This window comes from Tympanuchus pallidicinctus, unplaced genomic scaffold, assembly GCF_026119805.1.
Source record: "Tympanuchus pallidicinctus isolate F22 unplaced genomic scaffold, pur_lepc_1.0 scaffold2, whole genome shotgun sequence".
NCBI lineage: Eukaryota > Metazoa > Chordata > Aves > Galliformes > Phasianidae > Tympanuchus > Tympanuchus pallidicinctus.
The window spans coordinates 30,519,767-30,663,945 of NW_026294721.1; the positions used below are offsets into that span (position 1 = coordinate 30,519,767).

Below are 144,179 nucleotides of genomic sequence, written 5' to 3' on the forward strand. Positions count from 1 at the left end.
GAGCTACTTTTCTTATAAAAAAAAACCCTCTAAATTTATTTTTCCAGGCCTTGTATTTTTTGCTGCAGATGCTAGTTCCATCCCCTGCCCCTCAACTCCCTATAACTTTTCTCGTTTTTGCAGTTGTTTGATGGATGAACACTGAATGTTCAGGATTGCCTGCCTGTATTGCACATTTAAATCCCACATTTCTGTCTACAGATTGGATTAGATGTCCTAGAAATGCCCCAGCTATTGGCAGCTTAGGTGTCCAATTTGGAAGGCTTGTGGGAAGCCTTGGAGGTCAATCTGTTATGGTCAGAGCCTGCCAAAATCAATCAAGCTTTCTTCCAGAAAACCGTACAGAAACTTCAGGTGAGCACAACTACAGCACAACTGCCAGTTACATGGGCTCATTTTCCAAAGCAATAAGATATGGTAGGCAGTACAACCTTTTGGCAATCTCTAGCTTGCCTGATGGGCTAGTGGATAAGGTGAATTCAGAAGTCACTGTAACTTTCCTTAATCTGCAGTAGTTGCTCAGAAATTTGTTGTCACGTTTGTGGCCCCTTGTGAAGCATGAGACTGCTGTTTGCTGCGCACTTGCTATGTAATGGGAATGTTGCTGCTTAGATGTCTGCTTGTACTTTAGTGATGGCCCTGATTTTAAAGCCATTTCTGAATTCTCCACTGAGCCCTAGCAAAGGGTTCCACAATTCTTGCTCCTCTGCTCCCTAAATTCTCTCCATATTCACAAGCTTTTTTTAAAGCCTTTTTTTTTTTTTTTTTGATACCTAATGAACAAATGTTTGGTTTGTCTGTGTTTGTTTTGGCAGAGAGTAGATATCTTTGTTTCAAAATCCGTAATTTTGATTGTACCCCTTAGAGTTTGAAGCAGTGGAGACGTTGCTCAAGTGAGCTCTGTTCTGAAAGCAGTCTCTCTCTTTATGAGAGAGGCTAATTGTGGTTCTGGTGTGTAAATAGTGTTTGAAATGTAAATAGTAGCATGCAGATTAAATGGTTCTTGCACATGATTGCTTTTCACTCTCAAAGTGTTTATACTGACAAGCAAGATATCCACCGTGCAACTTTGCTGGCTGAACCTGAGCACAGCAAGTGGCCATTTTCGCTTTACTTCGCCTTGCCGGTGAGGCAGAAGCTCTTTAGTCGCCTGCCACCTAGTGTCTTCGGGCCCAATTGCAGCAAGCGCTCGGAGAAGGGAAAGCTCTGTTAGTATCAGGACCTGCCTTGCATTTTTCCTTTGCTACTTGGTATTAGGAGAATAATATTAGGTTGTAAACTGGAGTATCAGAGTCAGTGGCCACTACCTGTTTTGGGAGGTAAGTATCACTTGCGGCAGGACTAAGCGTGGTGCTATTTGAATTGCTGTGGTCTTGGATGTTAATCTGCATTTTTACTTCATTAGAGATGCCCTTGACAAAACTGGTCACAATTGAACAATCTTGGTCACAAGAGAAACTCTCATGTGTATTCTTAATTCCATTTCCTTTCTTGTTGTATGTGTGCCATTTGGGTGCATTGTAGTGGTTGTTCTGCAAATGATTACAGGGGAGTTTAGATCTCAACAGATATCAAGAACTGGTGAAGGTTCCAGTTTCTCTCTTCCAGTTTTGTTTTCTCTCTGAAGCTTTTTGAGGTGTCTGTATTTGATAGCAAACTGTATAATGCAAACAAAACAATCTACTTTGTTAGATCTACTATGTACCAAACTTTGCCACTTGAAGAAAAGAAAGATCTTCTTCCCCTAATGTGCAGCAACATTGTGACTGCTAGCGTGCACCGTGAGGGAGTTCAGCCATGCCGGGCTACTAGCTGTCTATTGTGTTTCAGCAATACGAAGTTGTTGATGAGAAGCTCCATCTGTATGTGTGTGTTCATGTTCATGCTGTGTACTCAGTAGAGATGGACTTGATGCTGCCTTGGTCTTTGGTGAGGATGGGATTTGAGTTTTGTGGCTCAGATCCATCTGTGATAAGTGTGTTCCAGATCAATTTGAACTGAATCTCTGCGCTTGGTTCATCCGATGGCACAAGGAAAGTGTTGATATTTACCCTTTATGTATCACTCCTTTTTATACGAATGTATTCTCTTGTGTTCCTTTTTTTATCAGATGTAAAATTGATTGTAAAAGCCAACTACATTTACTGATTGAAAGTATTGGTATAACAGAACTGCATGCCCAGTAGAGTTTGACTTGAGCTTTAGTTATCTGATTTCAGACTGGTTATCCTTGGTCTGGGAGAAAAGCATAGATCAGGTGCATATGTATTAGTTGTCATCTTTAGCATTAGACTGTGGTATTGTATCACATGCTGGTCTCAATGGATGTAACTGGAGTATACTTAGGAAGTTAATGCAACTTCCTGGTAATTCATTTTAAGCTAATGAAAGTGGTCTTGGTCATGCTACTTGTGTTCTTGAGTTTTTGTTTTTTAATAGACTCATTTTTTAGTTTTTAATACACTTATGATGGACAACACAATAGTTTTAATAGTTGTGCAGTACTCTGTATTTACTTGAAGTAAATCATTTTATATGCAATTTGTTAGATAATTACAATTTTATAAATAAAATTGCGTGAAATATGGTGTTGTGACTGTGTACTCTTGGTGTAGCACACAATGCTGAAGATACAAATTTCAGGCAAAAACTCCTCTGGGAAAAGCCATCCTGTTCTCTCCCCCAGACTAGCAGGGGAAATAAATTCCTGGGTCTCACTTGCAAATAGAATTTACATTTTGAGGTAGTTGTGAAACATGCTGTGTGTTGCCAGTATCTGCCCTTAAATAAGTAATAAGCTAATACTTCAACAACACATCCTCAAGAGATGAAAACTCACATCTAGTGTCAGCTGTTACTGAAATCCATCTAACAAATGTGCTCTGTTTGTTTCTGACAGGTCACTGGTGTTCCTCACGCTGCTGTGGCTGCTGGTCAGTACAGCTGTTGGAGCTCCTACCATAGTCATTTTAGTGACCGTGAAGTGTTCAGAAGTTGTATCTCTGCAGGGAGCAGCACGAAGGGGTATAGCATTTTGTCATGCATTAAGCTTTTGTAAAGGAAAGTGGGAAATTAATTGTTCTAAGTGTAATATCTCAAATAGAAATAGTGAGAGCTGGCTTATTGAATTGTGCAGGTAAAAATGTGTGATGATGTCTTGTACTTGTTTACACAGAGAAAAAAGCTTAGTATTTCAAAAGCTATAGGGAAAGCAAATCCACTTCAATGTATCTGAAATACAGTGTTTCATCTACCTGCATTGTTTTGCAGTAAATAACAAGCATAGTAGATTTGAGGCACTTTGGAAAACAGATTGAGAAAACCTCTTGGAAAGACTTTCCAAATGTTCTTGGGAGGTCAGTACCCTGATTCATTTCCCCTACAGTAGTTATCACCACTGTTCTGACAGTGGAAAATCTTGCCTTCATCTTAGCCTTTACCTGGCTTGATCAGGATTCTGCATTGAGTACAAAGATGTAGCTCTATTCTGGCTGAAGGGGCTCTATGAGAGACATTTCTCATAAATTTCACCAAGAAATAAAGTTTCTGAACATCTATGGGCCAGTGAGCTGTTTGTCATCTGTCACTGATCTAGTGCAATCAGTGAGTTGGAATGAATTGGGCCAAGTGATGATCATTTCTCTTGAGACAGCTTCTGGCTGTGACAGGTTACACGCTGCCCAAGTGCACATGCTTCTTTCTAGTCCTATTGCAGGCAAAGAGATGAGAATAGCATAGTGCAGCATAAATCTGGTCTTATTTTGTACTGTGTTTGTTCCTAGATCTTGTTTCTCTAATGAAGAGAGACTGAGAGGATAAATGATTTGCCAACTGCATAGAAATATCCTGCAGGCTGACACATGCCTCAGATCAGTGCAGCATTTTTGTGAACAGATAATCTCTTCAGTTGCCTTCTTCTGCCATGATATAAAACCATCTTCACTTCCACTTGTGCAGGCTTAGCATGGATTTTATCTAGAAGTGTAAGTCACTTCATATTCTGTCCTAGGAAACCATCTGAAAATTAAAGGGTATCACTGTTGGCCTTTATGCTTGCTGTGCCAATAGCATCTCTAATTAAAATTCAGTAATAGGAAATGTTTGATATTTTAACTTGAAGTCTGATTAGACACGTAGGTGAATGGGAGTTGTCACCCCTTTGTTATGCCCTGCTTATGTGAAAACTTGTTGTTTATACCATTGTATAAAGGAATAAAGAATCTAGAACTGGGTACGTCATTGCTAAATGACCTTTCTAATGTATTTTGGAATCTATTGGAATTAATGGAAATTCTTTCCATGCCTGAGAAAACTTGGGCTCATATGGGCCTGCTGTGAGCTGTGATGTAAACATGCAGACTGCATTTACCAGTGTACAGGTTCTGCATTATTCACAGCCTCTTATCATGGGATTATAATCTATGTTCACAACAATATGTTCTGGAGGTAGCTTTATTGCTACTAATACTAATATTGCTACTATACTAAAATGTCTTTTGAATTTATTTACTTATTTTTTAAATAAGAGGCTTTTGTACAGTTGGTATTTGAAACTTTTTCTTTGCATTTTACTGATTGTTGCCAGTTAATTTCTGGCACTGGATTAAATGGATGGGAAATTTTGTGTGAATACTCCTGTAGCATCTGTTGGGTTTTGGCACAATCTCAAATCTGAAAAAAACTGAAGAAAGTGTCCATTCTCTTTTCATATGCAGCTTCTGTGCATAACTCATTTTCTGGCATGAGTGGCATCTTCCCATCACAGTGTGGGATGCCCAGTGATTTCAGAGAGCCTGGCAGTGAATTTGGGATGGTCAAAAGCTGTCTTTTGCAACCATATGGTGTGGAGTCACATGGGTGCTTGGGCTCCAGGTTTGACTTGTGTTGATAAGCAAGGAGCTTGAGACTTTGGATAGCACTGGGAGCACTGAATTCTCCTTTACCTGGCTGAGAGTTGCATGCGTTTCTCACTTGATGGGTTCTCTAGATAAGCTGCTGCGAGATATGCCTTTTAAAATCCATCTTAAAAAAAAAAAAAAACAACCACCAAACCACAGTAACAAAAACCCACCCAACCCAAGTAAGCCCAACAGCACTTGTACCTACATGGCCTTATGGAATAAGTACTGCATAGCTTCTGCCATAGAAACCCACAATTGTTAAACCACCGCAGTGCCTCTGTGTGAGCATACAGTGAAAGAGGCTGGAATTGTTTCCTTTGTATTCTTGCAGCTGAAAGGCAGTCAGTGATTGTGTTGGGGCCAGAGCCAGGAACAAGGGCTCTTCACCAGTACGTGCTGGTACTGTCACAGGTTCTGTGTGTGAGTATGAAAAAGGACAAACCACAGGATAAGTGAAAGCACTGAATTTTTTATTTGTTTACCTCTAGGTACCATGAGTTTGACATTAATAGGCAAGACCAGTGAATGAGCAGCAGTACATTGCATTCAAACCTGCCTTTTCAGAGCACCAAAAATGGAGCTAGATTTACTTCTTAATCCTACAGTCAGTGCACTAGCCTGGACTTGCTGCATCTTGTACTGTCCCTAATTTAGTAGTACATTGTTATGCAGTTAGGGGGGGGTGTGTGAGGAAAGAGTCATTGTGTAGTACCACTTTTACATCATCATAGGACTACAACATGCACATTCTACTATGTGGCCCAAGCAACAAGAATACACGTAGAACAGTTACGGGTAGAGACAGGTTCATGTTAACACCACCTATGAATTTTTAGAAATCTTTTTGGATGGGTACCTACAGCAGTTCATCAATTTGTGTGGGGACATTACACGCATGCACAAGTGATACAGTGGAAAACATAGCAGGAGAGACAGCAGGACAAAGGATGAAGGTGGAATCTGTGATGGATGCAGTGAAAACAAGACCTTCCTCAGCTTTCTACAGCGAGTCTCTGCTCTGTTAGCGAGGCCTGCTGGGCAACAGTTTTGTTCTCATGGCTGCGGAGTTTTGATACGACTTCTAGGAACGCCATGTTCTGCACTTCCTTTTGGAGAGATTCTGGAAAAGAAATAGTAGAAGAAACAGTGCTTTGTATGAGATGGGCAAGAGAACAGTAAAGCATGGTATGAGACACTTAGGAAAGTGTCAGCACTACCCTGTACCCATTGTATACACATAAGCCTATAAATAGCATCTTTTTATTTACTGTTATGAATTGCTTTTAAGAATAGAAGTCGTCTCTGGGGCCTTGGGCTTGCCCAGACACCACAGATTTCAGCTAGAGATGAAGGATGAATTTTCTGCATAGCAGTTACAAAAATCCACCTGGAATGCCTTTCAAAAAAGATGCTTAAGAAGTTTTTTAATTGAATGTTTTTGTTTGTTTCTTTAAACTATTTTGATGGAATGAACAAGTTTGCCTGAAGGGTTCACTGCGTAGCTCATTTGTTTCAAATCATCTCTGGTTGGTCGTGTGAGAGTGTGAAGAGGATATGTCACCACCTGGTCGCTGGTAGCTGCCCATTTACAGTTCAGTTCTGATCTTGTCACAAGTCATCAGCTAATGTTGTGTGTTATGTATACAGCATTTATGTTTGACTTAAAACTCTGAGACTGTTTCGTGGTTCTCATCCTGGATAGCATTCTTCTTGATGTTAAAAAGGAAAGGTTGGGAACAGTACTCAAAACTGATGCAATTCATTTACTTATTTTATTTTTTAAAGTAGGGAGCTTACTCAAAGCCCTCTGCTCTAGACTTCTCACAGTTAAGAGCCAAAGCAGCTGGTTTTGTTTCATATCCTGTTGAGTGCATTCTAGTGAACTCGCTCAGCAACAAGCACCTACGTGTATTTTTTTTGCTTCCCAGGTACTGCTAGGGGCTTAATCTCTGAGCTTCCCAGAAAGAAACCCAACCAGCTGTTTCAGATCAGCTATGCTATATATGCTATGCATATCTACGGCTTTTCCTTACAGCACACTTGGGCATTTCTTTCCCTTCCTACTTTCTTGTTCACATGTTTTTTTTTTTTCTTGTAGTTATCCCTGTCTTTGTGTGTTGAGAATTCTCATGCTGCTGTGTGCCTGGGACCCAGTATATATTGAGCAGTGTCAGTGAAGCTGTTGGGTGCTTAGGCTGTGTAGGCACTTTCATTCCCCTAAGATATCATCAAGCTTAAGCAGTGTTACTGAACTGCCTTTTAGGAGCTTGCTGTGATTTACAGTTAGCTGATCAGTTGTGCTCTGCACATTTCTGTGACCACTGCACACAAGTCACTGTGCTATCTAGGAATACTCTGCTTTTGCTTATTCCTTAGGTTACACACTTCCATTGTCCATTGCCCTGATTCTTCTCTCTTCTCACCCATTCACTCAGTTGCAACAGCAACTTCAGGTGGCAAAAATCATGTATTTAAGCATGTGTATTTTCTGCTAACGCAGCTGTTGGCAGTATCAAATACTATTCTATAACTAAGGACAGTAACAAGAGTGGACACTGGAGAATTAAGCTTACTAATAATTGAAACAGTACAACCATTTGCTAGCTTTTACTAACTATGGCTACAGAGGTCTGTTTACATGGGAATTTGTAAATGAAAAATATGGAGACTGGGGAAAACGTTAGCAGCAACAGAGATGTGTTATATATTTTCACATGCAAGAGTGGACTTTGCTCTTTGTGATTTCACTTCTCTGATTAAAATCAATTGGTAAACAAAACTTAATACCAGAGTTGCTCAGTTGTTGCTATTATATACTGGCTATTTTTACACGGGTCTATTCATGAGGAAGCAGGGCTGAACATTGGGGCAGTTCTGACGACTTCACAGCTGTGCATTGCAATAATGTGCTCTCTGCTCCCTGGGAGAATGCCAAGATGCCTAACGTCTAGGCTGTGCTTACGTGTGGTGGCGACTGATCTCTGCCACTTGGATAACCCTGGAAAAATAAGGGAAGACTGCTCCCTTATTCTGGTGGAATAGGGAGACAGTTATTTGACTTTAAATAATGCTGTCAGTCAATCTTGCAGGTGACAGGACTTGGAGAAGTGAAAGTGCAAGCGTCAGGCAGAATTTCTGAGGGTGATTATTTTTGTTGTCAGTGCACACAACAATGTCACAGTGAGTAAAAGAAATGTAGCCACTTGAATCCTTATTTGAAGATCAAATTTCCTTGTTATATCCTGCTCCATTCCCTGTATCGTCATGTCCGGCAGTTGCATGTGTTGGAGCACCTCCTGCTCATCATCCAAAACGACCACAAGCAGTTGTGCCTGGAGCATGCTCAGGTTGCCAAGGGAAGAACCCTTCCTAGCAAGGTGAGTGAGGATCCCTCCTCACAGGGAGGGATGTAGTCGCAGGACTACATCTACGTGTTGTACTAAGTTCTTGTTTGTATGTGTCCCTGCAAGTATTTCTTGTCTTTTTTAACTTCCTGCAATTCTTGTAGGAATTTAAGGTCAAGAGGTACCTTGCAAATTTCTCTTCCACCTAATTTTAACTTGAGTAAGTTAAAGAAAAACAACAAAGCAACCATTATATGTCAGTTACATGGAACTTACAGTTAAAGGTGAAAATTAACTTATCTGCATGCTTGTACAGAGAGACCAATACTGTACAGTTTAAAACATCTTTCGTTTTTTTCCTGTCAAACTTCCAGATAGCTCAAATTTCTGGGATCAACCTGCATCCTGCAAAAGCTAGAATCTGATTTCTGTAGTTAATATCCAAAACAGTTAACAGCTTCTTTTTCTTGACCCTATAAATAAAGTGTCACAGTAAATTGAGCCACTCTGTGCACATTCATAGTGAACAGGGAACTAGTGTATTTGCACATGCCCTATGTTTATTCTACAGAAAGGTTAATTATATAAATGTTTTAGGAAAGCAGTCCCTCTCAAATACTCACCAGATCCTATAAGGGCACAGACCAGCACCATGGAGTTGTATTTTATTTCTGGAGCGCTCCTGTCATCTGATAGCAGTCTGTATAGAATCTGAACAAGCTGAGCATTTTCAAGATCCTTTTCAGCAGTGACTGAAATACAAGTGAAAGCTGTGAAACTGGAATTGGTGCTTCGTTTGGTACTTTTGTGTTTTATCCTTCTATGGAAGCATGGATCTTTCATTGTAGTGAAACTGGTGCTGTGGTAGAACATGTTAGATGGCATGGTGATAGGAGTCACAACTCTTGCTATAAAAATGCAAAATAACCTAACTGCTTGAAAAGACAATCACTATGTTCAGTGATAAAATCCAGTCTTAAATATGCAGTGAGCTAATGGAAAATGTGCCTGGCTTTCTAGCTACTTAAGTCAACACTTGCAACGTTTAAACATGGAAGACTTCTACTGCCTGAATTTCCCTTTAGAAAGATTGTCTGAGTTCAGTACAGACAGTGAAATTCTTGACTCCTTGGTAGGAAAACTCAAGGCCTGTTAAGACTGTGAAAGGCTTTGCGAGATCAGAGCATGATTTTTTTTTCCTTTGTAGTTTTCTGGGAAACATACTGAATTCAGGCTTGAAACCTTTAGATGTCTGCAGGATTAGAAGACTCATGTGAATTTATCATTTCCTTTCAGTCAAAAACTCTGATGCATTATTGGCAGTTATTTGGAGGTTGAATGTAGCATTCTGTGGGTACACAATGACAAGAGATGAAATCAAGAACAAAAGTATGCAATACTTGTTTAGTTCATGATATTAATTAATAAGCAAACAAACAGGACAAAGCCCCCACGGGGCATTTGCCCTTCTTTGTTTGGTAATCTGAGTTAGGGGAGATTTAAGTTACTTGTTAGGAGGCAATTCTTTACTCAGAGGGCAGTGAGGCACTGGGACAGGTTGCCCAGAGAAGTTATGGATTCCAACATCCCTGGAGATGTTCAAAGCCAAGGTGGATGGGATCCTGGGCAGTGTGATCTAGTGGTTGGCAGCCCTGCCCATGGCGGGAGGGTGTGGAAGTGGTTATCTTTAAGGTACCTTCCAACCTATGCCATTCTGTGAAGTTGAGGCATGTAATCATCTCTGCTTTCATATGGCAACTTTAGCATCTATTTCTGTGGAATTTAATAGTAGCAATAGACAGATGTTGGGGCCTCATCTACCTCTATATGTATTCTTTAGCTCCCACTGATTAGGTAAGTGAAAGCTTTACTTTGATAAGCCCTTTCAAGAGGGGATTGATCATTTCAGTGTACACAGGCCTCAGTCACATAGTTTCCACTCTAAATTACAATTTTATTAACTATTAGACTTTATCTGAAATCTCATGGAGGTTGTTCTAGAATCTGTGATCACCTATCAGAATAGAGAAGTAGATATAGTATAACCAGTAAACTTCAATTTTCTGCATAAACTTATTTCTTGCCTATTTCTTTGCATGAATTGCCATGTATTTCCATGCAACGAAAAAGGAGATGGAAGCAGCAGCCTGTTCTACGTTGTAAAATAAACTCACAGGACTCTCCCTGTAGGGTTTCTTTTGAGCATAGGCACAGAAGAACACAGGCAGTTAGCTAATGGGATACTCACCTAACTCTAAAGCTGCTATTAGTGCCAGTGCAACGAGAGCTTCGTTTTGCATTATTACATGTTCGCTGGTTGCCATGGTTACTAAATGCTTGATGCCACCGCTCTGTACAATCGTCCTAATTACATCCTAAAATAAATGGCATAGTAATGAAAAAATTCTGCATTACATACAAACAAAGTTTAAACATTTTAAACATTACATATTGCATTTAAACAAAGTTATCGTGGTAAGGATACTGATTGCTTATATGCACATTTAATCGCGTTACATGTAAATATGTGTGTGCATGTGAGCCTACAAATAATCTGCTGTTAACACTGCAATTATAATATAGAGCTTATTAAACCAAGCCAGTCAACCAATTTAAGAGACATATTGCTCTTTTCCAAGTTACCACCCATAACTTCAGTTCTTATGGCAGATGGCCAGTTGCCTAACAGTGAATACCCTTTGCGGTGTTTGAACTTAGCTGGTGTTCAAAGATTATTAATTTTTCCTTTTATGTTGTCATGTTCAGGGCAGCTTATCAAGCCCACCCAAAAAATTTTGTAATTGAAATAAGGAAATATAAGAATAAAGTTTAATAATGTTGGCATCCAGATGTCTTCATCTCTCCATGGACTTTTAATTTCTTCGAGAAGTTCAGAGAGGTGAGATCACAAATATATCTGCTACTTAATAGAAATTATGTACTACAATTTAGAATTAGGTAGGAATATGAATAACATTCTCTTGAAATATTGTAAATTTATGCTTCAAATATGAAGCAGGTTAGGAAAGGACAGTTACGAGGTACTGATAATTTTTTTTCTGAAGCCAGCAATTAAAATGGACTGTTGACTAAGATCTAGGAAATAAAAATGCTGGGTGGGTTAAGTGACTTTAGACAGTTCAAATATATGCAAACAGGATTCTCTTTTCAAGTTAAAAATTTGATCTGCATTACATATGTAACGAAGAGTGAATAAAAATCTCTGGTGTATGCATTTTGATTACCTGTATGCTATCATTAAAAAGCTAGTTTGCACATAAAGCAAATTTTCATCATTATGTGCACAAAAAATACTTGAAAATGGTTTGCTTGGAAGTTGGATAACTTTGCATGCCAAGGGGCAACTGTCCAAGGAAATGTGGTTTGCCTTTTTAATTTATTTTTTATTTGTTTTGTGGATGCAAAGATTTGAAGCAGTAGTTGTTTCTTGAAATAAGAATCCAATTTAAATTTATAAGCTTGTTGAATTTCCATTTAAAGCACATGTCTCTTTGCAATTCCAACCACAAGCCCAGCTCATTAACTGATACGTGTGTTTAGAATAATTTGTTTCAGTGCTTGCATAGACTGTGATGTGACATTCTTTGTGCAAGGAAAAAGACACAATATGATCACAACCTTGAAAACTGAAATACTTATAGATGATCACATTGAAGATACTTGAAGATCCTTGTGGCATAAGTCACAGCCGAATGGCTCAAGAATTTGTCAGTCAGAAAAAAACATTTTTAAATTGTGTCATGTCTGCAAGTATGTAAATATTTCTGTATTTTTACTTACTTGCAAGGATAGTTTTTCTCACTTGTGATTTTTCTGGTGGAAACTCTTTAGTGGCTTTGAGACTTGTTGGAGTACTCTGGGAGCTGCTAATTTCTGTTTGACTTTGTGGGGAATTTTGGCTATCTGCCTTGACATCCAAATTTTAATAACTGTAGTTGAGCATTGCCTTCAAAATGGCAGTGCCAAGCAGGTAAGAGCTGCTAAGTCAGATAAGTCAGGTTTGGGTACTCCTGCAACTTAACAAAGGGAGTATGTACCTGTGAGTTAGAATAGAAGGTCCTAAACCACTGCTGCTTTTCTCAATATTAGCCCAAGTACTATTAAATAAAAAATGATTTCAAATCTAATGTGTGCTATGGAACCAGTTATGTCCACAGTCCAAGCCTAGAGGGCAGTAAATGCACTAAAAAAAACCCCAACCACCTTCTCAGCTGTTTTATTCTACCAAAGAAGTTTCTCCTGTAAATACCTAAACAACGGAATTATCACAGTTGAATTTCTTCGTGAAGTGCCATCTTAATATCTATTTCAAGCCATTAATAGTGTCTCTGCATTTAGGATTAAATTCTGTTTTCTTGTAGGGAGTATTAATAACTTGCATCTGTGCCTTCTTACACCATCTACGCATGGCATTTGTAAGTGATACGAGGGGAAGGTATAGAACTTGGGATGGGAAAACTGGACATAAAATGGAGAGTGAGCTTTAAAAAGACACAGTAGTCTAGAAATCAGTGAAAGTGTTTGTCTCCGTAACCCCTATTGATTTGTTTTTGTAGAGACACTGCAGATTGTTTTTCACTTTGCAAACACCATGGACAAATGAAGAAGTCACTATTGGTCTGAGTTCTCCACATCACGCTGCTTACTTTTAAGCTCAGTTACGATGCAACCTGGGTTTGTATCACCAAACTCAGCCAATGAAGTCAGAGCGTGGAGTAGATTGGTTCTAGGGGAGGTGCATGTGCTCCTTCTAGGGCTCTGTTTCATCTAATGTTCCCCCTGAGCAAGGACTGAAGACTTGGATGTGCTTGGATCTGATAACTTAAGACCTTTTATGTATAAATTGATACACAGGTAATGGGTGAGACAAAACTCATTGGTCGCAGTTTCTCTTAATGTCATACCTTGTACCACGTACAGGCAAGCTTCTGATAGAATTCAGAGAAGAGGATCATTTCTAATGGTCTATTAAAATCTTAAAACTCTGAAATACCATGTGAAAAGAGCAGAGGGACAGCCTATTTCTGGATCTCAGTAATTTGATACATATCTATATAGCAACATCATCATAACTGAATGCAATGACTCTTCATAAGTTATCATTAAGTAGAAAATATGGCACGCTGAATTTCTGCTGGATATAGAGCAAATTCTAACAGGTTGAGACTTAGCTGTATGCACTCTAACAGTGTTCCTTGACTGGCTTCTGTATTTTTTAACCCACATACTTCCAGTGAGTGTTTAAACCTGGTGCTTCAGTCGAACTGGCAGGTCCTGGAGGCTGAGAGGATATGAAATAGGAAATCAACCAACCTAACTCTCAACAAGACTTAGATACCAGAGGCTTTGGCTGCCAACAGCATGAAGTGCAGAGGTAACTCTTCGTTCTTACAAGCTGAGCTTTTTCACCACTAACTTACTTTAGATTTGCTGTGTCGTATAAGTGCAGAAAGTAGTCTGTTTGATTCTCCCATCACACCTGCGTGATCCTTTGCTTCACACCACTCCACCAATCGTTCCACCAGTTTTGCATTTTTTCCCAGTTGTTCAGCTGCTTCTGCTACATATTTCCGGAGCCAACAACACAACAGAGAAGCTGTCATTTTTTAAGCAAGTGCTAGAAAAATAAGCTGAAAGTTACTTACTAGAAGGAGTTTGAGTAGAAATTTGCCAGCTTGTACTGTGTGAAAAATCTAGGTTGCATGGAAGCAATTAAAGCCAGTCAAAATGGAGACAAATATCAGTAATACTCAGACCCAGTTCCCAACTTTTTGTTTGAACTTTATGCATTGACTAACAGCAAAGAAAATACAGGTAATGTCCCAATCCCAGTTGAACTAGTTAAAAAATTTAAAAGACCACTGTCATCAATTAAATTTTGTAGATGATAGGTTGCATAAGTTTCTTCAATGAATTTCTACTCATAGAAATAGAATAGCTAATAGCTGTGGTAAACTACAATATTCTGAGCTTCCTTTTTATTTCCTTTTTTTTCCCCAGGAATCTGCTGTACAAGGTTGAAAACATTTTGGTGATTTATTTCATTAATAACTTAACAGATATTAATTTCAAAAATACACATTCTAGGTACAGAATAAGCTGCAGAACTGAAAGGTGTTTGGTCATTTTGAAATTGCAATTTATCATTGAGCAAGTGCATTAGTATGTTCCAAGAAGCTCAGTACAGCTAGAAAATGCAGCAAGTGAACAGCAAAACTGGAGTGGTAGCTTACAACTCCCACACCTCAGTGCATTCTCACATTGTGACAGTGTAGGAGCGGTTTGAAATAAGAAAGTAAATAAGCATTTGACATCTATTCTGAGGGTCCCTGGTAGTCAGTTTGGGAGTTCTGGGTGGAAAAAAATCAACCCACATTTTTCTCTGCCTTTGTAGATGTATTTATTCCAAAATTTGAGGAATAAAATTAAACAAACAAAAACCCAATGCTTTTCTTGTGTAAGTTCTAGCAGTGTATCACAGACTGAACCTAAGTGAATCACTTAACATAGAGAACAGTTTATTTTTACCTTGTGCATCTATTAACATTCGTAATGTTCCCAGCAGCTTGAACTGAACAGGGGGCATCTCCGATCTGAGAAATTTCAATACTGCTTCTGCAACACCAGCTGATAGCATCTTAGCCTTATTTACAACTGCATGAATAAAGAACAGGAATGATCTCGAGAACATTTTTGGAAGATGCAGTTTATTTCCAAGACAATCTTGGTGCAGTTTTTCAGACAGTTTGAAAAATAGCTTGTGAACACAGACTTCAGGAACACGAGTGTGTGCTGACAATGCTGTGTAGTACAAAAATGTTGTGGTTGCTGAGACACACGTGCAAAATGAAGTGCCTAATCCCAGCATGCACTTATAACCTCCAGTGTTCACTGTAAACATGGAAACCAGACTTCCCCACCACAGCTTAGGAAAGGAGTCCTCCACAAAATGAACCAAGCAGAAGCCCAGGCCAGTACTTACCTGCACCCCAAAATATGGGGAAACTTCTCTGAGTCCCAACAACACTTTTCTCTTTCATGTAGGGAAGGGAACTAAAGCATCCAATTAGCAGAGTGACCTCTTCCCACTTGTAATATTCGATGCAAGCAACACTGTGGCCTGCCCGAGCTCTCCTTCATCCTTTCCACTAGTCTAAGTTCTCTGCTTCCATGGAGCTCCCTGAAATCTATGTAAGGTGTAAACTTGATCCAATATCATAGTTAAAAAATGTTTATTTCTTTTCAGAGTAGCATTTAACAAGCAGTTCATCACTGGGGCCGTTTACTCCTTACTCATTTTTCTATATTGATGTTCATTAAGTCCTGTGTAGGCCTCTGGCTGACATTCCTGAGCACAGGCTGCAGGGAAGCTTTCGAACTGATGCAAGCTAACAGAATTACCTAAGCAAGGTAAGCAAATGGTGTAGCACAAAAGCTGCATGGGTTTAATATGTATGCACAATCATTTTTAGAAAGTTACTGTTTGTCAAAACTGAAAATAGTAAAATAAGGTTAAATGGATGAAAGAATTATTTTGTGGCTTTGTATTAGAAAGCATACACAAGTACTGTAGGTTTGTTTGGGTTTTATGTGCACATACTCTGCCTCTTATGTTTGCATAATCAAAAGTCACAAATGAAGTTATTAGAAATGAAAAAATTAGCATTCAGTCCATTGCCTCCAAACAGTAACTAATAGAACAGACCGGCTATTCTAACAGCTCACCTCCAGCTCTACCTTCTGAATAGGCAAAGCTTTAGGAAGTTAGAGGGGGATGCAGTGTTTCAATATATTCCTCACTGTTGTCTGGTGGGGACCTTGGGCTGTGAAAGAGAACTCAAATGAAATAAAAACAAACAAAAAGCAGCGCTCTGCCTTCCTGAAGCCTTGGCTCCCTGCCCTTTCCTTGGTGGGGGATGAGACTGTGGATTCAAAGTGTCAAAGGATGGCTGATAGATCTGTGATATACTTAAAAATGCAAGTTGCTATCACTGTGCAAAAGCTACAAAGGCGAGAGAGGAGAATTTCTCCTTGGATAGGTAGCAGTGCAAAGGAAGGCTTACCAGGAATAGCCAGGTTTCTGAGCGCGCTCAGAGCTGCATGTTGCACAGTTACGTTTCCATCTTCCACATGTCTGTCTAGCAGATCCATCAGCTTTTGAACTATGCCATTATCCACCATATGGATACAGTTTCCGTCTGTGCAAGATGAGACAAGTCACTTGTGAATGAAAGATTTTGAATGCTTTTTAAGAACAGAAGTTTCAGTTCCCTGCTCCTTTCCCGATGTTGGAGTGCTTGACCACCACTGTCAATGGGATTTGTGATGCTCATGATAAATCTAGAACAGTGATAGAAGAACTGCAGAAAGCAGAAATTCCCTACACGTCTATTACAAATGTGAATTTTTTTAATAATTTTTTTTTAAATAGATGTAATGCTTTTCAGGCTAGTGAAATATGAAATTACTGATGTTGCTATACAGTTTGCTACCAGCTTTAGCAGAGTGTACACCTTTTCTTTGTATCTGTACAGATGTAGCATGATAGAAGGGCACAGTTAAACACAAATAAGATACTATGGACTATTCTTACCATTTCTGGCAAAATTTGCAATAGCCAATGCTCCTGCAAGTTGTAGCTGATGGCTGTTGGAAGGAATCCATGAAAGTACTCTCTGGAACACACTGCCTTTTCCTCCTTCAAATAACTTTTGCATGGATTCATCTAGGATAAAAAGCAGACAGTCAGCAAGCCAAAGAAATGTTAGGGAAAATTATTTTCTTTATATTTGTCAAGCTCTACCACCTTTGCTGCAATCAGCCCAGTTCTGAATTCGATGACAAATGAAATCTAACGTAACCTACTAAATGTTAAATGCCAGGTCCTTTAGGTTATTTGAAAATTATCTAATAAGTAGTAACATTCAGCAGCCAAATGACAGACGTGTCTGCTGTTGCTTTGCAGAAGTGACACACTGTACTTACCTCCAAGCAGTAACAAAACCATAAGATCAGAAGCTGTTTTAAGCTCTGCAACATCATCCTCTTTGTCACTGTCGACAGTCTTCTGGACAATCTCAAGTAAGCACTCTACCAAGCCTGCTTCAACCAGCTGCAGTTTAATGACATCTGTGAAGTAGCACGTATAGGAGGAGTCAACATTATAATTTAAAATACACTCATTGTACCTACGTGCTGGACAGCCAAAACTAGAAGCAACGTCAAGTATTTCACTGACAACTTGTGTAGCTAAAATCACACTTTTTTTAAAAATGTGCATTCTTAGGGTCAACTTCCATCATAATTCAACTAGCAGGTGTGCACCCCAGCTCTGGACTGTCCTTAGGCCACATTATCCACTGTGAAGCAGTGTGGAGTTGCTCTTCTCAAAAATGAGCATATTTCTTTGCAGAAATGATCTGGCATCTTGGTCCTCACACAGCACATTCACACGAGTCATGCTGTGCTTGGGCTCTCCAAAGAATTTGGACTGAGTTGCAGAACAAAGCTAGGAGTGCATCTTCTGTTTTGTGTACAGAAGAGCCACTGACTTCAATGAGCTGTGCAAGTGAAAAATACAGATTTTCTAAAAATGACACTTCAGAGCAAGTAATGACACATTTTTTTCAATTGAGCCAAGACTTCGGTCGCTTTTCCAAGGACTTCAGGAGTACAGAAACGCCAAATCCAGCAGGCTGGGTTGGGAGAGAAATTTGTTGTGACCAAAAAAAAGCTGGAAACTGCTAAAGCAAGCTCATTCCTTAGTTACTAGAAACGAGGCTCAACAAAAAAGGTGATGAATGGGTTGTTTAGGTAGCAATATAGGATTTGGAAGCAATAATTTTTCTGTCTCTAGAACGCAATATTTAATGCTTTTTTTTCCTGTGAGTTTAGAGCTGGATATCTCCTTCTTTATATACATGAATTCCCTTCCTGTTAAGTTAGAATGGCAAATCACCTGATGCTGTGCCACCTCTTTTTATTATGTGAAAGTGATACCATTAGTTTTGCATCCCAACTTCAGAGAGCACAGTCTCGAAGGTCTGCAGAAGTGTAAATAATAGCCATTTGTATGGACGTTTTCTGCATGAGATGGCGTAAGGAGCTTAGCTCAAGTTAAAATATTTTTAAAGACCAAAGCTGCAAAAGTAATTTTTTCATACAATTTACAAGCAACAGTTGGGTGAGGAAAAATGTCCCATCTCTCTGTTGAAGGATGTGCCTGATTCTGTCCATTTACTGCTGTTGCTCAACTTTGTGCCTGAGTGAAATTGTTTCTCCCAGAGCAGCTGACCTTCTCGTGGACTCTTTTACAGAATGCAAAATATTCAACTGGGATATTTTTAAATAAGCACTTCTGTACTGAGGTACTTAAACAAACAAACAAACAAAAAAACACCAACAATCCAGTTATAAGATAACTGGGTGCTGTGACTTGAAGTAGAAGTTGCTACATCTGTGTCCTTAAAAAAGCAGAACAAAAATGCCTGAACAGTAACACCCCTCCACCACCCAAACAAACAAACAAGACAACCCTCCTCAATTTACTCTGTCAATAGTTCAACTAGATATTTTTGCATAATGGCTGGTTGTCAGTGATCTATAATCAAAAGCACCTAACAACACTAGCACAGTGGTCTCATGATCATTTAGGTATGCCTTGGCTTCACAGTGGAAGAGTTCAGTTGAGTGCCTCACAGTGCAAGCAGCTGAGTTAGATTCAGCAACAGTAGACCTATCAAAGTTTACTGTGACTGTAAAACAGATAAAAATTAAGCATTTGAAATGAAATATGTTGGTGTCACAGAATGTTAGAGTAATTCTGTGTCAGTCTCCAAGGTTGGAACTTCTTAGAGCTGCTTCTAGTAATTATATAATAAATGAATGTATTTTGGCAAAATGTACCTTTTCAGAACTGAAAAAAGAAATCCTGTTTTACATATAACTTGCAATAAAAGACAAAGGACCTGCCAAAAATAGACATTATCATATCGTTAAATTGAAGTCAAAATGTGTCTTGATTTATACTGAGAAGAGTAGGATGGAACTTAAATCTTCTGAGTCTACAATTATCTTCTAAGAATATTTCAGCAAGTTCTAATGCTGAGGTGATGAAGATGTATAGAGCCATCAAATACTGTCCTATCTTTCATACCCTGAGCTGCTTTCCAAATCAGCTCCACAGGTTAAATGATGTTTTGCTTTCCCTAAAGGGCAGATATAAGGTTATACAAACCACTGTGAGTCTTTTCAGAGGAACGTGCTGGAGGGGTGGTCCTGCATGTGTCACTGTCATTCACTGCTCAAGCCAGACTATAAACTTCAGTCCCCTGAGGCTGATGATAATATATTTCATCAAACACCAAACTCAGTGTAAATGATTTCCCAATGAAAAGTAAGCAGAGAATGTCCTCTTATATCTGCAATTAACATGTCCCTTGCAAAAAATATTTCCATAGGAAATTAAGCTGTTGGGGGGAGGGGAGTTCTGACATACCAGTAAATGATGTAGTGACTGATTTATTATGTATATATAATAATATCTATTATTTATTTTTATATAATATATAATATAATATACAATTCAAATATATAATATTTATATATGTCAGTCACTACATCATTATATATATATTGTATTATAATATATAATATTATATATTGGTGCTGCAACGGACTATGAATGCTTCAGCCAACGGTTGTGCCTATTTTGTTGCTCCTTAGGACTTACAGAGTCGTGACAGCCTCTCATGAGCTTTCAGGGGGAAATGGAGCTCTCTGTATTTCACAGAGAAACCTGCTGGCTACTTCAGAGAAGTAATAATCAATAGTAAGCTCCACTGATTTTAAAATGCAACTTGTAAAGCAAATAGATCGTGCTCATAGGATAAGAATACAATGCTGAAGGGAGAGTAACAGTCGTAGAACAACTCTGATGAGCATCTCTGATATTCACAGTGTTCTGTAGATAAATGCTCTAAATTCTTCTATAAGAAAGAAAGAAAATCTGCTTTTGATGTTTCCACTACAGGTAGGAGGAAATAAAATATAACATACAGAATGAATCAGAGGTGGAATCAGTATCAGCAATTTGTAGGCCCCTGTCATGTGCTCAGACAGTTAAAATATTCACTTCAGCTGAAACTGTCATCACACAGATCAACCCTGAGGACTGCTAAACAGGGTTAGTCCCTGAGAGAGACAAACATATCCATTCCATTCCTTTTTTTTTTTTGAATTACAAATACTGTAAGATACAAAAGATCAAATGCTCACCGTTTTCTGCTAGGGGAGCCAAAACTTCAAAGATCATCTCTTTTTTATCATGCTCTACTTGCTTCTTGAACAGTTTCACAAGCTCTTCAGCAATGTTTGTGTAGGCAAACTGCTCTTTGCTTGACTCTGCAAAGCAAAAGTTCCATATCAAGTAAACAAACCAAATCAAAAGCTAGGATGATTTTTTTTTTTCTCTTTTTACCAGGTTTACTCAGTGAGATGACTAATAGTGCACTTCAGAGGCAAGAACAATAGACTTGTGTTTGTCACAAAAAGGAAAGAAATAGTCTAATGCTTTAAAGCAGATGTATTGCCTTCAATTATGAATAAGGCTGTTCAAAAAGATCTATGTACATGATCAAGGCTGTTGGGGCTGTTTCTGCCCAAGAGAATGTAAAGGTAGCTATAGAAACAGTAACGTTACAAAAATAAAGATGGTATTTTATTATCCCCACCTTAAGAGGAAGACTAACAGATCATATACTGTATTTTCCCTAGGAGAGATAAGAGTCATACTAAAAGTTTTAGTGTTTACATGGTCTTGTGACAGTGACCTTTCCTTTAAAATCTGTGCATGGCTGTTGCAAGGCTGTTTCATACTGCACAGATAGCATAACATAGCTTTACAACTAGGCAAGGTGGCCACAAGGAGATTATTCATCGGATTGTGGTTTTTTATGTTGTGGATTCAATAGAAGCATCTGATTCTATTGCCTATATCTGATTCCTTCTAATTGGCAGTTTTACAAGGGATGCAGATGGTGGGAATGGTGTTCTGTCTTCTCCAGTTGCCACCTCCTGAGGGCCATCTGTAATTAAATCTTCCAGCACCTTTGCTAATGCTCTAGTGGATGGTTAGAGATTATTTTAATGTAGAATTGATCGAGGACTGGGAAAAACCATAAACCTAACCTCTTTTGTGCACATCCCATTGCTGCTTTTTCAATATATATGATTACACTGCATATTCTAAGTGGATTTTTGACCTTTCTGGTATTTGAAAAGCACCACCACTCTCTCAATGTGGGTTGTTTTTTTTTTTTTTTTTTTTTTTTTTTACTTTGACATAGTTTCATATAATGCTTCCCATGGGATCTCTAGAATGCAGTTGTCACTTTTAAGTGATGAAAGATGACAACCTGACAATAAAATTCCCTGAAGTTACATGGCAAAAATAAAATATTACAGATGCAGTGTGATTGGCTAAGCTATTGCTTAAGGGAGATTTAGGTATTAAAAGCTAAATTAATTTCGTGTCAATCTTAAAGAACAAGCAGCTTTTCACTGTGCGGGAACAGGAAGGGAAGCAGCTGCTTTAAGCTTCTTTCCCATGTTAGTTGTCCAGCTGGCCAGTGCTGACTGTTCCCAAAGAGGAAAAGAAAATGTAGTTTTCAGTATCATATTTAATATCTTTATGTTTTTTGTTGTGTTTTAGTAACAGTAGAATTTCAAGCAAAGATTGTATTACTTTTTTTACTGTACAGACAGGATATGTTAGTGCTTGAACAGATCGCAATTCTTCAAGACATTACTTAAGTGCTAATGATGAATCTTTCTGTTGTTTTATTCTATTCTATTCAAACTTGCCTTCTATGTATAAAGGCATTATGTGTGTGACCAGACTAGATGAATACATAATATTCTCTCTGGCCTTCAAAACTATGAATGGAGGGCAGTTTGAATAATTTCAGGCCTTCAAATAATTCTAACTCGCAGATATCTTTTTCATATTCTGAACCACAGGATGTCCTTAGAAATGCAGGATGATAATCCCAGCTGCTATATTATACTCTAGAGTAAATGCTCTATAGAGTATAAATATATAATATAGAGTAATATAGAGTAAATATATAGAGAGTAAATATTACTCTAGAGTAAATAAAGAAATGAATAAATAGGACTAAAATTTGACCAAATTGGTTGGTAGAAGATCAACAGCAATGTAAAACAAAAGTGATAAAACATAGGCCCTAACAACCTGTTGATTTACACCTTGTTGAATCCCAGTAAAAACCTATTGGATCTAAATATCATCACCACCTTCAAATTAAATGAAGTTGTACACAAACTTGTTAAAAACCACAATCTCTGTCATGGCGTGTACACGCAAGTATGTAGTCCAGCACATGTTAAAACTCAGCGCCTAAAAGAATATTGCACAAACAGACTTATGAACTGTGCTTGTTTCAGTTTCACTCAGTGAATTCCATGGGCAAATTTAATCCTGATAGAACTTTGTGGAGCTGCACCAGGATATATTATTTATATTATTAATAAATAATTCACTATAAATAGCAGTGTTCAGGAAATACTGTTTAGATGATTTAGAATGTGCCTAGTTGCACTGAAGAGCGTTAGCATGAAACAGAAAGTATACTAAGTACCCAAATAAATCTGAGTTATTGAAGGAAAAAGAGACAACTATGGATTTCAGAGATAAGAAGCAGAAATTGCTTGCTTTAAATTTTGAATGTACCAGTAGGAATGCACTGAGACAAGACTTCTGTTAATCTTAAGAATGAACTTGAAGAAAACTAGAACTAAGTTTGAGATGAATGTTGCGGACTTACCAAGTTCTGCTAAATTGCCAAAAGCAACAAGGCACATCTCTGTCAGAGCTGCATTTTGGCAATGAATACCCAACAATTTCACTAATGTAGGAATAACACCCATATTGATAAGCTGTGATTGCAGGGTATCTATGTAAAAAGAAAGCACAACGAAGAGTTAGTATTTGTGTCTGTAGTACTGTTATTTACATCAGAACAACATTTTTCACGCAAAGTAACTCCTAGGCTAAGCAGTATTAAAACGGCTGTCTCCTCTACTATTCTACACTAGGATTTGGTCCAGGCATGGGATATGGACTCAGACTTCCCTTTTCCCCTGGTGATGGGATATATTCCTGTAATTGTTCCCTCCTGCTCTGGTGGTAAGGTAAGTTAATTATGCAGCTACTGGTGGCTCCTAATATAGTTGGGTTTGAGTCTTAGTTGACTGAGACTAGCTGAGTAAAATAAAACAAAACTACGTCAGTGAGAAACTTATTTATCTGAGAGCATGGTTCTATAAACTGTTTTGCCTTAAAGATAAAAACTGGAAAATTAAAAGTAGAATGAATATAAACTGGCACTGAAATAAACATGAGAAGTTTTATAAACATAGGAAGTCACAATGTAGATTATGAGGAGCTTGAGAAAAAAGAAAGTTTAATAAAGACACAAAATGGAAGGTTTAAGAAAAGTCCTTAGAAGCCATTCTGATAATTTCTTGCATAGGATGGTAGTTTATAGTATTTACAAGTAGGAAAGTTATTGCTCCTAGATGTCTGCAAATAGAAAGATGCTTTGATGGTTAGGCAGAAATGTGATTGTTTTAAAGGATTATTTATAACCATATTTTATCTTGAACATTACCTATAACACAGCAAAGAAGAAAAACATTGTTTCACAGTTGATTAGAATGAAGCAGACATGAACAAACCAGATATTTAGTAGATTTCTTAAGTATCTTTTTTCCTCTATTTCTAGGCACTTCAACTACATTTTAATGTTATACACTCAAAAGACAACGATCCAAAGCCTAGTGAATTCAGCAGAATTCTTTTTCTTCATTTAACTTTGGATCAAGCCCTACAGGGGAGTTTTTTTTGTTTTTGTTTTGTTTTGTTTTGTTTTCCTGAGCAGCTGAAATCAATTAGAAGTTTTATTTCTGTGGAATCAGAGCCACAGAAACTTCAGATTTTTATAGGAAGATAAAAACATCTTATAGCTGAAGTCTAGCAGATTTAGTATCATCTCATGTGCTTGGAAACCTCTTTATCTTCCAGATTCTGCCATGCATGTTTTGAAATTTTCATTAATAAAAATTACGAAAAGATTCTGGAATGTTTATTTATATTTGGTATAAGACACTCTTTGAATAACAATAAATTTGATATACTAAATAAGTTTATGTTGCAGTTATTACAGGTTATTGGGGATGAACAGGAATTCTTATGTCTTGATGTCTTTAATAAAACTCTATTTTTGACCAGTAACTGAATTTCCCTTTTTTTTTTTTTTAGGGGGTAGATGTTACCTCTTCCAGAGATTCATAATCTTTAGATAAATAGATGAGAACACCATCTGAGACATCAAAGAGCTGTTGAAGTTGTCAAATTTCAGGTAAGTACAGATTGCACTAGCGCATGCATTGAATGCCATTTTACCTCCAGCAGATGTGTGAGTCACTACAACGCCTCCTGTTTCATTCCAAACTGACTGTAAAAAATCTAACTCTGAATCAAAAAACTGAGAGGGGGAACTGGAATGGTTCTGTGGAGAAAATGTTTGTGTAGGAGAACTGAAGTTACTAGGTAAATAATCTGTTTTTCTCCTTGATTTTTGACTGTCCCTTGCAGGTGCTTAACAATTGTGAAGGAAAAATGGTAGTCATGGACAGCAGGAAAACAAAGACACAAAGGACAAATGCATAGAAAATTATGTGAAAAGAAGTTTCTTCATTACTAGACTATGCTTCTATCTCTTTGAGTAATCTCTATGGGCTTCATTTAGCAAAGCGTTCTGACATCAGAAACATAAACTCTGTACTGTGAGTAGTGTTTTGTTTTGTTTTTTTTAACACAATAGATAGAAAAAATCGAAGGGGCAAAAAACAAATGAGGAAGAGGGAAATCATATCCATCCTTAAAAGGAAAAAGGAATCGTAAGAGCCAAATAGAAGGATATAGTTTAAGAGAGCATGGAGCGCATTAGTTTAAAGGACTCCATAATTCCTAAAGAGGAATAAAGGAAAAAGAAAATACACCATCAAGGAATAATTGTACTAGGTCAAAACTCACATATTGTATCTGATTCCATGCCAGCTTTTTTCCCTGGTGGAAGAATAGCATCTGAGGACTAGCCTACAGTGTAGAAAAGCGTGAACAGGAATTGCCAAAAAGGGAAAATCTAGGCTTGATATTGACATCTTACCACAGTAAGCAGAAGGATATACTTTTTCCTCACAAAGACACGACAACCTCATGAGTCACAAAGCCACATGGGAGGCAAAACCTGGAATAACTGCATAACCTCAGCCCTTCACTGCATGAAGTGCTAGGGCCCTATTAGAGCAGGAGGCAACCTCAGGGAAAACATGCATCTGTCTTACAAGCAGCTCTCTGATGTAGGGCTGAACCAAAGCTCAAGGCCAGGCAACATCACGTCTCAGCATTTCTATCAGCTTCCTAAGCAGAGCTGGATGCATGCTAAACAGGAAGCATGAAAACCTGAATGCCTCTTCAGAATTTGACTTAAAGTCAGAAAAAAAACTCTCTCATTATGCTGCTATCAAATATTGCACTGGAAAAATGCCTGTGTTCTCTCGGGGCTGAAAAGCACTGATAGTGATGCTGCACAGATGCATATACAGGTAGATAAAAGGCAATCAATACATGCGCCAGCACAAATAGTTACCTACCTAAAACTTGAATTTCAATGGCTCCGTGTCCTTCGGTGACACACATGGAAACTCCAAAGAGTAAGATCTGAGGAGAATATCCCAAATTGAGAACTTTACTGGGGGCATTTGAATTCAAAATGCTGATTTAGGCTACTGCTTGATGTTGGACAAAATTTCAGAAAACATCCAGTCATCATGTTTCGTTACTAAGTGTTTATATCACTAAAGGAAAATCTGTTTTCTACAAATAGGTGGCATAAGTTAATAACCTATAAAAGTAATTATATAGTAAATTATATCACTATCTTAAAAAAAGTTAATCTGCTTTTACATGCTTTAGGTTTCTTTGCATTTAAAGTATATTTAGATTTTGAAAGCACACTATACAGCAGTGATGAAATGAAACAAAAACTATGGCAAGCATGAAAATTAGCAAAGTTAAGTCTTAGAAGGAAGCATTGCTGAAATATTGCTATTAGACCATAATCGTGGAACAGTAAGTCTTCCTTTCATTCTTTTCATTCTTTGTATATTGACATAGATTCTGCAGACAGTAAACAATGCAAGACAGTCCCCAGTCTTTATTTCAGTCACTGAGAGTTTTGTGATCATAGGAAAAGGTTGGCAGATTTATGGCTTAACATCATCACTTTACATTTTAAAAAGTCGCTGCATGAAATAGACAACCTTGACAGACTGAATTTTAATATGAAATGAAATGAGAAAGTAGTCTATAAACAGAATTATTTTTTCTCTGTTGTTTCACACATGCATACTGTATTCAGTTGATTTCTGATCTATAATTTGATGACCTAAGAATCCAATTGACCTAATTCTCAATCACTTCTACATTTCTTTGGAAGTATTTTCATGGTCTGTTTTGCAAATCTCGTGAGACAGTCAGCTACTTTACAGACTAATCCCATTAACTTGTAACTAGTCTTAGCCTACAGGATTATGATAACTGCAGAATAACCATTTGTCACTAACTCTTTTATGTGGCTGTTTGCATATGATTGTTAGTTGTTAGTTTTTCACTCTTTATCCAAGCCTGCTTTGCCTCTTGCTGTTAAGCAGATCCATAGCTATACAGAGACTATATGTAACAATATGTCTTCAGAATGGGAGAAGCACAACGCTATGCTGAACGCACAAAGGTGCCAAAACAGCTGTTGCATGTCTTGACAAAGAAAGAACTGTTACAGGCTTTTGCCAAGACTTACTTAACAGAAGTACAGCATGAGGAAAACCATTCACAAATGTGTGGCACACTTGTCCCATTCCTGGCCATGCCTACAACTCTGCCTTTTGAGAACTGATAATGGAAAGCAGGGATGAGAAATTTGCATCTGACTGAATTCCAGTAGTAAAACAGAATTATAGCTGAGAGGGGTTGAGATAATCTATACGGAAGACAAAGGGATGTATCCCATCAAAAAATCCCTGTTTTCTAGCAATACAATTAAAAATCAACACTTTTTTTTTTTTTTTAAAAAAAAAAAAAAAAAGCTTAGAAGTGCAAGAGATGCCAAAGCCAAGTTTGTTCTGTTAACATTGTAGCACCTAATGAAATGGTAAGCTACTATGGAAGCAAAGGAAAGAAGTGAGAGACATCAGGCAAAAATAATTTTAGAACATGAGCAGATAGCACAAGAACCTTATGAAGAGAATCTGAGTTTTAAAGCTTAGACAACAACATTATGAATGAAGCTACAATTGCAGAACCAGCACAACGTATAAGAATGCTAGATTAACTTGCTCTGTTTAGGAAAATAAAATATTACTCATAGCTGCTCTTTAGTTGCCATTTTTGTAAAATTCATGTGTGGTAAACGCCCTATGCTAATTAAAAAATGTGAAGCACTTAAGAACGAATCTTTAACGTCAAAAAAATAAGGTAGTTAATTGCTATTAAAAATAGTGCAGTTGCTATTGTAAAAAGAAGGCAATTAGTATACTGTGAACAGTGAGATGTTTAGAATCAAATAAACAATTTATATGCTCCTTGCTCATAAATTGCGAAGGATTGGAAAATATTAGGGTGTTCACAGATAATTATATGCAACTAAACCAAATGCACTGTAATCATCCTTATCTGGATAGCTAGTGCAACTTCAGAGAGCGTGAGTCATTAGCGGAGGTAAGGAAATCTTCAAAGTCCCCACCTGTAACTTGGTAACATAGCATGCTGAGCAGGAAAAGATTACAGAAACAGTAAAAACAGAAAGTGCTGTTTCAAAGACTGAAACACTTTTCTTCTCACGCTTCCAATTTTTTTTTTTTTGGTCCAATTTGTTTCCATAACTACGAGTACAGCAATCTAAGACCCTAGGACACAATCCCATATTCTCATTCTACAGTACAATTAGTACAGTGTTTGTCTTCTTTGGAAGTAACACAGGATTGAGCTTTTGCAAGTAAATTGTGAAAACAGCACCAGCTAATCTGTGAGTAAATTCCCTGTCAGAGCAACCTGAGTTTTTCATCTTTAACAAATCAGTGAAAAATTGCACTTACTCAGCATATTATCCAACTGATGCTGCAATACATGGAAGTAAGTGGTTTTCTTGGGCTCCTATTTGACATTTGTCTTGAAAATTTAACATGGTTGGCAGATAGTATTTTTATAGCAGTTCACAACAGTTGTGCAGCTGTATTTGTGGCTCCTAAAACAAATCTGGAAAGCAGGCCAACCACCTGTCTCTCCATACACATACTGCACATACAGTCACCGAGTTTTCTTCCTAAAATTGTATCTTATAATTATTTTTTTTTTCCTTGGCAGATTATTCAGGGTTCATTTTAGTTTTTGCCACAGCTCGGGGGCAGATTCACCGATTACAGTGGAGCTACAGAACATGAGTCTTACATGACATAGCAATGGGTCCCTATGGAAAGCCCTTACAGAGACACCAGGTATGTGGGGTGAAGGTGAGGGTTGGTAAGCCTCCAGCATTCCTCCTTGATGTGGTGTTAGCACAGAGTGGAGATCTGCACCCAGATCTAGGAGCTGGGAGTATTTCATGTTTCTGACCCGCTTCAGTGGCTGCTCTGACCGTTGCATCAGTTTGTTAGTTGATGTGAAATGAAAGATGTCTTTTAGCAGAGCAGAGAACAGCTAGTGAATCCTCCTAGTTGTCACTGAACTACACAACTGCTTTATAGATTCCATGAGAATAAGCCAGCTTACTAGATGGGATGAGTCGTTCACTCCATCTTTAAAACAGTCAAACTGTTGTTGCGGAGATTTGTCTCCTAATTAGTTTACCTATGGAAGACTTGCTAAGAACTTGGGTCTCTGAAGCAAAACTGTTGCAGTATCTCTGCACGGCACTTTGGAACTGGTCTGTCTTGAACTACAAAGTATACTGGAAGCTTGCTAGTCTTAATGCAGAGAATCATGGAAGCTTATAGATTTACATGGAAGCTTTTTCTTATGAAAATATATTTGCTCTACATGTTTAAACAAATAAAGAAAATAATGGAGTTAACACTATAAAATTTGGAAACATATGACACACAGACATCAAGAAAAACAGTTCCTGAAGACTATGAAATAAAGGAGCTGGACAGTTGTTATTTGCTGAATAAGGCAGAAGTACTATAAAGAAGTATTCTTCAATATTACTAGGAAAAGAGGATAGAAAAATAATACAAGAACAAGAGAAAGACATGAGACACATACAACGATGGCATTTGGAGGTGGAAAGATCTGAGATAAGACAAGAGAGATCTGGAGAGATGGTGAAGAAAATGTGTGAGAAAAAAACTATACCAGAAGAGATGATAAAGTAGATTAAAAATTTATACAATAAAGGTCAAAAAATTAAGCCTAAGGACCTTCCTGAAAAGCAGAAGAGTTGGGGACACAGGTTTGGGAAATGAGTCACAGGAAGTGCTAAGTTACTATGGTAAAGAAACAGGGAATTGCTAATAAAGAAGCTATTTTTTCATCAGACAAAGCACTACAAATCAGGAGATGAGCATGATTGAAGGAACAGTACGATTAGCTATCTACATTTGCAATCCGTGCCATTACAAGTCAGGAGAACAGCCTCTATTTAGCTTTCCTCACTTCTCCCCATTTTCTTAAAAATTCCCATTTAGAAAAACTCGGAAGTGAGTGATTGCTACAAAATTTGCCTTGGCATTATTACCACACTTGCATGCAGAAGCAAACTAGGCACTAAAATACCAGGACGTTTGTACAGCTAACGTTGAACGCTGCCTTCTATGCCTCAGTGGTCTAGGATTTTTAACTTTAGCTACTATCTTGTTTTGTTGTCCCAGCCCTAAACACTTCCGCTTAGTGTGAAGGCACATACTGGCAGGCACAGATTAGTGCTGGATATACACATAAATTATTCCCCATATGTAACACAGGTAACATGTGGTTTTGCATACATTTCTCAAGGAGAAAATGGTTAAGAAAAACCTGTATATTTAATCCAGATTATCAACAAAACAATACTGTGTGCCTGAGAAAAACCAATATTATAGTGCCATTTGATATTAAATGAAAAAGAGGATGCAATGTAGCCTAGTTTACTTCTGCAAATCTGTTTCTTCCTCAGGTGTATGATGCATCTATATGTATTGCTTTTAGATACAAGTGAATTCCAGATGGTGATTTAAAAACTTTATACTATTAGGAATTGCCTCAGGAAGACATCAAGTATTTCTTGGAATGTAATTGTACTGAAACAGAAAATTGCATATGTAAATCGAGGTGGTTATCTTTTAAAATAATTTAGAGTTGGTTTCTACAACATAAACCTACAGTTGGCTTTAATGTTTATCTTTTTTCGGTTTTGGATGGGGTTGTTCTCCTGGTAGACATAAAGCAAGTTTTTCGTGTTGTTTACCATTCTCATTGCTATAGTTCATCAGCATGCCACAAAAGACAGTCAAGAGCTTCTCACTGGCTGGATCTGTTTTACTGCACAGCGACCTTATAAGGTCTACTACAATATGTGCACCACCTGCATGGTCAACTGCGTTCCTGCCCTCATCTGTAAAACAAAGAGTTACATTAAAAATAAATGAAACCAAAACCCACCACAGAACCCCGAACATCACAGTAATCATACAAAGCCAACTTTTTAAACAGTGAAGTCATTTCTTCAGTGTTGTCAAATTCCTCTATAAAGACTCTTGAAGGCCAGCTTTTAGTGCAACAGAGCTGGGAAAGTGAGAACACCTACAACAAAATGGATTAACCACTTGGCACTAATACCTTTGTACAGATGTTTAGTTTGATGCAGAGGCCCTGAAGCTGAAAAATAATCTTCAGATGATGCATTGGATTTTGCCAGAGGAAGGTTCTGAGCATTTACAAAATAAAGTGCACGTATCCTGAAGGCTTTGTGGACAAGCCAAATGACTCCTACTGCTATGTGGATTGAGAAATTGAAATAAAGAACAACCTGCTCCCTTGAGCAAGGGCATATGGGAAAAAAATGGAAAAGCAAATCAGAGGTACCAACTCACTGGCACACAGCGTGTTCTTCATATTTCCATACCTGGAATTTAGTACCACTATCAGATTGTTTTTGGCTGAAAGAAAACTCATTCTCATCTGCAATATACTATAGTGTTCTGAAGTTTCATAAATAACACACTATAGTCTTTGTATGGAACTCTCTGTATAACAAATCCACTTTGATGTATCAGTGTATGAATAAAAGAAAAATTGTCCTTTATTACAGTAACCAACTATACTGCTTCCTTTCCCAGCAGGCAGTAGACAACAATCAATAACCTTAATTGCATGGCTACTAAAAGCAGAGATTTCCTAGTGAGTTACAATTGGAATCAACTGGAAAATCTGGATGAAAACTTACACTGCTCCTCAGTCCTCTAATTCTTAATGGTCCAACAGCAGATCTCATCTTTCCTTTGCTATTCTGCACTCTTAACAACACTCTTCTATCCCCATAATGGAGATGCTTGGAGATTTAGCTATTAAGTTTTCCCAATTCTGCAACACGTGCAGCACGAATACCAAGGTTGTTCTCATTTATAATATGATCTTCCACTAAAAATTGGTCTAGAGCTCTTCAAAAAGTTTCTGAATCTTCCAGTTGTTGTTAATAGCATTTAAAAGGGGCATATTGCATTAGAATGTAAGGGGTATAAGAGGAACAGTGTATTAATTTTACAGAAAAATATATAATTAATATATATATCTAAATAAAGGGTTATAACTATAGTTTTATATATATGAATACTCTCTGTATATACAGTATAGCATGTATATATAGCTATATATATATGCACTCTTCTATAGTTATAACCATTTGTATGTATAAAGGAAGGTATATATATATATGTATAGATAGATATAGGGACTTCAGATAATGTACTGAGTGGAGCTGGAATGGGAAGAGAAATTCTTGGTGGATCTAAACTGTTTAGTTTATTACCACACTAGTGAGTGTTTTGCAGAGTATCCATGAAATTGGACACGTAGCAGAGGAAAAAAGTCGTTGACTGTTTCCATTCCTGACCTGATCAGGACGCTAGGGAACTGTGATTCGCTCCAGGTATGTATAGTTCATTTTGAAAAATTAGAAACTAGAATCTGTTTAAAGTCAAATCTGTTTAAATTCAAGATAATAAGGTCTGTCAAGGATGGTGTATGAAAAATGGAGAAATACAAAAGCAGTAAACCTCTCACTTCCCTGATGCATTGACAGACATGGGCGTAATGCTGAAATTAAATACAATTCTACATCATAATATAATATGGCAGCGTAGTTATTCAAATTAGGTGCTTATGTTTATCAAATTAACAGAGAAAAAAAAACTTAAAAAATATTCCAGCATACTGTTTTATGTATCTTCTGGAATTTTTTTGATTGCAGATATAATATATGATTTCGTATATGACTCACCTTTTTTGTGAGTCAAAACTGGTGTGCAAAACAGAATTGAATTGCTGATTCTGCATCAAATAGACTGACTGTGGTATTCAAGTTACTGTAATACAATTAAAACCATCAAAGTAAAACCATGATAAAATTGAGCTTGTGATAAAAATCAGTTGTCAAACTAGTTACGTGTCTTGGTATGGAACTGCACATAAAATACTTTGGCAAAGGTGTAGTCTGGTGAGTTTAGATGCAAAAATTAAGAAAAAAAGGGGAAAAAAGAAAAAGACCATAAACCAACAAAAAAGCAGTTATAAGCCAAGTTCCTTACCTGGATAGAATTTGACATAACTCCACTGAAAGTTATCGTGTGATAATACCTTAGAACAAATGAAGATCTGAACATCCTTCTAGTTCTGTTTTCTCTCTGGTTTGTCAGAGAAGCGATATATCAAAACCAGCTATATCTATATCTTTCAGTACATGGTAGTCTCTCACTTCAATGTATGATACATTTTTTTTTATCCTCACCATGTTTTTATTATGTAGATAGATAATCAGCTTTCACGGTACCAACAGCAAAACTAAGGCAGAAAGATATAGCAACAGATCTCACTCTGAGAAATAAGATACATATAGCATACTCCAAATGTATGGTAAAATGAACTGCAGGATCACCTCCCCAGGTAGGTGGCTGGATCTAAGTGCCAGCTTTGGTAGTCTGAAGTAGAAAATGTGCCTTAATTGAGTTTATTGCTGTATCTCTTTTGTTGCTGCATCTCTTTCCCATGCTAGGCTCATCTTGTATAGCTGCTTTTCTGCCCAAAGCAGCTTGGTGAAGAGCAGACCTGCGCTGGTGCTATAATTACAAACTCCTGGTGCTGCCTCCTTATGCCTCAGAGGTTTAACGCAGCTCATTAGTGGAGGGCCACAAAGAACTCCATACCAGGTGTAGGAGGAAAACTCAGAAGGTCCTGACTACTCACTCCAAGCTCAGGCTATGACAGTCAGTTGCATCCCCAAGCAAAAAGCGTATTTCTGACTCAGAGTACTCCATGTGCTTATGTGGCCTCACTTCTTCCTGCTTTGTCTCTAAGAAACAGATTTTGCACACAAGAATACCAAACTCCAAATCATTTACAGTCAAAACAAGACCACAGCATGCTGCTGTGTCTTGTTCTCAGTCCAACTATTACCTTGTAGTTCAGCAGCTCTATGAACTCCCACTCTCAAAACGCTTCCAGCCTCCCAGAAGCGGTGTTCAAGTTTATTCCTGTGACCTTTTTAAATAAACATTTGCTGTTCCTATGAGACCAACGTTTGAACAGTTTAATGAGCATTCACAGTTTTACTTTAAAATGTTTCAGTAGAGCTCACAAAGGGCAATGATGTTGCATTATTACTTTTTTTTAGTAAACATGATACTGTTCAAAGATGCCAAAATGACAACAACCCAAGAGAGGAGAGAGATGGTTTTCTTCCTACAATGAAATGTATAGTGAGATTTATTATAGAACAAGTCGCTATTTCCCCAGTGTCCTTTAGTCCAACACAACTATCTCTAAGAATGACTAGAGTCTCTTTTTCTATCCTTAATTACTCTCAGGGGTTTTATGCAGAACTGGGTTTTAATATAGACTATCAAATTACTGTGATGGCTCTCATGCCTCCTATGCAGACATCTGTCAAATTTCATTGTGGCCCTCTCTTATAGGATCTCAGGGATGCACCAGCCAAAGAGCAAAATTTTTGTAGTTCCTGACTAGAAGATCTTTAAAACTCAGGGTAAGGTGCCTTCTATACTTGTTCTCCTTGAATGCTGCCTTGGAAGATGCAGCAAGCCTATGCAAAACCTCTCTATGGCAGCTCTTTATTTCTCAAAGGGCTCTCAACTTCTCTTCATTGAGGATTGGTTTCTTCAGGACCCATGCTTGGCTCTCCTCCAGGCTGGGATTATTTGTCAGAGGGGTTGTCATATACATTAGAACCTATAGCTGTTCAGCCTTCATTTACTGAAAAAACTGGTGCAAACTTTTCTACCATCTGATCAAATCTTTGCTTTCATACTGCAGAGTATCTTCTATGTCTGCCCTCCGTTCATGTGATTTGTCTGCTCTTCATTCAGTGATATGTAACGCAGAAAGTTTCTCCTCCAACCATGGAAGACCTTCAGGAAAAATATAAAGGTACTGCCATACAGCTGGAGTGTGACCAATATCCACAAGTAGAATAACATCTTATGATAGATAATACAGAAATTATTTTCTATGCACTTAATATGTTCTCAGGTGTCTGACAGAGCTGCAGAAATTCAGATGCAGTCTGTCAGTTTTGCATTCTTTGTGGCCAAAATATTGCTTAGGCTGAACCAAGGTTTTATGGAGAATATTATTTTAATATAAGATGAATTTGCAGTAGTCCTAGGGAGGAGGGGGAAGAGTTCTTTCTTCATGTTCTGTTTTCATTTTCTTCTTTTTTTTATGGGACCCATTTGTGTAGTTGTTTCTTTTTCACCATACATCTGCTTCTAGTGCTTATTCTTTCACCTGAAATCATAATTTTCTGTGACATCAAACTGGTTGTTGCAGAGAAAATGATGATGTGACATTCATAAAATTATGAGTACATGTGGTAAAAAAACAAGCCAAACAACAGGAGCAGAACTCTGAAGGAAGAAAGGGCCCACTTCCATGCTTTAAGTAAGAAAATGAAAGAAAATTTAAAAATTTTGGGGCAAACCCTTTCCTAGCATAAAGCACGCTATATGTGCAGATATTAGGAAAACCTTAATTACTTGAATTAACTGGGAGTTTACTATTACATTTTTCTATTTCATCATTTTGATGGTGAAACTTGTAATGCAATGCTGCTATTCAATTTTAATACTTAATACTTAACTAGGCCTTTCATCTTGTTTGTGTATGCTTTTAAATCAGAGGATTCTGCGCTCTTAGTTCTTTGCAGTCTACAACCCCACTGCAGAACACAGAGCAGCATTCCATTAATTTTATTTTTTCAAGGAAAGTAATTTCATGAAATTATATTGCACTGACGGTATTGTTTGCTGCTTTTTTTCTGCATCTTCTTTGCACTTGTCTACAAGCAACAGGGCATGGCAACACTGTACTTTGGTATTAATGTTTTATGACTTGAATGGTCAAATTGATTTGGGATTGCTCAATTTGTACTGAAGTTCCTTTCCATTTATTTAATTACTTCAGGGATAATATAAATGTGATTACCAGAAGTACTTTTTTAAAAATTTGCTTGTTGATTAAAATCAATGACTATAGTCTTAATTTTTTTCTTTAATGAAGAAAAAACTCATCCTCAATTAGCCATGCCTGCTGCCAAGAGCAATACAAATCTTGTAGTTAGTTATCTCAAATTGCCAGCACTTATCATTGGTTCTAACTCCAGTTCTAACTCCACCTTCATTGAGGGTGCCGCATTAAAAAATGACTGCTAAAATAGTAAAGAGGTGAACAATAAGCTTGAAATGCAAACAGAAAACTGTATTTTAATACAATGTCTTCAAAGACTGAAAAGGTGTAGCATCAGTCTTCCTGGATAAAATCGCTGCCAGCATATGTGCTGGGTAGTGACAACTGAAGCAGTGGTGTATGGGCCCAGGGGCTGCTACCAGACACAGAAGCCTTGTTCAGCTCAGGTACTGGACTGGCAGATGAAGGACAAAACAGCTACTAAAATAAACTGTCAGGTGCTCACTAGCACTCACACAACTGCTTTATTTCAACAAATCACTTTAAAAAATGTTCCAACTGAAAACCTAGTGATATTTTTGGAAGATTTATTATATGTTAAATTTTGAGTGCCCTGTAGGGCATCAGTGCTAACAAGCCTTCCTCTCCCTTGACAAGTATCATGGAATTTCAGTCAGGAGTTCGGCTGAACATTTGAAGGGACAGGCGAATGTGACAGTATCACAGTGTCCCTCGTGTAATGCTGTGGCAATAGCCAGAGGCAAGCCACACTGAAATTCTCAATTGATTTCCAAAAGCTATCTTGTTTTTTCCAATTCTTCTTCTCTCAGGTACAAGATAAATCACCTGTTTCTAATTTCAGTCAAAAGAACAAACATAGTTCCACTCATGAATTCTGTTAAAAAGCAAGGAAACCAAACAGTATGAAAAAGCTAAAGTAGCTAAGCCTAAGACAGGCAAGGGGCCTCCTGGCTTAAGTGCAGCAGTTCTCTCTGCCTTCCTTCCCACTTGAAATGCTCACAGCAGATTCTTCTGCTGATTTGCTAAGTCCACGCAACTCCTGAGTAATTGCACTGCAGCCAAAACAAATTACTCTAGGTTTATGAGAGTGTAAGTCACAACTAAATCCAGCCTATGCTTTTTACTTATGTATTATAAAATAAATAATGGAATCCAATTATACCATAACTCATCAAGCAGTTTTCCTACAATGGTAGGTGGGCATTTATAGCATCCCATGCTATTAACAGAATAAACCTGCATGCATTTAGATTTAGATTTCTCAGCTTCATCTGGCCACGAGCAAGGATCTGAGTAGACCAAAACCAAATGCCAAGCAGAGATTTTCTGCTGGGTGCTGCTGAAAGGAGCTCAGCATGAAGCTGAGCCTGGCATTGTGCAGGAGCAGTGCTGACAGCTAAAAGGAGCTGTGGTCCTCCAGTAAAGCAGTCAGAGAGGCAAATTCAAAGTGTGTGACCTACAGGGGTTTGAAATAAGGCCAAGAGGCAAAAAGCAAAACTGACTAACGAACATCACAAAAAAACATCACAAAGCACGTTTGCAGATCTTACTAGGCCCTGAGTAGTGAGGAATCAAGTGCCCTCGGAAAAGCTGTGGAGAGTCTTGGGTTTGGTTGGGTTTGGGGTAGTGCTGCCTTTGCCCAACAGTATGCAGCTGTAGGGAGCGAGATCTGGCCTTCAAAGGGAGCAGCGTTCAGCCTGGTGACTGTAGGAGATGCTTCAATTTCAAGGGTTGCAGCTTGAGAAAGACCAGTAAAGTCTTTTGTTTTAGGAAATCTTTTACCTCCTTAGCAGAAGGCCGTTCACTGATTTGACTTTAGGGCATCAAGGAACATAAGGTGACTGTAGAACAGACCACACTCAGGAGGCGAGGTGCTAAGATGTCATTGGTAAATGAACTGGACACCATCTCAGGTAAGTAACCCCTCTGCAAGGAAGTAGGTACAGCTCTAGATAGCCTTCTCACACCCACCCTGACTCCTCAGGCTATTCTGCTGGCTGGACAACTGACAAAATGAGCAGCAGCCTCAGGATTAAGGGCGATGTTGGAATGTGAATAAAGCACAAACTTTAAAGACTGTGAATGAAATGCAGGAGGGGGATAAAGTAAAGAACTGGAAAAAGTCTGCTTTGTTTCTCACTTTTATAGTCTTGGTTCCTGTACTGACAGAATACTGATCTACATATTCCAATAATCTTCCTGGAAAAAATAAGGAAAAGGAAAAAAAACAGCATTGCAGAAAATATAGAGGACTCTTCATACCTGAACTCTTTGAAACGCAAGAAAATCAGTCTCAACTATTCATTTTAAAGACATGAAGAAGAAAGTGCAAATACATGGTAAATTGCATTTATTAATTTACTTTTCTTATGTGGGCTGCTTTTAAGTTTTGGCTTAAGTCATAAGAATTTAGTCACTTGTCTCAATACGGTCAATATGTAGAACATAAGTTTGAAAAGAGTAATAGCCTTAGAAGGAGAATTCATGTTTTTGTCACCCTTCAAATGGCTCTTTCCAGTGCTCTAGGAAGATTTATTCTGATTCCATTTTAGACAACCATAAATTAAAATTATATTGTTTAATAGCTTCCTAAGAACATTCGTGACTAATTGCTGATAAGTACTAAATATTACTGTGAAAATATCTGTTGGCATGCATATGGTATGCTTGGTTTCTAGCTGATGCAATGCTTGTTCTGCTGAGGGTTCGAAAAAATACTGCATTATCAGGGACTCCTAGGTTAAAAAATACAGCATAGTTTTCTAAGACTCAGGCACTGCTTAGAGAGGTAACACAGTATTGCTGCACTATGAAAATTAGAATTTGACACCTCTCTCTGTAAACAATCAATTTTCAAGCAATTAGTTACAACCTTTGGTCTCAATTTCATGATACTGCTTGATTCGTAGGTGGTATTTGCATTTGTTAAGGTCTGATACAAAGAAAAGTGAAAGATTGTGGTAAGATGCTGCCTCGCTGCATGAATCAGGGTGACTTTCATAAAAATAATTAGCCACTAGTATGCCATTATCAACACCAGTTGCATTTTAGGATTCTGCTGTTTTTCCATATGGTACTATGAAAGGCTATGCCATTTTTTTGAAGAAGAATGAATTTGATGCGTTTTCAGTATGCTTAATTCTTAAGTGTCTGGTTTTCAGCTTTAGATCCTGAAATTAAACTTGTCTTCTGAAAGATGTATGAAATTGTACAGTTGAGTAGTTTTGTGTTTTTTGTAAATAGCCTTCCTTCTGCAAGAGGTCTGTACATCCTTCTAGGATGGGCAGCCAAGTGTACGGAATACATAGCATCCCAGTTCTTTTGAACATAAGAGGTGGCATATTGTTTGTGGTCTAATGTTAAGGGTGGGATCAAGACAGATTTGGGTCTGTGTGAGAAGCCACAGAGGTCTTGCCATTAGTGCAGTATGACTAGGTTGATAGAAATGTATGACTTGGGAAACAAGAGAAGGATCCAGTGCATATCCTGCAGAAAAGCAGCTGTCAGAAGGCAGCCCTTACAGAATAAGTTGGCATTTTTAATTTCTCTCAAGTTCTACAGTTATTTATATCATGAACTGTGGTTGGTGAAAACATGCATGCATGCTGGTGGTTTTGTGAAAAAACAAGGGACCAAATGGAGTAAATAGCAGTTGATCTGAGGATCCCTGAAGAGGTCTCTAACCTCTACCATTAATATGCATTTTATAGAAGTGCAGAATGGGATTTTTTTCATTTCTCTTATAAGATACATAGAGGGTTTATTTCACTGTGAAAGCTTTCAGAGTATTTAGATGTTCTGAACAGCAAGAACGAATTATTTCATAATGGGTAAAATCCTGTCTCAACTGAAGTCAACATGAATTACTCATTTTCATTTTTTGTGGTTTACAAATCAAGCTCTGAATATCCTAGCTTTTCACCACCTCTTATAATTATCACTTTAATATTACAATTACAGTACTTCCTACAGTGTGCTCAGTGTTGTATACAAATGTGGGAAAGTAGTCTGTCAACCAATCAGTTCAAAACTGGAGTGTTTTTCACACATGCTCATGCGGATCTTGGTTTTTGTAGCAAGAACTGTATTATGTTAAATAACCTTTCTCAATCAGTGGAGATGGTTTCATATGCAATATTTAGATCTCAAGATGTAAGGGGAACCTTTTGGACTTCTGGAAGTATGCTCTAAAATACCTGTAAGACCTATACATCTATAACAGCTCTAAAAAAAGAAACATCTGGGAAGAATGACATGGGGTTTTTGGAAAGGAGAACAGTAGGAAGGTAGCTTTGATTTATTTCATGGGGAAAGAGTGGCAAAGCAACTACAAGATAGGTCCTATGTTCTGACTAGACAATGCCTAAGAATTTAGCTTTGCTTGTAAGCAGAAAGTAGCTGGTGGTAAAAAGGAATGAGTGGGCTAGGATTTTTCTATCTAGTAATAAAATTAAGACAAAATTCTGCTCCTGAGTGAGGCTGTGGAATCCATTGTCTGGGCATACAGAGGTTGAAGTGACTGTATTTGGTATAGGCTGTAGTTGTAGTGGGAGAGAAAGCAGGTGGGAGAATGAAGAGGATCACACCTCCATTTCTTTGCAGTTTTTGCTTTGACCAAGATTTGGGGAGCAAAGTGAATGTGGCATAACTACATAAATCATTTAGAACAGTTACAGGCTGTACAGGAACATGCAGTAATGTATCTGTTCTTAAACTGTAGGACAGCATGGAACAGTTTGCATAGTGTGGTTGTTCCTGAGGTAAAATCTTTTTGGCTGCCTCAATTGTTTCCTTCCTATGCCTATCAGAGGAAGGCTGGGAGACTAGAAGCCTCATCAGAACTAACAAAACTTTCTTCTACTCTGCTTTGCAGTTATATTTGCCTGTATTGGTGATGTTTAGAGACTACATAAAGGAGGTATTTTCACAACATAAAAGCTTTAAGAAGGATGCTCTCATGGCTGCTTGGGATAAATTTGACCTATTTTTTTCTCTTTAATTGTTTATGAAATGCATTTTATTGTTGGTTTTTTTTTTTCTTCCCTTCTCAAAGAGTTTATTCAGCATTATTTTTAGGGGCCTAAAATTGGGGATCACATAGATGATAACACTGTGCATGTTACCCCAAACATAATGGAGAAGAGAATCCATCACTAAGTAACAGCTTCTATTTCACGTTTTCAGTAAGGAAATCTTTCAGTATAATGTCTGGCCAGGAGGTTTGTAATTCCCATTTCTTTGTGGAAGGGTATTAAACCTGAGCATTTGGATTTAGCAATGGATACCTCTCCCACAGCAGCAGTGTTTCAGAAGTATCCAGTGGAAATGGCCTTGCCTTCATGCAGGAGATCTGAGAAACAGTGTCATTTTAATTTTATCAAGAGAAAATTATTAGGGAATTGTCCTTCTCTGCATGGTCATTTTGTTGGGGCTTTCCCCACAGAAAACAAACAAACAAACAAACAATAAAACACAACCAAAACACTTTACTCATAGCTTTCATCCTGCATTGTACAGATTTCCCTCCAAAACAAAGACTTTATTAGCTCCCTTTGTCACTGACAAAACATTATGTTCTTGTTGATGTGAAATAGAGGATATTTGGGGCTTCCAATAAATAGAAATGTTGCTATGAGCTATTCAATATGGGCTTGATTTCAGACTTTTAGCCTAACACTGATTTAGGACTTTTAGAATGTTTTCCATTGTTGCATGCTATAATTGTATGGCTGTGGAAGTGAAAAAATAGTCATGCACATGGTAAAATAGAGTTCCTGAGGTATTTTGGGTTTCTGCGGCAGTCCCAGTTATCAGAAAAGTGACATCTGCTTTTGTGTCAGCTGAAAAGAAAAAGATGATCTATACAAAATGTCTGATTAGAACATGATTAGAAATATTGTCCTCCACATCTTGTCTTTGCTATATATTAAATATCTTTGTTAGGGAAAAGTAATTTATATAAAAATAAATAAGTCATAAATGAGAATATACTAAATTTTATGGTAATAAGCATATTTAAAGTACTTGTCTTCAGTAAGATTCTAGGATAAGTTATAGAATCATTACACTTTAAGATAACAATCAAAACAAAGCAGGATAGGGTGGATGCGATAAATAGGTTCCATGAATAGCCTCTTCCACTTAAATCAGAGATGCTGATTTGATTTTTGTGGTATTTTATTACAGCCTGTTCGTGATTCTTATTTAAATGCACAGGGAGGGCTGTGACTGTCCTACAGGACTGCAGCAATACAAGGCATACAGAACATATCACTGTGCTGTAGGTTTTTGTTCCACAAAAAGGCAGCATGAGGCATATAGTGCAACATTTTCTGTGCTGTGTAAGTCCTGCACTGTAAAAGCAAGAAGCAATCCTCATCACCCGATATTTGAAAACCATTTTCGTGTTTGCTTATTATATTTCATGTAAAATTGTGGGTTGAACAAACAATGACATGAGTAGTTACACAGATTTTACCAACGTGAAATAAATCACTGCAACCTGGGACTGAGCTTTATATCACATATGACCCTGAAATAAAATTTAGTAAGTAAAATGTTATGGAAAGCTCAATAGTTTCATCTTGAAGTTTCCACAGGGAAGCAGGTGTTCAGTTGATTGGTCACCTTAAACAAAACCCTAAATGAAAGAATTAAGTATTATCATCCTGAAGTGGTAGCTGTCTGTAAATGAAAACACCAGCATGGAAAATCTGATGAGCTTCCCCGAGGTCAGAGACAAGATAAGTAATTTCAAACAAGATTAAATGCAAATTTCCAAACTAGCTTGAAAAAAATTGTAAGACGCTACCAATAATTCCAGTTTTGAAAGACAGCAATTCAGAACAGCAAAAACTTTTAGCAGATGCAAAATGTATCACAAAGAAAAACTCTTGCAATGTGACATAAAACACTAAATCTGAAGATAATGAAGTGCTTATGCAATTGCATTTCACTTCCCATATGCAGACATCCATAGGCTTCTAGCTACTTCATGTGAATACAGAGATTGCATTTTCAAAACACTGCAACTGCTGGTTTGTTTTTGCAAATCATGTGTCCATGCATGCAATCCACACACGGAGTCACAAGTGCATTGCAGTTTGCTAATGTGTGGCAATTCAAAATTTATTTTGACCACAAAAGAACTAAAAGTCGTCACCAATCCCCAAGTCCTGATTATCAAAATTAACCACATGTAATCTTGTTGCAATTGATTGGCCACTTAAGAATTCTGAGAATCAGCAACACAGCTGAAGCTTCCCTTTCAGCCACATGTGTAGCTCTGCGCAGCTCTGAGACTGGCAAGATATGAATATTCCCTTCTCGCTCTGACTTTTCCCCTGTGAGCCTATTTGAGAGTAATTAGCCATTCAGATCGCTGTGTACGTAGCACTTGCACTCTCTGGAAAGCTAGTTTGTTACGTTTAAAACAAAAAGAGCCCTGAAGCCCATAAATCTTTTCTGATCTTATATCCAGTTGCATCATGATATCATAGCAGTTTTTTTATTCTTAGTGTCACAAAGGCGTAATGCGAGTGCACTGTACAATGATCCTATGAAATCAGAACAGTTGTACAGTAAATAAAAATCTAGAAAAGAGGAACGTGAATGCCAGTAGACAACATAAATTCCTTTGGCATTTTTCTCCTTCTACCAGCATCATTACAAAATTCAGCATATTTCAACACTTACGGCTATCGTAGCATATATTGCCCAGGGCACGTCCTGTTTGCAGCAATACTTCCTGGTCTTTGCAGTTTAACATCTGCACCAAAGGAGGGATCAACCCAGCATCCACACATGGGTTCCGCATAAATTCTGCAAATGATGGAATACCTGTTAAAGAAAGCCTGCTATTTTCAGGTTCTTCCATTCTAGTTACCCTGGCATTGTGATGGGGCCTTTTGTAAGAGTACAGTCAAACAGTGCAAGTTCACGTGCAGGTTTCTAAAGAACAAACCCAACATCAGGATTTGGGCTTATGCTGTTTCTGTTATTTGTTAATTTAGAAGGAATTAAGAATATTTAATTGACTTCCATGGAAACTAATTTAACAGAGCTCAGGCTGAGCGTGTTTTAGAATCATAAAGAAATGCTGAAAAGAACAGAGAATCCACATCATTTTTCTCCATTCAAACTAAACGTAAATTAAACTACTGATTTACACAAGAGATGACTCAAATTATCCAATAGAAGCAGCATTTTTTACCCTTTATTCCCATAGAGTTCTCCCAAAGTTTTTGATTTAGAAAAAAAAAAAAAAAAAGAAAGAAAGAAATAAAGCTAAGTAAAAGGTTCTTGATTTGAAGATAAGGAATAAGAAAAAAGGTTCTTTATTTGAAGGTAAAGAATAAGAAATACAAGAGGGATTTATGTGAGACTTTCCTCTTAGGAGGAAAAGTAAAGGACCCATTTGCTGGGTAGCTTTTTGTATTTCTGTCCCTCTTTCCTACTATGTCCCTCTTTGCCAGGGAACCAAAGAATTCTCTTCAATCTGTGCAAGTCACAGGTAGACAGTTATCCTGAAATAAGCTGGATACTGCTCTCCAGGAAGATCTATAGTTAGGCAGGCTGTTCTTTTTACAAGGGAAATTTACAGAAGCAGCCACCCAGACACTTGTGGAAGCTGAGTAGTTTACTTTGAGGCACCATCAGAGATATAGCACTGTAGTAGGCAAAAGGTCAGTACATTTTTTATTTGTTGTGAATTGCAAATTACGTCTCTTCTTGATCTTGCACTGTCTTGGATCTTTCACAACCAGTTTACTTTTGTGTTGCTTAGTCATATATAATGAATGAACTAGGATGTACAATCCTTACACAAAGAGATGAGAAAGCTTTTCTGACTTTGGATCAACAGAATCCCAAAAGCCAACACCTCAAAGAATTCATAAAAGTACCAAACACTTTAGGTATTTTCTTTGATGTGCCTTTTAAAACATACTTTGATGTTTCTTTACTATAGGAATTTCTACCTTTTGTAGTTCATCATGTAGTATTGTTTTAGCTAAATAAGTAATTGTCATGGAGACAACCAAACCTCCTGTGCTGATAAACATTGACATATCACCAAGCAGATGAAGAAACATCTTTGTATTTGCACGCATCTAACAGAAGATGATAGTCAGTAAAATTGACCCCTAAAACACTGAACTTTTAGAAACTGTAGACAGATACTGTACTGTGATAAATGAGATGGCCTAAATGGTGATACTATCACTTATCGTTACCAGATTGGATGTCCTTGTAACTTTTTATCTATTTTTTTGTCACTTTCTTATCTATCTCAATGTTTATTTGCTTAACATATTACTTTCACCCCTCTGTCTTCTCTGCCCCCTCAACTTCTTCTTCTCCTAATTGCCAATGAAAGCTCTTTTCCATTCCTCAGCTTCTCTCTGCATCATTTTATTTTATATTCATTGCTTTATCATAGTTTCTACATCATCAATCATATACTTTTTTAACTTCTGATCTATGAGAGGAAATAGAAACTTGTTCTATTCTTAAAACATCTAGATCAGTCTGTGCAGCTGTTTAGGGTCTTGCTCAAGCAGTGAGAAGTGTTCACTCCCTCAATCTGGAGTGAACAGAAGCTTTCAGTCTCCCATTCAGAAAAAAAAATAGGCAATGTGCTGTGGAAGCTTATGTTTATCAAGGTCATGTAAAGGTATGAAGTAAAAGGAGTGGTGCCATATATGGCAAAACTGTTGCTGTCTCACAGGTATGTAGTAAAACTGCAAACATATTTGCACAGAAGTAATAGATGAAAAAGAAGGTAACCAAGTGCAAAGTCATTTAGGTTTCCACTATCCTGCAGGGGAAATGAAGCAGATCCTTTAAAGGAAACACTGAAGAATCACTTAAAAAGTTAGGAGGGGAGTGACTGAACAACAGAGTAACATAAACCAATCGAGGACAAGACTTCCAAAGAGGGATTTAATTGTTTTGTAGTACTACGGATTATAAAGATGGTTTTCTTATTCTCAAGTCTGGCAAAGAAGAGAAGACCTCAAAAAAGAATTTAAAAGCTGGGAAGAGAAACTCCAGGTACCAAAAGCATCTGAGCTTTCAGCGTGCTCAAACTGGAAAAAACATGTAGGTGGTCCCTTATATATTCTATGGCTGTAACTGTGCGTGCTACGTGTAACAGTGTGCTCAAACGATGCACATCTTTTCTTCTTTATACATTTCAAAAAGCCAGTGATGTGCTATTTCTGTCCAATAACATTGCTGATTATCTTAAAAACTAAATAGCATAGAAGTAAGAACTAAAAATATTCCAGCAGCCAAATGCTGTTTTGATTGTACTGAGAAACAAAATTTGACACAATAAAAACAAAAAGTGAGAGGGAGAGATATGAAAAATGTCTAATCTACAAAATGAAAACATAAATGAAGTAAAACATACTGACAAGTGAGGTGAAAAACTGAAGATGTTCCAGCAGAAAAGTTCTTGTAGAAAACCTCACCATTTCTGGCTACTTCTGCTATGATGTTAGCTACTTTTGCTGTGCAGGAAGACTGGGGCATCAACAGACTCGCAAACACCTGAAGAACTCCACTTTTCTGGATTTTTTCACTTGTCTCCGTATCTGAAAAACAAATCACACAAAAATGACTTAAGCATCAGCTTTGCTTGGAGAAGGAAAAGGAAGAAAAAGAATGTAAATTTTCTCAAATGTAATTCTCAAAGTTATTGCTTTCCAATATACAAGCAGACATATTTCAGTGATCATGTTTGCTTTGCATGATGCATTCATGGAACTTTATACTTTGCCATTCAGAATCAGTCTTTATGGGTGACTGCTTATAAGTAAATATACAAACATACTCATGCATGCACTGAGCCACAACTGGAGAGAGGGAGAAAGATTAAAGGCCATGGAGTGATATGATCTGCAGCAGCCTGAAATACTGTGTAAAAATCAAGGAATGGTGCTCTGAAATGTATAATGATGGAAAACATTCAAAGAATGATGGGGATATCCCAACATCTGAGGGCTCAGAGTAATGCAGAAATCAGAAACTGGAGAAGGAGAGCTAAGCAGATCCTAGTCTAGACCTCATTTAACTCAAATGTGTATCTTCTGTATTACTTTGCTAGGCTATGGTAGCTCCAACACAGTCCCAGTAGAAGGGAAAAGGAAAAATAACACTCAGATTGCAGATTTCAGAACAAATCATTTCCTCTTTCTGCCTGTTTTACAGAAGGAATTGTGCAGTTGCTCCACAGTAAAGGCTCCACATAGCATTACTAGCCTGCAGCTCTGTACAAACTGTAAATGAACTTTGATTCCCTGCAGTTAAAGATCGGGTACTGGATACTAACACCTATCTTGCAAATGCTTTCAAATAGTTTGCGGTTTTGAGTTAAATATTAGTGTGATAGACTATTAGATGGCAGCTACAGCTTCAGAACGCAGCATAGAAGCCCAGGAAGTCATCTGGAGTAGCAGTGTGCAATCATTTCTTAGCTGTGCTTCACCTGCAAATAGTTAACAGCACGTCATTGGGCTCACCATCTCTTCTGTCCTCCTCTTCCCTCCTATTCCTATTCTCAGTGTTGCCATTGCCTTTTGGCCTCCAAGACAACCCACTTTAAGCGCAGGAGAGCTGCATTGGGCTCACCCTGCAGAGAATATGAATTAGAGGGGGAGAATTCAAGTCTGGCTTGCAATTCTGCCTGAGCTCTGTATTTGTTGTATTTGTTCTCTTGCGATGTTGGTCTCTGACTAGGACCACCCACTACAATATGGTGACATCTGATCACCAACAGATTAGGTAAAAACCAAAGATTGATTAATTTCAACATACACATAATGTACTAGTTGTTACTGATCTATTTGCAATCTAGTTAACTGATTTTTTAACATGTATTGAGAATTCCTCTCAGAAGATTCCCTGTAAAACAACTTCCAACTGATATGGAAACTTTTTCAAGTTCTGACATTAGCATACGCATTGTTAGCTATGTTCTCCCATGGATATGTATGAATGAAATGAAAGTCTGAATTCAGAGAAATCGTGTCAAGATTACAGACTGTTCCAGACACAGTCTATTAAAGGAGAGATGACTCTCCCTTGAGTTCAAAATTGAAAGGACAAAAATGTAGGTATCTGTGAGCCCAATGTGATTTTAACCACAGTTAGTAGGCAGGAGACATTAATGCATTTTTCTCTACTGTGCTGCTGAGACATACAGTCTTATTTTATGAGCTGTAGTTTGATGGACTTATTACTGCCAAAAAATAAATTACACAACTGGAACAAAATATTTCCTGCAAGAAATGGGAAAATAAAACAAAGTGCTTCTCCAGGCCAGGTGTGTGTAGCAGATAGGCTCTGATTTATTTTATTCTCATAAGTAAGTGTGTATCAGTAAAAACACGGTGCATAATAGACCTGTTGTAAATTGAGATATTAGCTACCTGGTATCACATAGATGAAAACAGGACATTCACTTCCATTTTCTAAGATCTTGAGCAGTACAGGAGCCACACCTGTATACACTTCCTCCTTCAGAAAACCAACATCCCATTGGTTCTGGCTGAGCACCAGTGTCAAAACTTCGCTTGTTACAATGTGCTGAAATACACTGATTCATTTCTTCATACAATTCATACAATACAGTTCATACAATACATACAATTCATACAATACATTCATACAATTAAAAGACAATTTAGGTATAGAAACTCAGCTTTCTTTTGGAGGGCTTTTGAAACTCTTACAGAAGGAAGGGTATTTTAATTGCAACAACTTGGCTTATATATAAACTTTAAGTTGCTTTGTTATATCTAGCTTTTTTGCTCAATATTCTTTGTATTTTTCTTAAAGAAGGAGGACTTAACGACAAGCAAACGATACATGGACATGCCCTGTGGAAAGCAGGACATCCAAATGAAGATCTTCAGCAATTATTTCACTTGAACTGAAGAGTCTCCTGAACATTCGCTTTCCAGGTACTAACAGTTCAAACATGTCTGTAGAAAAAAAATAACAAATTGGAGGTTTTAAAACAGGGATTTGGCAAGAATTGGAAATTGGTACTCCTGAATTCTTCCCTTTACTCTCTTCATGGACTGGAACAGGTCTGCTTTCTTGTTTCTCTGTGTATGCAAGAAAGAAGTAATATTTGCGAAAGATGCGTATCTGCTGCATGCTAGCTTCATTCTGGGCTTCCTAGTAAATAATTTGAGGCTATATTATTTTGGAATCTTATTTCAGGTATCATCTTTTGAATTGTTTCCATGTATTGTCAATTGTAGCTGAGACATGTAAAAACAAACGTTTCTGCAGGAGCAAGTGAGATCTAGACAAAACCTCTGTGATGTAATCTCCTTTTATGCTTTCTGTAATGGTGAAAAAGGGAAGTATAGCCAACATTAATGATGTATTAACAAGCTGCCATTTTAACTCCTTCAGCAGAACTATACTTCCTCACAAATTTGTTCAATTTCTGTGCTAAGAAAACCTGACAACCTAGGCTGCCTGATATTAGGGTGCTGTACCTCAAAAAATGCTTTTGCTATAAATACACATCCAGATTACATCTGCTTTCCTTTAAAGCCTGATTTTCAACTTGCAAGCACAACCCACCCACAGAGTACCTACTGATCTTATCTTGAAGGAAAGGAACTGTAGGGCTGTGATAATGCTACTTTAGAAACAGTCCTTTTGCACACAATACAGTATAATGCTGTGCCATGGCAAGCATAATTGGGGGAAAAAACCCTAAGGTCAAAACTGCAGCTTTGGATGTCTCTTCCTATCGCTAGATATCAAGATGAAGAATATGTTAGATCACACAGTGCCAAAATCTTATTAATGTCATAATAGTGTGATTAAATTGTCAATATCTTTGCTTTTCATGGTTTTTGCAGTGCCTGCAGTCAGAATAATAAAGGGTGTGAGCAGGAAATTCTTTAATGTCGTAGATCAGAACGGGAGAGCTGAGCACCAGGGCTATCAGAGTGCTTAATTAAGTAGCAGAAATCATTACAGGAAAAAATCCAATTAGATTGTACGCTCTCCTCTCTTGGCTCTATTTCCTGTTAAGTTTTACTCCTCTCTGTATCACTCTTTTCTCATCTCTGCATCATTTTCCACATCTTCAAGTGAAAGAAAAGGCAGGGAGCAGGAAGGAAAAGGTTTATCTGTCACAAATACTGCTACTTTGTGCTCACAGGCAGCAGAAAAATATTGGTGCACAGTTCGTTTGAACAATGAATTTAAATTGTACTACTACATGGTTTTTTTCGGTGCATACAACTTCTCATTCCAGCAGAAAAAGAGTATAAAATAATATAAGTGAGGGCTATCACTGCAGCAATGCCTGTGTTGTAGAGCTTTACATGAGAGAAGAACCGTAAATGAGCAGCTCCATTAGTGTCCTCTTTATTAAGCCAACCGTGCTTACAGAGTACTTTTTTGAAAAATGTACGTATTTTTAGCTGAAGAGATGTTTTATAAACCTCCAGAAACCACTGTAGGAAATTACCATGGCTTTATAATGTCCCTCTCACATGTGCTCTCATCAGAAAGAGGAGGATGAGCATATGAATAAATAATAATGAGCCACATATATAACAGGAGAGGAACCTTTCATCGGCTCACTCACATAGCAAAATGGAAGGCGCAAGAGATGTATTCCTAACTGGTACATCCTCTATCCACCACAGTAGAAAGAAAAAAGAAAAAAGGTTCATGTGACCAAGAGCTCACATGGTATTCTGCCTCCCTGTCTATCTGTAGCCCTCCTGCTGTTTTTTTCCATACCACAAAATGGAGATTTTGGTCTGACTAAATGAACGCAAAAAGAGCCTCTGGAAAACAAATGATGTGATCTTCTGCAACAAGGTCTACATCACAGAGGAAGGAGCCAAAAAGACCACTCCAGTAATTTTTTTTTTTTTTTAAAGAAAGAATATATACAATTAATACTATATAAAAAGAAAGAAAGAATATGTACAATTAAATGCATAAATATATCTTCTGTTGGCAGCTCCTCCCCATAAATATAATCTGCTTGCTCACACATCCTTCAAATTAAAGCCCTAAGAGGGAGGGAGGATTCTCCGTCAGCTTTGTGAACGCTTTAATCATGGAGTTTGCTCTGTTCTGTCTACGGCAGCAGCAATAGGGCAACTTCAGCTCTTATTTTTAATGAAGAGAAGGAGATAGTGCACAGATGTTGGTAATTAAAATCTCAGCTCTAACAAGGAAGGAAGGACAGATGGAGAGACCAATTCACCAACCAGCTAGCTGCATGATTCCTGCTGATTAAATTCTCCAGGAGCAGTATCCAAAGAATAAAAAACAAATTGTAGGATGAGACCCATGCCTTGAACAGCCTGTCGCAGGTACCAATGAAGTGAGTTAATAAACATACACACCAGCTTTCCCTCCCATGAAGAAATATGCACATTAAAACTTCCATGGGTGCTTTGCAGCACAAGGCAGCATATTAAAATTAAGCAGCTAGGATTCTCTTATCCTGAACTGTATCTAGTTTAGCACCCAGATATGTGGTTTGGTGGATTTATTTGAGCTCTTAATTCTCCCTGTCCACCTTTCTGCAGGAAGTAACCACTTTAGTAGCCCAGTTGTTTAAATAGTTTGATAATTAGTGCCTTAGTTACCTTCTTCATTGCCCGGCATCTTAGCACAAATGTCATCCATGAGCGATTCTATGTTTCGTACTCAGTCTGTGTGGACATTTTAATCTGCCTCCTCCACTACTTGTACTGGGTTCAATACAAGACCTTGGGTAAAACCTTAAGCACCCCCTCATGCGTTAGTTCTTCAGTCTGTACAACAAAAATACAAGGCCCATAGCGTAAAATCCTTTTTCCACATTTAGTTAAGTTCAGAAATGAAATCAGATTTAAAAGCTGTCTATTATACATGCAGGAAATGTTTCATATTCCTTTAAAGCAATCTCTTAAGAGTGCTCTCAATCAAGATCAAATGTCTACTGAAAAATTATCCCCAGTGCTTACTGGGCAACTGCCTACAAACAAAGGTTTTTTTCTTAGCCACTGATGTTTCAAAAAAGTTTTGTTGCCAAAGCAGCATAAGGAAAAGCTTAATCTAAAAAGAAATCATATTTGTAAGTCTTAAGGGACAGAGCTGCCAAAGCTAAGAATGAAAAAAAAAACAAAAACAGAAGAGGCCTTTTCCATTGCTTCTGCTCTGCACTTCAAAAATCTAACCTAAAAAAAAATATTTTTATATTCTATTACCTGAAACTACTGTTCACTGAAGTCTTCTGAGAAGAAAAAATATTTAACACTTAATCTTTATTTGGCACATTGTATATACAATGAATAGCCCTTGGAATTTAACACTTGGATAAACATCATTTAACTATGTGGCACTAACAATACACATCACTATTAAGGGGAATTTATGTAAAATATAACCCTACTAAGCAGCAGTGATTACCATTCAGTATCATTAAGCTAAGCCAGTTTACTGGGAGACAGTCCAATAAAAAGCAGTTGCTTTGATTTAGTATGTTGAAATTAAATATGTATACTGTGATAATGTATAATACACAGCATTTGTGTTGAAACATTTCTGCATTGTGTTATACGGTGCCTTGAAAACACAGTTTCATGAGCTAAGATGCAACAAGCATCTGCAGCAAAAAGGAGGAACAATTTATAATGCAGTATTTGAGACAAAGCTCCCTTACAAAACATCCATCAGGATTCCCAGTTTTCAGAAAAACATATGACTGTAAGTCTTATTAGCTAAACTTATTGAACTTCAATGAGCTTAACTGGCTGAGCTGGCCCAATAAGATTTGAACTTCTGGCTCTGCTACAAGAGATCATCTTGTATCCAAGGCTGACTAGAAATTCTAGCTTGTCTGAACATGTAAGTCTAAGATGTGGTCATTTCAGTTTGGCAGTTTCCCTACCAACAAACCCCTACTGCTAAAGCAGCTATTCTGCCAAAAGCTAGAAAAACAAGTAAGGTGTTTTTGCTGGGTAATGTTACTTTCAGAGGGATGTGATGTAAGGTAGTGTAGCAAAGGAATATTTTAGCCAGTAGAAACAGCATCTGTTCTAAGACAGTCTTCATCTTTTCCAAGCCTTCTCTAGCAGAATATAAAGCCTTCCTCAGAGTTTTATGTACCATCTTCATTTTCTCATCAAAACTCACTCTATGAAAATGCTCCTGTCAAATTTCTTCCCCTGTAATTCACTACCACCTAGACTTAACATCTCTGTAAACATGCAACTGATTTTATGCTTACCAATCAAAATATCTTTTGTCATGAGAAATACTCCTAATTATGCTAAATGATATCTTATTTCCTGCTAATTGGATGTTAAATGTAATTCAACTATAAATGCTGAATGCTTATGTTATGCTTTTTGCTTTACTTTTTATTGCATTATATTCCCCATCACGGAGACCAGGTTTATATGATGCTCAGCAAAGACAGTGTGCTAAGAAATAAACTTTGAAGAAAGAATACTTTTCTTGACACCTGCTGTCATATAAGAATCGAGACTGATGGTGCTGCAAAACAAAGCAATTGAATCCAAATTTTTATATCCAAATGTTTGAAGTACTCTGTCATCCACAAGGGCTGCTCTGAAAGTAATGCCTCCTATATTATTGTCCCATAGCAGATGAATGGTGGTATGGCAGCAGAGGCTGAACCTTCCCAACCAATTCCATTACATTCTGTTGCCTTTTAACAAGTGGAGCAGAGGGGCACTCTGACTCAATGGCATCTGACATGGGAGTGCGTATGAATGCAAATGTGTGTCACTGAATTCCTCCATATGGAAAAAATGGCACCCAGTGACATTTACTGACACTTGCTGAACAGTTATAGAGACCAAAGAGTGGATGTGAGCGCAGTGAGGCAGTGGGTGGTGTGTTTCAGTAGCAGTGAAAGTACCATGAAAGACAAGCTATGTTCCGGACAGCCATGCACAACAATCATACCGTGAAATGAAGAGTGCCTCAATCAGCTCATCCTCATGAATTGGCTAACAGTGGTGACTATGGTGAAAAAGAAAAAAAAAGCAAAAAAACCCAAACAAACAACAAAAAAAAAAGCAAAAAAAAAAAAAAGCATGTTGTAGCTGAGAATTTGCTCTATAAAATAGTGTTATTGTGCTCTTTGTAGCTGTTGCAGTTTTCATGGAAATAAAATGGAGGCATTACTTTTGGAGCAACTTATGCACATAACTTTTTGCAAGTTATAACTCAGGCTCAATGGGACTAACAGTACATAGGAATTTGTCCTTAAAGATAAGAATATTGGCAAATGCTGGCAGTGTCACAACCTTTCTTTCTATTTCTTGTACTAATTTTACTCTGTTCTCAACTTTCATGCAGCAGTAACTGAGTGAAATCAGTAGAAATTCTGAGTGTGAGCAGCTGCTGCAGAAGGCAGTGGGAATTATGGAGATTCAGCATCCATCGCCACTCAGGTACCTGCATTTAATTTGATGGCTTTCTTTCAAAAATTTTAACTTTACATCTGTCCTGCCCTTCCTTTATTTCTTTCCTTCCTTTAAAAACATGCACTGCTTTTATTCCTTGCTACTCCTCTACTTAGTCTCATATTTTTCCATTTCTACTCCCCCTCCCACTCTTGGTTTGAGTAGACAGATTGAATTAATTATCTCTGCATCACCGAATCCAAAGACGCTGGGTCAAGACTTAGCAGCTGCCAAACAAATGCCACTTCATGTCTCCAATATGCACAGAAAATGTGCTGTTCAAGGTGCTACAGGTAGCTCAGTGCTACAGGGCAAATACTTGTAATGTTGGCCTTGATTCTGCTACTTATTAATAAGCCAACAATTAACTGGTATCATTGTTCGCTTACTCATTTTGTGTTCTCCTGCCATTGTTGCCTGCTGGTTTGTGTTCTTGCAGCTTACTTGTTAGTAATGAGGATTAAATTGGTGAGTGCTCTTACGTGAAATAACAGTATCCAAAAGTTAATCCTACACGTGAGTGTCAAAATAGTGCCTATAGGTGGTTACTGTTTTATTTCAGGCTCTAATGCTGTGCAGAGGTTCACACTGTTACTTGATAACAATCCACATCAATCTCATCTTACTCTCACTCTGCTCAAATCTGACTGCAAAACTGGAGAAGTTTATGGCCAAGTTTGCTTGAGCAAGCCTTGAAATGCTCAGGTTTTCCTCTATACTTCAGGAAGGGAAATGAGTTAGCTTAAAATGCCTCCACAATTGGAATGAATGAAATTTATATGTAATTCTTATTTCTTAGAATAACTCTGCTAGGATAGAACATTCTACAAATTATTCTTTTCTGTGTTTGGGGTGGGAGAGTAGCCAAGCTTTTACTTTCCTGGGAACAAAACGTGAAATGACCCCTGCTTAAACACTAAACAGGAACAGAACTTTTCTAAAACCACATGGCAGTTTGATGTGCTAAAAGTTCAGTTTGTAGGTGCTTGTCTGACTTGGTGAAGAATGAAATAAGAGCACGTATGTTGAACTGCCCAAAATGTACAAAAAGGAAATAGAAAATATTGGTAAATTTTAAAAAAAGTAACTTTTCCCTTGAATCAAAGGCATTAGTGGTGACATTTGAAATATTTCAGAGAAGTGTATCTTTTTAGTATAAGTATGAATTTAGCAATTACAAAAAATTATCTCTGAATTCTTTGTGATTTTGCTGCTTGAGTACAGGAATTGTTTTGTCTTCTATGACCAGTGAAGATCAGAAAAAGTAATGTCAATTATAGGAAGAGTGTAAGTGCTAACTAACTCAACAACATATGAAAGCCAGTTAAAAAGAACAGAACATAGTGAAGAATTTCCAACTCAGATATAACCTCTGTGTTAACATATGGTTGTGAGAACTGGAAATCCACCAAGACATAAAAAATGGGAAAGTAGATGCCTTTGGAAGCAAATGCCTACCGGAGATTTGGGACATAGGACAGCAAGTCTCATCTCCGAGGAAGGAATGTGAGAAATCAGCAATCTCTGCTGAAATCCAACATTTTCTTCAGCAGATGCTAACACATCCTCCTCTGTGATGCCATCAAATAGGAACCACGAGGTTTTAGAAAACCTACTGCTGACTTGCATGAGAAAACCTGAACAGAAGGTTTAGGTAGGAGGGCTGAGCTCATGATCTTGACACCAGAAAGCTGAAACAGCAGGAAGTGATGGAAGAGATCTACTAGCAGTTGCTTGGAAAGTTTATAATGTATTTTCTCTGATGCAACATAGAGAATGTATCCAAATCAAAACAGGGCAGTATGTAGCCAAAATATGTTTTTGAGGAAAAAAAAAAAAAAGTACAAAGTAATTATACTCATTATGGGAGGAAAAGTGTCACAGCAAAGGAGCTGTGCAAGAAATGTTGAAATTAAAAATTTCATGAGTAATTTGACAGCTTCTTGAGTTATCAGGGATTAGCACAGTTCCTCAAATAGAAAACTGCATATCTTAGCCAATCACATCTCAAGGGGAGGTGTGTTGCTTTAAACCTTTCTCATTGCACCGTAACTTCTTCCAAAAGCGAGGGCCTTCCCTTCTCATTTAAGCATATCTCTATTGGTGTAATTCTGCTTTAGCATTTTTACATAGAAATGTGTGAACTCATAGGTTTAGATTCCAAAAAATGAAGTGTAAAAAATATTTGGAAATGTGTGTGCTTGCCTTTCTGCTTCAGTCACATGCCAGACACTTTTCGGAGCTAGGTGTTGAAGGCTGGGATTAGTGGGCATTTTCAGCCTCTTACACTGAGTGTATCAGAGCCAAAAATAACGTTCTCAGCAGATTTGGAGATTCCTCATCTGTCAAATCTGGGTTATGTATGTCTGCTCTAACCCCTTGTATCTGAAATGCAGCATGTCTGGACTAGCAACAACATTTTCTTTTTTCTTCTTTTCTTTTTTTTTTTTTTCTTTTCTTTTTGTTATTACTGCAGTAATTGTCCCAGAAGCTTTCAAAGAAAACCTATATTTCTTTCTCATTTTCTTTTTCTCATGCAGTCCTTTTTTTGTAGACCTCTATTTGAGGATCTCAGGATAACTATTTTTTTGATAGATGCAGTATTTATGAGATAGTGCTTAGTGAGTATAAATCACTACACAGTGATATGCAGTGAAGGATATTGCCTTCTTTTGTATTTTCTTTACAATTAACCTATTGTTTCCTAAATCCAACAGTATATAGTCATGTTTTTATAGATGTGAAGTCAAAAATAAAGCATTTTCTACTTCTCACAAGTGAGAATTATATAAGATTATAAGTATAACCTTTCAAAATACTTTTATCCAGTGCAGAAGTGCTTTAGCCTTCTTCACCCCCCCGCCGCCACCTCCCCATTTTTATACAGCAACACCCCTAAATTCCTAGCTGCAATGCATATGTTCAGAGATTATATTTTTCTGTCAACTTCGGCAGTCATTGGTTGGAAAGCATTTGAGCCAATAAAATCATAAATGGATGAAATTATATCCATTGTCTCACAGCATTTTTCCTACATAAAACAATTTAAGTTCAAGTTACTGTGTCCTTTGAGTTATTACAATAATGCAACACATAACATTGTGCTTTTAAAATAAAACTCCTGAAACCAAATAATTGTCTCCTTTTTCCTAACAAAGATTTTTTGGCTCCAAAATAGAATATAATTTGAACATGTAATAATCAGGTACAATTTATTATTCAAAAAGCAGTAACATTCAGTAATGAAAGCCTAATGATGCCACTAGAGACAGTATTTAATACTGCCATTTTTCTACAGTAGTTGAATTGGCAATTTCAGTTGGACAGGAAAGCAAACAGACTCCCCTGCATCATCAGCGATACTTTCACTTCCATTTGTACGTAGGGGAAAAACATCCTTCTGTAATTGTAATTAGAACAGAAACACAAAATACCCTTTGATTTCTAAGTTGCTGGTATGATGAAAATTTAGCAAAAACATCAGACCAAATATACAGCTTTGCTAACTACATCCAGGATATGCAGGCAGACAGCCCTAGGCTGCAGACACGCTATGCTGTTTGAGTGTGGTCAGAGGGCAGGCTGATGTCCCAGGGGAGGAGTGTGCTTCTCATTCCACTGTGAACACAGGCAGATGAGGAAAGGCACTGGAATGGGCTGCCCAGGGAGGTGGTGGAGTCACCTGTTCCTGGAGGAGTTGAGAAATGTGAAGGTGTGGTACTTAGAGACGTGGTTTAGTGTGCATGGTGGTGCTGGTTAGTGGTTGGACTAGAGGATCTTAGTGCTCTTTCTGACTGTGATGATTCTATGAGTCTATAACACGACCATGTTTCTCTAAGAAAAATGCATTCAGAATCACACACCAGTGTTCTTTTTCCCGATTTCCTCCTGTAATTTTTTTCTGCAGATTTTAATTCTTTTCCCTTTTTCTTTACGGACATTAAAAAGCAGCTACAACCATAAGCTTTCCATTACTCTAGGCTACTTTGTGGAAAAGAGGGAAAACAATCCCTGTTTATAGAGGTCTCAACTTATAATGGAGGGAATTCTATCATTCTAAGCACAAAATGAAATCATATTTTCAATGCACAGTTAATGTTTTTTTTTTTAAGCTGAATTGAATAAGAGGTGCAGAACCTCAGAATCAAATTCACTCACAAAGTAATTTCACCTTTTTCTTTGTCTTTTCCCATTGCTATGATAATTCTGCACTTCATATGACAGTAAACAGCCTGCTTCTGGATCAGCTAAATTCCTTCTTGACAATAACACACCAAACCATGCCCATAAATCTAAAATGTACAGAGCAGACAGTGGAGTCATTTGTTTAATATATAGTTTTTAAAAGTCAAGACACAGTAAGTGAATTTCATCTTCCAATTTGGTAGAAGGCAATATTTCATTCAGTGCACCATCATGCACCACAGCCTGCCACAGCCTGCACTTCAGAGATCTGAAGCACAGGACGTTTATCTGTTTAGAGATGATGAACGCTGGTGGATGGAAAGAGATCAAACAATTGTGTTTTCCTTTCAGAAATATGGTGGACAGAATGGCTGCAAAGTCCCTAGCTATACCAGTTGTCTTCACTGAGAATGATGAAAGAAGTTCCCAAAATAAGGTATGTTTTCATTATTGTAAAGCATTTGCAATGTGCACTTAGCTCTTACTCCTCTGCCATCGTTCCTTCTTACAGCTTATGGCCTTTAGTTTTGTCTAGTGGCTCTAGCTTGTTAAAATATGACTGGTCTCACCAGAAGCACTGAAGAAATAAATGTCCTCATAAACAGGGATAATAATCTCTCCAAACAATGTCTCCTGAAGAAACCATCTGTGCAAGATTTTTAGACCCAGGTGTCAGATGTGAAGGGCTATACAGCCATCTCTCTAGACAAAATAGTAGCTAAAAACAATTCAGTTTGACCTGCAAATTGTTTATTGGCAGCTATCACAGATCGTTATTTGACTTACCCTTGTGTTCTGTTGTACGTGTATATGCACATGCCTTAATTTGTTTGGTGTGACAAATGGCAGAATAGCTCATCAGGCTAGAGAAAAGGGGTGTCATGTTCTCTGGCACTACAGCCTGTCTGCTATTATCAAAAGATGGGTTGGCAAGAGTTATGAAAAAAAAAAACAACAAAAGGAAAGAGAAGGTTACATAAAAAGAAATTAAAAGCTATAACATTCATCACAGCTTTGCCATCTCTTTCTATGTGACAGATAATATGGGATTGGAAGAAAGTGATTTGTAACCTTTTAACAATAAAAAGTTCAAAGATTGCATGCAAAGCAAATAGAACCAAAACTGTTGATGTACTGCTGACAAATGAGATTTCCTTGTGTTCCTGCAGCAACCAGAAGACTATGCTGCATGCATGCAGGCAGCAACTAAAAGCAGTGAAATAGTCTGAGGAACATTCTTACATACATGAGGCAGGTCTGCATTGAACTTGTGGGAATTAAACATTTTTATTTGCTTTGCACAATCTTACACTGGATTTTTGGCTGGTGTTAGATGGGAATGGGTTCCATCAGAGTAATAACATTACATTATATTTTAAACAAGACATATTATTTATGTTCCTAAGTCTGAATGAAGTGAATTGAACTTAAGTTACATGATTTAAGATACTATGGTGAACTCTCAATGAAAACACAGTCCTAAAAAATTTCCTTTAAATACACTCTATTTCTCACATAGTTTATTTTTCTATTCTTATTCCAATATGATGATTTACTGAACTATAATCAGAATGTAAATTTAATTAATATAATCATACACATGGGAATATCCTAAAGGAAAGTAGAATCATTATTTCAGAAATCTTACTATTTTTTTCCTGTTACAGTATAAACAGTCTGACTTCTAATTATTATTACTCACCTTCTACATTTCTTTGAAGGCTTCCTGGTGGAAACATTTCTATTTTAATGTTATCTGAAAACACACGTAATGGAACTTTCCCATATAAAACATATTCCATGTTATCTCCCTAGACATTATTTAATTCTGCCCTCAAAAGAACAGACTAGTTAGGAATCAATCATTGTGGCATTATTCCATGAACTCTGGGGACTCTGTATGTCAGTATGCAGTCTTTGGAGAAGTCCTCGCAAACTTCACTTATCATAATATATAGGTATATAACCATATATGTGCATGTATATAAACACACATATGCAAACATATATATCTGTGTACATACAGTCAGGAAAGGTCAGAGAATCAGACTTATTAGTCCTCTAAGTTCTGTATTAATAGCTTATTCTCAAGATATCCAAACGTGACATGTCTGGAAGAAACTTAATAATGGTACACTTTTGCCCTGTAGATCACTTGTTCTTCTGTTCCAGCTCATTTCAGGCAAATCAAGTTATTTAAAAAATAAAATTGATTTAAAGCATCAAAAACTTTGCTTCAAGAAAAAAAAGAACACCATTTTAAAATGACAGGATGGTTATTTGACTTCAGTCTGTTTAAACTGTGTTCTCTGAAAGGGATGGAAGTCATCTCTTAAGCCATTTTGTCATGTTGGCTTGCTTTGTCTTAGCTTTATGTGTTACTCCTAATATCTACGTTAGTAAACTTGTCAATGATAAAACATTTGTGATTGTTTAGCCCGAAATCTTCTTTGTGTAAGACATACAGATACATAGAGACGTACTGATACACAGACACAGCTTCTGTCATATCCTCATGATATTACCATATATGCCATCTATATATATCTGATATATAGTGTGCCAAATAAGTGAATCTATGTTAGGAAGTTAGCTGAATGGATGAGAACTATTAGAAAGGACATTCGTTGGCTGCTTGGTCAAAGAAGATGGATTTTCACAATATATTGTTGGCAATATATTACTGTTGATAATAACTAGGATGTTTAGAAGAACAATTACATAATATAAGAACTTTTTGAACCCATGGATTGGATTGGTTTAAACTCCAGAGGGATTATAGTTGTATATGTAAAACTACCCAAAAGAAATGGGTCAAAATCTTAATCTGTTTATCTGATTTAGCAGCCACAAGACCAGAAGAGAAAAGATTCTGGAAGGAAGAGCAAAGCCCTAGACCATGATAGAAGAGTCATCTGGCTGCAAGGAAGTGCTGGTATGTTTGCTGTACATTAGAGAAAATTATTTTGTGTCTGCTAACCTTGTGCTGTTACAAAATTATGCAACTTTCATCAGCAAAATGATAATCTGTGTTAATTATGCTAAATACATCATCATTTTTTCATACAATTTCCTTTTAATTAAGCTTCAGATTAAGTATTAGATTTAGTAGTATTGGAAATACCAAAACCAACAGAAAATTGGATTAAAGTATTGGTTATGCCTAATAAATAAGCCCATAACAAAAGTGATTCATCATTTTCAAAAAAGTGGGCTGATCTCTGACTGAATCTCCCTGAAGAATAATTAAAATGAAAAAAGCACTACTATTAAATGCAAAGACTGTTGTTATTCATGTGACATCTTTGATGTGATACGAATGGGACTTATGTTCTACTGTGAAAAACCTAATGAATTATTTTACACCAAGAAAGCTGAAAGGCTGTGATTTGTAGAATAACATGGAGAAGAAACAAAGATTATCAGTAGTACCTGGAGTAAGGACACACGTTTCACAGCTTTTGGGGGATAAAAACTAACCAAACTAAAAAAAAAACAACCAAGCCATGCAACAAAAAAAAAACCATTTTGTTTCATTCTTAATTTATCATTTATCTATCATTTAGATAGCCAGCCCATTTCTGCTATCTGAAACAACTGGCAATAAGAAATGTTGATGTATGAGAAATGATGAAGTATGAGGAGAAGTAACCAACTACCAAGAGGAAGCAACACTCTCTTCACCAGAATTAGCAAGCAGCTCCTATATCCACTCTACTTGTCCTGTTAGGCCCATTTGTCCATCCTTGTCCTATCCTCAGTTGGGAAATTTCTTGTACTACTTCAAAATACTGGAAAAATGACTAAACAACAACTGTTTCAAATAGCAGGTATTTACTTATCACTGCCTTCATTGCCACCCAAGTGTTGCAGATAGGTGTTTAAAAACAAACAAACAACAACAACAAAAACTCTGAACAACCAATCTAGCAGCCAACTGCTTGCATGAGGTTTTAGCCACAATTTATTAACTCTCTTTTTATTCACTGATACCATGGTATGATTAAAAATTGAATGGTCCACAGAACTTACTGTTTTGTGCCAGAGCTTGAAGCAGACAGTCCAAGCATCCCTCCAAGCTATCTGCTGTGCTGTCAGTGGCTGTTATCTTCAGCTTTTTCAGGGCATCACTTAGATTATCTGCTTGGTAAACACAAAGAAAAGAGAAATCAGTGTCCTTAGCCATTTGGTAACAGCACTGAATGTAAACAGTGACTGTAAAGTAAACAAAGTTCTGTATCAGTGAAGAAGGAATTAATGTTCTGTATTCTGGGGATACAAAAAGCCAGGAGTCAAAGGGTACGCATGAAATTAAACTTTTCAAATTTACGCATGCATTTATCCTCCTGCATCTGAGAGCAGGACGCCAGCAGGCACTTCATGAAATGCTGCTGAGCAGCAATTTAGCCATCAATATTCTCTCAGCTGAGTTGGTTTACAGAACCAGCAGCAGTTATCTCTGCTTGTACACTTCTGCATAGAAAAAAATATGATGGAATTAAGTACAGTTTGAATTTTTGCCATCAGCAATGGGAAAATAATTGACAGTGCCATTTCCTGTGTGCTGTGTATGTTTCCATCTTGGCTACGCATTCACAAAGCCTCAGTGCTGAGCTTACAGCCTTTTAAGGATTATGCCATTTTCCACCGCATTGTTCTAAGTGCAAGTGCTGTTTATATGAACTGTGCTAACTCTTTAAATTTAATCCAACCATAAAAATATAAGGCATCTTCTAGAAATAAGAAACTTCTTGTGTAAATTTCAGATAATTAAATAACCCTTCCTTCTCCAGGAGAAAAGAACAACCACAAATGAACTCAAACCATGTAATGCAACTCTCAACAGCCGCCCATTTATTCTCGTAGAAGTTAGGGCAGTATCGCTGCTGCCATTTTGACCATTCTCTGTATTTGGGAGTGAGGCAGCAGAGTTGGCAGCTGCCGGCCGAGTCTCCTTGCTTTGCTCTCCGATGACTACCCTGGTGCTGAATGGGCTACCCTTTAAAACACAAGTGCTGAAGCAGTTTCCATGCCAACTCTCTCAGTAGGCAGGAATTGTTACTCCAAACAAATAATGCTAAATAGTGTCTAGCCGCCTACCATTCCTGAGTGACTAATCAGAAAGCCTTCACCCCAGCCCTACAGAACCACAGGGAAAGCCACACTTTCCCTGCTCCTCGCTTGCCCACATACAAGATGGTGCCAAGGAAAGGAGGCACAGCTGGAGCTTCCCTGTTGCTGCCGTTATTTGCCTGTTAGGCACTGGCAGCCCGCTGCAGAATCAGGATGTGCAGCATGGAGGGAGAGAAATTGCGCTCCTCCTAGAGCTGCTCTGCTTCTCAGCCTGAGCTGAGGCTTTCATCCCACTTCCATTTTGCAGCCCAATATCCCACTGAGATAAAAGTATGACGCTTCATTTTTAAAGTTCCCAGTGTTTAGGCATGAAATTGTTTATTGGGCAGTTCATTTGTTTGCTCACTAATGTGCACGTTCTTAGCTACTCTACAGACAGGAACTCTATTCCTCCTAAATTCAACTCTAAAGCCTCTGGGGAAGCTGCGCATGGTTCTGCTCCCTACCACCTGTCCTCACTCTCCTTGAACAAGCCAGCAAGAAAGAAAAATTTCTCCAGTATTGGCTTATGGTACTGCCCAGCAGCCTTAAATACAGCATGTTTATTGAACGGCACTCCATCAACAGCTCAACATGCACTGCCATGTCAGAACCTACCATAGGCAGTGAGAATGTCTCCCCATCTCTTTTCCTACAGCCCCATTTTCCGCTTCCTTTTTCTGGGGAATGTCTGCTATTTTAATATTCTACCCTTACATGTGGTATGCAGCATGATGTAATTTTCAAATGTGATCAACTAAATATTTCAATCTCTGGGATAAGTGACTCAATTTGTCATGATACTGAGCACATGTGTATCTCACTGACATATATGCACACCTAACTTTTAAAAATCAGTCAGTGCTTTTGGCAATAGTATGCCATATTACTTTTAAAATGTTGCAATATAAACCAAATTGCCATTCTCTAGATGAGATTAGATTTTCTAAGTACTTTTAAAATACGACACAGAGAAATTAAATTAGAAACCATAGGCATAAACTGTGTTTTTAAAATAAATAATGATACTACTTGAGCTTCTAACAAGGCTACAGTTATAAACCTATTGCATCCTTAGACATATCTCTTATTCTGTGCAAAAAAAGAAAACACAAGTAGGAATACTGCAGGAACACCAGACCTCTGGCCACAAAATCAGAAAGCCACAAGGACAGGAGGAAGAAGTGGCCTTCAGGAAACATATTATTGCTCACTTTGTCTCTTCTTGCCAAAGCCAGGGCTTTCTCTCTCCTAAGGAAGGTTAATACCTTGAAAGAGGCATTTTTCTTTGATGTTGTGGAATAGTGGACATATGCAAATACAATGCACATTCAGAGGTTTTGTTCCTTCTCCCCCTTCTCCTTTTATTGTTCCGAAAGAACAAACCTTACAGTTGAAATGACACTGACAGGAATATTCAGAGTGAAAAGGCAGCAGTGCTCCAGTGGGTTCCTATCATATAATTACACAAGGCTTCCTGATTTCTGCAGTTTCACAGTTGCACTGAACCTGTCATTTAGGGAGGAAGCTGCAGATGCTTTTCTTTCACATACAAAAACCCTGTTGTTTCCTTGTGATCATCTCTTGCTTACTTTTCCATCTCTTTCTCTCTCTGTAGAAGCTGTTTCCAGCAGGCTTGTTACTGCAGAGACTGATCAGATTCTCAGAGACAAAAAATCCACGGGACAAAACCAATATAAGACTTTTTTTTTTCAGCTAAGTGTCAGAGAAATGTAAATAAGTAGATTCCGTCAATATGTAGGGTCATGTGAAAGCTCATTAGGTTGGGAAGATTTAAGGGGACAAGGTCGAGACAGTAAAGGTAAAAATAAGGTTCAATGTGATTCGTATGGTATAGTTGCTCAGCAATCTGTTATCACATGAATTTGTGAAGAATCAGGTCAGGGGTTTAACAGCAATATCAACTGTTTTGCTGATGATCCCAAGCACAGGGAGTCACTTGTACTTACATCTGGCTTACAAGATTGCTGTCAGAATCATTTGTTCTCTTACATGGAAAGCCCTGAACCCCACAGAATTTAATACCGTATATCCTAAAGATACTAACAAGTTGGGAAGGGGAGTTTGGCAAGCTGTCAGACCCAACTGGCCATTCCACCTCCTACTGTGTTTTGATTTTCCTTGATGATTACACAAACGATCAGTAAAATGAAATGGATTCAATCCTTTAGTAACTCCTGTTGCTTTGGGGTGCATGGTGTTATTACTACAATCTCTTACACAGGCATTTTTACAGAATAGAAATAGAACCTGATTCACATAAATGAATACTTTAATATTTTGTTTCATTTCACTGTACCCTTATTTGTGAGAGCTTTATTATGGCTCTTATTTTCAACTACTAATTTATTTCATACAGAAGTACTGTTCCTTTATCTCATTAAAAAATTGGTAGTTCATCATCCTTGTTTTGGGTCAGGGCCTCAGGAATGCTGGATAAGCTACAGATAGTTTTACAAGGTGGCCAGTAGTGTGCCTGGCAGCACAGCTTCTGTGTCCAAGAACCAAATTGCTGATTTTGCTCTGAGTCCAAAGTATCTTTATCCAAACCACAGAAAAAGTCAAAGTACACCAAAGAGATACATTTTCAGACTAAAAAACCACAAATAAATAAATAAATTAGACTGATAAATGGTCTGAACAGTTCACTTTTCTCTATTTTGTGACCTTTTCTCAGTATAGTGATTTTTAAAAAAAATAACAAATGTATCATTAACATTTCCTGTATCTTTTGACTATACTGTTGTGATTTCAGGTACTAACACATTATAGTTGCAAGTTATCCTATTCACTCTGAATTCCTGTTGTACTGAACCAGGATAATCAAGAACTGCAGACTGTTCTGCAGATATTGTTCAGTCCACAATGTCAGAGAAGGAGCTCAAGGCAAGAGATGCACATTTCAGAGAGTAGACAAATAGACATGGGTGCTGTAGCAGGTGTGCTAGATAAGTTTGCATGTGTCTCCAGTCACCCAGGATCAGTAATAACCTGTGGCAGAAAAAAGGTACAGGAATGGCTGAGCAAAGGTAAGGAGTGCCTCAAGAAGTTAAACTGGCCAGAGCTCTTCCGTGTTGTAAAGAAAATGACTGAGTAAAAATGATTGAGATATATGGAATCATGAACAGTACTATCTTGATAAAAGGAAAGCTGCTATTTACTATTACTCCTAACACAGCTACTAGAATACCAAAATGAAATCACTAAGCAATAAGCTTGAAGGAGAAAGTATATTTTCACACTACATGTAATTAAACTGTGGAACTGTTATGAAGCTGGAACTGTAAACAGATTCATTTAATTTATTCAATGAGAATTTTTTTTCATGAAGAAACTAAAATCCATGCATGACCATTAATACTGAAATACGCATAGAAATTCTGAATTAGGAAGTTCCCAGTCCTCAGATTACTAGAAACTGGGAGCATGCCCCTTGTCCCATCCCATCCCTGCCCTGTGTTTCTCCTGACATACACTACTGTGCACTGTCAGAAATAGCTGCCTCAACTCATGGTATGATGCACCAGGCTACAGAGAGCTGTATGGCATCTGCACTGTCACATCGTGCCTCAGTGCTCCAGTTCACCAAGAAAAGATCTCCCCAGCTGTGCTTGGATTTTGCTGGCCATCTGTTTCCACCTGACAACCTGGGAATGATTTTTACCACAGTGAGAAAGGTAATTCCTGTGTTATCAGCCGCATTTTTGATGCTGAACAGATCCTGAGGCTGACCCCAGCCCTAAACCAGATTAGTACTTAAATCCATGAATCTGGACTTCCTAATCCAGGAGTAGTTTGTTGTTGTTAAATTTAAAACACAAATCCTGCTTCTTTGTCTCTGTTCTACCATGTACAGAGATGGGTTAAAGTTTTTTTTTCCAACCAATTTTACTAGTACTAAGGAAATACTGATGGATCATTACTTTCAGGGCTTGTGCTGTAACCTGCTTTTAACTTAGGTACGTTTGCTCTACTTTTCTAGCATAGTGGCTAATTTTAATGAGATTGCCTATTTTTGACAACAGTTCAGCTGCTTCATTCTTAAACACTTTCTGAATCTTAGATATATACCATCTGGTCTTAAAGACTTGTTACTCTTTCACTTATCTGTTTCCTTCAGCGTCTGTTCTTCTGACACCTCAGTTTCTCAAAGAGCTTCAGTTTTATTACCTGAAAGTACTGACACAGTATGGCTGTATGTGCAGCGAGCTACCTAATGTATCAGGCCAGCCTATATAAGCTAACAACTACTTAGTTAGTATTCAAAACCAGGATAGAAACCTAAACAAATCAGCACCAGCCAGTACTTGTTCACTTGCAATCTCTTGCAAATTCAGAATTTTGAAGCAATTCTACACGAAAAAGGCTGGTTTTGGTTTTGTTTTTAACGTCTGAATTCCCTCAGTAACATGCCCCAAAAGATGTAAGAAACATATACCTTTGCATGTAAGTGGAACTAAAAGGGTCAAACCTTTTAGTTAATACAATATTATTACAAACATATTTACATTGACCTGTAGCTGCTGTAATTGGTTTCTCTATGCCAGTGACCTTTTCCTTCTTACTCAAGTCCTGACTTGCAAAAGGCAAGATAACACAACAGATTCTTCAGAAGACTTTAAAGGATGCTGGAAGATTTTTGTCCCTTCCCAAAGAAAATGTGATGCAGATTTAGATATCTTTGTACTTCATAATGAAACACTGAAGACCTGGAGAAACTGTATTACAACAGAAGTGTATGGTGTTTGAAAACACAAAAGCTCTTAAAAATTGTGTTTAAAACATTTCCTAGAAGAAAATGAAATAGATCTTTTTACAGATATTTCCTTTGAGTATCAGCTAATGTTAGAAAAAATACTTATTTCAATTAATGAAGACACACAGCTGTAAGATTATGAAAAGATATTTTCTGGTACCCTACTAGTAGGAATAGAATAAAAAAAATGATATACAAGATGGCTACCAATTTCTTAAAAAACACATTTATTTGACCTGCACGTTTTCTTTTCATATTGTTCATTATTCCAGGTGCCTGATCTTCCACACAACCAAAACACAGGAGACACGAAGGACGTGAACGTAAAATACCATAAGGACCTTTGTTAAACAAAGGCTTTTTAATTTTTCACCAGACAGAAATGCACATCATCATCTATAAGCAAACCTGAATCCCTTCAGTGGATTTATGAACTGCTGTGTTATACAGCAGTAATAAAGCAGGTAAGATGCCCCTTTTATCCCCAGTGATGTGCTGTGTCAAGATTAGTCAAAATTATAGAAAAAAATACACAGTTCTCCTGTGTACTCCAGCTTAATTCCCACATGTTCATATGAATTTTTATAAATGTATTCACTTCATAAATTCATGTGTACCACAGAGTCACCTTATTGGATAGAGGATCTTACTCTTCTCCATTTTGAAAAATTTTCATAAAGACAATATTTAAGTGGCTTATCTCCACAGATTTTGGTATGACTATAACCTTCTCTGACTGCACCTACTCTAAAAGCTTTGATCCTAATGTTGACTCAAGTCAACTGAGTATAAATGGCAAATGTTAAGCAAGAGGAAAACACTTTCTGGAAAATGTTTTTCAATTTTCCTTCAAATTATTTCCCTGATGCATTAAAACTGATTTTTTTATTTGTATAATTTAATGCAGCTCCCAATTTTCTATACTTTTCCAAGTTCTGTACATACTAGGGATTGTTAAACAGCAAAGTAACACAGATAACACTGAAGTTAGGTGAATGGATATTCATATGAGGCTTCAGTGCAGGATTTAGATCATAAGTATTCATCTCTCATCTATACAATGATGTAAATCTACTGTTAGTTTTTTAATAAATTATTTGTTCCCCTTTTAAAAATACCGGACCCATCATCTTCTCCTCCATTTTTTTTATAAACAGAACCTGGGCATTAAATAAATAAATGAAAATTGGACAGTATAAGCCTGAGGATACAATGTTGCAGTACTGAAGAAGCCAAGAAAAACTCTTATTGACTTCAACAAGCTCTAGATCTGACCTTTGGCCTATACTATGCAAGTAAGTACATATAAATTATACAATCAGTACAGTGTCTGTCATAATTACATTTATGCTATCAGTTTGAGTTACTGAACAAATATGGGAACAGATTGTATGCAAAAGCCCCAGGCTCATCTTACTCCATCCACAGTGAGAATTTTGCCTGAATATGATACCTGGGCTCAAAACTAATATTGCTAACTCTAATTCCATGTTGCATTAGTGTTCTTTTTGAAGCTTCAGGTACTCTAAGAAGTCGGTTATAAAATACTTCTCTGTAACATAACATGCTTCTCCCTATCGTGGGCTCCCCGAAAGCCTTCAATATGGAAATGAGGCACTTAAAAGGCAAACAGTGCATCCACGGTGTGCCAGAGATTTTGTTTCTTCCTTTTTTGTTGTTGTTGTTGTTTTTGTCTGGTTTGGAAGCCATCCTGAGAGCTTTCCTAGAGACAATGCCAATTTTCAGTTTTCAGATATGCCTTATGACAGTAAAGCCATGGTGATACCAGAAGAAGGGGATTCACAGAAATAATGCGATTTTATATCATTACCAGTGTCTTTCAATGAAAATAACATCACTACTAGTGGTAACTGATATCAGAAACCAAGCTTTTTGAGTATGTAAGATATTTTTGTTATCTCTTACAAAAATACAGGCTTTGCCTGTTTATTACAAAGTCTGTTTCTAAATTGTTTCTAACAAAATCACTGTGTAAATAAAAACACCTCTTAAAATTGACTGGTCTATAACAGGAATATGTATTCATTTTTCTTCTTTTAATTGCCATCAGTTTCAAAAATAACAAATGCCTCTCACATCTCTATTCTTACCCACCTTACAGAAGTGACAACCTCTGAAACTGCCAACGTGGTTGCATTATGGGAAGGTATATGTGTAATTTTGCATAGGAGGAAAAAATATTAAGCTCCGCGACACATTTTGTGTAAGCTTTTCAAATATAGTAAGCTGAAAACAAAATCTGAGCCCTTGACCTGTTGAGTGCTAACAAAATTCCATCTGGTCACTTAGGAGCTGTGCCAGCATTACCACACAAAGAGCCTTTGAGCCATTTGAATGTTCAAGAGTCATTTGACAGCTTTTTTATTTACCCTCTTTTTTTTTTTTTGTCAGATACACACCTAATAACATATTACAGATGGCTAGGTTCTAACAAGTTTACTTGCATGTAAGCTTGAAACTACCCTTGAAAGTAAACTGCTGAGTTTTTGCTTTGGGCTGTTGCTTGGGTTTGTGTATTTTTTCTAACATTTAGGATTGTTCAGTCTGCTGCTGCTCCGATTTCCTTTTTAGGCAGAACAAAAGTGAAAGTGAAGACCTGGTACATGGCTGTTCTAAAAATGTGAACATAATTAGACTGCTCAGCCTGCTCGAGGCCAATGGAATGGGAGTATGTAGTAAAAATGTCACAGTAGGCAGCAGGTTAAACAAATGTCTGTCCTGTGACAGATATCTTCATGGGGGAAACAAATCTCACTCTGAAGCGAGAGAGATTTCAGCAACAGATGAGTACTGCACTCAGTATGCATTAAGTGCATATCTTTTAGTGCCAAAATCGGTTATTGATTTATTCCTTCATCACTGTGCTAAAATATGGGTATTTAATAGTGAAAAATAAATTATGCATTAAAATCTATATTCAAATCTATGTTGGAAAAACAAATTTGGCTTGAGAGAAAAAAAAAAAAAAAACTTAAATAGAAATGTTGAGCCACCTGATCTAGCTTCAGAATTAGCACTGCTTGACCTCCCCTGTCCCTAGTGACCTGCTTTTCCATGTGATGTTCTGAGTCCAACCAATACGGTTGTATGCACCACCCATACACAAAACTGAGCTGCCTGGCCTGGTATACAGACTTCAACACAGAAGAGCTAGTAAAATAATCATAGCAATAGCTGAATCATAGAATCATAGAATGGCCTGGGTTGAAAAGAACCTCAAAAATCATCTAGATTCAACCCCCTTGCCATGGGCAGTTGCCAACCGATACAGCAGTCTGCCCAGAGCCACATCCTGCCTGGCTTTTAATACAGCCAGGTACTGGGCATCCACAACCTTCCTGGGCAACCTGTTCCAGTGGGTGGTTGAGGAGGACTCAAAATTGCAAGACTGGCAGATGTAATCCCGGCCATCCACTTGAGAGCAACATCCAGTCAAGAGACAAGTAAAGTAATACTCAGTGCTCCCCTAGACTCTGGTCTGGGATTTGAGAAATACAGTGAGAAAATAAAACAGCCCAAGAAGTGGTAAAACAGTGACTAATCTAGGAAATGCTCTGAGGCTTTAAGGAAACGCTATTAGAGACTGAGTGGAGACATAATGATCTTTCTACATGTTCTGTATTTATTCAGCGCTACATTTTTAGAGATACCTTCACATCTTAAACTGAAGTAGTTGTTGAAAATTAACAACGTAATCTGCTTTGGTACTCATAGTCAGAGATCTTAAATTTTAATCTATTAATACCTTTGCTTTGTTTTGCTATAGTACTTTTGCATGTGATTACTGGATACAGAGGGTACTAGCCTACAAGTACTCACCATCCTAGAAGAAAGTTTGGATCCTGAGCATTTTTCTAAAAAGTAAGTCCTTTAAAAATTCTTAAAATACATAGATTTGTATTTTGCAGTCATTTTCCAGGCTAAAAAGTTGTATTATATGCTGGATTTTCAAGCTGCGCGTTAAATTCAAGATTGATCAGAGTATTTCAGCAAAGCATGTTCCCTTACTTCAGCTATTGATCTGAGCTTCTCCTTGGCACTTGCTATCATGATGTCTGTGCTGCTCTCTTTGCATGTTAGCTCCATGAAAAATCTCTGATGCCTGACACAGAACCAGAAAATGGAAACTGAAAGACTGAGGGTTCACAGAGAGTGCTTTAGCCGAACCTCAACAAGGAGAGTAAATACTTAGCCTGGTGAAGTTATAGAGGCCACTTTGTATCCTGTTCTTTTACACTTTCTGTAAATATGTAATACATATATTTCACCGGTAAAATAAAGCATAAACAAGTAGATAATGTCAGAAATGAGATTAAACTGCTTCTAAAATAAAAGATAATAAGGCATTGCACTGTGCAGCTCCGCTCCTGTAAGCTCCTGTAAGTTTTTCTAAAAACTGACCTACTTGTACTATTCTTTGACAGTATGTTAGAAAGATGCAGGTTGCAAATTGAATAGGTGACTTTAAAGACCTCTATTTACAAATGTCTTACAGTTCAAAAGTGCTTGTCTGTATTTTCCTATTAAGTTACTCTTGGTAAAACATTTTTGGCCCAAGAAAAGAATGGACATAAGAATAGCCTTTCCTCTTAAAAACCCAATTGTTAAAACTTACAATTCAAAAATTTCTTTTAACCACAGAAGGGGCTGATAAAATGTGATAGTTTCCTCATGCTTCAGAGAAAAAGGATCTTAATATTTTCTAAAGTTAATGAAGAATACAAAGGAAAACAAGTCAGTCCTGGAATGTGCTGGTAATTGGCCGGTGAGATGGTGTGATGCCATTAGTGGTGTGATGCAATTCAGTGGTTTAGCACAAATTACTGGCTAAGGTGGCCCCAAATAAACAATAAGTACTTGCAGGCAGACTGTGGTGCCCACATATTGCAAATTGAAGACTGGAGCCCTGAGTCATTTATAACTGGCTTTCGAATGTTTAGAATTCGATCACTCATCAAGAAGCTTTTAGGGCCAAAATGTACTCCAAAGTTTGTTTTTAAAGGTATCACATATCACCTTAAATCTGGTGTGACCAAGATTAATAGGCATCTGTGGTTAATCCCACTAGCTATAAATATTTACCTATTAATGCAGTCATTTGTTCTCACTCAGGAATGCAGAGGATATACAGCATCAATAAAGCACTGCACTGATGGGATCAGCTCAGATACTCTCTAGAGGAAAAGGATTCAACCGAGTTTTCACGTAAGGCTGACACAAACCTGGAGATGAATCAGATGGCAAAATTAAAACAGTGAGCAAAATGCTTAATATAGAGGATTTAAAAGAAATATTTCCACAAACCCCACAAGTTTTCTGCATGATTACTGCAGCTATAAGTGATTGTTAACCTTTGCACAGCATTTAAGAGCTTTATTTAGTGAAAACTATACAACAGTGACAGAGCAGTAAACACGATACTGATGTTCTGAGGCTGCACACTAAGGCACGTATACACAGCTGGGTAAATCATCATCCAAATTTTATAAGCCTCAAGGATTATTTCAAACAATTACATTGAACGTTTGAATGAATGAGAGGATGCACTATGTATCCTCTGAAAATATGGTTTTGGAGTAAGACAGTCTGACAGGGCAAATCAGGAAAAATAAATCTCTGAAAGAAAAGGCTACTTCATACGTTTTAAATCTTATGTCTCTTAATTAAGTTATTAACTCTCCATTCTGCAACCTGTATTCAGCCAATATCCCAAAAAGAAGTGAAATGCTCATAAGACACATCTGTAAGAAGTTCAATTAAAAAAAAAAAAAAAGGCAACCAAGATTTTTTTTTTCCTCCAAAGAAATATATTTTTAAAAGACAAAAGATATCTGCAAAATGCCTCTTCTTATCTTAAATTGAAAGTAATTTGTTGCCTCTGCAAGCAGGATCTGAGTGTATTGCAGAGAAGTGCAGTAGTGCTGTGTTTCACTGCATAATAACCATCCCTTAGACTAAGTAAGGAGCCACTGACAGCAGCTGGAAGGAAGCAGGCTCTCTGTGCAATCTGCAGGCCTCAGGAAGGAAGGGCAGAGCTTGAAGAGATAAAAACCACCAACAGGTCCTTGGTATGTGTTTCACAAGGGATGCAAAGTTCTTTGGCAATTAGATATATAAAATTATAGAATGGCTTGGGTTGTAAGGGACCTCAAAGATCACCTAGTTCCAATCCCCCTGCTGCAGACAGGGTTGCCAGCTACTAGATCATACTGCCAAGTATCACATCCAACCTGGCCTTGAATGCCTCCAGAGATGGGGCATCCACAACTTTTCTGGGCAGCCTGTGCCAGTGCCACACAGCTGCAAAGACCGTGGCCCCCAAATGAAGAACATCCACTATTGCTCCAAAGATATCTATTCCTCTGATGACCAAGCAGATCTTGACCAACCCTTAAATCGCAGGGGGAAAAGAATAAAATTAAATGTATAGACAGAAAAGACTCTAGGAAGCCTACTTCCAATGGTCCTATTCACTTGTCACCAAATTCTAAAGAAATTTAACCATCAGCCCAAATCCACAATTCTTCTCATCCTCTCAGGTAGCTCCTGAGAGCTCTCTCAGGTAGCCAAATCCATGCATTAGCCTGATAGAGATCTCTAAGAAGTGTGTCCTCTTGGCCCCATGCCACAATGTGCCCCTAGTGAAAATACTAGCATTCCACAGAAAGTAAATGACAATAAAATGAAAGTGCATTTTACACATTAACATAAACACTAAAATAAACCAAATTCAGTCTCATCCCCTGCATGCAATTTCACAGAAGCATACCAAGGATCTTGTTTCATGGCAGAGCTCTGGATTCAGGAAGAGAAAAGAACTGGACTACTCTCCTTTTTTTCTTCTTTTTTCTTCTTCCATATATGTGTGAAGCAAAAGACTACTGAAGTTTGCAGCCCATCTCAAGGAAGGAGAGGGAAGTAATGCCTCTTCCTTCATTCACATTTGAAAAGGAGGAGTAAGAAAGGCTCAGACTTTCACTGAAAAGATGCAGGTACCCATCTCCCAAATAACTCCATGCCCTTGGCCTGAGGTGGAAATTATGCTGAATAGAACAGAGGTATGCACGTTAGTTATGAATGTCTTCCTGCTGAGCTTGGTAGTTGATCCTACTCTAAACTCTGCAGGCACTGTTTAGAGAGCCAAAACAGCTGCCTCGGATTTCTGAATGCCATACTGGGAACTAGCACCTAAAATCCATAGCATATGCAGTCCATCCCTAACCACGAGTCTACACAAAAATTCCACTGCCATATTTCCCAATATCCATATTATTTTATGCCACTTTCAAAGAACACTTCAGATCACTGCATCCCTGTTAAATGCAGCTGTACTGTTAAGACAGTTGTACAGTCAGTAAACTACTCAAAACAGACACTTAGAGGATTGAGCTACTGATGGACTGCCAATCTTTTTACCATTCTGGCTGAAATACAGTTCTAGTTCAGAAGGCAAAGAAACAGAGAACAGAAGTCAAAACCCAGCAAGACTGAGAGGCAGAGGTGATTTCCTGACCAGTCGCTGCATGTCACAGCCATATCTGCATAACTCAGTGCACTGGGAAGTTACTTACACGCTGCCTGGCAGTCAAGAGACACATAGGAAGCTTTGCAACAGTAAGTCAGATGTCTGAACAACTCTAACAATGTGCCTTAGCCCCTCCTCCTGGAGGCATCTTGCAGCAACATCGAGGACCTTCACAGTCTTCTCTATAGCATATGTTTACAGTGTTTGTATGGAGGGAATTCTGCTCGGTCAGCGTATAGAACTCCCACAGATGCCAGCCACTGCTGCAACAGTGCAAAGAGATGACAGCTGAGGAAACAATCTCTCCTATTACATTCTTCAATTGTGTTTTTTTGTTTGTTTGTTTGTTTGTTTGTTTGTTCTTTTTTGTGTTGGCTTGAAAGTAGAAGAAAGGAAAAGTGGAGAAAAGAATATTTCAGAAGTGGTCACATTATATGGGAAAGCTTACAGACACAGTTCATGGAGTAATGTGCAGATTTGCACATGTGCCAAAAGCTACTGTCATTTTTAACCACCACTGACATGCTGACGTCTTAATGAAATGAGAGGAAAAGACCAGGATGCTTCTGTATCAGCAGGCATAAATCAGTGATGCATTGTTGGTAGCCATACTTCATTTACTTCCAGAAGCTGCTTATAATAAAAAAAACCATATATATTATCAGTTTTAATATTCTTTCTCTCCATTTCACTAATACCCAAAAGCCTCATATAGAAAGTTACTGTGGTAATATTAATTAATACAGCCAGCAATTGATCATTAAAGCAATACTTATCAGGAAAATTGCTAATGTTTCAGCTACAGGATAAAGAGATTTTTTCTTCTTTCTCCATTCCCACTTGAATAGGGGCGTAAAGCGTTGTAGTTTGATGGCTGCTGGTAATTTTAAATCTCCTGTATATACAGCACATAACTTGGCACACATAGCTCCTTCTATGTCTCATCTAGGTGGTTGGCCTTCTCAGACTGAGCACACCCCTATTCTTTGTCAGCACTTCCGATCTGTAATCTTAGTTTGAATGCTGCAAGGAAAAGCTTACATGAAGACCCAGAAAGAGAGAATTAATAAACTCTACCAGCACTGAAGAATCTACACCATCCCAGGAAAAGCAAGCCCTGTGCACTGCCACCCTTTTATAGTGAAGTATGTCTTCCCTGTGTGTAGAATGCACTGTGATAATACCTTAAAACAGTGCAGTCTATGCCCCACTAGAGAAGTATTAAATGCCACTGTCAAAATGAATTATTCCCTCATCTAGATGAGCAAAAGCTGTGGTCATCCTATTCAGGTCTACATTGTGCTATAGAGGAATAAAAATAGTGATAGATGCTAACAGGTAACACTGCTAGTGTAGACTCATCTATCCTGAAAAAGCCTTCTTTTGTTCCAGCTTGATAAAAAAATATTATCTAAGCTTAACACAAAACAAAACTACAGGTAAAAAGGCAAAATGTGTTGGGTAAATTAACCTAAAGTAGGAAGGGGCGTAAGTGAAGAAGACTCTACAGTTAAGTATGGGCCAGGATTTGTGCTATGACTAAACTGGAAGATCAGGAGACCTTCAAAGTGCATGTTCTGATTTATCATATTCCATGTGAAAGAAACTCAAGTTATGTGCTCTGCCCTGATTAGCTGGAAAGAAAAGTGGACATGTAGGCAAGATGGGAGCTGTGGCATGCTTAGTAGGGCTCTCAGTAGGATGACTGGAGATCTGGACCCAATGGTTTCCCATGAATTGCTACTGCAAGTCATTCTCTCTGCACTTCTCACCAGTTAAGTAAGTAAAGTAGAAAAGAAAAAGCTGACATCTCATTTAGGCTACACTGAGAATCCATATTTCATCATTAGTGTTATTCTGCAGACTTCAGTCAGTTGGGTGTCTACAAATCAAGGTTTGTCATCCTCTACTCACTTGAATTAAGTGATTACCAATAATTCATGTTCACTTGCAACTACAGATGCTAGTCTAACAAATACTCTCAAACATTTTTTCAAGTATGTAATCATTTTTCTGCTATTCTACAGTCACAAATAAGAAGTGTTTATCATTGCCTTACTTTATAGCGTAAAAAAATTGAATGGGAGTCTACACAGCTCTTTTTGGGCTGGACAAATTGCAGATTTTAAGTTTGGGGGTTTTTTTTTGTTTGAAAACATTATAGCATGAAGGTAAACACGCATTTGAACAGTGTTAATCTTTTGCAGACAATGCTATATCGAGGGATCAGCTGACACAACAAATAGCAATCCAGAGGCACCTTCAGAAACTTGGGAATTGGATGGCCAGAAGTCTTCTTCAGCAAGTGTAAGGACCAAGATTTGTAGTTAAGACTGAACAATCCCACACACTGGGAAAGACTGGGAGCTGACTGGCTGAGGACCAGCCCTGCTGAAAACACCCAGGAGATTACAGTGGAGGCCAATTAAAACATGAGCCAGCGGCATGTTCTCAATGCAAATAAATCAAACAGCATTATGGCTATATTAGGAGTGTGGCCAGCAGATCAAGTCTCTGCTTGATGCCTGGTGAGAACTTGCACATCCCCAAATTCTTAACCTGGCTCTGGATGTCCCAGGTTGACACTGAGAAACTGGAGAAAGGACAGGGCTCCAAAGATGAGCCTGTCCCCAGAGCATGTGATGTGCAAAAGTGAGGCTGGGGGATGAGGTCTTCCTCATTCTGCTGAAGAGAAGGATGAAAAGTGACTGAATAGTGGCCCTGCAGCTACCTAAAGTGAAGACACAAAGTTTATGGAGGCTTCAAGATGTAACTACATAAAATCACAGTTGACCCGGTTATAGCACTGGCCTTCTTCAAAATCCTTACAACCTTTATTCAAAATCCTTCCAAATGACAAGTTTTGTTTTCCTTCTACAAGACTGTGAATCTGTTCATATTTCAGCTCCAACACTTCCACTGTTTCTACTACAGGCTTCCTAACAGAGCATCCAAGTAGGACATCCTTATTATAGGTAAGTCTGTTTTGCTGTGTGACAGAACTGTTAACTGCTTCATCTTGCTATAAATTAGCAGAGTGCAGACTGGAAAAATCTTGATCTGACTATTCCTGCTGTCTAACTCTTAGGTAACAGATCTTTTCCTCTTCTTTTTAAACAGACAGGCACCCTTTTTTTCTACAGTGTTGGCCTCAGTCATGGATAAGAGAGTATATGTATGTATAAAATATACATACATTTTATATGTATGTATGTATAAAATTATTTCCTTTCTCTTAACAGCATATTGTTATGCGTTATTATGAAATTCTTGTCTTGCATTTACTCAGCACTGTATGTATATTTTGTGCTGCCTCAGTTCCTACGTATGAGGAGACTGACGGTACAACTATAAAATATCACGGAGGTAGGTCCTACCATTGGAAAAAATACAACGTGTAGAATATGAGTGTATAATAAATGGCCTTGATTAAGTCCTTCATATTATTCCAGAAGGATCTGAGCACAACACTGATGAATGGACCAGGTAGACTTCTTTTCATTGTCCTCTTTGTTTGTAAATACAGAAAAAAATAGACAGAATGAGTCTTATTTATTTTAGCAAGATTTGAATTCTTGGAAAAAAAGATATATATATATTTCTATAACTTAAAATGTGAAAAACAATTTAGAATGTGGCTGTTTAAAAAAAAAAAAGCAAAATCTGTGAGGAGTTATACATGAGTATACATGACACAAATACACAAAGGGAACATGCCTACTACAGTGGCAATTCTGTGGACTGTTTATAATGAAATAATTATGAAAATGCCCATAAGCCTTAATTCTTGAGGTAACTAAAGAGTTGTGGATGCACACAGACCTTCAGGCCTGACAATTCTGCTATTAATTCTAACAATCATTATGGCATTTGTACATTGATACCTCTCTTAATGATACATTGCCACACTGAAAAATACATTCTGGGAGCAAACTTTGTCATAAGTATTGAATCAATATCTCTTTTGAACACTATATATTTCATTTCTTAGGCTATTTGTTTGCCTTCGTACTTCAGAGTTGATGATAGAACTCAACTAAGCAGTTGTCACTTATTTCCTGTGTCCCTATGTGGGTCAAAAGCAGCCTTCTACAATCCGTTCACTTGTAAGTCTTGCATGGGAATCTGTTTTAATGAATTAGTGTTTATAAATCCCTCTGAAGAGGAATCTTTTAATGCTAGAGCCCAGGACTGTTAATTTCACCCATGGCCAGTGCATCTACCTTTTCCCTCAAATGAATGGGAGGTCAGATTTCTTCAGACCTGTGTCTGATCCCATGATGCACAGCCTTCTGAGAATGCAACTCCTAATTCTCTGGTGCCACAAATTCTTCAGCACACTGAACATCTGCAGCTTTTTTTGGCTTCCACAGTTGTGAGTCATGGCAGCCCCCAAAACTCTGTGCAGACCTTTAACCACTAATTCTACTGAACCAGGACAAGAATCTAAAAACAAGACTTCTTCAAGGCATCTCAGATATGAAGGCGCTATGGACATCATTTTATTACCCATCACTTTATTGCCCATTATCCTATGGTCGTTTATGCTCAAGTAGGACACAAAAGCTACATTTTAGGCCCAGTTACCATTTAAATCAAATTTGCAGCAACTTTATGCATAATACAGGGTAATGGAACTGAGGCCATAATCTGACTACACAGAGGCTTCGACAGCAAAGCTTGTTTCAACGGATTACCTTTTCTAAATGCTCTGCAACCAGGTCAGTTAAAGCACTGCAAGGCAATGCCATTTGAATCTACAACATGCACTTAAAAATGTTATTTGATAGTTTGCTGTATTACGTTTAAAGATGCTATGTCTCAGCACAGGAAAAAACAAGCTTTATTTTCATTAAATTAATGCAATTTTAGAAGTTCTGCATTGAACATGCAGACCTTTCACATCAGAGCAACCAGACTTCTTTGCCTGATGGCTTTACATTACCTGTAGGTTGTATTAGATGAAGCAGCAGAAGCATCTCTAATGAAAAGATTCAAATGATATGCTGACTTTGGGGACAAATTAGTTCCATAGGTACAGAGTGGAATAATACTAAACTGACATAAATAAGCAGAATTTGCCTTCTATACTTGGACTTGCATCCTTAAGATATTAAAAATGAACACTGAAGTTCAACACATGCTTTGTGATCAAAGAGTAAGAGTGGTACAAGAGTGGTACAAAAGTGGTACTGTTATATGAATACAATAATCACCTATTCTGAATGTTCTCTGCAAGTCCAACCACCAAATGTTTAAACAAAAATTGCTGCTGTATTTTCATTCTGAACTGTTGGCCAAAATCAGAAGGGGCCTCTTTTGACACAGTGGCTGCTTTTGCAAGAAGGAGTCTGGGGAGAAATAATGAGGAAATATCAGGAGGGAGCTTGCAAGATTTCCCAAATTTTCAATTTTGATATCTGATATTTGATCTAAAAGTTAAATCTCTGCAACCCCAAATGCAGTCCAAACTTAATCTGCATCCAGGCTCCTCAGCGTATTTCTGATTGTAAGAAATGTATTTCCGATAACAGTGAAAATAATAATAATAATAATAACAGTCTCATCCACTTATTTTTAAGATACAAAAAGGGTCCAACAGAAAAGGCTGTATCTCAGACAACCTGCCAAACTTCAGTCATTTTGTAAAATGTGCCTATTAATCAGCTTTCAGAAAAAGTTCTCTGTGTACAGCCAAAGTTCTGTTTTGTTGATGACCATTTCTGATTTTAGAAAAGCAAGCAGTTTAAAAGTTGCTGAAGTGTGCTGGCTTCTGACTGACACCTTGTTTGTTGTGATGCCTGAGTGCAGTGAACTGTTCAGAATCTGAGTATGCTAAAAGTAATCCAGAAGCTCACATCTGTTGCTTTTTATCACAAGAGCTATCTAGTATCAGAAAGACAACCTCATAAACGTTTTGAAAAAGAAAACTACAAGAAAAAGCAAAACAAAACAGGCCTCCCTTGCTAACATAAAGTGCTGTATTATCTAGGGCATTTTTTCCCCCAGTCATCTGTTTTGAACTGGGTACAGGCACAGAACTCAAATTTTACATTCACAGAAGAACTCTTTCAGAGACTGTACAAGAAATCTGAAATTCTACCTTATTCTTAACAGTCAGAAACAGAAACTGTGATGCCTTCACTCCCCTTGTAAAAGGAGAAGTTATAGCCTTCATAAAGATAAACAAGCACTTCAGATCATTTCTGGGATGACGATGCATTCTGAAGAAGTGCATTGAATTGTTTTTTGTTCCTCCTACAGCATTCTTGCCTGTGAAACAGTAAGTATCCACATTCTAATGTGGCATTAGAAGCATAATGTGTATAAGTCTTAGAGAGAGATTTCTAACATTTTCTGGGAATATCAGAAAATACCAAAAGACACTATCTAATGGCTGCAAAATGCATTTCTGAAACATATTTATTCTTTTTTCCTATGCTGCTACAAGATAGAACTTTTTGTATATTAATAGCTTATGACATCGTGCTTACGATCCCTTTTACAGGATGATGTTCTAATGTTATCTTCATGTTAAATTGGTTTCTTCTTTGAAATAACAAATTACTATAAGCTGTACGATTCCATCAGTTTTTAAGAAAAAAAGATTTCAACAGATCTTCTTTTTCAGCACAGAATATGGCTCTTCCATCATTTCTTCACGTTATAAACCAGCATAGTGCCGTACTTACCAATAAAAGACATTTGAACAGTGCTTCTCAAAATTAGCCCAATGTTTAATATTTCCATCCTCCCAACTGCATAAGTTGGAGAGCCAATATTTCTAAGTGTATTTCTATGGAACATGCTATTTTGCACAGTTTCACCCAGACCCTATAGTTTGAGGCCCATTATAGCTGAGTCAGAAAAGCAGGATCCTGGTGACTTCAGTGGTACTCAGTGTGGGCTTTGTGTGGGTACAAGAATGCTGTATAAATAGCATTTACATGAGTAGGGCCCAATCCTGGGCTGTTTCTTTCCTACAAGATACATTCTTTCATGCAGTCTTGCTCATTGTATGTTAGGCGAAACTAAAAACTGATTTTATATTAGTTTTAACTAGCAGATATTTACGAAAATAAAAACCAAAAACCTTCTGCTTTTGAAAATTAGAAAGTGGAACAGCAGTTTTTCGATTCTTTCTCTAACAAAGATAGTGGAATGGGTATGAAGGAAGAAGCTGTCAGATAATTAATAAGGACAGAACCAGAAGAAGAGAGAGTGGGAGATGGGAGGAAAGACAGAAAAGAACAGAGAACTGGAGGAGGCAAGAGGAGGAAGACGTTACAGAAAACTGGGCAATGAAATAAGGGGCTTAGCAAGGACTAAAGGAATAGAATGGCGGTGGAAGAGAGTGGGAAGAGTAAGAAATGATTCTTAGGTTAAAAAAAAAAAAAAAGAAATGACTTGAAGAAAATAAGGACATTACAGCATCAGTTACAGAAATGTAGTTTTTGCCTGGAAATTGCACAGCAGTTTGGGCACTGCTGCATGTAAACTTAATGATTAGTACCTCTGATTTAACTGAAGTACTTATCCTGCTGTAAACAGATGATGGAATTTGTACTGCAATTGTTTAAAACAACACCACCACTAAATAACTGAATTTCCTTGACTCCTGTCAGCCGTTCTTTATGGGTATATTGCATATCTTGCTCTCAAACTCCATAATTTCTCTTTTTTCATCCAAATTTCATGTGGCGGGAGCCAGTATGTCTGTATCACCCTCTAAGGAATTCCAGGAACAAAGACTCAACAGGTTTTGCAGGGTGAGATCAAATATGTTTGTATATAAAGCCTATTAAATGTATTTCTAAATTCATTTAATCATAGCAGATGTTTTTACAGTGAATGCCTTCATGGGCCAATTTTCTGTTGTAGTTTGCTTTCTTTTCCACCTCCCCCCCCTGCTGCCCCCAGTAAAACTATAGCCTGGCCCTAAAATTGATTCAGTGCATAAAGATAGGAGAGATGGGAGTGAAAGGAAGAAGCATCATGGCTACTTGTTACTTAAGAAAGAGGTGGGGGCAAGCGTGAAATATCCCCAGAACAACTCATTGCTTTGGTGCTCCTCCTGAGGATCATGTTAATTCCCTGAATTTCCTCTTAAAATTCTCAGAAAGTGTATGCCTGAAGAAGGGGTCACAACTTTGAAGATGCTATTTCTACATACACTAGGCTCAGAAGACTGACTTCAGTCAGTTCCTCCAGAGGCCCAGCAGGTATAAGTTAAACATTCTGTGGACAGGGAAAATTTGGATAAGAAAGATGTGTACACTCCTGCTTTGGTTTTAAAGCCTTTTTCTCTTTGCATGCTTTGTTCCTGCTGTCAAGATAAAACAGCATTTTGATTTAAGGAAATCGTTCCAGAGCCTTCATGCAGCACAGGGAGCTATTTGGCAGTGCTGAACTCAGTTTTGCCTGCAGTGCACTGGGTGTTGCAAATTGAGATCATCTTGGGTTTCTCAACAAAGAAAGGATACAGGCACGAACTCAGGGAAGGGAGCAGAAGTGCTACTAGCCCTGAAATAGTGACATGTACTTGTAAGGTTGCTTCTAAGGCTAGAAATGCTGGTTGTCATGTCATGAGACTGGTACAACACCAAAGACAGGAAACCTTTCTAAATATGCTCTCAAGAGCAGTTCCTGGCTGGCAGACAGCAGGCTGCACTCAGCACCGTGCTCACCTCAGCCAAACGCTCTGCTGAACCTGCAGACCACAGGCCTTGCAGCTGCTCCTCTTTCATGTCTGGTTGTATTTATGCTCAAGCAGGAAAAAATTTAAGTTTCCAGCTACAAAACACTGACACAGTGTTAATCCATACAATACAAAGCAGCTCTAGTTCCTAGTCTGGATACAGTTACGGGCAAATGGGAGTTTGTAACCTGCTATTTATGAGAGAGTTTTCTTTGCAGCCCCCCTCCTTCCTTTAAGATATGATGAGGGAAGTATTAATCCTTCCTTCATGTTACACATGGGGTTATTTTTAGACTGGGATATAGTAGAGAGAAAGGCATTCACTGAAAGGCGAAGAATTCCATGAGAAGAGGTTTTTAACTGTAGGTTTTGTGTCCCAATGCTCCCACGTTAATGTACCAGGAGAGCCGTAGAAACAGAGGAAGCTAATAGTGGGCACAGACTCCTATCAGCAAAGGTCTGTTGTTCCCTACAGCTTTCGGCAGCCCCAGCAAATTTCTCCAAAGCTCTGTTCAATCCTCATCATGCTGTACATCCTGCCATTAAGCTGATCTCTTCCATGAGCCTGGGCCTTCTAATTCAGTCTCCATCTCTCTCACTCACTTTTCTCTCTTTCCAGGCTTACTCCCCAGCATATTTGCAAAAGCGAAGGAGATAGGGCTGAAAGATAGGCTGCTTATTCACCACGTGACTTTGAACACCTGCTTAACTGCACTTAATCAGATATTGACACGGCTTGCCGAATCCAAATCAACTGACAGGAAATGTAAACAAAAAAATTAATGCAAAAATTAACAAACAAATCTGGCAAATTTCTTCCAAATGATCGTGACTGTCAGGCTGGCAAGTATCAGAGGCCAAAACCAACTGATGAATGTATGCAACTGTGATTAACTATAATGAATCTCACAGAGCTATCACTCACACAAGGAATTATTCGGTGTTTTAACAAAAGCTCAGAACTGACCCATGCCTCACATATTCCCATAATACATAATTAGAAAGCAGTAAGTTTTTTAAGAGATTTGAAATATGAGGAAAATAGCACTAAGTATTAAAAGGGATCAAGTAAAATATTTCCTTTCCAAAAGAGTGGGTTTTTCTCCTCATTTTTGAATGTGTGAATGTAATCTTCGTAGTAGGTTTGTCTAACCTAGAGATGCAAAGCTTGAAATGCCCTCATTTTATTCATTTTAGGTTGCAAATTTTAACACAATTTCATATAGACATCTACTTTTTCCTCTATTTAAACATGTTTTGAATTCCAGCTGCAACAGACACATACGCACAGATGTTTATTTCCTGATATATCTTTTCAAATTCTCCTACGAAATATCTGAAAGTGTTTCAAGTCAGGGATGTTTCTGAGACATGTATTTAAGCAAATAGTTAATGTGAACTGTGTCTTTATTTGCAGGTCTCAAAGAATCCTTCGCTAAACCCCATCCTCCACCTGAAAGTAAGTGAATGGCAGTTATTTGGTTTATAGATTTGCCAAATTCTACTGGGTGTCTGCTGAGCCTGTAATCTTCTTGAACTACAGCTTAAGAGTGGGCTGAGATCACCAGGGTTTCTGCACAACTTCAAAGCTCCCTAAAGCAGAACTGTGACTCTCAGACTGAACAAATGTCGCCAGGCTGTGTGCACAGCTTTGAAGCTCCTTGAACCAAAGCCATTTGTTTCGGAGAGTTTACAAATTCAGTTAGGCATATCTAGAGCACATGAAAATTCTAAAACGTATCAGCTATTTTTTGGAGTAAGTAGAACTTCAGTGATCAAAAATCTGTGGTGGTGTTGTTGTTGTTTTTACAATCATCTTACACTACCAAAACCAATTCCATCTGCTTGCTATCATTAAAATTTGTAAACAGAAACAAGTTTCTAGACCGTATTTAACAAGAAGAGGCCCTGTGAGATTATATGTAGCAGCTTCACTGCAAGGACAAAGTCCCTTCATAGGAAAAGTTCCTTGCCTAATTGACATTCAAACAGTCATTAAAAAATTTCACCAGTAGCTGGAGAAGGCACACGAGATTTTAATTTTCAGAAGTTTATATGTAGTTACTAATCAATTTTAATCTGGAAGTGAGATACTGTTTTAAACATAATGTGTACAACAGCGTAAAGACAGATGGAATATTTCTCGTTAACACAGAGACCTGGGTGGACTTGTCAGCAGGAGAAAGTGGGTTTTCTCTTATGTAAGTAATTAGGTCACCAATTACTGTCCGTAACACTCAACCTGAATCCTGCAACAGAGTTAAGGACCATACCCAACCTCCTGGTCAGGTGCCACAGATGGAACATCAGAGCCTTCTCTCATGTCAAATGGTGACAACATTATTCTGTCCTTTATTGAACAAATGTTAGTTTATGTTAATGACATATTTACTTATCTTTTACATATTCATAAATAATTAAGTTCTCAGAACTTCCAGAAATAGATCAGCTTTACTTGAGGAATGCTGAGAATTATAATGAATCTTCTCAAGGATTATCAGCTGCAGCCAAAATGAATTACAAAGAAAGGGTAAAAAAGCTCTGATTTTATCTATATCTTTAATACCCTGGCGATTGTATCAAATGGGGAGTTGGGAGTGGATCAGGAAGAGAGCTCCTAATTTCCTTCTGACATTTCTGTTTTCTGTTGTTCCGTTCATTCATTCCTTACCCCATCTTTCCTTTGCTTCTAGTACTTCTCTCCCTCCACACATTTCCTTTAAGGGATTTTTGTTCTTTCTATTCTTGTCTTGGTAGCTTCCTCATTTTCATTATCAGTGCTTTGTTTCCTTCAGTTTTCATCTGTTCTTTTGCCCTTTCTCTTCCCAGTTTTATTTTGACTACACAGCTACCACTGCATATTACATTCTTAAGAAACACACTTTTGAATCAAGCCTTTAACCTAAAGCAGGAGACAAAATTGATTGGCTTTCATCTTACGTAATAACAAAAGATCACAAACTTCGGCCTGAAAATAGGAACATTATTTGTTATGGTAGAGCAGTCAGAACTAATTTAACCTCTCTGGATGCTTCAGAGGGACACTCTGAGGAATGTTATTTGAGGAAGAAACAGAGCCATATCCTAAAATCAGTTTCTTCTGCCTTTGTGTTTTCAGGACAAGGTTTTTGCCAAATGCAGTCTTGTCTTTGGCTATAATACATCTCACTCATTCTGACTTAAACTGGTGTATTGATGCTGGGTACAACTAATATGCTAGCATTATACGAAGTCCCACTGTATTTGCAAAAGCTTTAAAATAATTAAAAATTAGCTTTTTGTGCAATAAATATATCACTTTTATAAGCAATCTATGAAGGTGACTCGCATCTCTTACAAGCAGAATTGTTTTCAAGGAGGACAACTTTTTCATTCCTCTCATATGTGAGGCTATTGATTACTCACAAAAACCACACAGGCTTATTCCCATTTTCCCAAAAGTGATACTGCACACAGCCATGCCTGAATATTCACTCCTTTCTGCCATCTTCACTGAGTGAACCAATATCATGAATACAGACAGTGGCTTGTGACATTCTGATCTGGAGTTCACAACTGCCAGGCTGGCCACAAAGCTTGACAACTGTGGTAATTCTGTATGGAAACTAGGAGCGGAAATACAGTGCCCTGGGAGGAGAGCGGCAACGTAAGCCTTTGTTCTGACAATTGTAACTAAATGCACAATAGCCATTTACATTATAGCCTGTGTATCTCCTGCATCTCATCACCATGATATTAGTGCTAGGTATTGCTAAGAGAATCTAAGAAGTTCCCCGACCTCCCTGTGCAACTGGCAGGTTGCTCTCATGGTTTGTTGCCCAGCTAAGCACTCAGGAACATGTTAAGCTTCATCAGAATAGAGGCCACCTTCCATTTCTTGCTAACACAACGGGTGCTTTGAAATGCAAGAATGGTCTTCATGAGCTCTCACTGCTACTGATCGTAACATCTCTATTTCAATCTGCAACTGATACATACCATAAAAATAACTTTGTGTGTAACCTGTATTTCTGTTCAGTATATGAACTCTCACGAATTATGTTTCTCCATCTTTTGGGGCCAGTGAATTAGTGTTGAGTGGTCAATGCATATCACTGATTTATCTTACAGATTCGTGTTTGTGGGATGACTGCTGCCTGAAAACAGTAAAACCTGCCTGGCCTCAAGGAGTTCATGACAGAGCATGCAGGTTGTGGTTTTGGAGGTTAAAAGATGAAAACTGACCAGAGAAAGGGGCTATTCATCAGGAAATGGAGGCATGACATCAGCAACTGAAAAGTAAAAATCTGAAATTGTTCTTATAAAAATAGAAGCATAGCACACGTCTCAAGTACTCAGTGTTTTGCTACTAGGAGCACTTCAGCAACTTGTCTCGCAAAGCTAAGAAATGAACGTTGTTGAAACTGTGCCATTCTGTGTACGTGACTTCAAAAACTACATAAGTACGAGCAACAAAAGTGACAATTTTGAGAAGAAGCCACAGTCCTCCAGGAGGAAATGACTGCCATGAGAATGACTTCAGAGGAATACACACTTGGGGCTGAAGTGGCAGCAGAGATTTCTATACAGCAAAGATAATGCAGATCCATATATACAAAAATATTTTTAGTGGCAGAAATCTTTTGACTGGCATTAAAATATACTTACTTGGCTTTCCATTTTATATCACCAGTATACAGATCAGCTAATACTAAGCCTGCATTTTTGAACACAGAATAGAGCTCACATTTAACTGTAAGGCATCACCGCACTCTGCTACAAATGCCTATTTGTTGAGCATGATTTATGGAATGTAGTGCAAGCCATAGGAAGAACAAATTAAACACTGCAGATATTCATTCTCACTTCAATTCTAAGGATTTGCAGCTGTTATGCGACACAGTACCCAAAAGAATGCTATAAGCAGAATGGGGGAAGCTATCGCATTGATTGTATGAGCTAGAACATAGATCTTGAACAGCAGAAGGCATAGTTAGCTGCTAGCCAAGGTGAAACTGATTTCAGTCTTTGCTCTTTGGAGCAACAAGAGCTACTGCAGAGGCTGTAGTTTGCCTGGATTCTTATTAAGGGCAAGTGGGCCAGGCCCCAATATGCGAAGGAGTGGGCACAAGTAACCTCTGATCAGTTACAGACGGGCAATGACAGATTCTAGAGAAAAATTCAGTCTTCCTGAAAACATTTTAATGACTCTTACTTATATAGCAAGCTGGAGCAGATTCTCAAGCTGTTTTCAAACTTGTCTGCAGCTGAGACGTAGTCTCATCTAAAACAGTGCTGCATTAATTCTGCATCAGCTTTTCTGAAGAGGTTTAGCTAACACTATGAAGTTTTTTTTTGGGGGGAGACAAAGTAGAATTGGTCACATCTGTACTTTGACCAGAACACTCAGATTACCAGCATGACTTTGAGAATAGAGAAGGAAATACATTCTCACTAAATCCTGGTATCTCCATGCACGAAAAGAGGCCTTTGCTACACTGTAAAGAGTTGGTCCTTATTCTGAGCAAACCTGACAGCTCTCCTCCATGCCTGACCCCTGGCAGCTTCCATCTGCAACTGTTCTCCAGGAGTTCTCCATCACTTTAAAGGAAGCAAACAAGTATCTATCCCATTCCACGACCAGGAAAACTGAGGCACTGCAAGTGCTTCTTCCTATGGAAACTTCTAGTCGAAAAGGAAAGATGTGCGTGATCTGCAAAAAGAAACTAAACAGTGCAGCACCTGAGGCTGCAGGAAGTGCTGATGTCAAAGCCCCGAACCGAAGTCAGGCCCCTTGCCCAATCTGCAAAGCACACATCCCCTCGCCCTGGGGATCCACGGCCCAGAGCACAGAGCCACACAGGCCGGCGGAGCCACCCCTGCCCCAGCGCCCACACTGCAGCCAGCTGTGCGGGGAACCTGATGGTGGCTGCTGGGCGCCGTACTGTGCGTGCAAAGAGGAGGAGGAGGTGGGGAAGCGAGGAGAAACCCAGAGAGCGCTCTGTGAAGGCAGTGAAACGCTGCGCTCCCTGGGTTCACACGGGATTCGCTGGAAGCTCCATCCAAGTGGCGACCGGTGCGAAACTACTTAATTTACAACATAAAGAGAGGGGGGGAAAAAAAAAAAAAAAAGGCAGAGGTAACATGGCTGCATTCGGAGGCACGAGTAACGCTCTTCCTCGCAGCCGGAGCGACACGAACATCCTTACGTCTTTCTCCAACAGCGGACAGGGACAGCAGCATAACCTTCCCAAAGCGTTACCCCGACCGCCTTCGTCACGCCGGCCGCGATCGGCGAGAGGTCCCGGGGCCGCCTTACGTAACTCCGTGCCCCGAGCCGCCCTCAGCACACGGACAGGCGGCTCCTCGCGCCCTCCGCGTGCGGATCGGGGCGGCCCGGCCTGCGCGGAGCCGAGCTGCCGCGGAAACTTTGCGCCGCGGAGACCGCGCGCTCCGAGCCCCGCAGCCGGCGGGGAAGTTGCACCGAGCTCGGGCGGCGGCCTCTGGGGGCGGAGGGGCGGCAGCGGGGGCTGCGCAGAGGGGACTCACCCATGGTGGTGGCGCCGCGGCGGCCTCCTCCTCCTCCTTCCCCTGCTCCCGGAGCCGCCGCCGCCGCCTCTCGGGGAGGCGCGGGAGAGGCGTGCGCGGAGCGGAGCGGGGCGAGCGCGGCAGCGGCGCGGAGGCTGCGTGCGGCTCGGCTATGAGTCAGGGTAGCACATCCGGGCAAGGCCGCCTGGGAGACACCCCACCCGCCCGGCGGCACCCTGCCGTGCCGCTGCCGCCGCCGGGGAGGGGCGGGCGGGCACGGAGAAGGCGGTGCGGGGCCGGCCCGGCCCGGCCGCGGGAGGGGCGGGGAAGGAGGGAGACGAGGGCGGTGCCGGCGGGGGTTGCGGCGGTCCCGCGCCGCCTTTGTTAGCGGGGCTGAGGGGTGGCGGTGTGGCGGTGTGGAGGATGGGGTTGTTGGCGAGGTCCTCGGGCTCTGGCGGCCTTTTGCGCGAAAGGAGGGCTGAGCCGGGGGGCGAGCGTTGTGAGATGGGCCCCGTGAGCTCAGATCAGCGGAGGAAGGGCAAATTGCCATTGCCTTAAGCCGTGCGTTTTGCTGAAGCGATGCTGGGAACTGCGCGGCCGAAAGCGAAAGGCTTCTGCCCGCGGTTGTTGTGTGCGGAGGACATTTTTAACAAGAAAATGAATCTCTGTATTCCCCCTTCCTCTCTGCCCTGGGATGTTCAGTTTTTGTAGCACAGCAAGCAGTCGCGAACGCTTTGCTTTGACAATCCTCGCGTTGTATCGCTTTTATAGGGAGTCTTTGTGTTAACAATGTGGAAACATTCTGAGCGTCTTCGCTTTCTTCAGTTCTTTCCTTATTCACAGTTTTACTCGAGTAAATGCCACGGTGTGGTTGGACAGAGTAGGACGAAAGAGTCAAAGTCTTGTTGCTCCATAGGCATGGGTAGCGGGTACAGCAAGGATGAGCGAGGAGAAAAAAGGAGCTGCAGCTGAGTCAGCCCCGCGGTGCACGAGTGGCAGCCGGCAGCTTCCGAGGGGTCCTCCATGGGAAAGGGCTTGGAAGCTTTTGTACCTGAGAAGGAGCAGCAAAGAATCAGCAAAGGGACAAGCAAAGAATCATTTGCCGTCCCTTCTGTGCAGCACGAGAGGAATGCTCTCGTTTGTCCATTTACACTGGTGTAGCCGTGCGATTCACCATGTCTTTGCTTCTGACATCAGCCGGATTTTGCAGCTGACTTCAGTGGGCTTAACCACTGTCCCTTGGTGCAGAACTTGATCCTGAAGATACTTAGCTTTATGCTCAGTTGATGTTGAAAATGACCGTGTTTTTACTATGGTTATACAACTGAAAGGCTTCATTGCATTGAGACTGCAGAAAATTCATTCAGAGCAGAACACAAAGCAGTTTGTGCTTTGCCTGCAGAGTTTGCCTAATTCAATCTCTAATAAAATACAGCAGTTCTTAGATGAATCTCAGTGGTGAAAAGTCGCTGACTTCAACTATTTTAAAATCAAGCCTGAACTTCATCTCTTACATTTTTGCTTCCTTATTTCCTTCTGTTGATAAAAGCTTTTCCTTTGTCTTTATAACCATCCCCCAAATGTTTCCTTCTCTTGTCTGGGGAAAAAGGCAGTGAAATTCTGTTGTCATTAATCCATCTCTGAGGGATCGTGGAGGACATTGTCCCACATGTTATTTCATCTTATCATTCATTTGTACCTGGGGTAGATAAGAGCATTCTGTAAAATTTTTGGGTTTCATGGGTGTACTTGTGTGTCTAAACTGAAGCAGACAACAATCTTCGCAAGGCCCAGAAAGGTAACCTGCTCTGAGAGAGGATTTTTGAAACAGTGGCTTCCAAAGGGTTCTGCTTCTGAGAAATTGCCAGTAAGAGGCCTGGTACTACGGAACTTCTTTGATTACTGCTGTTTTTAGCAGATCCAAAGGTACTGCCCAAAACTTGGGTGACCTTTTACTGTTTGGACTGAATATTAATTGTAGGAGAGAAAGAAAGCCCCGAAGGAGTTGAGGTCTTGATTTTTTTCAAGTTCTCAGATACAAGTTTACAACAGAACAATGGTACTGATGTGGGGAAAAAAAAAAAAAAAAAAGGGTGAGGAGACGTTAGTAGAGGAATTTCCATCTCCAAGAGTGTACAAAGCAAACCTTTGTGCCATCAGGCTTTTTAGACACCATAGCTGTAAACAACAGTACGCTAAATCAGTGCAGTGTATTTTTTTTAATGAGATAAGCAGCTGTATAGTACAATGCAGTGATGCCTGTGAGAATATTTTGTTAAAATGATGATATCCTTGATGTATTCATCAAGGAAAAAATTAATTAATTTTTTTTAGAAAAACTGGGAATTGGAAGCAATGTGACATTTGCAGAAGAAACGAGGAAGAAAACTATATGAGCAAAGCAGTTAACTAGTGATGTCTCTGTGCTCCCAAGTACTGACTATATCTGATGTTCTGCAAGAAAATTGGGTCAAAGTGACTTTCCAGTGCTTACTACATCATGAATTCTCAGTCTCACATCTTGCATCAGATTCACATTCTCAGCACATCTTCTCACCCCTGACAGAGCATCTCCTTGAAAATCTTCTCACATGCAGTATCTAATTTAATTTGTCACAAAGGTGCATGTAAGGAATATCTTCTGATTACCTCTGTACCAATGTTACAAACCTGCATGATCGGCAAGAGGATGTTGGGATGCTCAAATACACGGGGAAATATGATATGGTTGATATTTCCATAATTTAATAGAATTTGGATCATCTGACAGGAATAGGCTATCATAAATTGTTCCATAGGAAAAGGAGGACAAAGAGAGAAATGCTGGTAGTGCTTTACTTGCTTCCTACAAGAGGCACAAGCAACACTCCGAGTCCTGGCACTGTGAGAAATTTAAGTTCTTGTAGAACTAGAGGTGGAGATATTGCAGTGCTGTCTGTGAACTCACACTTGGAAACCAGGGCAAGCCATTTCTTCAGGTCTTCCTGTAATACATGAATGGGAAGATGATGACAAAGTATGATCAGGGAGAGTGTTCACAAGGCTGACTCGATGTTTTCTAGCTATTTGCTGTCCCTAAAAGCAAGTTGCCTCATATTTTCCATGGGGCAAGAACAGTTGTTAATACAGAAACTAACATGTGACCTTGTCCTGTGATAACTCATTCATGTTCCCATATCCAGTGTGTAAGTATTTGTGATAATGTCTTACTGGCAAGTGCTGGAAGTTGAAATTACAGTACACCAACCTTGACGTAAGGTGAAGTTTCATAGCTGTAAGTGAAATTTAAATATCAGAATCACTGACCTGGAAAAGTGAAAGCTGAGAAACTCATGTTTATTTGTTTGTTTTCACATGCAGCTTAGTTATTGTTCAAAAAGCATAACTTTACTTCAGCTGAAGGAATATACTGCACGTGTTGTATGAGAGAGTGCATGCACTGCTAGTCAAGCTCAAATATTGCAGAAACCCTTTCTGGCCTGAAAATCTGTGTCTTTCTGAATTGATAGTGCCTCCCTCTTTCTTCTCAATTGCTAGGGAAAGTAATAAGGCCCATTGATGGTACATTTATAACATACAAAGGCAGTAACAGTAGGATGGTTTTATTTCTCAGAGCGGCGGGAGGTTTCCTACACAAGGAGTCTTCTCCTCCTTCCCCTCAAACATAGCTTGTCACTTGCATTATTTTTGTGTGCTTTCTGTTTTAATTTTTCTGTATTATGACTTTCCTGCAGCCAAGAGATAGGAAAGCAACTTGTGCCAAGAAGATTTGTAGGTCTAAAATTGAATTAGATGACCTAGTCACAGAATCTGGGCTTGGGAAAGTCTTTATTCCCAGGATAGGTTGGTAGAGGCCTTGGGTATATTTGTCTTTCTCTTCACTAGCTGGATTCTCTCTTTAAATTTCACCTAACCAATGTTCAGCCATGCAGCTGTCTTGGGTATGTGCACTGGGGTAACATGACAAGGTTTAGGTAGCAGGGGGCTTCAGGGATGGCCTCTGTGAGCAGACTTTCCTTGCAGCTCAGGAAAGGCCCCATAGTAGAGCAGGCTGTCCACCATTCCTCATTTCTCTGAGCCTCTCGGGAGATGAAGTAAAAGAGGATGGAGGGGGGGGGGGGGGGGGTGGAAGGAGGTTTTAGTTTGCTTTTAGTTCTCACTGCCCAAGCCTGTTAGCAACAGACAATCAATTACTTTAATCTCCCCTATGCTAAATCTGTTTAATCTGTCGTGGTAATCTGTGAGCAATGTCCCTGTCCCTATCTCAAACCATCTGCTTTCCTCTTCATTATATTTTCTTCCCCTGTCCTGAGCTGGGGCAGTGGCAGAGCCATGTGGTGTTTAGCTGCCTGTTGGTATGGTAACCAGTATGGCAACTTGGTGGTTCCTGTTCCTCAGTGGTGGTACACAGCTGTATTTGACCAAATCTCTTCAGCAGTCGGGAGAGTAAAGGCAGATGGGTCCATGAAGCATCTAGGTTAAGTATCGCAGCCTGTGTTACACAGATGATCCTGTCACTCCTTCTGCCATTATCCTGAGAGGGCTGGTGGAAGAAAGCAAGAAAGGATGAACTAGCTTTGGTCAAGATGATCTCCAGAGGTCCCTTCCAACCCATAGGATTCTGTAATCTGTGTGTGATCCTGTAATCCTTATATCTCTTCAAGTGGGGAGGCAACTCTACTCTCTTCAGAAAACTTAAATGCTATAAAATGCGAGACTAAAATACAAATAGGTTTTGTCCACGGGACCTCTATCTCTTCTGTAAGTGCATTCCTCATGACTATCATCAGCTGATTTTAGTTATTTTCCTGCTCAAGTCATAGGAATATGAAATGAACTGGGAAAAAAAAACCCAAAAAATTTTATAGATTGATACCCCTATCCCTGAATAAGTGCCAACATACAGTTGTGTGCTAGGATAAAGGCCAGTTTGGAGTTAAGTTCACAAAGCAACCGCGCTGCTGTTTGTTTTCAATTGTGTATCTTCAGTTTATCTTTTGTTACTCAAATCACATTTCCTAATTTAGCCCAATGAAGTGCACGTATCCATGACAGAATTTGTTACAGTGTTTTCTATTTGTTATGAAGCATTTGATAGTTACATGTTATAATTTGTCACTATGCAAATAGCATTACTCTTTTAACGGGACAATTATTTTTTATTTGCTTCTGTGCTTGTATCTCTCTACTTCGTGGTAAATAAAACTAAGCCACATCAGCAGTATCTAATTTGTAACAACAGATTCTGTCTGCGTAATGCTGAGGTTCTTTGAATCCCACTTATTTGTGAATGAAGTAACTCAGTAAAGCCAGAGCTGAGCTGTTAGAAAGATGCATAGAATAAGATACTGCAATGCAAGGAAGAGGACATTTTAGGGCATTCTGATGAAAATTATCTGTTTTAAGTCCTACTTTTCATACTTCTTGCTGTGATTTGTGATCATCCTTGCATGAGGATAAGCATTTCATCAACAGATAGGTAAGAATTTATCAGTTGCTTACTGTATGTGTTCAAGTAAAATAAAATAGCTGTATATATAACTATATATATATAGTTATAACTATATATATATAGTTATATATATATATAGCTATATAGATAGCTATAGCTATATATTATTATTAGTAGTATCATTAGTATTATTAATATATATATTATATGTTATTGTATATATATATTATTATATTATATATATTGTATATATATAAAAAAGAAGAAAAGACCCTGTTTTCTGTAGCTCATAGTTTTTTTCACGTTGTCAGATACAATCACAGAATCACAGAATTGTAGGGGATGGAAGGGACCTCCAGAGATCATCGAGTCCAACCCCCCTGCCAAAGCAGGTTCCCTACACCAGGTAAATACTGCTATGCTTCAACGTCAATAAACTCTCAGAACTCAAACAGGACATTTGGGATGTGTATAGAGCAGCCCTTTTATTTTTCCTTATTTTTTTTTCTCTCCCCACCCCAATCTTTCACTATTCTTCCAACATTGCAATCCAGTGGATTTCTGTGTATTTTATAACTCTCTGTTTTGACTCCATTTGTTTCATTGCTACTAGGAGATAATTTTGCCATATTCAGGTAGCCGAACTCATTTTGACTGAAGTTAACATCTGAGCAATGTATTAGCCAGATGAATCTGGCTAATACAGAGAGTAATTAGTCAGAGGAATGCCCAGCTCCAAGAACAGAGTCTTGCCACATTATTGCCCTGAATGTGCTGGTGTGACATGAAGCTGGAGAAGGAAGCTGCCTGCAATGTGCCCTTTTAAAGCCAATCAAGCTTTTCAGGTAGATAAAATATATGTTCTGTGGTTTATTTAATTTTTTGTTCCTTAGTACAGGAATTCAGGCTGTATGCTAAGGTAACAGAACTTTTTGAATGTGTGAACATGCAGAACCCTGTGAGTTTTTTCAGTTCCTTAACTGTGAAATGGACTATAGATTTTACTGGTTTTCCGAAATGGAAGTTTCACTAAATTAAAGCAGATCTATATTTTTACCTATCTGTGACTGCATATATAGAGAGACATATCTGTATTAAATGAATTTAAACATGTATGTCTACACGCATATATATTTCTGGAATATATCAGATTTACAAATCAAGAATGAACTGAAAAAAGAAGTGTCTTTCTGTACTTGCAGGTCTAAATCAACAACCCTGGTAATCAAGGACAAAATCCTTTGACTTTAATTTTCAGTGTTATAGAATTTGGCATCTCACCAAATATATTGCAGTTCTTTCATTCCTGCTGAATGCATCGTTTTGCTGCAGCTGTGCACCTACACATGAGTGTCTGTATGTGCAGCAGTTGTTAGCCTCACTCCATTGTCTTGGCTGTCAGAAGTAGTGCCTATTTTGCAACCAGACACCTGCAAGTATGTCTCAGTGACTGGAAGTCTTCTTTTGATTTGTCACTTTTCCCAGGCAAGTCCTCAAAACTCATACTGTATTTGAGATACTGCAAGAACTTTAGACTGCAATAACAGCTGTGTTTTTGGCAGCCAAAAGCATGCAGTCGGGCAGTCTGAAGTACCCGAGAACAAAACTGAATTTTCAGATAGATGTTGAGTTGTGATCTGATCTCTCTTGCAATTTTTTCCCTTGTATTTTTTTCTACCATACCCCTCAGGAGGTCAGGGTGGAATAGCAGCTTATGCTGTGAAGGTGATTTAATGGCAGATGTGTAATTGCAAAGTCTGTGTGTGTCTGTGTGTACATGCACATGCATATTTGCTAAGCTAAATCCAGGTGTTTGATTCATAACTTTTCTTGTGATTTGCATTTATAAAAGGATGGATGTCTCAAAATGTTTGTGAGGGTTTCTGCTTCCTTAACATCATTTCCTTTTTCAACAAAAGGGGCATGAATCTTCGTACTGTAAGAGGGGATTTTAAATGTTGTGAAGTGAGTCAGACTTACCTTTCTTCAACAAAATGTTATTCAAAAGATTTTGTACTTCACTGAGACAAGTTCCACACTACGTATTGTTTGCCTTTCTCTTTTTTCTCCTTTTTTTCTTTTTTTTTCTTTTTCTTTTTTTTCCCCTTCATCTTGCTTTTGAGGGCAAGTTCAATTGATTCTAACCTCCTTGGCAAGTAAATAAGACTTTGTCTTCTCTGAGAAAGATTACAATTTCAATACAGTGGGCAGAACAACACAAGGCATCAGGATTTTTGGTGATCATGGAAGAGAAGGGGAATTGCTTAGTCTAGGATCTCTAAGAAAATAGTCTGAAATGACTGTGAGGATGGTATGGATGTAGTGCATAAAGAGTCCGAGTATGAGACAACATAGAACTTGATATAAGATGCAACAGTTGGATCAAAAAAGAACTAAGGAGTAAGAAAGACAAGAAGGCATGAAGACTTTACATTTTTGTTGGGAAATTACTTCTGATTTAAAGAAAGAAAGAAATATCATAATTATCTATTATATTCCAAGTAGTGAGGGAAAGCTTATACCTGATGCTTCAGGGGAAAGCTAGGCAAGAAAGAGATTGGAACATCTGATGTTTTCATTGCATGACAGAGATCTGTGGTCAGCAACAAGAGATCATATCAGATTATATTCAAAGAATTGAATATCAGACGTAATGATGAATGTAGAAAATACAGCATAAATTTAAAAATCCAAACTGCTGAATCATTTAAAGATTATTTCCATCAGCATCTTAGCCTAATGTTTGGATTATTGCTCTCTGTATTGAAGCCTCATGGCTTGTACAACTCAAGATAAAAGAACAGAAATTTTCACTTTTTCCTTACTGAGATGAATATTCTGGTACAGACTGAGTCTGCAAGAGGAAAGCAAAGCCTCATTTTTCAGCAGCTGTATTTTCCTGAGCATGCTTGAAATTACTAGCATAGATGCAGCCTACAAATCTTACAGGTATCACATACATTTGTGTGTGCTTATGTACATAACTATCTTTCTAAAAAACGTGTATCCACAGTGTTTCTAATAATGTGTATTTATACACTTTTCTCTTACTAGATTTCTTAATTCTTTACCCTAGACCTGACCAGAAGTTGCCATATTTTAATGCTGCATATATATATTAGCATATTTTGTGTTCATACCACTGTTCAAGTGGAATGTTAGTTACTGTGACCAACTGCAAGCCCTTGCAAGTACATACCATGTCTGAAAATCTCCTCCACAGCAGAGCAAATGGGCTGGTAATTGTGGTGAAGGAAATTATGGTATAACCTGATTTTCAGGCAGTGGAAGTAGCTTTTAGAAGTGATTTCCCTTGAGGGAGAATCAGGAAGGCAGGAGTTGGAGCTTGCAGTGCTGACTTAGTGCAATTTGAATGGTTTTTGGCATGATGAAAAGGGCTGCAGCAGCATAGGACTGACAATCTGTAGGAGGCAATCCTGTCCATCGACACAGGGTACAGAAACATCTCTTGTTTAATATTTGCCTGCATTCAGAGACATCCCTTTAGGTACCCATGTCTTAGTATTTTTAGTTATACAGACCTTGGAAAGTGAAACAAAACAATCACTGACTTCTGTCTTCAGCTCATCATGAACTGAAGCCTTTGTAACTCTCAGCTTAGAAGTCCTGACCTCCTCACTGCAGGGTCTTCCACAGCCGCACTTCTTGCACTTGCTCATGGCAAAGACCATGGGGGTGTTTAATAAGAGGGTTGAAAGGAGTCTCCTTGCTGCTTTGTACTACTGAATTTTGATGCTGTATGTTTGGTTGTTTTTTCGAGTTTAGGCAGAACTTGGTCCTTTTTCTTTGTGAATGAAGTCAGAAATTTGCCAAGTTTCAAATTTGCAAGCATAATTTAAAATTGGTTAAGAAAGTTCTCTGGCATTCTCAGCAGTCCCCACAAAAGTTTTATCTTCACAAACCAAATTAATGAACAAGTAGACAAACCCTAAGGGGAAATTAGCAGGAGAAAATAATAATTGAAAAAATCACGAACCAAGATGGTTTAAAATGGCTATTTCCTTTCCTGTTTGCTTTGCACTGCAAGAATCTTCACTGAGTTTTCTAAGCTCCTGTGGATGTTATTCTGAATGGATGTCCCAGTGAGAGTGCTGCTTAGCTAATGAACATTTCCCTCCTTTATTGGGTTTGCATTAGTGATAATGAGTTTCTTGTGGAGCTTTCAGAGTTCTTGCCAAAGAGATAAGGCTATCTTTGCTTTGCTCTTGCCATTCATTATAGTTGCTGCTGCTTGGTGGTGTGCCAAGAGTAGTTTGGGGATTAGCTGGAGCTGGGCCTATGGGTACACCTGTGTATTCATGCTAATTTTATGAAAATAGCAGACTTGGAAGTATAATTCACTGGTATTAAGAAGTATGCGTGAGTCTGTATGTCTCAAACCTGCAAACTGTGCAGAGATGTAGGTCTGAAAAATTTGGCAACTTTTCTAATGCAAAAGGCTTGCATAAAATTGACACTTACTTAGAGACCTATGCCTACATCATTATGCAGAGATAATTTTTTTTTTTTTCTGTACTGATCCCTGTGTGTTGTGTTTTTCTTGGTTCACCTTCTCTAGAGAGATTCTGTAGGGCTATGTATTTTGCAGGGAAGCCTCTTCTTTTGTGCTTATCTAACTGCAGGCAATCTCTGCTTGTCCCAATGGAATATATGCACAACAGAGAGAAGTGCCTTAATCACAGCAGCTGTGTCTTCTGACAACATGAATGCACACCAAAGTCTAAGCTAAGCCTCCTGCACCCTGTATGGGCTTATGCTCAGATGCCTGTGGGATCTGATGCTATCAAAATTCAGTATTGCAAAAGGATAATCTACATAAAATATCTGGGAGTGAGAGCATGTGCTGGCTAGTGAGTGGGCTGTTCACAAGGGGAAAGTTAATAATCAATGCTTGACAGCGTATTACCCTGATAGATTTTAAACCTTGAAAATAAAAGGTCCTGGGTAACTTTACAGGAGGGAAAAAACAGGCTGGAGCAACGGGGCTTGTTCAGCCTGGAAAAGAGAAAGCTGTGGGGAGACCTCATTGTGGCTTTCCAGTATTTAATGGTACTTTATAAACATGAGGGAAATTAACTTTTTATGTCGATAGTGACAGGACAAAGGAAATGTTTTAAACTAAAGGAGGGGAAATTTAGATTTGATGTCAGGGGGATGTTCTTTACTGAGAGAGTGGTGAGGTGCTGGAACAGTCTGCCCAGAGTGGTTGTGGATGCCCATCCCTGAAGGTACTCAAGACCAGGTTGAATGGCATCCTGACCAATCTGATCTTGTACTTAATCTAGAGTTTGGCTCTTAAGTTCCAACCCCTTTTTCCTTGGGGTTGGAACTTAATGATCATTTATGTCCCTTCCAATGCAAGCCATTCTATGATTCTATGAAACAGAAATAACTGGAGTCTTCAGCAACTGTAATTTCTACCTCAAGTGTTTCAAGTGCAGTACTTGATCCAGTCTCTCATGATATCTTTCTTTACTAAATTAGAAGCATTATTAAGACAGATGATTTGTATTTGTCAGAAAGAGGGTCTGAACTAAGGGGAAATTGAACTGTTTTTCCTTATAGATGTTTGGGTTCAGTTCCTTATTCTCAGACTGAAAAATTCTCCTGTACCTGAAGTTCCTTTAGTGGGAATGTTGTGATGTTCAGAGTGGATAGGATATAATCACTTCAAAGTGAGCAAACATTTAATATACAACATTTAATACAACATTTAATATAAATTAAACATGTATATACACTATATATATAGATAGATAGATATAAAATATAATATATAACCTTCAACATTTGGGGAGATGGTACTGCCTTTTCAAAAGCACGGATATCTTTCTAAGGCCTGAGCTTCTGCTATCAAAATGATGATGAGTCAAGCCATGCTAACTCCTTTTATAGAACTTGGAGCTCTAGGAATTCTGCTGTTGTGGACATTTTTGCAGAGCTTTTTATTTCCCAGGCAAAAACTCATTTGCACTGTGGTATTGTTATGTGTTTTCCTTTGATCTCTTACTTTGGATTTCTAAGACTGAGTGCTATTTTTTAATTCCGCGTGAATTTGCATTGCCCCAGGATATGAGAGCTTTGATTGAACTCATTTAATTGGCTAGTGATGTGAAAAAAGGTCTTTTTCTATATTGAAAATGAGCTCAAGTAATCCCTTCATGGAGTCCTTGTAACCTACTGTAACTTTCCATGCATTTCTACTGACTCAGAATTACTTTTTGTGGAAGGAGAATGAACAATTCTAATCTCTTCCAGGTTTACAGATACTGACTTTTGATTTTTCTATATTTTTATAGTGATGTTCTGAAAACCTGTAAGATAATTAGCCATGCTATTCACTCTTGTCATGTCAGCAAAATGATACAATTCCAATTAAAGCGAAGGAGGTAATCCCAATAGGATTTTAATTAAATCTCAGAATGGAGTTGATCCACTCTTTGTTTGCTTTCATGGTGTTATATGTTCTAAACTTGGTAAGATTAACTTTTATTTGCACAGAAGCTATGCTTTTTTGGGAAAGAATTTGAATAAGAACAAAATCAAAATTTTAATCCCTAACAACAGCTGGATTTGAAAATGCATCCCGAGGTGCACTGAAGTTGTGCAACTGAACTTCAGGGGAAAAAAAAAAAAAGCAACAAACCAAACCCACAACACTGCGTTGGCGTTTGTGATACTTTACCACTGCATAGTGATTTATTTATTTAATTTTACAAGAGGAAACCAATCATGTATACTGGTTTCAGTACAAAATTTATTATAATTCCTGTATAAAAATTTAAAATATTAAAATTAAACTTCATCTCATCAAGTCTGTCATCACCTCCATGTTTCCAGCCATCATTTTTTGTCCTGTCCCACCTCAGATCTCCCCATAACATTTTCCTCTACTCACAGTTGCTAAACCCTCAAGCTTGGTAATGAGCAATGTTTTAAACTCATTATTTGAAGACTGAGATTTATAATTCCTAAGTGACAAGGCCCTTGTAATGAGGCATGTGGATACATGCATTATGGGACAACTGCTGCCTTGTTATGTGATTACTATGCCTTTTAACTTCAGTGTTTTTTTTTTAATTGAAAAACATAATTAATCTTGCTTTCTAGTCTGTAGTTCAGTTGTTGAACTATGGTAGCTTCATCTTTGTAAGCTGCTTAGTAAGAAGCTTAGAAAGTTGAAGCTACCATTTTTTACCATACAGTTTTAAAGTTCTGTAAAGTACGTTGGTTATAGAAAAAAATTGTCATGAGCAAGGCTGAGGAAAATTGATTAGTCTTAATTGCTGGGATCTTTAAAAAGGTTGTATGAGTTCACTACATACTGTTTTAGCTCTAGTGTAGAGCTAACCTATTAAAATGGCAGGGATGGCCAGCATTAATCATTCTCAATTTTGGCATCTGTAACTCATCAAAGTGGTTTTTATTGTATGTGTTTAGTCAGTCTTACTGCTGTTTGTGTCTTGGGAATGTAATTCCCTGCAAAGAGTGGCTATTGATATTTTCCATGCTAAGGCACACATCAAAGATACTATTTTAGAGTGGTTAGCATAGTTCTGCAAACTCTTGAGCAGACATTCTGTATAATTGAATTAACTTGACAAGCTGGGGCGTTCCACAGTGAAATTCCAGGTTGAAACTGAGGCTGTCATTTACATCACATCACAGACAGCAAAAGAAAATAATCACACACACACACACAAAAAAAAAAAAAAAAAAAAAAAAAAGACCAGACAGACTCCATTCCAGGCATTCTATGCTGTCTGCTTTTATTTTGGAGTGACCATTCACCATGGGTAGAAGTATCCAGACTGGAAAAGATGTGCACAGTGCATCTGTTTGATTTCCTTCTGAGGAGGAAATTCCAGAATTATAGGTTCTGATTCCCAAATCGTTCTCTTTCATGTTTCATTTCTCTGAGCTTAACAAATAAAAAATAGTTCCAGAAATACAGAATTTACAAATCCTGTGTTTATTCCTTGGAATATTAAAAACAAGTGAATGGAGAAATTGTCTAGGAGGCTTGTCTGCAGGCAGTCTCAAAGATGACCTTCATTCAAATATTTACAGATTGAGACCTCTCTTGCACATTCAGTGACATTTTTTGCAATTCCTACTCAAACTTTCCCCTTCTTGATTTCGAAAACAGATTTGCAGATTTCCATGCTTCAGGAAGTGTCATTTTCAGTTAATACCACAGGTAACTGTTTTTCTTTTTTCTGTCTTTTTTTTTTTTTAAGTAATTGAGTGTATCTGTTTAAGTGTTCTCTCTTTTTCTATTCAGTGTTGAAAATCTATCAAACATTTAATCAAAATCAGAACATACAATAATTTTATCTTTGCTTTATGTAAGACCTGTCTTCTTTCCTCATGTACAACGTAAATTATCATTAATAAAATTGAGAGTCAGACATTAATGAGACATGTAATATGGCTGCAAGTTCACAAAAGCCAGCAAAATGCTGATTTCTTCTTTCATCCTTGATTAAATGGGAATTGGGATAAAAAAAGCTATCATGATACTCCCTTCATGGACAGGTTGCGTTCACACCCTGGCGTGTTCCAGAATAGATTTCCTCTGTGTATGAACCCTTGGATCATTTGACAGGAACAATATTTCATAAATGCGTGCATGCATTTCTTAATTAAGGATACACATTGTTGGAGCTGACAGGAATGTCAGGCTCTTTAGATTCCCAGAAATACTCTAAGCCTAACAGTTATGATGCTGGCACTGGCTAAGTGCATTCAGATAACTGTTCTTAAAAGATGAGTCATTTTTCCTCCTATGCAAATTGGTAGCATTGCCATAATCAGCATTTATATCTTCCCTTCCTCTGTGAGATTTTTTTTACATACGTTACTTTTATTTTTATTTTTTAACTATACAGTTCATAGACAGAGCTGCATATATGATACCACATAACAGAGGCTTTAAAATGGAAGGTATGTCACACTTTTGAGATGTACATGGAATTTTATCTCACTTAGGAAAACTCATGGGAGCTTAAGTGTTAATGAGAGAATATATTGAAATGCAAATGTATCTCATGGTAGAAATAATATCAGTTTTTTGGACACAAGTGCAAGAACTATAACAGTGTGATCAAGTCTTGGATTAAAAATAATGTGCTCTCTAGCAGAGGAAAAAAGGGTTATTCTGGAGCTTCTGTTAAGCTGTATGTTACCCATACCCTTAAAGAGTAGATCCCTAATATTGTGCAATGCTTTTAATAGTTACTCCTGTCCAGTAAACAAAACAAATCATTTTTAAAGTATAAAAATGGCATAATGATAAAAGTCCTAGTGTGGAATTTCATAAGAAAGATACATTTCAACCACATGTAAGTGCTGGTAGGAATTGTCTATCTGCAGATATCAGCATGTCTGTAAAATGCATATTTAATTGTATTAGTAGCATCTTAGTATAAGTAATCAAACCCTCTGTTCTTTCTGGATTTTTGATTCAAGAGATCATTCATGTCAGGTCTACACTACAAGATTGTGCTGGCATGGCTGTTGTTACTTTTACTTAAAACTTGATATCCACTGACTTCCTTTAATCTTTAATTCATAATAATCCTTTTCTCTGTGTACAGTTGCCATTGAAATAGGCTTTTAAGTGAAAGACCCTGTAAGTCTGAGCTCTGCCTATCTACTGGAGCAGGAATAGATGCTAATGAGCTCAGTGAGTGAAATAGACTTATGCCTCATGGGAGCCTGTAAGAGAACCTAAATGGAATGGGTCTGAGGTTTTAGGCACAGGCAGAATGTAATTGCAGCTCTTGGTTCTGAGGAAATGCTTTGAATAGTACAACTAGAACTGAGAACAGAAATGATTTAAAAGCTACCAGGCACTCTGGTTCTAATGATATTAAAGACAGTTTCCAGAATACTTGGAAAATAATTGCTGAAACTGAGTATTTATCTTGGAATGATCACTGGTTGCAGGCTGAGGAACTGTATAACAGTTCAGTTGTGTCAGCAGAAAATACAGTTTATTATTACTAGTTTGATGTAAATTTCATACTAGTATTCATTTTAATTAAGGACACTTGAATGGGGTATTTCCCTGGTATAGTATATTATAGCCAATACACAATATAATTAAAATAGATCATGTAATGACAAAGGAGCATCACCTATTCATTAATTTAGGCAGAACAGAAGCAGCAGCAGCTATTTAATAAAAGAAAAATAGGATTCTGGAACAACCTTCCAAATAGTTGTGATACCTGACTGATTTTAAGATGGCGATGACTGTGCTAGTGAGTAGGATGTGAAAACTTGTTGCTTGCTTCTCATCCCAATCAGTATCTAAACTTTAAGGCCTTTAAAAGCTTGTTTTGCTAGTTGGATAATGTCTAATTTTATTAGATTTGATTTATTGGGTATAATTGCCTATTAACAAACATTAATTTGGAACTGTGGTTCATGCCAATTCTAGAAGCAGCAATTTGTTGCTATCAGAAAGATGAAATCCTCAGTTTTTGAATGTTTTAGAGCTTGTAGTAAGAGTTTAGCAAGGATCATAAGCAGGTAAATTTCAATTTATATCTTCCAATGTAATATTTTTAGCACTGATTCAGACTCTTGTGGAAAAGAATTGCTCCTTTGTAGTGCAATTTTCATTCCTATCTGGGACATGTTGTCAGTTCAGAAGCTATTTATTTATTTACTTACTTACTTTCAAGCTTTATTTGATCCAAACCAAAAATGCTGCTCTGCAGATGAACAGCACCTGCTCTGTATCAGACAGGAGGTACAAAGCAGCCCTGCAGTTGCCACAGCAGCATCACAATGCAGGCATGATACATAATCACTCCTACGCTCCTCTTACGATAGAAGAAAAGTTATTGGCAGTTAAAAAAAAATGTAGATGTAATTTTGGGCTATCATCTTGACCTGCTGAGGCCTTCCAGATTCTGCTGCTTTGGTGCTATGTTTATGACTGACAGAAGACAGGCATTTAACACTTAAATGATAATGGACTTTGCTAACCGTGTTCTAGTTTAAGAGCTATACATGAAGCAATAAAAATGCAATCCAAGCCATTCATCCTTCATGGACAGCCTAAATAAGACTTGTGTTTAACTAAATGAATGTGCCCTTTTGCTCAATCCCACACTGTAAGGCTGGGACACTGATGCTTCAGAAACTGTCTGTTGGCTGACGTGGCAGAGTGAGCCAGCAATGAGAAAATCAGACAAATACCTATTACTCTGGTATTGTGAGGAAATAGAGATCTACAGGTCTGATGTAAAAGCTGAAGGAAACCACTTCTCTGTATCTTTAATATTCAAAAAGCAGGTATTTGTTTATGTTTTTGTGAAGGAGAAGGATGATATCACAGAACTTCTTAACTTATCACTTTCTTGTGGATGCATGCTGTACATTGACACACTGGTGCTGGCATTGAAGTGAAAAAGAAACTTGTAAGGTGATGCTCCCAGTATGCCCAAACAGAACTGTTTCAGGGGTGCTGAATGGACTTCTAGGTGAGCAAAAGAGGTTCAGAGTCCAAGAAATGAGATGTAAGAGCTAGAGATTTTGTAAGATGAATTAAAATGGCATTAAATGTCTCCCAAAAGGGACTGGGAGATGAATTGTCAAATGAGATAAAACCTCTGTTAGCCATGCAATTAAAAGTATCTGAGAAAATGTGGAAGCCAAATCACAGAGCTTTTGGTCTGTAAGAGTAAGACAGAGTGATGAGGTTCTCAGTGACCTGACTGTCATGACTCAGAAAGTTTTCCCAGGAAATAAAGGAGTCATGGAAGCTACTGGCTGACATGGAAAGTGCTGAGATAAAATGCTTTAAGAAGTAAAGGAACTAAATAATTAGCTCACAAAGAGAGAAAGGAAGGGAGCTTGCTTTCTGGGTGAGTTTTTGGAACATCCAAAGGACTTACCTAAGAGCATATTTTTCCATCCTACTCCTATTTTACATTCTATTCATAATCTGCAGAAGGCAGAGGCAAGAAATTGGATTGTTTTAGTTTGAATGATACTATCTTTGAGGAAACTTGGTGATGATTATTTGGTGTAATGGACAAAAGAGGGATTTCAGTTGACAGTTTAAGTGACTTACCTCTGAGGATTCTGCAGAATTTACCCACAGGAAATCTCATAATCTAAACATTAAGTGAATCTATAATATGCACCTTAGAACTTGCCATCCATCTCAGCTGGCCAGGAGACATTTGAACACTTGAAAGAAAGAGGAAAATATAAATGTAATCTGAACTGTTGAAGGTGTGAGATGATATTTGTTCCTTACATAGGCAAAAGCCCTTGAGGCATTCTGGAGTAGATTGGTTGTGTGCCAATTTCTTGTTTATTGGAATTTAAAGCTAAAGATGAAAAGCCCCAGCAGAATACAAAAGGACTGATATGTATGAATACTAAAGGAGATTGTTTCACCTGTGTGAATACTGATGTGAGAGTTTTGCTTGAGAGAAACTGCCTCTTGGTATTCTTTAAGCGTGGATTGGTAATCTAGCTTATAAAACAGTTGGAAATTTAGCTGACAGGAATTCAAAATGTTATAACATCATGTAAGGTACTATTGATTAAATTCTTTATTGCTCCTGGGGTTCTGAATGGCAAATGTTTAATTAGGAACAGTTAAAAATTAACCATTCTAGCACTTTCCTCGAGCCAACAGAGGAAATTAAAAAAATGAAAATCAGCTAACCACTATTTATTTTGATGGTATGCTGGATTTTCGACATCATGTCAGAATGTAAGTCCATTTCTGAGAGCAGTGAAGAAAACACTAAGGAAAACATTTGGCTAATCCAGGTATTGAGGGTAGCAATATAGAGATCTAAGGATGTAGCAGAGTTTGCAAAGTCTGGCAACAAACTGCAGCCTGAAACCTTGCCAGGTCTCCCATTGTCTCTTACTGCACAACTGAGGTATGTGAATGACAGACTTTCCTATTAATCAAACTTTAAAAAGAACCTAACCTGACTGCAGTGCTGGGTTTATGCCTTTTGCATACATTTGCACTGCATCTGATGTGTGAAGCCTTTTATATAGCATATAGCCCTGAGGAGCATGCTGCTTTGGCAGATGACAACAAATTAGCTTGGGCTATTTAGTCAGACTTAAGAGCTCTCACTCCACTGTTACTCAGCTGAATACATGCTAACCCAGAAAATCTTTTCCTCCAGAGTTCAATTTCTGTCTGGGAAGAAGACAGTTTTCACTTCTGAGATGTGACTACGATGTTAAATTGCTTGAGGAGGTGCTGGAAAGCCCAGATACATTCTGGTGATTTGGAAAAGGAAGGAGCTATGTGAGGGAGGAAGCTGGAAGTTGCTGCAAGGTTTGAGGGCTCTTTGATTCACTCTGTATAAGGTCAAAGCTGAAATGACCTTTGCACACTCAAGATCATGCAGCAGCAACAACTGTCTGCGCAAGCTCTGTGTATGACTATTGATACAAATATTATATGCAGCCCAAAGAATACATATCAGGTGGCATTTACAGTTTACAGGCAAGCAGTAACATTTAATGAATTGTTATACAATATGCAGTGTTTATACACTAGCTTTTCAGTTTATAGAGGCTTTGAGAAAGATCAAATGAATCAGAGCAGTATGTAATTCAGTGATTCAGGAGCTATAGACTAGAATTGCTGGGCAGAGGAGGAAACCACAGAAGGAGCGTGCACGAGGAGGCAATAATGGACTTCGTTCAAGATAATACATGGGCTAGTCATCCTTTCTAAAAGCTAAAGGGAAGAGACAGTCACATTCCTTAATTGAACAAGGCAGTGTGAAAACTCAGAAGTCTTTGCCCATGGTCCTGTGCCATGAATGCATGTGCGGGAGGCAGAGGAACTCAATTCGATAAGAAAATGGATGCAGGGACATGTTAGTGGCAGACAAGCCTTTGTATGGTGTGCTAGGCACAGAAGGCAACCAGAAATCAGAAAGCAAACAGGAAGTCATAAGCATGAATGTATATTTTAAAAGACGTTGTTTTCCTGTTTTTGTTTTTCTCTACATAATGAAGAAAGCTAATTTAGATACATTTGTGAAGATGTCTGTAGGATACATACATGTTACTGAAAGATAAGTACATGGAAATAATCCAGTAACTGTACATATGACTTAAAATTACAATTAAAATCAGAAGAATCCAGAAAAGCTTTTAAATCAACCAGCCAGCAGAACATGTATTTTGTATAAAGCGCCAACAGTTAAGAAAATATATGTAAAAGTTTGTTTTTGAGTCAGACAAAACATTTATGTAATGTATTTTCCAGGTATGTGCAATATATTTCCAGAAATGTGCAGTATTGCTTAGCATCTGGGGAACAATCTTTATTTCTGGAAAATGCTGATAGGAATCATCTGTCATTCCTGAGATTTTACATTTTAACTGTCTCAAAGTTCCAGAAAAAAACACAGCTTCTTTCCCTTCTCATCAGTAACCTACAGACATGTCAGTTATGGAACTTAAATTCTGTGTCGTTTCTGTCTTTATCTCTGTTTGCAGAGTAGGTATTTTAGCAGCATATACAGCATTCAGCTAAGATCAAGGTCTGATTGTGCTAGGTACTGCAGAAATGTATCACCATAATCCATTCCCTGAAGAGTTCACAACATTTCTAGAAATGGACAGAAGGATACTTACATATCTATATTGTGTGTATGTGTGTATAACTTATTATTTGTTATTTATTTAGTATTATTTATTTGTTTGTATAATCCATATTAGTGGAATAGCAAAGTGTGGTATTTGGCAAGCATTCCGTTAGACCCACTGTGTATTACAATTTTATTTCCGTTGAAATGTGGTTTGGTCAGGAAAGAGCTGAGCTAAGCTGGAAAACAAAAGTAGGCTTTAAATTTTGTTCTTCAAGGTAAGAAAATAGATGGAAGTAGTATAGGAAGGGCATCACCTAGGTACTCCGAGGAACAATACATTCTTCATTTTGCCCTTCTACTGGATTGAGTGCTATTTCTTCTTTCCTAGTAACTAATAAAGATCATTTTAACTTTAGGTGTGTATATGGCTCTGAGTTGGAATACTGTGAAAGCTTTTACCATGCCCAAGTTCACAGTGAGCAGGCACACTGATTATGCTGGCTTGCCATTTCAATTCCTGTTACTTTTTCCTAAAAAAGCACAGAATAGTTTTTAATACAATTTTTGCCTCTACTTAATTACTAAATGATGTCATACATTCTCATATGAGAAGCTCTGCATTTGCAAATGAGGTGGGAAGAGGACCTGATATGTCCACAGTAGAAAGAGCCTCTTAAAGTGTTTTTTTTTAATCATCATTTTTTTTATTTTTTAAGTTAAGAGAATGCTGCTCTGGAGCCTGTAGAGCCTGGTGTTTAAAATGCCTGCATTGCTTGCCTCTGAGCTCACAGTACAGCTGGCATGCTATCAAATATCCTGAAGGATATTAGCAGTGGGATTTTAGTAAAAGCCTCTTTGTTTAATAACCAGTGCTCATTTTGACCAGAAACTTGTCTAGCACTAAGCAGAAGGCAAGAATCTAACAGAAAGCCAATCATGCAAGTCTTTCTTTTCTTATTTCAGTATACTTGTCTTTGTAGAGCAAAGAGCAAATAGTAATTTTTTGCTGAGGCAAATATTCACAGAGATATTTCACCTTACTATTGAAATTAATTTTGCAGTTTTGTGTTCTGAGTTTTCAAGGTTCTGCCTCCTTTTCCTTATTTTAATCACTCTGTGTTGAGCTATCAGCCCTCTCTTTTTCCTTGACCCCTGAAGTACTGACCTAACTTCTAAGAGCTCTATGAAATGTATATCCCTGGTGTTTCCTCACCTTGACCCCTTGCTGCCAGCTGCTGGCAGTGCAGCTCTACGAGGCTGTCCTTATAGTTACCATAGAAACTAACTAACTTGCCGATGAGGCAAGGAGGAATAAGTTGTTCAGTTCCTAAAGTGGAATAATAGAATAATAAATGCAAGGATGAGAACGAATCTCCCACTAATTGTCCAGGATGCACACCCAGCAAAGTACAAATGTCAGTGGTGCTGTGCATTCAAGTAATACATACTCAAGAAAATGCACGCTTTGCTCCAGCTCAGCTGTTTTTACACAGTGCTACTGTGAGACACTGTGCTCCCAATCTGACCTGTCACTGGACAAGCAGTTAAGGAAAATGACAAATCTTTTGTGCAGGAGAACATTTTAGAGTCAAAACAGTTGAAACAGACGGCTGGTAGGATGCTTTTTTCTTACTCGAATAGGTGGAACTCTTGTTCTCCTCTGCGTTTTCACAGAGTTTTGCAGGAAAATGCTGGCTTGGTAAGCAGGATCAAAATCAGCTTGCTTCAGCTCTGAGACAAAATCTGGTTGATTGAGTTGATGCTAGTTCTTCTACGGTTTTATTCTCTTCACCTTGCCAATATGTATATCAAACAACGGTTTTGCTCCGTTACCAGTCTGTGGGGGTAGCACCAACTATCACAAAAAGCAAGAGTCAAAGAGAGGCTGACTGAACACTATGGCCTTGTAAACCTGTAGCTGGTGAATGCTGCAAAAGCTCAGCTGACATCCAAGCTCAGTCTTGGCAATTCAATTTTGTTCTGAATGTGGGTGGATTTTGAGTGGCACTGAAGCAATACAGCTGTGTGCTCAGAACATTGAAGAGCTGGAAGCTTTACCTTCTTTTATTTTCCTCTTGTCTTGCTGTCAGACTTCAGTTTCTGTTGTGGTAAGAAGTTATTAGGAAAAGGCACATTTTGCTGGACTTAACAATGCCTGAGCTTGATTGAACTTCAAGATTTAGCTATCCAGAACTTTAAGAATGTTTGATTAGAAGAAGGGTTAATAAACATAAGGCTTTATATGTTTCGCTGATTTCTTGATGGAAAGTAGTAAAGGGCTTTGAAGGGCAAGACTGGCCTGTGCACCAATACAGAAAACAGTCTAGATATATTTATTTTACAGGCAGACATGGGCAAGCCCAACCTGCCTTTGAAACCATCAGAAGTTGTGAGACTGTACCACCACGGCTGCCAGCTGAGGCTAACATACATACTGACATTTGAAAAAAGGTTTTCAGTTCTGGGCTCCTGTGATACTCTAACTGCAGCCACAGTGGAGAAAATGAGTAAAACAGCTGAAACTGCTGATTTGTGTCACTGTCAGTTTGTGATATTGCTTTTTTGCAACCCAGACAGCTGCTTGCTAGCAACTGGTAAGAACAGTGCTTTCTCAGTTCTCATAAGCTGCTGAAGATGTCAAAGGGAACCCACTCCTACTGGATTATGCACTGCATCTGAGTCATGAACGACTTTGCATCCTGTTACCAATCCTTTGTAACTGCTGATGCCAGATCTCATTTGTAGCAATTGATTTGAAATTACACTTTGATTTCATCATGCTTCTTTTCACTTGATTTTATTATAAATATAGACAAGAGTGACACTTCTTATTCCTAAAAATATTACTATGCTGGTGTAGTCTCTGTGATATAATTCAGTGGGCCGTATTCAATCTCTTTGTGCCTATTGAAACTCAGTAAAAGTTGTGTTTGTCAAAACAGTTTTATTTTCTTTTGGATTTACTATATAATAATAATTATTAAATCCAATATACTAAGTGTAGTGATTTTTGATAAACACTTTCTAATTAATTTTATCTGATTTGGAATTTAACTTCAAAAAAGAGGTCTCTCAGCTGCCAACTGGAAAAAATATCACCAGTTTATTAAGAAAGAAAAGTATGTTATGGATGAGATTGCTCTAGTGCCACGTTTGTATCAGCAGTATGTTCTCACTTATCCAGATCCTGATGAAAACAAGAGCTACAACATACTAAATTCAGCTAGCTGTGTGGATTATGCTGCTTAGTTTCATTCTGAGAAGTGTCTGCTTGCCAGTGTCTTAGATGCAATTAAATGTATACATTTTTTTCTGCTAAACATAACTCTAGAGCTAGTACTTTTTGTCAGACATTCTATGCATTATATGGGAATCTCAGATTGTTATTTTTAATGATGATGTGATGAGAGAATAGAAAAATGCCCTTCAATTCTTTTCCGTGTGGTTGAACACAGAGGTTATAACTGAAAGCTACAAATTATGAAAAAATATATCCATGGCCCCTAGGGTTCACTGTTCTGCTTTCTGCAGCAGTTAGTGGAAGTTTCTTCCAAAGAACCAAACCCATCACTACAAAACATCCTGTAGCAAGTGACAGTTATTCTTAATTTTAACTGGCTCCTGTTAAGAGACATTTGAAATGATAGAACATGTGGAGAGTTGAAGGCATCATGCTTGTTAGCTGAAAACACTAAGCAATTAGAGTAAGGAGGACTTTAGAGTTCTAAAGCATTTCTCATCCCCTTGGAGAGAAGAATTATAACATGTAATGCATTTATGTTGCATAGTGTGCAAGTTTGGAACTTCTCCTGAATCACTGATGTCTTTATGACACCTTTTATTTACACTAAGTAGTATTTTTATTTATAAGAAGTTCTTCTCTATTTAAAGGGGAGGAAAAGAAGAGATCACATCTTTAGTTCTTCTCCCCTACTTAGAAATCAAACGTATACAACTTCACTAAGTGATGCAGCATGCTACCTGTTTGAGCTGAGAGCATGCTCTGGATGTTGTGCAGTTGTTTCTAACAGTTTGTGGTAGTGTGAAGTGCAAGTCTAGGAGCACAGTTATCAATGCAACTTTCTTACTTTTAACTGTAAAAAAATTAATTTAGGGATTTCTCTATCTAGAGAAGTCTTTAAATTTGTGTGTGCATGCAGTTCTTACTGCACTGAGAATTTAAACTTGGATTTGGATTACTAGATGCAACTAAAAGATATAAATGGGATAAATACAAAATACACATGAAGTATTAGGAGAGTAGTAGAGAGTAGTGGAACTAGGGAAAACAACTGTAAGAACAACTATGTTGCTTTATATCAGAAATGTCCTTGGCCAGACCAGTTTCTTCTTTTCTCTAAACACTGTAGGTATGTCCATGCAGTTACTGAAGTGATAACAATGATTTCAGTACCCCAACTTGCTGCCTTCATAGCTCTTTGGAAATGGGAGAAGGAAATAAACCAACAAATTTCTCTGCAGGCTGGAAGATGATCATACAAGCAGAGTGAGTTTTCAGCTGCAGAAAGAACAATGGTGGAAACCTACAGTTAGATATTTTCACGTGACAGGCTTGAAAAATGAAACAGATGCAAAGTTTACAGCAGGATGTAAAAAGAAATGCTGTGTAAGGAGAATCATCTCTTGGGAATATTTCCAACAGAAAGGCATCTGGCCTAGGATTAGCAATCTTGTCTACTTCATCTGAATAATTTAAAAATATTCGTAATTTATCCTTTCAGCTTCCCAGTTCTTTGTTTCTTTTGTAATAAGCCCATTTTCCCCATCTTCCTCCCATTCCCTGACTCTTTTAAAATACAATTCTCTCACTGCTACGTTGTCTTTAGAAAGCACATATTGTAATTCACAGAGCACACCTCTCACTTGTGAGCAGGCAGGGACAGGTAGCATTAACGAAGCACCTCCTTGTGCTGGTTTGGCCACATCCTTTTCTTTCAGTTACACTTGTTTTGTATTTTGAATATTTAGATATTTATTTGAAAATATCTATTGGCATTATTCTTTTGTTCCTAGAAATTTAATGAAGCGCTCCTGACTAGGAAGCTTTCAATCATGTCTAGTCTCTATCTCCCTCCTGCATTTTAAACATGAAACTTCTGATGTGAACCACCCCAAAATACAATTTTCTCCTTACTCCAGTATAATTGGAGACTTTCTCTGCAAATGTCATGTCATATCAGTGTTTTTATGGGGATGCTTGAGTGAATTTCTGAATTTTCTTTGGAGATGCAGAACATTCATTTTTAATTCTTTCTTCTCCTTACAAGGTTTTGTACTACAGCAGCTTCTTTTGAACGTCAGAGAGGTATCTATGATGACAGGCAGTTCAAATAGGGATGCCAACAAAATAGGGAGGAGCAGCAGCGTGCAGGCCTTGTCTTATGGCATCTACTGCAGAAGTGATTGGAGGAGCAGAGATCTCTGTCTATTGAACAGATTATTGTCCCAGCCCTCTGGGGCTGCTGTCAGCTCTGAGTCAGAGGCCCCTGTTCAGGTGAACGCTGATCCTTGACGTGCAAATTTAAGGCTTTTGCTCACGTGGTAGCTCTAGTAGTATTCCACAGATCTAACCTGAATTAAGAATGATGAACACTTTCTCTTATACTCTGAAAGAATATAATGTATGACAGAATAGTTTTATTAGTGGCTTTTACTTGTAGCATCTTCTAACGATTCTTCTTACATGTAATTGAGGAATGTGCTCTGAAGAAGCATGACTTTTTCACATAAGCATACGGTACCGTACGGGTATCTTTAGTTTCAGGGCCTCAAGATACCATTCGTAAATACTTTCTCTTTGTGGGAAGGCGAAGATTTGTGCTGCATCATGTTCCCACCGGTGTAAGGGGCAGAGCTGCGTGGTGGAAGTTCGCCACCTGCAGCTGCCTCTGTAGTATTGCTTCTTTTCGTTGCTTACGTGTTTTAAAGTCTTTTCTACAAAGCTGCCGTGGAAAACCACGCCAAGAAATTCCATCTCTATTGCCTGCCAAGGTGCGTAGATTTAATACCGTGTGCACGGCCGTTTATTACACACGGGCTCTCCCCAGGCGCAAAGGCGACGCGAAGCGCATCTGGGGCCCGGCAGCCGTCCCGCCCCGCCCTTCTGCTCGAGGCCGAGCCCTTCAGCTCGGCGTGCATCCCGCCCGCTCCGCTCTTATCCGCGCACGCGGGAGCTGCAGGGCGGCTGCCGGCAGCGCGACCGTTGTGCCTCGCGCTGCACTGAGGCCCGGGCACGGCTCAGCCCGGCGGCTGCAGAGGGCGAGCGTGGCGTGGTGGATGTGCGCGCGACGAAGCAGCCGGAGATCAGCGGGGCGCGAGCGGGAGAGGTGCGGAGCAAGCGCGGAGCTGCTGACCTCAGAGCCGCCCTCCGAGTGTGGAACGCGTTGTTCTTCGCAACAAAGTTTCTCCGCGGTGTGACAGAGCCACCACCTGTGCTCCATCCGTCAGCAGCGCTGTGCGTGGTATTTATATTACTTTAGAGATCGCTGTCCTCTGCTTAAAATGTCCAAAAGCGCGCCCCGCCACCCCGAACCCTCAGAAACAAACCACCTCCTTCTTCCCCCCAAAACCCAACCTACCACAAAACCACCCCTCCCAAAGCCCACCCTGAAACGAACACAAAGCTCCAAAACAGAACCGCGCTGTGTCAGGTAGGTGTTCCCGCTTGGAGCTACAAGGTAACAGCTGCTTTTCGTTACAAATTACTCCAGAAGCTTCTGTGCGGCCAGGTGCAAATTAGATGCGTATGGCCAACGGCAGCCGCTGCGACGTGAGACTTTCGTGCTTTCTTTCCATTGTTCGTGTTTTTCATCTGTCTTACAACACAGACTCGGGTAATGTAACATCCTGTGACTGATGTGAAAGTAGGAAGGTGATTGAATAGGATTAAAATGCAATTTACTAGAATAAAACCGTGGAAGTCCAGAGTATTTGTATTTATGGTTAGGTGAAAAATTTTCTGCTTTAAAGCCGTTTAAAAAATTCCAATCTTTTAAATTTTTTTTCCCCTAAAGAAAACATCAGAGATAGTCAAAAGCCTATAAAAATAACTTGATATTTTTTTCTTGTTTTTCTTTGCTTCTGCTTCAGTGTTTCTGTAGCTTAGAAATAAAGTGATGAGTAGACAGAAAACTACTGCAGTAACCCCGAAGAGGGCAATGCATTTGAGCACAAATCTCAGCTGAAATTAAATTTAGAGTTCAGTACTGCTTCATTTAGAGAGAAACAGGTTCAATCTTTAATTTATTCTCCATCTCCTTTTGTTTGTCCAACTCCTTCTATATTTATTAGGCTATGTGGTCATAAGAATTTTGCTTTAAAATGATGTTTAAGTTCTGCAACAATTTTAGAGCTGCAACAATAGAGGTGTTGGAGACTAGACGAAAGATATGCTTGTATGTAAGTGCTGAATAGACTAAATGGAAAATTAAAAAAAGAAAGAAGGAAAAGAATTCCTGATGACCAGACTATGGGAAAATTGTTCCTTCACTGAGTCTGACTGATGAGGGAAATGAAGTGTTGCATAGGTCTTTCTTTCAAAAAGGTGAGTGTAGGAGGAGGTTGAATAGTAAGCTAGGAGACACTGAGAAATGAAAATTGAACTACTAAGGAGTATTGGTAGTCAATATAATAGTATAATGTCACGTATGTTCCACTGATGGAATCTTACATTTGTAGGTGTTCATATAGTGTTCCCCTAGCATAAAGCTTTGCATTTAAAACAAATAAACCAAACACCCCAAACAAATCAAAACACCACCAACAAAGAAAGTTCAAAAGATAACTTTTTAACCTGATCAAAATCCGCCCAAGAGAGCAAAAATGAAAAAAAAGAACGTTCACAAGCTATAACAAATGATTCTTATGGTTGAGATCTCCTATGTCTGCAGAAGAAAAGAAAATAGATATGACATGGTATCGTTTAGATTTAAACTTGACTGTGTTACCAGGGACTTAAAAGTTTTATGGTGCATAGCAGTTTCAAATAGCTTTAAAGATTTAAGTAACTGGTTTTAAACTGTAAGAGAGTAGATTTAGACTAGATATTAGGAAGAAATTCTTTACTGTGAGGGTGGAAAAGGTTGCCCAGTGAGGTTGTGAATGCCCCCTCCCTGGACGCATTCAAGGCCAGGCTGGATGGGACTTCGACCATCCTGGTCTAGTGGGAGGTGTCGCTGCCTGTAATAGGGGGGCTGGAACTGGATGATCTTAAAGGTCCTTTCCAACCTAAACCATTCTATGAAAATAAAGACAGTGCTGTTTGGCGACCAGAATTCAGGAGCTAGAACACTGGTAAATTCTCAGTAATAGCAAAAAGACTGTTAACGTTTGAAATATTGTTCTTAGGGTGGTGACAGTCAGCAGTGCTGTAACTAACCTGATTAAAAGGACATTTTTTTAATTGTCTAACAAAAAAGTTTTTTACAAATAAATTGACAGTAAAAGGAGGTCTAAGGAGAATCTCCATCCTTTACTGGATACGGCAGGGAATGTGACCTCTGAGGGTAAGGAAACGGATGAGGTTTTCAATGCCTTCTTTACATCTGTCTTCAAAAGTCAGACCAGTTATCTTGGGATACTCTGTCCCTTGACCTGGAAATCTTGGAAAGAGAGCAGAATAAACTGCTAGCAAGTCAGGTGGAAACAGTTAGAGACCTACTACTCCACCTGGACTGTCACAAGTTCATAGGGCCAGATGGGATCTACCTGAGGGTGCTGAGGGACTTGGCAGAGGTGATAGCCAAGCTGCATTCCATCATCTGTCAGTGTTCCTGGTCAACCAGAGAGACTGCAGTGTGTTGGAGTCTTGCCAATGTGACTCCCATCTGCAAGAACAGTCTTAAAGAGGATCTGGTGAAGCACAGGCTTGTCAGGCTTGTGATCTCAGTGCCAGGGAAGGTGAATCTTGTTCCTGTTGATTGGAGAAGGACATTAGGAAGTACCGAAGGTTCCCACAGTACTTTGGATGTGTCTTTGGATGTGTTTTGGAGAGTCCTATTTAAAATTGAATTGCTGGGAGAGGAAATAGAGAAGATGAGGACGTCATCCTGAACAAGATGATGTTCATCAAGGAGTTTTAATCAAGCTCATGTCTGAAATCACTGACTCACTATGGAGTGCAAACTACTGCTTACACTTTTTAAAAGAATAGCTGATGGCAAATGTGACTCCCACTTTTAAAGAAACATTGGGAAGTAAATAAATCTGGCTTCAGAATGAATTCAGTAAAAATTATGTAGTAAAACTGTAGGCACATAGTTGAGAATGATATAGTGGGAAAAACTGTGCTACCTGCAAAGGGTGCCCACAAGAGGCCTTCAAAACGGCCATTAAACAAACAATATTTTGATTAGCTTGACATATTTTACAAGAGTTGACAGGAAGGCATTGAGCAAACAATAGGTTTTTAAAAAATATTGGACTTCCATTTACCAAGGTTTCATAATGGTTAACAAACAGAAAACAAGATGAAAAATAAGTGGCTTTCCTTTATAAAGGAATCTCACAAGAATTTTTCTAGGGGCTGTGCCATCTGTGACAGTGATCCAGAAAAGTGATATGTACAACGTGGTAAAAGTTTACTTGTTTTACTAATTTATTTAAGGTAGTAAAAATGAAATATCGTTACAGCTGTAGAAAGATCTCGTTATACTGCATGAAGGAGTGATAAAATGGCAGATGAGACTCAGGGCAGATAAAGGCACTTGGAAAAAACAATGTTAATTTTCTACATTGAAACCAAAGGCAGTCAATTATGTATTACAGCATAAGAGATCTTCAAACTACAGCATTTCATTCTAAGCAAATATCTGCTCTAAGCACGATATCAGCTGTAGGAAAAAAACCAACAACTAGATTATTAGTGATTATTTGGGAAGAAATAGCGACCAAACCATAAAAACTTATTATGCCATTACATAAATGACACAGTTTGCCTGCAGCTTGATAGTTACCTGAAGTTTTGGTTATTCAACTTCTGGAAGTGTGCTATAAAACTAAAACACATTCAGAGAAGGGCAATAGATTTGAAAAGATTTTTTCTTGAGGAGTCATTAAAGAGATTAAGGATCTTCAGCCTGGAAAAGTTATGACCAAGATGATAGAAGCATATGTAGTATTGAGTTTCACTGTAAAGAAGAAAAAGAAGTGATAAAATGACTGTTTTCTTTTTTTCCCTTCCCTATTGCAAAAACTGGGATATGCAGTGGAACATTCAAGGCACGTTTGGATTTTGTGTTGAGGGATATGGTTTAGTGAGAACTATTGGTGATATGTGGATGGTTGGACTGGATGATCTTGTAAGTCTTTTCCAACTTTGGTGTTTCTGTGATTCTGTGAATGTTCGTAACAGAAGGGTACAAATTCATATGTTCATTGATTAGATGACTGATGGAAGCAGGAATTCTGAAGAGCTGTGAAATATGCTTCAGTAAGAATTCTTCTGGCTGCAGAATGATGGAATTTAGCAGTCAGTATCAAGAGAAATAATGCTGCATGCTTCCTCTTCTGTAGCAACCAGCAGCAGGTCAGCAAGGGAGATGGCAGTACATGGCAAGGTGGACTTCTGGTTTGAACCAGTATTGCTATTCTTAGTTTTTATGTGAAACGTGGCAGTCAGAGGGCAAGTGTTCGTATGCATTCCTGTACACCCACTGTGTTTAGGGGAGAATGTCTCCATGGCTGCTGTGCTGCTGTCCTCTCCTGTTGTGGAACCTGGCCTGCCAGTTGTAGGTGTGTGAGATCTCAGATCTAGAGATGTGCTGTTAACCTGCTGCCACGTAAACTGCTGGTACTGTAGCTAAGGAGCACAAAGCAGCAATCAGGAGGAAAAAAAAATAAAACTGATAATGCATTTCTTGATGTCTGTGGAAAGATGTAGTTTAAGTTCTCCCCATTCCTTCATGTTTGCACTGCAAAATGCTGCAGCTGCAGTCCTATTCTCTACGGAATACAGAAGTCTGATCTTTCTAATGCTTTCCTGGATACTTCTAGGCATCACAGAGAATTTCTGGCTCTTCACTTACCAGATATAATTAAATGTGTCTCAGTACTGGAATCTGAACAGGGATGCAGTTGGCCTGAAGCATCACTTATTACTCCAGAAAAGGAATCATCCTTGTAACCTGCCTTCTCCCCCCCCTCCCCAAAGATACTTGGGGCTTAATGAAGTGCCTCCTGCTAATAGTATAGTTGACAGAGCTAGATCAGTCTGTGGCAAAAGTTGCCTCATCATTGTTACTCGAAAGTCTTTTTGAATTGCCTGCATTTTTAGTTCCAGCTCAGCTTCCTGCTCTGTTGAACTAATTAAGTTTTTAAAAATTCTCAAACAGTTAAATCACTTTTAGAGCTGAAGGGTCATAAATCTGATTTTAACTCAACACTGTAAAGCAGACTTTTGTTTTAATTATGGGGTGACTTTTAAAGATTAGCAGTTGTACTTTAAAATGATTCTGAGACATGATGGATTCAAATTCTGTAAATCGTGGGTTATAGCCCATATTCTGATGTGAGGTGTATTTTTAAAAGCATTTTTGTAACAAAAAGAATGTTCTTTAATGCTTCTATTGCATCTCCTAAAAAAAAAAAAAAAAAATTAGCAAATTAAAGATATTTTTCATTTGAAAGACTAATATAGCTAACGTTCACTGTTTATTATAGATGATTCTGAAGTAGTGACTTCAACTATATATAGCATTAGTGACAAAAAGAGGATGCTCGAGCAATTCTAATTACAAAGAATGAATTATAGTTCATAATTAACCTAAACAATAGAGAATAATTAATCATTTCTCTTTTACTATCTTTCCCTGTAATAATTTTTCCAAGAAATGCATTAGGGGGCAGCAGAGTCATTTAGTTGATCCAATTCAGGCCTATTTCCAATGCAAGCAATTCCTAGAGTCATAGAATTGTTTGAGTTAAAAGGAACCACTAAAGTTCATCTAGTTGAGCTCTTCTGCAATAAACAGGAACACCTCAATCAAGATCAGGTTGCTCAAAAGCCTGTCTAGCCTGGCCTTGAGTGTCTCCAAGGATGGGACATCCACCACCTCTCTGGGCACCCTGTGCCACAGTGTCAATATCCTTATTGTAAAAAACTTCTTATATCCAATCTGTATCTCCTCTAAATCCAGTAATCAGTATTTTTGTTAAGAATCATATTTTTGTGAATGTTGTTGCACCAGTATAACATGTAAGAAGGGCACCGTGTGTGTCTGTGTGCATGTATATATGCATATGTAAATATCTCTGTATTTTTAAAATTTTCTCTCTCTTTTTTTTTTTTTTTTTTTTTTTTAATGTCTCAGATTTCATTTCCCCGTTTTAGTTAGATTTTAGACATTGAAACACTGGTCCTAGCTTGAGATCACGTTTTTGTAGTGGTTATTTTAAAAACATTTAAGTGATTCTTTGAAGGCTGCTTTTTCATATGTTGAACTTTTCCTCCCGTGTCAGTTGTTTTAATAAAATATTATCTCTCTTGGTATGTTTCTGATTCTGTTATGGTCAGAGGTAATCATGTCCAAATATTGTTGCCCTCTTTTATCTCTAAAAATGGGACAATTCTTCACTTGTCCTAAAGAGTTGTGTAGTGGAAATTCTAAGTCACAGACTGAACAAGTGATTGAGCACCAGGTGGGAAGTCAGGGCCAACCCAGGGGAGCTCAGATGCATGCAGTGTGCCTGAGTGACCAGATGGGGTGGAGCCAGGATCCGCTTCTTCCCAAACCTTATTTAAGGGTTGACAGTGGAGGCATGGGTATCTTGCAGGAGATCCGTGCCTACCTGAGGCATTTCAAGGGTAAGCAGATTTTTTTTTATTTTTCCTTTGTTTCTCTGTCCAGGACTGCTGTGTTTGGACTTATTCTCACTTGCTGCAGTCTAGGACTTTGCTACTCTGCTATTATTGCTGCACTTTCCACCACATTATAGCATTACAACTTGTTTGAAAGATTTAATTTCAGTGGAGGAAACCTGCTGCAGTTATACCTTTCTTAATACTTGTTACAGGATCAATCTATTAATACTTTGTGAATACGTATATAAGCAATAACAGCATCTAAGCATATGAGGGATGCACACTGAATTACAAAGCTAAGGCATCATGATCCTTGGGAGAGAACAAACTTTGAACTATAGGGCAAGAAATTCTGTTTTCTATTTATCATTTTATTTCTCATTTTCGGACAGTTTTTCCTTATTAGCAAAGCACAATTGTTCTTGTTTAACATAAAATTACTTAAAGTACTGTACATAATCTTTAATAACTTAATGAGTGTTCATAGGTAAAGTTTAATAGCACAAAATGAAGCAAAAGAATACGAATACAATAATTAAATTATTAAGTAGATAATACACTATTTTAAGTGATATTCTAGCACCTTCAACAGCTGTTACAGCATTATCTTTTTTGTTAGATGTTGGTAATTTTTTGATGAGATGTTGGTAATTTTTTGAAGTGAGTGTTTTAAACAGCCACTAGTTTTATGTCAGAGCTCCTTTGTTGGCCTTTCCAATTCTGATCCACTTCTTTGAGGTTCCTCAAGTTGCTGCTTTTTTCTTACTATAGGTACGTATTTTGGATAACTTCAATTCCCAAAGCATGCATTCACAGTCAAAAAAAAAAAGGTAGGCCTCAGTCCAGCATAGCAGTTAAGTGTGTATTTAAGTATTAACAAGTAACTACTGCATTTGACTGCAATGGAACTGCTTGCAAATTTTAAAGTGCATGCTGAAGTATTTTACTGTACTGGGGCCTATATGTAGTGCTAAGGAAGAGCAATGGATTTGCATTATGGTGCTAGGGTAGACCCTTTGTTATGAATATAGGTCTGCCAGATCTTCAATAAAAATGTACCATATTTTATGATGCACATATTTTTGCTGTTTTAAAATATACTCTAAATATCACTGAGTTAGATTAAAAAACATCAGTTCGATTTTATATGTTCTGATAGATTGGTAATTGCTTTAGAAATGTGTAAGGGCTGCCATTTCAGGCTGGGACCTTAGGAACTCTGCAGATTTAGGCCTGCTTGCCTGTCAAGTATGGCTTGAAGGGAGAGCTGGAGGAGATGGTATAAAGTGAGAAAATTGTGTCTAAACAGAGAATATGAAGAGAGAACAGAACGTATGCTGAGAGGATCTCCCTTTGTTTAAATGCTATAACCTCTAAATAGCATAATGGTGTTACGAAGTTTGTGGGTTTTTATTTTTATTTTTTTTTTAATTTTATTTTTTTTCAGGAAAGAGGAAAAATATTAAAATAAGGTTATTTTTTGAAGGATCTTTTAAGAACAAGCCATTGAAAATTGTTGTGCTATCGATTAGTGAGGTGGCTGCATAGGCACTGTTGGCAAAGAATGTATCTTTGTTGCAACCGGATCTCAGATCTAATTCAAGGTTTTCCATCAAAGCATGTGATATCTGAGGGAGTATTTCAGAATATGAAAAATATGTCCTTTTAAAACTGAGTATGTAATCAGGCTAAACCTGCTTTACAGCATGGGATATTCAAACTAAGAGTACTGCTGGTGTCTGACACTGATCTATTAGCTAATGTTGGCAACATGCTGGGAACTACCTGTGTGCTGTAACACTGGAAGGCAGTCCATTAGTGCCTGAATTAATGCACTCAGGGACTTTTAATTCTTCATGGAATCTATTTCCATATTTAATTACGGGAAAGTCATAGAAAAAAGTTACAAAGCACCTTCTTCATCCATTTCATTGTCAACGAGAGTGGCGATTACTAATTCTTCTTCAAGTTATATTGCAGTGTTCACTTAAAATAATGCAGCTCCTTGCTGAGTTTGCTCCAATTAAACCATATTTTATTTGCTAATGACTTACCAAGTTGACAATGACCTTGAAGTTGGTATTGTCAACACTTTTTGGCATAAACCATTAGGTGATTTAGAGTTATTAAGAGGGCATCAATTTATTCTTCGGTCTCTGTCAGTGTTTTTAAAAAGCTTTTTAGTTCCATTACAGCTAAGATACTTTACCTGGATAATGCACAGGTTAGTAAGTTAAGTAACAATCAATTTATATTAATTTTACTGTGGATTTTAAAAATGGTTGCATGTATGGCAGCATTTTTATTATTTTTGAGTTTGAAAAAGAGTACACTGGGTCATCTTTAATCACTTCAAGTCCAAATATTTTCTATTGCATTTCTGTTCGCATAAGTCACTTTTACACATATATTAATAAATATTTAGCTCTTGAATGTCAGTATCTCAAGTTATGCTCAATTCTTGTTGAATTTAATTCACTGCATATATTAAAAATTGTACTGGTATAATTGAACAGAATAAGATGTTGACTCTTGGTGAATGCTTCTTGGGTACTTTAGGACAAGGATGAATAATGAAATTGCATTTAGACAGCTCAAAAAGCTCGTAGTTATGATTTAGTAATAATGCAAAGCACCTTTGCATTAAAAGCATTAAGGCAACCAAAATAATATCTAGAACAAGTGACTACAGGAAAGTAGTCACTCAAAATTTTTCTGTACCTCTCAGCTTGTTTTTATCATATTTCTCCCTTTGAAAGATGCTGCTGCATGTCTTTTTAATTAAGATACACACATAATTACACCGTCAATTCATATACCTTATCTACTGGAACTGCCATTAGTCTTTGTTTCCTCATGCTTATATATTGTATTGCACATGACTGAAGAATAAAGAACCACCTAAATAAGTTTAGAAAAAAGTGAATATTGCTGCGTAAAAATAACTTAGTTTAATTAATGGAGCCATCACGATGTGCATATACCATAACTGAGAAACCATGATTTAATTATTGTAATCCATTTCTTTCTTAACCCTAAATCACTGTTCTCAGTATATGTATTGTGCAATAAAATATTACGCCGATTCTGGGCCGTGCAGTCTAGAGATTGAGGTGACTGGTATACATTTGATCACTGAAATCTTGAGTAGTAATGAACAAGACTACCCAACACTGACAACCAGTAATAGGCATTAGCTATAGTGATTAGCAAGCACAGATTTTTGTTTAAGAACTTGCAGAAATTTAGGGATACGTATATTTTCACATCTTTATGCAAGAAAAAGAAAGTATTTTAAAATTGATTTTCTGGTTTACAGTAAATTTGTGCTGAGTACTCTTTTGTAGATGTTAAATTATGGCTAGAATTGCCAAGTTGTACAATTGGGTAATGTTGTTCTGAGGTAAAGTTTTCTTTTGTATTAATTTTATTTGGAAATACATGTTCATTTGCATTAGCGAGGGATTAAGGTATGTGATATGTATTTTAAAAGCAGAGACCACATCTAATGTTTTGTTCAGCATTTCAGCTTTTTATCAGAAAATCTTTATTCTTCATTGTAATCAGCTGTGGATATTAAGTTGCTCATGAAAAGCTGAAATGTTTTTCAGTCATGTAAGGCTCGCTGCTTTGTAAGTAGGGTACATCTCCAGAAAAGCATTATCTATGTAAAGCAGAAGATAATGCCTGACATCCTTTGGATTTTTTTAAAAATTTGGATTTGCAAAGCCTGAGTCATTTCTAAAAACATTAACATTATTAACTATTAATTTGTTTCTGCAGTAATGAAGAATTTATGATTTCATGAGGAATAAAATGTTTAGTATGCTTAATACACATTTATGTGAGTGTATATGCTACTTTTGCTCTGCTACAAATTCATTTACTTGTCAAGTATTGTCCGAAGAGAAGCAATAATGTACATCATCTAATGGTAAAATGACAGTTTGCACAGTTTTCTCTGTAACAGGAGAATAAGCCCGTGACAATCCAAAAGCAGTGGGTAGAGAAGATATGCATTTGTAAAGAAGGAACAAAATCCAGGGAAGACACTAACTGGTTTTAAACATAAGCTGGAGGTATCACCAGTCTCATTCCTGTGATTCTGAGAATAATGATATATTGAATATAAAACAGATTTGTTAGAAACTGTGTAAAAAAGGAGAGTATATTTTTACAGTTTGCTGTTAGTAACTCAGTCTCATTTCTTTAAACTCACAAACTGACATTTTTTAAATACAGCTGTCATCTCTAGATGGGATACAGCTTGGAGTTCACATTTTTATTGTTGCCAAAGACGTTAAGTCTGCCTGATGAGAGACTGCTGTCTGCTCAACCTTTTCCTAGGTCATAGAAAGTAGGCTGGACATCAGGGTCATCCAACTCACAGAGACCCTCTACTGTGTTATTTGAACATAGAACACATTTTCTGCCCTGAAAAGGTTCTATTCCATTAAAAATATCATACTATTTCTTTATTTGTGTGATAATAAAATCAGATAATTCTGCAGATTTAACAGTTTAAAATTCAGTATGCTTATTCTTACTATAGACTTCAAAATAAATCAGATTCCTATAAGACTTAATCTGTTACAATTTACAGTAACTGTAAGAAGTTTATTCTGTGTGTAACTGGACAATAATGCTTGCTCGATCATGCACTAAAGCACTAGTAAATAATGTGTTACAGAAGACACTTGATGGTGCTGTTACCCTTTTACCCTGAAAATTTAGCAGCTTTGTGCTTCTTTTATAAGAATGATAATATGAAAATACTTTAGATGTTGGGGCAATAAGAGGTTTTGATTTTTCCTTAATGTTAAAAGCTAAAATGTTAATGTATAAACTTTTAAGCATGTCAGTTTTCATCATGACAATGCGTACAATGGCTATAGATGATATGCATTTATAAAGAAGGAGTACCAGCACTGATATTTTTTGAGGATTCTGAGTTTACATGTGCAAAATGAAGGAAAAATGAGTTTTTCTTTTCTCAGATGGGATAGACTACAAAGCTAAAATTATTGAATTAATTTAAAAATATGCAAGGTTATCTTGGAATTGCATTAGTGACAAAGCATCCATCTCAAAATACTGTATATATGGTGCTCCATAAATAAGCTGAAGGGCTGACGAGCTGGTCATTCATTCATACAATATTCTGACAATATGATATTAATGATATGTTGAGCATAAATTAATTTGTCGGAAATCGTGTAATACTTCAGTGAATTATAATGATTGCGTTTGGAACCGGTGACCAAGATTTGAGATATCTACTGTATTTGAACTAGTTGCTTTCTGATTCCTGAAGACCACATTGTTTCTTTTTTATAAATGGAGTGTATTTAGCATGCTTTTGCTTCTTTAAATAATTCAAATGGGAAAATTATTTAGTGCAGATGAGATAATATATGTCTGGTCAAGAAGTAGAATGCTACACAAATTCTGAGGTATTTTTTTTAAGAGGAGGCTCAGGGGAGACCTCATTGCACTGTACAACTTCCTGAAAGGAGGTTGTGGTGCAAAAGGGTCTTGCCTCTTCTCCCAGGCAAATAGTAGGACCTGAGGAAATGGCCAGAAGTTATACCAGAGAAGGTTTAGGTTGGACATTAGGAGAAACATTTTCTCTCAAAGGCTGGTCAGGCACTGGAATGGCTGCCCAGGGAGGTGGTGGAGTCGCCGTCCCTGGCAGTGTTCAAGAGGCACCTGGATGAGGAGCTACGAGATATGGTTTAGTAGCTTCTGATAATAATAGGAATGGGAGAGTGGTTGGGCTAGATGATCTTGCAGGTCGTTTCCAACCTTGTGATTCTGTGATTTGTGGATATTTCTCTGTACCAACCAGGTGAAAGTTGCTTTCTTAGGGAAACATGCATATCCCAGTTAATTCTTTATCAGCATTCTCTGCTTGTGATTAGTACATAAATGTACTCATGTTGTAAAATAGCAACTTAGGCCACAAATTTGTTTTTGAACAATAAGCAAGCAAACAACTGTAAAAATTGCGGCATATGTATGCTGTAGACCAAAACGACACTTGAAAAGGTTTATATATATTTAATTATGTCACATGAAAAAGACCTGTCAAGTCTGGTCTGACTTTCATAGAATCTGGAATACAATATAATTTGATGTGTGTTTGATGGCCATGAAGATAGAATCATAGAATCACCAAGGCTGGAAAAGACCTCCAAGATCATTAGTCCAACCATCCATCCACCTCCATTATTTCCCCACTAAACCGTATCCCTTGAAGATATAATATCTAAACACTTCTTGAACACCTTCAGAGACAGTGACTCAACCACCTCCCTGAGCAGCCTATTCTAGCATCCTAACTAGCACCTGACCGCTCTTTCAGAGAAGAAATTTTTCCAAATATGATGAATGTGTAGATATGTACAGAAAGTGTAATTGAACAGACAAGTGGTCAGCTGAGCAGGGTCTCAGTGCTGTGGACTGTAACTTCTTGATGTGGACTATGATAACCTACTTTTTTTTTTTTTTAATTTAATATTTGTCATTTTTATGCATTGTATTGAATATTATTAATCTGTATAGTTTGAAGTTATATTGTACTTTCTTATGGAAGTTACCACTGCATGTTTTGGAGAGAGGCCTCTGCTTTACTTCATGTGCATTGTATGACTTAAGAAACAGCTTAGGAACTAAAATAAACAAATCTAAAGTAAGTGAAAAAGCATTTTAAGAAGTTTCTACAGCATAATTCCTTCTCTGGAATCACAAGACTGCAGCAGAGGTGTAAATCATCAAAACTTTGTTAGCAGTTAACTGGAGCTGATCTTTGTAGTTTAAGCATTACCCATCTAAATATCGTAAGTGAAACAAATTGATGTTAATAGGAAATTGAAATGGAGTGGTGTGGAGATCAAGCAAATGATGAAATGAAATGACTGCCTGAAGGACTTTGCAGTGTAACAAAATAAAGCTAAGTGGTTTGTAGTAGTATTAAGGTATATCTAGAAAGCAAAATTCTGTGCATTCTGTAGAGAATCTTTATATGTAAGTATATATAAGCATTATTTTTATTTTTGTCTGTTAGGTATTACATAATATACTTTTTGTCTATTAAGAAAGCATAAGTATAGCCAAGAAATAGGAAGATACCCTTCAGCAGCTGTTGTTTTTTTTTATTTTCTTTAAATTAGGATATTGCTTAATCTGTCATGAGACAAAAAGGAATGCATTTTAGAAAATTGATGAGAAAACACTGAGTGTTTTCTTCACTCAGTGAAGAAAACTTCTTCATGAAGGGCAAGGACTTCAGAAATACAATGCGACTCAATACATAATATGCCAGGATATATTTTTTTTTTTAGCTACTCATTCCAAAACTGTTATGTTTGCTCTCTATAAATAGTTTCATTCTGATTTAACTGAATTATGCTAACATATATACATATATGTGTATTCATTTATATATACAAGTGTTGTTCTAAAAGTACGTCTCCTGTGTCATTACTAGTCTCATAATGTCAGAGGTAGACGTTGATGATATGGAACCTTCCCACCACTGTTCCATTACATTTTGTTGCTGTGTCACAGAGGACAGCAGAGACACAATTTGACAAAACTGTGTCTGACCTGGAATTGCAGGTGAATTGAAGGTGTGGAGTTGAATTCCTCCATGTGTAAAAAATAGCATCCATTGACTCTTATTGAGCATTTGCTCTGTCAATTAGTGTTATTGTGCTCTTTGTCATAGTACCCATGGAAATATATAGGAAGAATTTCTTTCAGAGCTACCTACAGCAGTTAGGATTCTTTGTGTTGTATATGAACAGCAAAGTCTTTAACATAATGAGACATCTTTTCTTGTTTCATTGGAAACTTAATACTTGCAGCTATGAATTTTGCTGTGGTTTAACAACAAGGAACACATTTTTAAAAGTTTATTTTACAGAAAATCCATACTTTATACTTTGTGGCTTGTTTAAAAAAAAAAAAAGTATATTTAATTAACTTTTGTCAGTATGCTTGAGGTTTTGACTTTTCATTCAGATAGTCTCTTGCTGTACTTGATTGTCTTTTTGCACATTAGAATGTACTTTGAGGAGGGTGTTGAATATCAATCAGCTTAGCTCTCTTGAGCCCCCTGCGAGCCATACTCTTGGGATATGATCAGGTAGATCCCTGAACAAGTCAGAGCCGGAAGAGGTGATCTGCAAGGTTTGTAACTAATGAAAAGGATGAATTCTTTGAAGATATGAAGATTCAAGTGATGGTTGAATTTAAGATCCTGAGCAATAGTGAAACTGGTCCTTAATTAACTAAATTTTGACATATCCACTTCTATTTTCTTTGAAAATACTTGTTATAGAAAAAAAAAAATGGAGGGAAGTGTTTTTCCTAGCTGAGTTCATAGCCTCATGTTAAGAGGAAAGTATCTCATTTAGGTTTGTATCTTCCTGTAGAAGTGCTCTTTTGGATACTGTACACTAAACTATTGCTGTACAAGCATCATTAAGATACTAGAAAATGTGTGTGTGACCATTATTTCTTGTGTGTGAGTATAAATGTCTGTCTTGAATTTCTTTTAAAAACAAACGGAAGTAGTTCAGATTTTAGACTGTGCATCCAATTCTTCAACTCTCGGTGAAATAAGTTATTAATATGAATAGTTCTGGAAAGGTGAGACTCCAGAATCTTTATTTGACATCACTGGTGTACATACCAGAGGCCTGGAATTTCCAAATAAAGCTAAATATTCATCTGATTTGAGCTTCAGTTTTCAGAGTACTTCTTTAAAAGCATTTGAATTTGGAAAGAGAAGTTTTTCAAAATTCAGAATGCTTTATTTGTAGGTTGTTTGGTCTTAATTTGTTGTCCAAGAATCTGTCATGGTTGAAGTCCCTTCCAGACTAATTAGAATGGCATTTGAAGTGGTCATAACAATTATTTGTGTATTTTAAGTGATTTCCTTAAAGTCTTCTTCCTAAAACTAAACAATTGAACAGCTTTTTAGAGAGTTGCTGTTATCCAAAGAGATCTATTCTGTCTGATTTCATCGTCTCATATCTAGAGTTAGAGCCTCCATAACTCACTTATAACTTTGTTTTACACGTGGTACAGTAACATATCTAAAAAATGGTATGCCATATTTTCTGTATGCTTTTTTATTTTTTCTCCATTGAGTGGTTCTTTAAGTCATCCTTTGATAACAACTACATGATTTTGCTGTTATTGAAACATGATTTGTGTTGCTGCTTTTGGATTCACAGCAAAATTTTGCAGTACTGTGGGACTCCTCCCATTAGTAAGTAATCTAGGCTTTCATTAGTTACTGCAGACAGATGCTCTTCATAACAGGAGAATAGCCTTTCATTGAATGTATTTAGATAATCATTCAAAAATGAAGACTCATAAATCTTTTAACTTTCTAAATGGGAACTGTGCTACAGTATAAAAATGTCAGCATCAAAAAGAAGGCACAAAAAATGACATCCTCATGCCTTAGTATTATGAAGTAAAAATGAATTATAGGAAGAAAAGCAGGTAATGCCATTTCTGCTTTTTCCTACTACTTAAAACTAATCTGTAGCTGTATTTCAGATATAAAGATTTTCTCTACAGGATGTAAAAGTACTAAAATTATATTGAAAATTGAAAAAAAATAAATAACTTCATCCCCTCTACACTTAAGAGGCCCACAATTTCTCATTATTTTGCTCTTTTATTTCACAGTAAAATCCCTAAATAATTTAAGAGCATAAACTTTTACATTTTGTTTGTAGAGACTGGGGCTGAGTATTTTTACATGCTTGAAATCATATGTCAGGGTTGAAATTGAATGATTCATAGTCGCAGCTTCTCTCAGCATTCATTAAGATCCAGTAGGAATACAAGAAAATGTATTTAGAGTAAATTACCTGTGCTTTTCAGTTTGAAAATGTTTCTAACTGAATAACTTAAATGCTTAAGGTGTTTCATTTTACATGGCAGAATTTTGCAGCCAGTAGTATGCAGCGTTAATTTATGCTTAAGTTATAGAATTTAAAGCAATTTTCTCTGTCTGAAGTGCTTTATTTTTTTGTTTGATTATATACTTAAGTTTTTATGGACTGATTTATCATCTTAAGCAATTTTTTTTTTTTTTAACAACTATATTTTCTCTTTTGACTGAATTTTCATGTTTTTTTTACAAAATGTATTTGTGGAATGAATTGTGTGTAACTCTTGTAAAAGTGTGTTCTTACAATTTTTACTACTTTCCCTCACTGTTGCTGTAAAGACATGTTAGATATAGGGGATAGATACTACCAATTTGAATAAATTTCTTTAGCACAAAACATTTTAACTTAAGACTGTTACAAGTAAGACAGTTGTGTGACTACGAAGAGTTCTTAAAACTGCTTGTGTTAGGATAGCAGAAAGGTGAGAGAACTGTCTGAGGATCTCCTTTGAAATAATGTGAGTGTGTTGCAAAGGTCTGCTGTGAATTAGTTTCCCATCTGGGAATATTCTCGAATGATAATTAATGTGGAAAGTAATAAGTTATCTCATGGCAAGGATTTAAGACACAGCAGTGATGTGAATGGATGGACCTGCTTTAGAGGGAGGTGACTTACTCTTGGCACGTGATCAGATGTGCTGTGCTAAAGAGTCTTAATGTGGAATTATCCCTTACTGGCCCTTTTATTTTTCATTCCTTTACCTCTAATTAACCTCTTTAGTCTTTCCTGGGTATGTAAATCTGTCCCTGACATAAGAAGGAGAAGAAATAATGTCATAAATGCATATGCAGGAGGATATATAAAAGTGTTGAGAGGACCTAGTACCACTTTTACTGAGGAAGAAGCAATGCACAAAACTAGACAGATTCAGGAAGGAGGGGAAAATTGGTGCTTTTTGGCAGGAAGGGTTAGAAAAGAAAAAGAAAATAACTTTTTTACATGTACATGGAGACAAAGAATGTTTGTTATTCTCTTTTTATTATTATTTTTTTCTTCTATATGGTTCAATAAAACTTCAAATGAATGAATGTTCTTCCTATTTTCAAATTAAACTAAATCTCTGATGACAATGATCTCTTTAGGACTTGGTTATGTGTTTATGAATAGACATGTATAATAAAAATTAGCTAAGAAAAGTTAATTAAGCATTAAGACTGAGAATCCATCTCAGTAAGTTAAGTTGATAAAAAAATGTGTTGTAATTACTCTAAAAAAAAAAAAAAATCTCCATACATAGAAGTCCTGAAATCAAAACTGTGCAGGTAATAAATAAATAAAATTGTATTTTGATTTTAGCAAGGATACTACAGTTAAGGGTCTATGGGGAGAGGAAAGTAGCAACGTGAACAATCAACCAAACTCAGCTCTGTGCTTTAGGATTGAATGCAGTAACAGAAAGCCTTACTCTTATGACTAGACTTAACCCTGAGCTTTGTGACTGGATCTGCTGTTCAGGAAAGATTAGATATGAATTTATGGTTTTTTTCCATTGCAAAGGGATTCATAAAATTTTCCAGTGGATCCACAGATTTCTAATAAGACTTAAGTTCACAATGCAACCTGTAAATTGGAGGAATATCTTTCCAAATTAAGGTTTTTTCACAAAGCTGGTAAGAATCTTGTGTCAGTGAGTCTGCAGCCTCTCAGCCAATTTTAGTTGACTAATAGGATCTACATTACTGCAGAAAGATGAATTGACTGACATGCCTACAAGCATTACCATGTTCTTTCTTTCTTCTAAAGACTAGGCTGAATTTTAATCATCAGTTCATTCCAATTTAGGATCAAAAGCATTAAAATATTCAGCTGTGACTGTGTATTTATCACTAAATCTTTTGGGATTGGATTTCTTTCAACTTGCAACTTAATCTGAATTTCTGGAGGTTAGAATGTTTGCTTTTTGGTATGAAGTCTGATTATTTTTTTTTTTTAGTTGTACACTTGTACACAAGTTTCTAAAAGTTAAAAAAAAGTAGTTTCAAGAATAAGAAACAAAAGGATTTAGTGAGGTTTGCAGCACTTATCCTGATTTTAGAAATTGATAACTATTAACTGTAACGTTGTGCGGTAATCCTGTGTCATTGTTTGCCCAATCTTTTTAAAGAAAAAATAATCAGTTTTTGCAAGGAGCTGGATCTTTTACCCAAAGAAATGCAAAGTAAATAGGAGTCCTGAGAAGTAAAAAGTATATCAAGAAAGAAGATATTTCTGAAAGTGCAGGAAAAATCTCTGAAGATGTGCTTGTATTTGAAGTTAATAAAAACAAGCAAATAAATTATAGAAGCCTTAGCAGAGTCACCACTAAAATGCAATTTATTGTTTTATCTGCCTTTGCTTGGTCATGTCCTGAAAAGAAAATCATGTTATATTTTGAAAGAACAAACATCAAATTTTCTATCCCTAATATAAAAAAGTAGGTTTTTTTTTTTTTTTTTTTTTAAAGAAGTGAATAGAACTTAAATATATGAATCCTACAAACATCTAGGTTATGACTGTTATGTATTTTGCACTTAAGACCTCTAGTGAGTAAATATTTATCTGCTATATTTCTGATTATTATTATTTTTTAAAAATTCTGATACTTTACTGAGTTTAATTGCAGTTGTACATCATGATTGCTTGGTGGCAGCATCAAGGCTGTAGCATGTTGGGCTGCATAACGTGAAATAGGGTTGTGTGACATGATACAGAAAAAACAAATTTAAGAGGAGAAAGGTTGCATTGTATTGTGAAATTGGTAGCATTGCAGAGGGATTGCTGGCTGGTATTAACAGCTCAACTTCAGTTAGACTGAAATAGTTACAAATATATTGTATTGATTTTTTTAAAAAACTTTTTTTACTCTTCACTAAAAATAGGCTATAGTATTTCTGAAGAGGAGTAAAGTAAGATACAGATAGCCTGCTGTTATTAAATAATGTATCTTGGGAAACATCTCATATTCTCAGTCAGGTTCAACTCTTGGTTTTGAAACATGTTGTCCTCGTGAAGGTACCCTTCTGCTGTAGCTGAATTAAAAGCTACTCAGAAGTGCTGTTCTAAAATACTAGGTTAGAGTTTTTAAGTAGCTTGTTGTAGAAATCTTTGCATGTGTCATCTGTGTTGTTCTACCATCAGTATTACATTGATAGTAGTCTTGTTCCATGGAGCCCTTCCACATATATAGAGCAAATGGCCCAGGTGGAGTGCAAGGTTGTTGCTGCAGAATTTTGTCATTGTGAAAGGCACAAAAGCTGGCTATGCCACCAGATTTCTGTGTGCTACTAGGCAAAATAAGAATTGATTTCTTTATGGTACTGGGCAAAATAAGTATTGATATATAAGTAGAATGTAAATAAATGTGCAATAGATAAGTAATTTGGGCTTTTTATGAGGTGTAATTGATTTCTTTGCAATATAAAAAAGTAATCTTTATACGATAAAGTTATATACATTTTTATTGAAAAAAATTATTGTAGGAACTGAAATCAATATGTACATGGTTTGCTGATTGTAATATGTTTATATCTTTTTGGTATTGTTAAATATGTTCTTAAAAATAAAATACTATGACTTTGAATTAATAAGGAATTCATTACAAAAAAAAAAAAAAAAAAAAGACATCTAGGGCTGTTATTAAACTGAAAATAGAACAGATGCAAGATACTGATACAACTTCAGAAAAGAGCAGTAGAGTTAATAAGAAATCCAAAGCATTGATCTGGATGATACTTAAAATGTACTGTATTCCCATTTTGTGGTGAAAAGTCAGTAAAAATGTTTCTTCAGCTATGCAAATATCATTAAGGCATTTTATGGAATGAAGTTAAACATTTAAAAATTCATGTCGTAATAATTCCCACTGAACAAGTACAAAATAACATCTTGAATCATTTTGGACAAAGAACTGGTACATGATTTGGTTGTACTTTTCATATAGCATCAACAAAAATGAACAAAGCTTGGAGAAATACTGCCAACTTCTTGTTTGCTAATAATCCTTGTGTTATATGGAGGTGGTCTTGGTCTGGATACCCTGAGAAATGCAAGAGACCAACAATCTCTATGCTGAATTTGAGTAAAAATGGATCCAGTGTTGATAAAAAGATAAAGTCAGATGCTATACTGGGATACGCACATGGAATACATCCTGGAAGGCAGGTGAACTAGTACTTACTAGCAGTGGTACATAGAGCAGTCTTCACAGAGATCTGTGTCACATTTAGTGCATTTCAAGTTGAAATTATGCAGACAAATCAGAGATAGTTTAGTGGAAAATACTGAGATTATTGAGAGATTCCTAGACAGAAAAATATGGTTGAGTTGTGTTAGTTAAATTAAAGGACAAAGGGAGACTTACTGGAGTAGTGTTTACCTGTGTAAAAGGTTGCTGAGGAGAGACAAGAAATGATGAGATTTCTAAATCCTTTTGGATCTAGTAGGGGGGGAGGAGAAACTTTGGCCTAATGCTGATCTGTGTGAATGTGTCTCTTTATGGAGGGTTGCTTCTTGACCAACCTGATCTCCTTCTATTATCTAGTGACCTGCCTGGTGGATGAGGGAAAGGCTGTTGATGTGGTCTACCTTGACTTCTGCAAAGCCTTTGACACTGTCTCCCACAGTATTCTCCTGAAGAAGCTGGAAGCCCATGGCTTGGACAGGTACGGTCTTTGCTGGGTAAGGAGCTGACGTGAGGGCTGGGCCCAGAGATAAATGATGGTGGTGAATGGAGTTAAATCCTGCTGGCAACCAGTTGTGAATGGTGTTCCCCAGGGGTCAGTACTGGCACTTGTCTTGTTCGTTATGTTTACTGATGACCTGGATGAGAGCATTAAGTGCACTCTCAGTGAATTTTGAGATGACATCAAGTTGTCTGGAAGTGTTGATCTGCCTGGGGGTAGCAATCCAGAGCAATCTGGACAGGCTGGATAGTTGGGCTGAGGCCAATGGGATGAAGCTCAACGAGACCAAGTGCCGAGTCCTGCACTTTGGCCACAACAACTCCAGGCAATGCTACAAACTTGGGGTAGAGTGGCTGAAAGAATATGTAGAGGAAATGGACATGAGGGTGTTGGCTGATGCTCAGCTGAACATGAGCCAGCAGTGTGTCCAGGTGACCAGGAATGCCAATGGCATCCTGGCTTGTGTCAGAAGTAGTGTTGCCATTAGGAAAAGGGAAATGATTGTCCCTCGGTACTCAGCTCTGGTGAGGGTGCACCTTGAATATTGTGTTCAGTTCAGTTTGCGCCCCTTCACTGCAAGAAAGACATGAAGGCCCTGGAACCTGTTCAGAGAAGAGCAGTGAAGCTGGTGAGGGGTCTAGAAAACAAGTCTTACGAGGAGCAGGTGAGGGAATTGAGATCGTTCAGACTGGAAAAGAGGAGGCTGAAGGGAGGTTGTAGTGAGCTGGGTATTGATCTCTCCTCTCATGTAACAGTGATATGACTGGAGGGAACAGCCTCAAGTTGTTTCATGGGAGATTCAGGCTGGCCATTAGGAAATATTTCTTCAAGAGGGAGTGGTCAGCTGGGATAGGCTGCCCAGGGAGGTGATGGGGTCACTGACCCTGGAGATGTTCAACGAACATTTTGATGTTGTGTTGAGGATCTTGGTTTAGTGAGAACTGTTGGTGATAGGTTTATGGTTGGACTGGATGATCTTGTAGGTCTTTTCTAACGTTGGAGATTCTACAATTTTATGTTACATATATGTCAATTTTCCTGTATCTGTGAATACTTACAGCAATTTTTCCTAACCGATCTTGAACTTAAGTGCTTGTTTAGTATCTATGCTATGCTATTTAAGTATGAAACTGCCCCCACTCCTTCTATCTTTTTTGTAATGTGACTGAAGCATGAGTAGAGTATGCATATACTGGGAAATGACATTCTACTCAAATGATACTAAAAAAAATCAACAAAAAATTAATGCATTCTCTGCGTGGACTGTAAGTTCTTAAAGATTCACAGTACTTTCTCAGTTGTGATGACACACCTAAAGAAAAGTGGAGGCTATGGATAAAAATAGAACACATAATAATGTGTGCCTGAAGAACCAAATTTTACTGAAATCATAGAATCATGAAACGGTTTGTGTTGGAAGGTACCTTTTTAAGTTCATCTAGTTCCAACCCCTCTGCTATAGGAGTGGACACCTCTCACCAGACCAGGTTTCTCAAAGCCCCATCCAGCCTGGCCTTGAATGCTTCATGGGAGGGAGCATCCACAACCTCACTGTGCAACCTGTTCCAGTGCCTCACAACCCTCACAGTAAAAAAATTTGCTCCTAATATCTAGTCTAAATCTACCCTCTTTCAGTTTAAAATCATTTTCTCTTGTCCTATTGCTACATGCACTTCTAAAACGTCCGTCCTCAGCTTTCCTGTAATCAAAGTATTTCACATTAATTTAATATAGGTCCTCCATTGGTGAGTGAACTAACTGAAACACAGTGCAGTCTCCTTCAGAACGTTTTGTACATACACTATTACAACTTTTTTTTTTTTTTTTGGATACTAGGACTGATTTTTTTTTCTAAACTGACAGCTTTCATTTGCTGATGGTATTGTGAATAAATGCATAATTCGGCTCTGTTTGGTATCCATTGCTTCAAATTTTTTTTTAACCTCACTAACTGTTAGGTTATTTTCACAGAATAAATCAGAAAACCCTCTGTTGTGTATCAATTGGCCATCCACAGTAAGTTTCATACTGTGTGTGGTGTTGATAGCTTCTTGCAAAAAAAAAATCATATAGAGAAGTCATTGTACCTTGAGGAGCTTCTGTTGCCTTGGGCAAAATACCAAAGCTGCTTAATCATTTCTGTTCTGGGAACTGAATCACCTGTGAATTTAGATCTGTTTGAAGAAGCAGCTTACACTGGAGACTTTCTTGGTGCATATATAGGCAAAGCTGCACTTTATACCCTCACCGAGTAGGCATAAATTTCCTTATATTTACAGAAAATCTTTCCTTATGTACACGTAAGTTTTCTTGAGAGCTACTGACTCATTTGTTTCATACAGATTTTAAAATATTTACATAGTTTTACTTATTTTATAGCATGAATGGAATAAAAGGGTTTAATGAATACACAAGATTAACAAGTATATCCAATTGTGTTCCAAACTAACATTGCAGCTTAACAATAGAAAAGACTTGTCTGATAATACTCCAATTAAGAAGTTGTTCAGTATTACCTTTTGTTTATTGAGACTTCGTTTTTTGTTATGTTGTAGTTTGGATAAAATATTTCATGACTTCTATGAAGCCAAAAATCAACTTGTATTTTCACCTAGGAAAAGAGTGTAATAATAATTTACTTCTCAAATTCATGTTACCCTAAAATCCAATCCTTATATCCCTTTCTCCTCACTTCCCTGTGTGAATGTTTGATGCTTGTTGGACTGAATGTGCTGGGATCTTGATGTTTGCTTTTCAGTTAAGAACACAAAGTGCTAATGAGTTTATGGTGATGATTAATGGTTTTTCAACAAATGAGCATGATGAGGGATAAAACTTTCTATTCGAGCAAGGACATCTTCCACATCTTATGGAATCACCTACTAGAGCAACATGCTATTCACTTAGTATTACTGCAAGGATTGATTTTTAATATACTTATCTGATACAGTTGGTACATAATTTTCCCAGTGCATGATTTGCAGCACTTAAGCTTTTTTTGGGTTTCCTGTTAGTAGAGTTACATCAGAAATTAAATTGATTGGTTCTCTTTGTCATATCCAGAAAATAAATGAATGGATTCTAGAAGTAAAAGATCTACTTATCTTCAGAAGTTACTAAATATAAATTACTTCTTTCTTTTATTAACTTTACATTTTACTTTTAAACATTGTATTATTCCTGTATGCTTCTAGATAGTGGTGTGAGTTTTCTTTATTTTAGCTGTTTATTATCAAAATGCTGGTGAATCCTGGTATATGGTAACACCTCGCAATAACTCAAAGTCATAATGCATCTCACTATAAGGTGAAATTTTCTTTTTTCTCTAGAGAGAATTACCTCTCCAGTTTTTCCACTGCAATTCTTTTGGTACTAGCTCACAGGAATTGATGAATGGTTGGGTTTGCATCAGTAATTTGTTCATAAGTATCTGTCTTTTTGTGTTGCCATCACCTTCACGTGAACTTGTCAGAACTAGTTAAGTCACAACTAACTCCTGTGGTGATCATCATAAAAAAAAAAAAAAAAAAAAAAAAAAAATCCCTTACAGTGTAGCCCATGTGAATGAAGCTCTCTGTAAAATTTCCTTCTTATGCTACTATCAGATTATATTTTTTATGAATTGTGAATGCCTATAGAATTTTGCGACTGGTAATTATATTCTTGAAGATTTTTGTTTTTCTGCTTAGTATCAGGTATCTTGTTTAAAAATCACCTTGAATATTGGATTCTTTATTTCTCTGGGCAGTAAAGGTAATCAATTTTTCGTAATGTCTTTTTTCATGGTTTTCAGGATATTTCAGGCTGTCCAAAGAAAAATGATAGAAGCTTTTTAATGTTTTGTTTTGAAACAGGAAAAGACAACATTAAAAGTTTGTGTGTATGTATATATTAGGGAGTGTGACAGAGATACACTAACAAGACTAATGCTTACCTGAAATACTTGTCTTTGCTTTTGAAGCTTAACCCTTTTGCTCATCAATCAGTCAGCAGTGACAGGTAGTGACCATTAGGTGGATTCATTAACACCCTGCAGCCTTCTTGTACAGGGTGACCCACATCTGTCTTCATTAGTAGTTTTCTGGTTGCCAGTAGTGAACAGATGGGTCATTATAGCCTACATTGCCCTCTGGGCATACCTGGAGGATGGGCAAAGTTGTCATTCTGTACAGATGCATAGTTAGTAGAAACTGACCAAAATATTTTTAAGAAGTCTCTTTCCTCAGATTAGCATGAACTAGTTAGTAACTTCTTGTGAAGTCTTTGTTTCATGGTTTTTGGGCTATTTCAGGCTGTCCAAAGAAAAATAATAGTTTATGTTAGTAGTTTTATTTTAATATTTATTTTTGATACCAGCTTTAAGAATGTGAAAGTGTCTAAAACAGGGACTTGAGTTGTTTACTATCATTAAAAAAATATATATATATATATATATATATCTTATAGCAATGCTATATATATATATATATATATATATATGTATAGCATATATACATATAGCGTATATAAGTGTCAATTGTTATTTTCATCCAAATTCTTGGTGCAAACTTTTTTTTTTTCTTTTACAACCAGGCTATATTCTTCAGAATTATTCAGAATTCTGTTATATTCAGAAATTAAATGAAACTTTTTTTCTTAAAAACAAAAAACAACAACAACAAAAAACTCAATTAAGGCAGAAGGGAAAGTGAAAGTCTTGTTTCCTTATTGCCATCAACCACTGCTGTTTATACAGCAGGAGTTAAATCATGGAATTATAGAGTGGTCTGAGTTGAAGAGGACCCCAAAGATCATCGAGTTTCAACCCCCTGCCACAGGCAGGGTTGCCAGTCACTAGGCCAGAGCCACATCATGGTTGCCCAGAGCCACATCATGGTTGAAAACATCTTTGGTGAAACACTCTGAGTGAATTATTCACCAAAGATTTCCTTCGTTCAAAAGTTTGTAATAGTTATGCATGTTTTTTCAATGTTAGCAGTGTTATCATTGACGTGTTAGCAGTGTTATCATTGGTATTCCACTTTGGAGTTCTTGGAAAAAAAAAAAAAAGTGTAATGTCCGATTTTAATACAGAAATCTCATAAATGTGAGAAAGCCTATGTATGGCACTAGATTTTCTCCTGGCATATTCTCTGAAAAATGACTTCATTTACTGGTGAAGAAAAAAAAATCCCCCTTTCACTTTCAAGTTGTTAGTAAATTCCTTAAAATCCCCAAGCTCTTACTCCCCCTTCCTC

General features: G+C 37.8%; 1 protein-coding gene and 1 long non-coding RNA gene across 11 annotated transcripts; one reads left to right on the forward strand and one right to left on the reverse strand.

Annotated features, from left to right (window-relative positions):
* Positions 1-5,350: 5,350 nt before the first annotated feature.
* RAP1GDS1 (Rap1 GTPase-GDP dissociation stimulator 1) lies at positions 5,351-91,676 on the reverse strand. 7 transcript variants are annotated; one of them, XM_052682124.1, is made up of 16 exons: positions 91,430-91,674; positions 73,761-73,900; positions 62,801-62,908; positions 46,580-46,702; positions 43,800-43,925; positions 30,853-30,999; positions 23,113-23,241; positions 20,543-20,668; positions 17,252-17,395; positions 16,860-16,991; positions 16,330-16,464; positions 14,795-14,920; positions 13,687-13,826; positions 10,494-10,620; positions 8,869-8,997; positions 5,351-6,021 (listed from the first exon to the last, which is right to left on the reverse strand). In XM_052682124.1, the coding sequence occupies exons 2-16, from the start codon at positions 73,774-73,776 to the stop codon at positions 5,894-5,896; spliced, it is 1,836 nt and encodes a 611-aa protein (XP_052538084.1). In that variant the 5' UTR covers positions 73,777-73,900; positions 91,430-91,674; the 3' UTR covers positions 5,351-5,893. The 7 variants fall into 7 exon arrangements, with proteins under 7 accessions (XP_052538084.1, XP_052538083.1, XP_052538086.1 ...); XM_052682123.1 differs by having other exon boundaries at positions 62,801-62,911; XM_052682126.1 differs by lacking the exon at positions 73,761-73,900 and having other exon boundaries at positions 91,430-91,676.
* LOC128080191 (uncharacterized) lies at positions 23,247-91,373 on the forward strand. Of its 4 annotated transcripts, XR_008206533.1 has the most exons (18): positions 23,247-23,479; positions 24,609-24,708; positions 24,945-25,135; positions 28,773-32,532; positions 34,932-35,045; positions 38,253-38,443; positions 48,948-49,072; positions 54,477-54,571; positions 58,808-58,941; positions 59,120-59,204; positions 61,616-61,703; positions 68,930-69,121; positions 69,815-69,952; positions 72,445-72,539; positions 78,411-79,178; positions 82,321-82,486; positions 86,319-86,360; positions 89,012-91,373. It is a non-coding gene; the product is annotated as an uncharacterized LOC128080191 (long non-coding RNA). The 4 variants fall into 4 exon arrangements; XR_008206532.1 differs by lacking the exon at positions 58,808-58,941; XR_008206535.1 differs by lacking the exons at positions 58,808-58,941; positions 82,321-82,486.
* Positions 91,677-144,179: the final 52,503 nt, after the last annotated feature.

Bases quoted from the DNA above. Each gene is read 5' to 3' on its own strand.
- RAP1GDS1 (XM_052682123.1), bottom strand. The intron at 46,703-62,800 runs GTAAGTTCTGTG...TTTGTTTTTCAG, and splicing joins TCAAGCTCTGGCACAAAACA to ATACGGAGACAAGTGAAAAA. The intron at 17,396-20,542 runs GTGAGCATTTGA...GCTACTTCACAG, and splicing joins GGCTCCCCTAGCAGAAAACG to ATGTCATTAAACTGCAGCTG.